Source organism: Manis javanica, chromosome 14, assembly GCF_040802235.1.
Source record: "Manis javanica isolate MJ-LG chromosome 14, MJ_LKY, whole genome shotgun sequence".
Lineage (NCBI taxonomy): Eukaryota > Metazoa > Chordata > Mammalia > Pholidota > Manidae > Manis > Manis javanica.
In genome coordinates, this window is record NC_133169.1 from 60,623,585 (window position 1) to 60,767,763 (window position 144,179).

Here is a 144,179-nt window from a genome sequence, read left to right on the forward strand (position 1 = left end):
GGTTTCCACCACCTCCAAGTACTCCCTGCCGCATGCATTTCTGTGTTTCAGCCGTCATAAGCTACTGTTGTAGTGAATGCCTCAGAGCCTGAAATGCAGAATGTACCTAAGACGTGCAGAAGGGATTCACAGAACTAACATTCTTCTCTTACTCCTTGGTGTTCAGTTTCAGATTAGGTTCTATATTGAGACCGTTCTTCCAGACCAATCTGTGTGTTCCTGGCACACAAGGATATTACTAAAAATGCATGTTTTCCACTGTGTCCTGCCTTTACATTCCAGACTTGGATTAAAAATGACCATTAGTAGCATTTGAAAACAGAAAACTTCTCCTAAAAATGTATTTTGCTGCTCAATCAACTTCATTGGTGTGGGGGGTGGGGGCAGGAGAGGGGGGTTCTTGTGAAAAGCTACAGCTCAGAAGTGGTTAAGCATGTGGTAATAAAAAGGAAATTTCAGATATATTTAATTAGAACTATAATAACACCCAAATCAATAATGGATATATATGATGTAATCTCCCAATGCCTAAAAAACTGTAAAATTTTATTAATGTCCAAATCAGGGATAAGAGACAAAGGAAGATATAAGGAAGGGAGAAACTGATGCATATAGTACCAGTGAGTGCTAAAATGTTGCAGTTGTAAATTTCAGAGTTATAACATCCCAGAGTTATAACTATTTGGCTTGGCCCGGACAAGGAAGTCATTAGTTGCCTATCTAATCAAGACTGAATTTTAGGAAAGATACAGAAACCAGAGTTCCCCTGACCTAGGAGTGAATGGGAACTGTACAAGACAGGCTGGACAGACCAAGCTTTGGGGACTTGGGTTGGAAGGCGAAGCATGAGACAGTGGGAGCTCAAAAGAAAATGAAGTAGGGTTTGATGGGATTATGTTGATAAAGTCACTGACAGGTTCTAACTCTTGTTAGAGAGGCAGGAATTCATTGAGAGCCAGGGCTACATAGGTCTGCATATTGCTGGAGAACTAGCTCCCCTAGAAGGTTTGTTCTCAACACTGGCTGGGCATTAGAATCACCTGGAGAGTTTCTAAAAAATACCAGCTCTTCCCGCCATCAATATTCCAGCTTAATTGTTCTGGTTTGGGTCTCTGGGATCAGTAGGTTTTTTTAAAGGCTCCCCAGACGATTCCAAATGAGAACCACTCTTGTAGAGTAACACTTCCTAAATGAGCCGTGCGTACTGCTCTAGGATCCACTGCAAAGAAAGGTCTTAGGTCCAGTATGTTTAAGGAGCACCTCACAGTGCAGTGCTCATGACATCTCACAAAGCCCATGGGCCTTCTGCATGCTCTGAGATGTGCTGCAGAAAAGAAATAGCCTTTCTTTGTTGGTCTGTGATGATCATACCTAGTAACATCGCCTTGACAAAAGCTGCTCTGAGTTGAGGTTTGCCAACTATTATCTTTTACTTACCAGTTTCCCTACCCTCTGTCTTCCCCATAGTTCATCCTTAACAGGCTTCAAGATACTCAGTTTTCACATATCTGGGTGTATGGTCTTCTAGTAATGGTTACCTAACAAAAATGTGTAAGACATACTGTACCACCGGGTGGAGTCAGAAACCCCAGACTATACCAGATGTGCCCTATTAGAGCCACGGTGGCCCAGCACTGGGAGTGGAGAAGACGAGAGTGAGCAGCCTCTCGTGCTGCCTTTGGGTCATTTCCCTCAGTCACCCAGTAGCAGGAAAGCAGGAGCAGAAGGTTCATGTGTCAAGAAATGGACACTGGAGTAGACAGACCCAAGGACCAAAACTCTGTGTCATTTGCTCTTATTAGCTGAGTGAACTTGAGCAAGTTATCCAATGTGCATCTCAATTTACTCTTCTGTAAAACGGCAATAATAAAGTGTAACTATATTAGTTCTATTAATAGGCTATTAGTAAGATAAGATTAAATGCATTGCTATTCTTAAAATCTCTATAATCTGGTTGTCAGGGAGGCTAATGTTGAACTTACGATCCCACTATACTTAGCAAAATGTCACCTGAGTGACATATTATTTATGAAGAACTTAGAGAGAATATATCTGAGGGATATTCAGTCAAGCCATTGTCTGTCCATTCACCACGAACTCTAACATCAGCTCCTGCACTAAGCAGCAAGCGTTGTGCCTGCTTGCCCATGCATTTTGTTTCCTAAACTACATTTCAATACAATGCCATCAGCTCACACTGAGAAACACTGTTAAGTGAGAGCTCTACAAAACCTCACAGCAGCTTTGCTCTGAGGAGGTTGCTAAGGATTCTGCTGGGCATTTTACAGAGGGTCCTCTCTTTAAGGGGGCCCAGAGGAGGAATCTGTCTTGGTGGCAGGAAGAGTTTTGTTTTTCTCCAAGTAACTGGTTTGTTTTGGCTGTATGGGCATTCTAAGTTTTAGTTTCACGGAGCCCATCACATTTTACCTTCAGCACTGGTCCCAGGGGAGCCAGCGTTAATGTGTGCTCCACTCCTGGTGAACGTGCAGAACATGCACATGAACTGTGAGACTCACTGATAAAACTCTGCCCTTGGCGCTCCCAGTGCCTCATTTAATCTTCTCTATGTTAAATGTATCTTCTTTTTTTTTTAACTATCTTAAAACATCATGTTAGGGAAGGTCAGGAAGATTATTGACTGAATATGTAAATACATGCAGGTACTTAAAACAGTGCTTAGCTTTCATCTGCTTCTACCACCTATTCTCTCATGCCTCTCTGAGTTTGGAAGACCTGCATATACGTAACAGAAGGCAGGAATAATGGGGTTGCCTATTTGGTACACCTCCACTCCAGCACTGGAGACCTCTTGAAATAAGAAATCTCGGAGCCTCGATTACTCTCATGCCACCCCAAGGACACTCCAAGGACAAATCTCAGAGCCCAGGAGCCTCTGAGAACCATGAGTGTGTATTCTGAGGACTGAATTTAAAAGTAAATTACATCAGATTATTGCTTAACAATCTGCTAGATTTTAAATTATTTGGGGTCCATATGTAAACTAGCCACTTTCTTTCTTCTTCCAAAATATGACACACTTCACAAGCCCCCATGCATAAAGGCTGCCATACCACATACCACAGGCCAACTGCCTCCTGCAAGGGTCAACTCAGATACACATGTTTTTCAACAATTGATTTTACCTCTTATAAACAGAGGACACTATTTTATTCTTATACCACACACATATAGTTTCCCATTATGTGAAAATACGAGAATTATTCTGGGTCCTACAGACTCACTCTAAGGTAAATATTTCCCTATCCATGTGAATCTTTCATTTACAGGTAGCAGTGATCTTTCAGTATTTAAACAACCGTATCAAAAGCATGTTAACATCAATGTACAGAATCAGTACATATTTGCATTTGAGGCCCAGGCAAAGTTTAATCAGAGTCAAACTGCACTGATCAAACTCATATGGAATTTTCAGGGATCTGAGTTTCTTTAAATACTTCTGAAATTCAGAAATAATCTCCTGAAAGACTTGTATAGTAAGGCTGATTACCAACCACAGACTTGCTGGCATGGAATGAAATTCAATAAGGGCAACACTATTGTTTTTCTCCAACCTTCTCACCCCCAGATAAACAATCTGGCAGTTCTGAAGCAGCAAAATGCCCAGGACCCTAAATTCATGACAGGGTTATTCTGGAGTCTGAGCACATCCCCACCCCAGGGCAGAAGTGTCTGATTCAGACTGAGAATCAAACACTGGGCCATGGCAGTCTAATGAGATAGACCTCCTTCAGTCACTGTGGAGTAAGGCCAGACCAGTCTCTCTGTCAACAAAGCAAGCTGACAGTATGTGAGAGCTCACTCTAAAACAAGACACAATTCAACATGTGAATTTCTGACTTACATTAGCAGAGAGAATAGGCCCCAGTGGTGCGCAAGTAAATACTTGACATCCGGTGCTCTACAAGAATTTTTTAAAAGCAAGCTATGATTTATACCATTTGCCTATTTCTATGGTATAAATACTAAATATTTCTATCATGACTGATTTCGAGCTACTGTATGCTCTCACTGAATATGGAGCCGAGAGGAGACAAACAGTCCGCTCCCACCAGCCACAGCCAGCTCCAGCCTCTGCTCCCAGGATCAGCCCCGCTCAGCAGGCAGGGTAAAACAGAGCAGAACACAACAGCTTTTGCTCACCCATCCTGCTTAGCAGAGGCGTGTTTAGCTGTCTTCATATCCAGACTACACCCTGCCTGTCTCCACCTGCTTCTTCTCTCAGATAATCATTCAATCAGTTCTTACCCTCCACGGGATACTTCAGCTGGTTGAATTCTGAGATCATCCCCTGCTTAGGCAGACTCTCCTCTATTTTTACGATACCATTAGGTAACCTGAATGCGTGTCCTAGATCCCACAGGCACTAACCTCAAGGCCTCTGGGGGAAGGGCTTTGGAGGAGGGTGCTGATCACCCTGAGTAGTGGGTGGAGAGGCACATCACCTCCGTGAGAGGTTGGGAGGCCACTGAGTCCCATTCTCCAGGTGTTGCCAACCCTTCCTCTCCATCACTCCCCCTTCTTGGCCCTCCTTAGTGAGTGGGAGTTCAGGGAGGGACAAAGACAAGGTTCTTCCTAAGCTACTGCCCTTTTTTAATTCTCCAAGTTTCTCAGTATAGCTCTGCTTCTTGATTTCAATCAATAATTCATTCTAATATTTTGTACCCCTAATGTACCCTTTCAGTGCTGTCTTGCTACATGTGGAATGTATTAACACAGGTAAAGATATTTCAGAGGTTTTATCAGGCACATTTAAAAAGACACCCCATCAATATACATACAGTATACACAAATTTGCATAATATATGTATACTGTATTTGTGTTTTTGTATTTTATATTCTATATTGTATGTACATATATGTAATATGTACATATATGCACATATATGTAATATGTATGTATACATGTGTATATATTACATACATATACATACATATAGAAGCCTAGAAGAAAAATCATATGATCATATAAATAGAAGCAGAAAAAGCATCTGACAAAATCTAACATTGATGATAAAAACCCTCATAATAAAAACTCTCAGTAAACTAGGAATAGAGGGGAACTTCCTCATCTAAAACATCTAAAAACATCTAAAAAAACATCTAAAAACATCTAAAAAACATCTAAAAAAAAAGTCCCACATTTACCATCATTTTTAATGGTGAGAAACTAGGTGCTTCTCCCTACGTAATATACATACTCCTAAAACCACACCAGGACTAAAAACTCAAGTTTGAAAATGGGGTATATGGTCCCACACTCAGAACTTGACTTAATTACCAAAGGCCATGGTTTCTCTCTCTCAGATTCCCAGGGTCCTTGTGCCTTTTGAGCTGCTGTGTTCGTGTGTAGTTTGTGGGGCTTACACAGATGTCACTGGAGATGCATGCACTAGTTGGCCCATCAGCGATAGCAATTCTTGCTCATTGTCCTCCCCTCCCATTTCTCATCAGATTCTTAAGCTGGAGACCAGTCCCTTCCAATCCTGGGGCTCCTTCTAGCTGCCCTACCCCAGACTCAGCTCTCTAAAATATGTTTGAATTCTCAGATTCAGAAACATTCCCATTATGTACATGTCCCTAGTTAATGCCCACATATCATTTTCTTTCTTTCTGTAGTAGCATCTTTACAATCGTATCCAGAAATAGCCATGATGTTTCAGTACCCAGAAGTTCACACTACAACCTTGTTCCACTACCTCCGCCAAGCTACCAGCCCAGAGACCTGTGAGTGGGAAGATCATTTGGATGCTTTCTATAAATCTTTCATGGAACGTTTCTAGCTCCAGAAGCTATTCAATGTTCGAATACCCCCTGGGTTATATGTAAGTAACCAGATAATTCATCATCTAAATCGGGACACTATTAAAAATTCAATAAGGCACTGAAAATATAGAAATAACTGATCTATACTAGGTGTAACTTAGGACTGTCCTAAGAGATAAACTGTCTTCTTAATTATAATTTTCTTTCCATGGATGACCTTCATTCTGATCTCATGCAAAAATTCCTGCTGGGATCACACTGGTTCAAACAGTAAAGCAGAATCCCAGATCTCTGGTTAAAACAGTCTCTTCAATAAATATGGTGGGGAAACTGGACAGCTAACATGCAAAAAAAAAATGAAACTGGATTGTTCTCTTACACTATACACAAAAATAAACTCAAATAGATTAGAGACCTAAATATGAGACCTGAAACCATAAAACTACTACAAGAAAACATAGCCAGTAAACTCTTGAATATCAACACTGGAAACTTGTTTTCTGGATATGATTCCCCAGGCAAAGGAAACAAAAGCAAAAATAAACAAGTGGGACTACATCAAACTAAAAAGCTTCTGCAAAGCAAAGGACAGCATGAACAAAATGAAAAAGCAACCTAATGTATCAGAGAATGTATTTGCAAATGATATATCTGATAGGGCTAATATCCAGAATTTATAAAGGACTCATACAGTTCAACACCAAATAAATAATCCAATTAAAAAATGGCAGAGGACCCAAATCAACACTTTCCGAAGAAGACATACAGATGGTCAACAGACACATGAAAAGATGCTTCACATCACTAATCATCAGGCTAATGCAAATCAAAACCACAATGAGATATCACCTCACAGCAGTCAGAATGGCTAATATCAACAAGACAAGAAGTAAGAAGCATTGATGAGGATGTAGAGAAAAGGAAACCCTCAGACACCACTGGTAGGATTGTAAACTGGTATAGCCACTATGGAAAGCAGTATGGATGGTTCTCAAGAAGCTAAAACTAAAAATACCATACAACCCAGCATTTCCACTTTTGAGAATCTACCCATGCACCTTTATGTTTATTATTTACAATTATTTATAAATAATTTATAATTATTTGTAAATAATAATTTACAATTATTTACAAGACATAGAAGCAATCAAAGTGTCCATCAAAAGATGAATGGGTAAAGAAGATGTGGCACATACATACAATGGAATATTATTAAGCCATAAAAATGAAAGAAATCTTGCCATTTACAACAATGTGGATGAACCTAGAGGATATAATGCTAAATGAAATAAGTCATTCAGAGAAAAATGTATACCATACAGTATCACTTACATATGGAATCTAAACAAAACAAACAAAACAGAAATAGATTCAAACACAGAAAATGAATGGTTGGTTACCATGGGGACAGGAGATAAGTGAACAGTTGAGGGAATAAAGAGGTACAAACTTCAAATCCATAAAATAATGTAGTCACAGGGATGGAAGTAGAGTATAGGAAATATAACATAATATTGTAGTATCTCTATATAGTGACAGATGGTAACTACACTTATCATGGTGAATATTTAGTCATTTAATGTAATCCATCACATCAGAAGCCTAGAAGAAAAATCATATGATCATATAAATAGAAGCAGAAAAAGTATCTGACAAAATCCAACATTGATGATAAAAACCCTCATAATAAAAACTCTCAGTAAACTAGGAATAGAGGGGAACTTCCTCAACTTGAAAACATCTAAAAAAAAAATGTCCCACATTTAACATCATTTTTAATGGTGAGAAACTAGGTGCTTCTCCCTTAAGTTTGGGAATAAAGCAAGGATGCCCCTTCTCACTACTCCTATTCATCATACTAGAGTCCTGTCTAATGCAGAAAAACAAGAAAAGGAAATAAAAGATATACAGATTAGGAAGGAAGAAATAAAACTGTTTGTTCAGAGGTGACATGATTGTGTAAAATCTCAAAGAATCCACAACTACAACACAAACTGATATCAACAAATTGGTTGCAAAGTTTATATGAAAAGCATAAAGGCCCAGGATACCCAACACAATACTGAAGAACAAAAGTCAGAGGACTGACACTCCCCGACTTCAAGACTTAATGTAAAGCTACAGTAATCAAGACAGCATGACATTGGTGAAATAACTGATACGCTAATCAACTGAACAAAATAGCCCAGAAATAAACACGCACAAATACAGTCAACTGATCTTTGACAAAAGAGCAAATGGAATCCACTGGAGGAAGGACAGTCTTTTCAACAAGGAAAAATGATAGTCTTTTCAACAAATGATGCTAGAACAATCAGCCATCCATATGTACACACACACAAAAAGAATCTAGGAAGAGTAGTTATACCTTTCACAAAATTTAACTCAAAAAGGACTGTAGACCTAAGTGTAAAATATAAAACTGTTAAAATACTAGAGGAAAACACAGGAGAAAAATCTAGGTGGCTGTGGGTTTGGTGGTAAGCTTCTAGGTTAAAATGCCAAAATCACTATCCATGGAAGAAAAAATTACTAAATTGGACTTACTTAACATTAAAAGCTTTTGCTGTGTTAAAGAAACCTTTAAGGAGAATGAAAAGACAAGGCACAGACTGGGAGAAAATATTTGTAAACCACTGTTCTGGTAACAGGCTAGTATACAAAATAAGCAGTGAACTATTAAAACTCAATAGTAAGAAAACACAATAATAAAATAGGTGAAAGAGCTGAACTCTTAATGCACTTACTAAAGTAAAAAAGCATGTGAAAAGATAGTCAACATCTTATGCCATTAGTTAACTGCAAATTAAAGCAACAAGGAGATGTCATTACACACTTATTAGAATGGCTAAAATCCTTGAAACTGGTAATGCAGAATGGCAGCAAGGATGCAGAACAATAGCAAACACTCATTTATTGCTGGTGGGAATGCAAAATGGTATACTTGAAATACAATCCAGTAGTTTCTTACAAAGCAGAAAGTGTCTTACTGTAGGATCCAGCAATCATGCTCCTAGGCATCTGTCCAACTGACTTGAAAATTTATGTCTACACAAAGACCTGTACACAAATGTTTGCACAAGCTTTATTCATACTCACCAAAAATCAGTGACAACCAATAGGTCCTTCAATCCTTCCATAGATAAATGGATAAACAAACTGTGATATATCAACACAATGGAAGGGTATTCAATATTAAAAAGAAAAGTGGTATCAAGTTTTGGGAAGACATGGCTTAAATGCTTAATACTAAGTGAGAGAAGCCAATCTGAAAAGGCCCTTTGATTCCAATTATATGACATTCTGGAAAATGCAAAACTATGGTGGCCATAAAACCATCAGTGGTTTTCAGGGATCTGTAGGAAGGAAGGGATAAATAGATGGTGCACAGGAGACTTTTAAGGCATTGAAACTCTTTCATATGAAACTGTAACAGTGGATCTATGTCATCACGCATTTGTCAAAAATCATAGAACTATACAACACAGAGTGAGCCTTAATGTAACCAGTGGACTATAGTTAATAATGTATTGGTTCATTAACTGCATTATGCTAAAGCTAGATAATAATGGGGGAGCTGCTTTGGGGTAGGGGCTCTGGGGTTGGATGTATGGAATTTTATATACTATCTGCTCAATTATTCTGTAAATCTGTAAGTGTACTCAACAAAAAGTGAAGCTTAGCAAATGTAAAAAATTAGACAAAAGCACCAATGAAGTGACCATTGATAGGGAAGAAAAGTGTAAGTGATGTCCTGGGACACGACACTCAAGTGTGGAGATACAGACAGAACTAGCAAAGATGACTCTGTAAGGGAGGTCGGTGGACTGAAGAGGAATGAAGAGAATGTGGTGTCCTAGAAGCCAAGAAAAGGAAGCATTTCAGGGAGGAGGGAGTGATTTTCCATAGCAGACCCTGCAGATGGGTCAGGCGTGATGAGGAGTTGAGCTTTCCAGGGCACTGAGCACAGTGAAGGTTACCAGGGACTTTGATGAGTGACGTTTTAGGGAATATTAGGGAGCAAAGCCCTGATCCTATGGTTTTGAGGGAAATGGGATGATGGGGATTGGAAATAGTACAAACATAGCTTTTTAGGCACTTTGCCCAAAAAGGGGCAAAAAAAGGGGGTGCAGGCATAAGCTCAACGGGAAGTAAGATTGGGTTTTTTAAGATGGGAAAATTTATAAATGATCCAGCAGAGAGGCGAAAGAATTGTGACACAAGAGGATTGGGAGAATCCTAAAATGATGAGTGGCAAAGAATGATATACAGTCCACAATGGCCAGACTGGGGGGGCTACGGACCGTGTTAGTCATCCATGATAACAGCATGGAAGGGAGGGTTATGGGCACAGATGCTGGCAGGTGGGGTGACAGAATAGTAGTGGAGACTCACAGAAATTCTCTGCTTCAGTTTTCTCAGAGAAGTGGAAAGCAGTTGACAGCTGCATGTGTTAAGTGGGGAGAGGGTTTTAGAGCTTTGAAAAAAAAGAGAAGGTATAAAACAGCCATTTAGGAGGTGGAAAGGAGAAGCAGGACTGCCAGGCGGCTCTCGGAGCCAACTTGAGGGAGATGGCACGCATATAAAGTGACAACAGTGCACACAGTTACCTTTGTTTTCCTATTGATGCTTAACTGAACAGGTGCTGGTGTAGATCAGAGGATTTAACCAGGGGTCGGGCTGTGCTAGGTGATCATGCAAAGCGACAACAGAAAGGAGTTCGGCGTGTATGCAAAGGGGTGATTACATGGGTGGACCCCAAAACCTAAACTGAGTAAGGATGCAAATTAGAACAAAAAAGGGGAAGTGAGGGGTAGTGAAAAGGTGGTAGGAACAGTGGATAATCTGTCCTGGGGAAGCTGGAAAATATTTCTTGGAGTCCAGGTGTGCGTAAAATTATAACATTTCCAGAGTACCTCACTTGGCTTTAGTGTGTTTGCATATCCTCAGGGGTGGAGAGAAGCTCATCTCCATGTCAATGGGTAAATTACCTGGGCAACCGAGGGGGTGTCTGAACCTGAGAGGATAAGGGGAGGGGCTGGCTTGCTGGCCTGCTTCCTTCTGGAGCAGGGGAGAGAGATGGTGCTGGACTGCAGTTTGTAAGCAAAAACGGGTTTTAAACTTTATTTCTCCCTTTGACTGATTTCGATTTTTAGAGGTATTTTGCCCCGGAATTTCCTTTCCCCGGACTTACACCAGGTACTAGAAGGAGTGAGATTGAAAGATAGATAGTAGGTTGAGAGTGGGGAGGGAGAGACCAGATTGTGAGTATGCATTAGTGGTCCACATGGATAATGACAAGTTCTCTGGCCCTCCTGGAGTGAACCAGGGTAGGAGTCAAGATAACTGGAAGAAAGGAGGTTAAGGAACTGAGAGACTAAAGTATTTGGAGAGGTCACCTACATGGCAGTGCATGTGGAAAACAACCGCCACAGCTCTAGTGGCTGATACTGTGAGGCCAGACAGCCCTGCTGTCGTGAAAGCTATTAATGCAGCCGCATTCAGCTTCTCACAGACACCATTTCAGCCACACAAGTTTCAGAATTCCTGCAGCTTGACTGCTACGGAGAGGCAGTTATATTCTGCCTCATGTGCTGTGCATCTCAGGAGCAGACAAAAATGATGACACATTTCACAGGGGAACAGGACCTGGATCAAGGTTATGGGATTCAGCAAATATGAACTGTCAGATGCTGGAGGACTGACTTAGCAGGAGAGACCTCAGGGTCAAAATACTCAAGTTTCCCAGGAACCAGAGATTCCAATCTCAAAAGCTTCAACTCAGTCCTTCACCCTTTGAAGACAGATTAATTGGGTAGTGCAAAATTGATTGGCTAGGGTCTTTTAGGTGACATCTCAAGACCAAAAGCTCCATCTGCTTTCTTAGGACATCAGGTAATTCCTGGCCTTTTTTTAGGAACAAGTATTAACATTACAAATCTTGGCCAAAAAAAGGAAGACACTGATTTTCCTCTGGAATATATTTGTATGTAAGTCACCCACCAAAAGCAGAAAGAGCAGTAGTATGTTATCAAAACAAAGTTCTATATTGCTGGCTAGCTTAGTAATTCAGTAGCCAGTTGTATATACAAACATATTTCAAAAGGAGTAAAACGTCCATCCTGTACAAGTGAGATAGTTTTTTTTAAAAAGAGAACAAACATATGACTAAATAAACAGAATCATCTTAGAAATTTTCAGTTACTGTCGGTTATCATTCTACCAATAATTCACTGCAGGGCAGGTGTTAAACAGAATTGGTCCTCTTCATTATTTTTCAATACATTTCAAAGTAAATTTCAATACAATTTCAAAGTAAAATAATCAAATGAGGCAAATCCATAATCTATGATGAATGTAATTACAAGACTCAGGAAATCAAACAGCTCTATATGCATCATATCTGATTAATATAAGATTGATCACATCCACTGTGATCATTTGCAGTAATCATCACTGCAAACTTTCCAAAGTACTAAACAAGTTCAACATATGGAAAAATGTCTATCATGGGGTTACCAAGCAAATGTTGCACTTACATAAAAGTATGCTAGGTATTAGCCAAACTATAGGCAAAGATTATCACTCTGCTGGAGCATCAGGAAAATATCACAGATTGCAGACAAGAAGTTGTAGTCTGTGACGGCTTATCGTGTCCAAGAGTTTGTTCATGCTCTGAAATGCAATAGTAGACATGAACCGACATAGAGTATGTGCAGAATCTTTCATGAACACCTGTCATAAAAGTAGAACCAGGTTTCTAAGTAGGAAGTAACTTCAGAGCTGTAAAACACTTGGTGAGTTACTGAAAATATTTGATGATGTGAAGTCTAATTGTCTTCTTCCAAAATTCCTGATCTAAAAAAAATACATAAAGTACTCAGGCCAATTCTTCAAGGAAGTCATTTTTCCCCCAATAAATGAAGATTAAATGGTGTCCCTGTTGAGTGCTACTATGTGACCAGATAAAGATGCTCCACCTGCCCTCCACTTCCTGATTTGTACTTGGCAGTGATGACTGAATTCACAGCCTACCGGTTAAACATCAGCTATTTAGAAAGTTTAGATCTGTCAAAAGTGATGATTATCACCTGATATATCTTTTATGAGACCAATAAATATAGTTTCTATAAAAAAAAAGCATTTGGAAATGATTAAAAGTGAAAACCTTCAACCAGACCAAAAGAATGATATTTGCATCCTTACAGTCATACACAATTATTCAGGATATTCATTGTGACCATTGCTTGTAGGCTCTCAAACAGGACGGGGAGCCCCTGACCTTTAGATAAAATACTACTTGATTCTTTCCAGTCCAAGTGCTCCCATGCTTCTCTGGTCCTTAAACTGAATTCTTCATTTTCCAGATGCCAACTCACTCCTCCTGTCACGGCACATACTGCACTAAAATTCCCCTTGATGTAACCCCGTTCCATTTTATGACTGAAGAGTGTTGAACTAGGGACATACAGGGGACTTAACCAAGGTGCTGATACAATATGACAGTCCTTCCAGTGTCCTCAGAGGCGATACTTCCAGGTAAGGCAGAGGAGCAATTTGATGCCCCCAGTTACACTTTAAGAATCTAGATGGAATCATTACTTCTGTTCTCAAAGGGCCTCATTCTCTGTGGTGGCACAGGTAGATAGATATAAGGAGAATGGAACACTAGTCACAGGTCCTCTGTATTCAGAAGTTCACACTTTTGCTGAAGGCCAACTTATTTTTCGAACATCCATGAAGTTAACAGTTAGTGACAGGAAGTCTGTATTAATCCAAATTTTATGAATGGGAAACTCAGAATTACAGCATTGCCAGAATTAAGCCTAAGCTGCAAACATATCTCAGGCTTTACGAACCCCTTGCCTGTTCCTTCAACCAGTCAGTATAAGTCATTCTCTCACTCTATCTAGTTCAAATAACTTTACTTATTTTCTTAGGAAGCAAAGATGAGTTACTGCAACTGGCCTTTTTAAGAATTCACTGGAAAACACTCAGATCAATGCCAATTCTATTTCCTAGAATATTCACCCAGCCCCAGGCTGAGTTAGCAGCACTCTGTAAGCTTCCTTGCTTCTGAGATGACACTTGGTCCATCTCATAGCAACTACTATTAGGTAAATATCATCAACATTGCCAATCAGTATCTCCCAAGATAGATTTTAATTCAAACCTTAGACATTTATAAGATATATGATCAGAGCGCAGGTTATTAATGAAATTTGAATCATTTTGAGATAAGTAAAACTTGTTGAATAAAACATCAATTGCAGCTTCTTGAATTTTATCTCAAAATACTACATGCTCGGGCTACTGGGAGTGTTTTTCCTAAAAACAACTGGGTACCCAACAATTCAGCTCAACTGGGACACTATCTGGATTTGGCGCAGACCCCACAAGGCCACTCCCACTTCAGAGGCCAGTCACAAGTCCCAGTCCACCTTCTGACCTACTGGCTATAACGTGGGGCTCCCAGGACCCCCTTCTCAGATTCAGTAATTTGCTAGAACAGCTCACATAATTCAGGAAGACACTTTACTTATGTTTACTGGTTTACTATAAAGGATGCAAATGTTGAACCAGATGAAGACGTACACAGGACAAGGTCTGGATAGGTCCCAGGCATGGAAGCTTCTGTCTCAGTGGAGTTGGGGCATGCCATCCTCCTGACTCATGGATGTGTTTGTCAATTCAGAAACTCATGAAGTCTCACTGTTCAAAAGTCTTTATAGAACTTAATCTCCAAGTTCCTCCTCCCATTCCTGGAGGTGGGTGGATGGGTGGATGGAGCTGAAAGTTCTACCCGCTAATCACTTGAACTTTCTAGTGACCAGACCTGACTACCTAGGGACTCCACCCCAAGTCAAGTCATCCCATTAACATAAGCTCAGGCATGAGCCAAAGAAGCTCCTAAAGAAGAGCAAGACACTTCTACCAGAAAATGTCAAAGGTTTTACGATCTCTGTGCTAGGAACAAGGGACAAAGACCAAATATATTTTTATTTATTATACCACAGCCATTCACTTCATAAGTTTACATGTCTCTTGATTGTTCTAGGCACTATTAGGTCTGAGGATACAGTGGTAGAAAAAAATAAAAGCAATTATTGCCCTCAAATAGCTTAAATGTAGTAGTAGAAGGAATTGACTTTAAATAAACATGGGGAAAAATGTAAAGCGACAGCAGGATAGGAGCTCTGAAGGAAATGATGAATCACACAGTAGGGGCACTGGCTCCCCCAAGGCTGTGGAGCTGGGGAAGTCCTCCTGGGGATGTCAGCTGTGAGCTGAGCTCATGAGACTGAATGTTAAGAAGAGGAAGATGGCGTGACAAGGGCAGAAGCCAGTCTGGAAGCCTTGAAGACGACACTGAGCTACGGACAGGGAAGACTGGTTTTCTGAAAATGAACTCAAGACTGTGTGTCTTCAAATACTACAACTTGTTCAGTATTATTATAGATATTTGTACGGATCACTAGAATACTAAGTAGTATTATTTAATATACATGATCAACAAATTACTTACAAGGATTCATCCAGATAATAGAACTAATCTAAAATATGTTGATTTGGGTGCGAAAGGAAAAGGAACTGAGCTACCAGTGAACAGCCTGTGATTTCCACCACCTATGCCTCAGTTTCCACCTCAAATGGAGGCGTGGGTAAAGTTGTCATCCAGGACTCTTCCAGTTACAGGTCCTAGAAAACTGGCACAAAATGGAATAAGCAAGAAGGGAAAACATGGGCTCACTCTTATTTCTCTCTTTTTGGTTTCTCTCCACACTGGATGTGCTCTTAGACAATCTCTCCACGTGATGTCAAGGATAATCCATGGCAGCTTAAAGCTGCGTAGCTAGCAGCCCCCAAGGAAATGGAATGTTCTTTCCAAAAGCCCAGGAAAGGTTCTAACAGGTCTGTTGGCTCACGCGGCTCTATCTAAGCCAGTCCCGGTGCCCAGGACAAGGAAGTGCTCTCTGGGGGGCCAGTCTGGGTAGCAAGTCTGTTCTGAGGCCTTAGGACATAGGGCCATGTGCTTTTAGCTTCCCTAGACCAAGGGGAACACTTTCTGGAAGGAAAAGATGCTGATGAGCAGATCAAATGTTTGAATGACTGCTACAGTCAATTTTTTTTTAACATTTAAAAAATTATGTTCTTCTCCCCTCAATTTACTGACAGAACAGAGGCAATATGCATATTCCGAGACTCTTTCAAGGAGGCGTATGCTGTGATTCCTGAGAAAGCTCTAATGGCCCTTGCCAACACACTGAGTGGCAGTTTGCACTGCCTCTGTGTTCTGTCATAAACATAATGTGCTTCTCATCTCTCCTCAGTTTACACATCTTCATTTTTAATTGGCCATTAATGTTTTCCAAATGCCTTTGCTTTCTCTCACAGCAAACCAAGAAGGTAGGTTTTACCCACATACACACATATAAAGATTTTCAAATCTCAGAATACCTAACTAGTTTGCACTGCTAAAAACATTTTTAGTTTCCAAATGGACACAACCCAGATGAAGAGGGGAGAAAGGAGAATATTCTCTGGCGGCACACCCACCTTGACCAAACACAAGTGAGTAAAATCTGCCTTCGGTGTCTGCCTCAGCCCTGGTCTCTCTCTCGGGCTCCCTGCGCTCTCTTCCCCAGGACACCCAGCTTCCCAAAGCACACTTTCTAGGCTGCCGCTGAAACCATGGTTCCCTCAGGAAGAAAAGAATGAGAACACAAAGAAAGCTTTCAGGGATTTCTTTTATATTATAAAGGGACCTCATATCAATAACAGTAAGGGCTAATTAATCAAAAACCCTGAAAAACTGTCCTTGTTCTGTGTTGTTTCTGAATAATTTATCACCACCACATCACCAACGCAAACGTGGCCCAGTGCAGCAGGAGCAGGGCCCCCCCTACTAGTTTTAATTTGGCTCTGCCTGCCCCCCTACCACCCCCATCACGATCTTCCCACTCCCCGCCATGGAACCCTGGGGCTTCACGGGCATTTCAGTGCTGAGCACCTGAGTTTTCATTAGTTCCCTTTACAGAACTTATGCCCCTTTCTAACTAGCAAAAGTTGGTACTTTCCATCAGCTTTAAATGGCTGTGTGTCACATAAAAGAGACCATGTGACTCTCCCTCAAAAAAGGACAGATCATCTCAACAGAGCCCCAGGGAACCCACAGAGAAGCTCTTCCTGACCTCTGTATGGCAAAAAGTCTCACTCGATGGCTTTGTTATTTTTGGACACTAAAACTACGGAGTTGCACGCTAAGCCCTTTCTAACAGCAGGTTAATGTAGCAATATTGGCTGCTGAGCTTCTATGTCACCCAGCTCACTACCTAGTTGCATAAAGCCAAGTCTGAGCCTTTAGCTCCTCCCAGGCGGGCCTTCTAAGTGCAGCCTGTTAAAATGACACAATGCCAACATTATCATAGAGACACAGCTTAAATATTTGAGGCAAACAACAAGGTTATCACCAACCGATTGCCACACACAGGCCACCTCTGACGTCTTCTGTTTAAGTCACACAGTTTTCCATTTGTACACACAGATGAGGGCATTTTAACGTAACTGCAGAGGTGGGGGGAGAAAACACAACACATTATGCAAATGTAGTAACAAATGTAAAATGATAAATTAGCAAGCAACTATTTAATTATTACTGTGACTAATTCCTGTAGACGGTGCCACAGCTAATGAACCTGAACCTGTCCTGGGCGACTGCAGTGTTCTGCTGGAACGCTTCCATTCGGTTTCTTTGCTGCTCATGCAGCTCACTGAAGGAGATAGCATCTGTTTAATGAGTTCCCACTTCATTACAGAGCTGCACACTTACTGAGTCATTCTCCTTAAGCATGCAGGCTGTGTCTCTGCTGTTGTTTTAAAGCAAATACTAATTTATGATTACCTGTCACATTAGGCCCTTGAAAATTGTACTCACACTGGCTCACGTGAGCAGAATGCTAATGAGCTAATTATGGACCATGGTGGTGTCCCTTGTTCATAAGCTGTGGACATAAATTCAGATGCCACTACAATATGGGCCCTGGAACAATAGATGTGGTTTGAGAGGAGGCAGAGGAATGAGGAAGGGGTGGTGAAATCATCACATGTAAATGCACAGACTCTCTCGAAGGCCAACAAACTCAGCTATGACCTAATTCAATGTGCACAGATCGTCAGAATCACCCGTTACACTGTGTCATGTACAGAGGAAGATGAATGACTTTCCTGCTATTCACTGTCTGCCATGGTCATTATCTAATTGAAGGCTGATGCCCAAGCGAGGCGGATCCTGACACGGAGACTGCAAGCCTCTACTGTATGGAATAAGTCGTATAGATGTGTCCTAAAATGATACTTGCACAGAAAATTCCAATCAATAACACTTTTTCCAAAATGCAGCTTTGTTTTTCTTCAAGCCTGATGTTTACCTGCAGGCTTTAGCAGCATTTCTACAAATGCTCTTGTACCACCCCCCCACCCCAATTACAAGCATGCTAACTGCACTTTAAAATATATTAAGCAAAGTGCCTCATTAAGTCCATTTTTTTTTAGTTAATCCCCTATAATTCGCCCCTATAAATTAAACCTACAGGAAGATGGGTTTGGCCTTTTATTGGCTGTCTGCTGATCTCTTTTGTAGTCCTGACTGCATTCTGCCTGGGGACACTGTAGTGTGCCTCAGAGGCTGCTGACTGAGGTACTAGCAGTGCTCCAAACCCTACTCCCTTAGCCATGTGTGTGCCAATCATAACCTAGGCTTACAAATATTGCTTGATGCATCAGACATGAGGCTCAGCACAGTAACAGCAGTGGCCAAGAAGCACTCATAATTGCATTGCATCAAGAATACATCGAATTAGCCATATACTGTAAACAAGAACACAAAACTTCATATTTTATACATCTGCCCCCCACCGCCAACCCCCCATCAAATTCACTTTCCTTTCTCCTAAGAGTTGTTATCCTTTTCCTTTCATTCTTCTGTGCTTAGCTACCTGGGACAGACAACTAGACTAACGGAATGGAAGATGAGAAGGAGAAAAAAACAAATGCCCACCTTTGACACGGCCACAAGAGAGAACAGGTGAGGGTAAGTAGGAGTCATAATCTACATATGCTTGTTATAAATTTTCAACAGACTCCTAAGTAGACACTATAAACTTGTACCACACAATCTATGGCTGGTATTTTTTGCCTCATCTCGTTCTTGCTGCAGTGGGAGGATGGGCGCTCCACGGGGATGTGGGAGACCTGGGTGCTTGCTTGCCCAGCCACCTCCTAGTGCTCTGACTTTGGGCTTTGTTGCCTCATGTTTAGAACAAGAACAGGACACGATGATGGCAAAGCTCCTTTCAGCTCTGCTGTTCTGTAAATCCACCTTCATAGCAACGGTTAAGGCAGTCCTAGCCAGCATGCATCTAAGACTATTAAACTGCTAATAATAATTTTTGACATTTCAGGTTTACTCTAATAAAATGAAAACAGTTCTTAAAAATCAGCAATTTTCTTCAATACATAAAAATGAAATGATGTGGCCTCTTATTTCAAAGAATGCCCAATTTACACCATAGGAACCTTGACCTACTGTTTCTTAAAAGAAACTGGGCCTAATTCATCCTTGTGAGGTACAGGGCTGACTCTCACTAATTAAAAATTAAAAATTATTAGGCAAATTTGCATACAGTTTTTTCTTCTTTAATGGAGCTTGAAGAATCTAGATACCCAGTTTTTCATTTTATTGACTTAATATGGATATAGTACAAAAAACAGTGCAAGTTATTCAAACAAGTATTTTTCATGGTACCTATGTTTAAACTATAGAAAAATGGAAGCAAATTAGTTAATTACTATCTCCAGCCATAAGGGTGCTAACAAATTCCTTTTCCTCACCTATAATGAACTCTCAATGCCAGCCAAGATGCAGGAGGTGTGAGCAGTGGTGCGGGTTTTTTCTGCAGGAGCAAATTGCTTTTCCTGATTTACATGGAAATAAAAAAAAAAGACTGAGTGCCTATTTACACACTGGATAATCCAATTTGCTTATTTTGCAAAACAGTCCCTTTCCCCTTATTGGCAGCACTCAGCATTGTGCAGGCTCTCCACTAGAGTGAAAAAGGATATGCATTCCATACAAGGCTACACAATGACTGTGCTCAATTCAGCTCATACAGCAGAATTCATTTAAAAGCAGGCGGAGAGACAACATTTGGGGGAACATTTGGTTTTATGCTATAAAAAGTATATGCACTAGATGGTCACAACAAAGACTAATGGGGAGGAGAAATCTTACTGAGAAGTGGGAAAAGTCAGAGGATTTCATTATAAGTTTTCATGTGGGGTCTCTTCAGAGATTTGCCAAAATAGGATTTTGCACATTTGTCCAGTGCTCCAAAACTCACTCTTTTGGGGCTAGAATAGAGCTAACTGCTGTTAAACATTCTTTCATGAGATGAGTCTGATAACATATATATAGATCTGCAGCTACCAATGAAGATGTAGAAACTGATGTGTCCCAGAGTCAATAACCAACAGTATTTCAAGAGCTGAGCAATACCACTTGGAAAAGAGGTAAGGAGCAGGGGTTCTCAGTGGAGAGTGGGGGACTTTGGACTGGAGTTTGTTTGCCACAGCTCGTCCAAGGTCACATGCAAAATCCTTCTCAAAGTGTTAAACCCATGGTTTCCCGCTAAAGAGAACTGCACCTAGTAGAAGTGTGATTTTCCTGAGAAAGGAAACTCTGAAATGGTGAAGTTGGATGCCCAGTGCTCTCTACACAGGCAGTGACCCTGCTGTCCGGGAGCCATCTTCGTACCAGCCAAATCAGCCACAAAGGCAGGATGAAAAAATGGAATGTGAGAAGACAAAAGTGACTGACGTCTCAGCTCCCAGAGGGACTCTCCAAACAGCTCAGCCATGGCAGCGCTGTAACCTTCCCAGCCGTCACCAGAGCCTGTGAATAAAGGAAGTGACAAGCAAAACTAATTTGAGGCGGCAGCTGATGAACACTGGCCCGGGTAAAAGCCGCCACCAAGTGCTTCCTTTCCCAAGGATCTTAGAAACAAGCTGGGGTCCAACACAGTCTTCATGTTTCTTAGGAGGCTCTGAACCCAGAATAAGTGTGTACACTCTCACAGACATACACTCACATTTGCCAAATTTGAGAGAGTCTGTTCAGTCTTGTTTTATGATACAATACTTGGCTGGGAATAACAAATAAAAAAACGTGGTAAGTACAAATTAATACTAAAGCCGGTGAGGACCTGTTTAGCCATGTGAGCAGTGTGGGGTTGTAGGAAAGGTCACATGTTCAGAAAACAGTCCTTCTCTCTTGCAAACCCCCATCCCATCCTCACCCTCTGATTTGAGAACAAGTCTCTGGGTCAGCAGCATCTCCGTGTTTGTCCTGACTTGGGGAGGCAAATGTCTGCAGACCCAGCCTGCTCCCTCATGTCGGGCCCGTAGCTCCTGCCTCGCACCTGGGGGAGCGTCTGCCCACCGGGGCTGACAAGGCCCTGCCTCCAGGCCCTGGTCCCCAGCCCAGCCACCCCAGGGGGCCTGCAGCGGGAGCTTTCACCAGGACAGCCCTCCGGCTCACGACCTTTCCCTTGACTTTTCTCAGACCGTTACTTGGAGTATTGGCAACATCAGCAGAAAGAGAGAGAGAGAGACTTCAGATGAGAAAAGCAATAGCTGGAGCTGTCAGACGGGGGAGAGGCTGCTTTTATTTCAAGTGTTCAGACATGCTGAAGTAATGATCCTAGCAACATGTTAGCAAAACATTAGAAACACTTTAGTAAGCAAATAATTTAATTACAGCCTTCTCCGAGGCAGTTTATGTGGCTTGACCCCTGACCTTTTATATTGCTGTACCTAAACTCAGCCTGGGATTCACACTTCCTATTCTTGTCACAGAATCTCTCCATCTTGTACCATTTAATATAGTGGGCTCCAGGTGTTCTGCGGTGAATGAATAGTTATATTACTACCTGTCAGACACAATCACACTCTATTCATCATTCTCGGCTGGCTGCATGGAGCCCAGCTTCCAGCAGGCTCCCACTCTATTTCCTTGTTCAAACGTCTGGGGTGCTTTTGGCCCATCTGTCAAGGCTGTCATTTCGAGGGAAAACAGTATCAGCGCTTTAAATATATGGAGTTCTCTATTGAAACAATGCTGTGATTGAACTGTCAGCATTCTCGGTATCACAGACAGTAATTCATGGCTGGTCAGGGTTCCACTGAGGTTGCTATTACTATGGTGACCCTGAGGGGTCACGCGGAGGGTTTTGCTTTACAGTTTGGTCTATAAATAGTGCAATTAACCTTTCAAGAATTGCAAAATGCTCTTGAATTCTCTTTACATTTGCTTCATGCTTGCAGAGTTTAGAGCAACTAGGGGGAAGAAGAAAAAAACCCTCCGAAATTGCTGAAATATGTGCCATACAAGTAGAAATACATACATTGTTTGGAGAGCAAGCATTTGAAATGCATGAATATATTTTAAGCCACGTTTGCTGTTTTGGAGCGAGATAACATATGCTGAGCTTTCTGCTGAAATTAAAAGGTTTCTGAATTTGAAATAAAATATGATGGATGTGAATGAAAAGGACTTCTGTTCATCCGTATGGAAAGGAAGTGAAGGTTTTCAGTTCTCCAAATTGTTACCTTTCAAAAACAGAGTGTTTCTCACTGTTTCCAGCCCCAGTTTCTCAAGCAAAACACCTGCATTCCCCCACGAAGCCTGGAGAAAACACGCACAGGAGCCAAAACCACTCTCTCTAATCTTAGAACACAATCCCCAGACGAGGAGGATTTGGGATGCTGATCAATCAGGCAGGCTTCTGATGGCTCCCTGGCATTTGAAAGCCTCAAATCACTCAGAGGTTCTGCTCCTTTAATTCTTCAGGAAATCAAGGCACTTTCTAAAGGCCACGCAGGTGGGCAGCAGAGCCCAAAACACAAACCCAGCTCCCCACCTCAGTTCTCCAAGCAGCCTAACCTGTCCTGACTGTCCTGCTTCCTCCCAGGAAACCCAAACAACAGGGGGTCTCCTCTCAGGGCAGACGGTCACATGCTAAGGGGGTCCGGAGTCACTCAGGCTGGTTCCTGAGTTCCTGTGCTGCCTTCTATGCCTTTATGTTCAGCATCCCAGGGGTGTCTCCTCATGTAGTACAGATTCCCGGTGCACACGGGGCCTTGCAGATCAGTGTTTGCTATGTTCTCCCTTTTGCAGGATCCTTTAAGGACGGCATTATGCCAGCTATTCCCACAGCTCATACAGCACAAAAAGGCTTTGTTTTTTAACCAAGTTGTTCAATGGACAAAGCCAACAAGCATTCTTTACTTGAGATGCTGAGATTATATGGCTGAAATTACCATTGATTTCTGTCACCATATTTGTCTTGCTTCACAGATAATTTTACCCAGTTTCTTTCTTTAAGGGAAAGAAAGAGAGACTGTTTTTGTGTGTGTAGGTCAGCAGAGGAAGGCCACAAGCCCAGCAAATGATCCTTTATGACAGGGACTTCTGTTGATCATCCTCTAAAAGCAAAATAATGGCATTTTCTTATACATCCTCATCACCACAAGAGGAGGATTGAGGCACTATTTCAGGCAGCTTGAAGGCTTGCAGGAGGCAGAGAGCAAAGAAGTATAAACCTTCCCATTCCCATTAGAGCTCTTTTCTGGGAATGCTTCTCACACTAGTCCTCTGCTACACTGAGTAAAGGCCTTGGCTTGTTACTGCTACTAAAAAGGAAAATTAAGAGCTAATCTCCTCCAGTTAGGAGGCACTTTCCTTTTCAGAGGCCATCACAGGAGGAGAGGTGCCCAAGAACCCATGTTGTCACTGTTGTCATCTTTGGGGCTTCTTCCTCCTCCCATCCTCAGTTGGAAGCAAAAAATTCCTTCGCTTATTAGAGAGGCAGAAGAACAGCTAGTCGCAACCCATTAACTGTCATAGTCCCAGGCTCTGGGCCATCCCAATTGAGTTGCACTGAGCATTCAGAACTGCTTAATTATGTACAGTAAAGACAGTCTGCTGAGACTTTCCTTCCTGATTAATATGGGAGGGAGAGGGGAGGTTAAGGGTCACCTCCAAGGATCACTCATGCCTTGCACAGAACTCAGTGTGACAAAGGATTTTGTGAGTTGAAAAATAAATTAAAGCCCATTTGGCAAGAAAGATGCTTGCGTCAAGGGGTAAGGCCACTTTTGATTCCCCAGGCTAACAACAGATACTCCCGCTCTGTGCTGGCATTAAACTGTATAGTGCATTCCTTATAAATTATACCCCCGTGTTAATTACAGCGTGCTAACGGTGCTTGTCATTACCAAGCCTGCCATGGGCTTTGTGCGTTCTCAGATTTTAATAGCTGTTTGTTCTGAGGAATGTGGCAGAGCTGCCTAAGTGGCTGAGCCGGGTCACTGCTAACATCCTTTTCTTCAGTCTCTCTCACACTGCTTCTATTTTACAACCCTAATCCCTCCTCTCTGGCTCCCTGGCCCATCCCCTCCCACAGTAAAGCAGATATATAGGTTACAGCCTAGAAATGCCAATGCATTCATTCGGGCACAATAAACTGAGGCTCGTATTGTGTATACTCATTGTCAGTCTTTCAAAGCCTCTAGCTGAAATGCTCTCTTTCCTCCTTTACCCAACCTCTGTATAAAAACAAGACTGCTCTAATCTAATGGGATATTTTGAGGTTCCTTCCCCAGATTCTAATTGTGCATTCACCTCCCGGGCAGGAAGCTCTGTCATTGACTTCTTTGTGCTCATGGCAACAGCCTGTGAAGGAAGACGCTGTAGACGTGGCAACAAGTTAAAGTCCTGGGCTTCTCCTCCTCCCCAAATAATTTTATATTTCAGACAGTTGTTTCCATTGAACACAAACACAGAAACCACTCATGCTAAAAACAAAAACAATAGAACACCACCACCACTTAGTGAGCACCTACTATGTACCAGAAGCAAAGCTAGATTCTGGAAAACAGAGATGAAGCAAATGCAGCCCTTGGCCTGAGGGTCCTTAGCGCCTAGAAGGGGAGCAGATGTGTTAACAAATAATTACCATTCCGTGAAATGTGTAATAACAGAGGTGAAAACAGAATTTCTCTCAGCCTCACCAGCCTGTGAGTACAGATGTGGGCACATTAACGATAATAATTCAAATTTCTCTGCCTCATGCACGCACCAGTGTCTGGCGGTCCCCAGACAGGGCCTCCAATGTGCTCATGAATAATTCCAATCCTGCAGTATTTCAGCTGGTGCGTCGGACGTCATGGAGCCAAACAGCCACAGCTTCTGTCCCATTCTTTCTCTTGAGTTGCCCCCTATCAGAGGGTTACCAAGACAGCGCCCTTTGGACCACACCCCCTTATAGAGTTTCCAGTAAAACAGCCCACCCTCCTCTCCAGAGGACAAGTTACAAAGAACCCATGAAGTGCTGGGCTGGGAGGCAGATGGGAGTGAAAAAGAGCCTGCCGTCCGCACCTCCATCCCCCCTACCAACACAACTAGGTCTCTATCCTGGGCCACAGTCCCTGTGCCAGGCGCCTTCCTCCGTCAGGTGGCACTGCACCTCCATCCCCCCTACCAACACAACTAGGTCTCTATCCTGGGCCACAGTCCCTGTGCCAGGCGCCTTCCTCCGTCAGGTGGCACTTTCGTACAGTTTCTTTGTCTTCCTCTAACCCACACAGCTCCTTTTCTGCTGGACCCCGTCCCGCAGTATGCAGGAAATTCCAGACACGTCTCTACCTCCCTCACACTCAAGCTATGAGAAAGGGTTGTACGAGGTGCCCTGATGCATTCAGACACATGCACACACCACATACGCAAAAGGAGTTGTGAGAAGAGAGACTGATACGGCTGCCACTATCTCCCAAATCAGTTTTATGGTAAATAAAGTAAAATGATCAGCTAATTTTAATTGACTTAAGGAGATAAAACCCATCTTCTTTCCACATACAGGTGGACACAGTGTAAAGAAAAGAACATCCAAAGTGAAACTAACTCAACTTAAAGTTTATTTCCTCACACTGACGCAGAATTACATCCTACACTCCTTTACATTTTGCACAGACTTTAGAACCCAAAGCCCATGAGCTGAGCTACCATTCTCTCTCTTAATCCTCATTACAAAAGAAAAAAAATGTTTTTTAGGAGTAGAGAAGCCTCCTATTAAGACAAAATGGAGTCAACCCTGCCAGAAAGCAGAAATCCCTTAAAATCCATCCATCATCTCAGTAGAGACTTGAAAGCTGTTTTTGATGCCTCCTGTCTATGTCAAGTGCAATGGTTTGAATACCCAAACATCAGCATGAACATGTCTTTTCTTTAGCCTAGCTCATTGTGTGCACACTCAAATGTCAGCATGCATATAGTAACATCTTCAGTTACTATAAAACTAAAATTATACACACTTCTTATGAGTGACTTCTATGCTTTCTAGGGGTAAGTTTATAACTCATCATTTCTGCTTTACTTGTTGACTTTAGAACTTGATCCAACATCAGCCACAAGACCACTCTGTAAACACTGCCTGTGGGTGTGCATGCAATTACCTAAGACACTAATTTATAACTGTACATTGTAAAACTTCACTGAAAGACAAAAGATCACACAATACATGTTCAAGAATGATGTACAAAACTGTGAAGTTACATGGTACGGCCTCCTGGACTTCCTGTGGTAAACTGACACTCTCGACTTTGATCCCATCATTTTCTTGTAAGACTTACTTGGCATCAGCAACACAGATTTTAGTTTCCAGTGTTGTTTATGTGAATAATGTTAAATTGTATATTCACCATATGTTTTTTTTGTGTGTGTAACAGCATATACACATGAGAAATTAGAGAGAGAATTCTTTCCCAGGAGGTAAAGAATTCTGTAGTCCCACTTTGTACTCATATCACTAAATTTGTACCCCAAATCACTATCACTAAATTTGTGATCTTTGGAGCCACACCCTAGGTAAACAGGTATTTAAGCGAAATTTCATTAACTTTCCCTATAGAATTATTGCCCTTATGAACCCCAAACAACTACAACAAATTAGACTCAAGTGTATTCCTGTATTAGAATTTTTTTCAAAGCTCAAGATCAGTTTTCAAAGATTCATTCTTGGTATAAGACTCATTTTTGAAACACACACACACACACATGTGTGCAGTTTTCTGACTTGACCTTTGCTTGTGGTCCTGGCAGCCCACGTGCCCCCTCGGCCACCATCATGACCCCCAGGGCCAAGGACACATATTCTTGGGCCACTTAGAAGTGCTCTCTGGACCCTGTTTGGCAGAAAGTCCGCTGAGCTCGTGCAGCACTTTCATCCCTACAGCTTTGCAGGCCTGAGCTGGGAACCGCCGAGCCTCTATCCCAGGTAACTTCCTCCACGCCTCTTCCAGCAAGCGCACCGCTCAACTACATGCACAGCGCACAGCGCAGTAGCGCCTGGCGGTCCCTGGGCCAGGTACCCCTGCGAGGACCAGTGCCTTGCGGACTGAGCTGCGGCTTCTGTCGGGGCTTCTGTAACGCACCTGGCGGGGAAGCTCTGACCTCCGGGAGGCAGCGTGATTACCACCGGGCTGCTGCAAGCGGCTGCAGACAGGCAATTACCTGGGCGTGCTGGCTGGCAACTCACGGCTCCGTGGGACAGAGAGCTGAAACAGGTTCTTCCTCCTCAGGAAGACTCACAGAGGTTTGCACTTCTCAGTGAAAGTGGGGAACTGGAATTAGGTGGCTCGAGGGCACGGCCCCAATCATACCACAGTAATGAGGTGTTTTCGCCATGGTGTCAGCGGCACCACAGGATATAAGCTCCCCTCTCCAAAGAGGGAAAGTCCAACGTGCTGGGGCCCTCACTGAACGACTCTGCTACCCTTTCCCGTTTCCAGGGACGAGAGCCCATCCCAGCTTCAGTCCCGGCGGGGCCTCTGCCAAGTAGCGCTCAGGAATTCCTGATGTTACCTGCGTCCAAATGACCAACCCCAAGACAGAAACAAGACAGCGATTTCAATTATTGCTTTTGCTCCTCCCAGGAGAAAACTCTGCATTCAAACGAAGTGTTTTTACGTAAGACACTAGTTTGTTTGACAAGCACAGCCAAATGTCATTCTTTGGCGCTTCAACTGCTTTTAATGCAACTAAGAGTAAATGGGACTTTGCATGTCCCGAAGATAAAAACAGTTACCTGCAATAAATACAAATACATGGTTCTAAAGATTAACTTGTTTTACTGTTTCACCTTTACAATTTTGTAAAATATTCCACTGTTGAAAAGATAAAAAACAGAAATCCTGACATTAGAAAATAGTACACCTTTCACTGTAAATATGTACCCAAAGCTGAACCCGTGGTAACTTAGGTTTGTTCTAGAGCGGGGGCTGTGAAGTTAGAGCATCTCCCATTTTTATTTTGTGGCCAGGATTATGAGGCAGTTCACAGGTGCTATAGGTCCATCACTGCTTGGCCTGGAGCAACCACACCCAGGCACCTGGCAGCCCCACCTTCCTGCAGTGCATTCAGCCAGGCTCAGGGTGACCGGGAGCATCACGCAGAGATGGCAAGTGCTATGAATGCAGGCCAGGGCAGCCTCGACGGCAACAAAGGCAAAACGTTCGTAAACGGACGTCTAACAATCTATTAGCTGTCAGCGTACAGTGTGACTCCTGTATAACAGGTAATGAGGGCTACCAGAGGGGGGCTAGAGGACTAGGGAGTTGCTGGTAGGACTGTCTGTGCCTCCTCCCACAAACAACTTCCAAAAGGGCAAACCAGACACAGAAGAGGTTTTTTTCCTATGAATACTTAAGAGGAGCAGCCTGGCTTTCTCACACCCATTGGCACGAGCGAGACCAGAGCTTCTCTGCTGGCTGGCAGAAGGGAGAGCAGGCATAGCTCATTAGAATAAGTTCCCCAGGTTATTCTACAATTTTAACTCCTTCGTTCCCCAAGGAGGGTCCCGGAGTAGATGGAACATAAGAATTAACTATTTGAGACCATTGGTGAGAATGCAGTTTTAAAGAGGAATGATGAAATGCAGGCCAAGAAAGAAAAGACAGCAAGTGAAATCATGAAGGATTATAAACTCAGAGACTAGGAGGACGTCAAGTTTTGGAGAGGCCTTGATAAATGTGGATGACAAACTTAAAGGAAAATTAGAAGAGATTGTTAGCTCTATTCTCCGGCTATCATGGGTGTACCTAGCTCTCCTATACTTTTATTTTCCTAGTCTAAAGCAGGGGAATGTGTTTGGCTGCCATGATAAGTTACAAGGGGAAGAAGGGGTGAGTGAGAGAACAAATGTTTTAAGATAGTAGTAGTTTCAAGACAGTCCTTCCCCTATAACTCAGTTCTGCCAAAGCCCCTTGGAGGATGGAGTGAGATTTCAACCTTACAAGAGAATATACAGAATGCCCAGCTGATTCCAGATTTAAAAATGAGTAATTTTTTAGAATATGCATTGCAATATTTAAGATTTTATTACATCATGCACTGTTCATGTGAAGTTCACATTTGATCGGACATCCTGCACTTGTATTTGCTAAATCTGGGGAACTGGGATAAATAAATACTAAATTTAGCAACTGGCACAAGCCATTAATTGGTGAGATTTCTGTTGTAATCCCTATGATTCTAAATGGGAAGCTGTTTCACTGAGTAATTTACAGCCCTCTATGCGGTCAGCCAAGTTTATGAGTGGCTAATCAAACTGCTCTTTCTTAAAAAGAATCCAAATGTCAAGAGTCATTTCCACTTCGATCTAGGTTGGCCTATACCCTTAATCAAAAGTGCCCTTCCATTTAACTAACAGGATGACAGCCAACAAGACGTTAACATGATCTGTGGCTCTTTGGCAGTGAATTTGCTGCCAGCAAGATTCTGAAAACTTCCATCATTTCTGTCACGTCGCTGGAACGCTCTCTGCCTGGTTTTCCCATTGCCATGATTTCTCATGTTTTAAATTTGTTCCTAATCTGCATAGCTAATGATACTCGTTAGAAAGAAAAATATAATTTCTGTACCAACTGGCAATAAATGGAGCACAGCATTATTTCAAAGTGTTGTTTACCAAAGTTGGGGGATTTGAGTTCACTAAGACATGGAAAAGTCAAAATCCCTCACACATTAGTTGATAGGGGCTTCTAGGGAAAACAGTAAAATCTCAACTCATGAAATACAGGTTTACCCCTAGCTCAATGCCTACACCAGTGATCCTCAACCCCAAGACACGTATTTGAATTATTTGGGGAGTTTTAAAAAGAATGCCCATGCCCAAGCCACAGAGTCCTTAAATCCAGCTTCCTTCATGTGCTTCCAGTGTTCACCCAGAGCTGGGAGCCATGGCTCAACACAGAAATGCATGATTATTTGTTTAAAATGAACTTGAGTGAGGCTAGACATCCAAAAATGATCTCTACCGCATTACTAGAGTTTCTGTTTCTAAAGTTCTGTTTAGTAAGAAGTATTGATCAAATAAGGAAAACTAAACTGGGAAACATTAAATGTTAAAATCTATTTGGTTTATTTTTCCTTCATAAAGTCATCTATATTATCCTTCCCTCTTATTTAAAGATGGTTTTTAATTGGAAATTTTCTAAATTTTGAGCCATCTTGTAGCTCATCGACTGACATAGCTGAAGGCTTACCATACTCGGACACCTTTACCAAACTAAGCCATAGTGGTAGCACATACTTTTTAGGAATTACCAGTTCTTTGAATATCAGCCTAGATGAAACATCAGAGTGTGGTTGTTGATGCTGTGTTTTAATTCAGCCCTTCTTTTTACAGATAAGGAAAATTTGCTTCCTCCAAGGCAGTGATTCTCCAGATGTAAAACCCTTGACGATCAACATCACTTGGCCACAGATTCTCAGCCTTGGTCCAGACCTACCATATTGGAAACTCTGGGGCCTGGAAATCTGTGGATTAATAAGCCCTTCAGGTGTTTGGGATGTACCTGAAGTCTGAGAATGTCGTTCTCCAGTTCACACCACCTGGCTCTTTTCTCCCTTTGGTAGTTTTTCAGTGTGTCTTCCTAAGCACTAGGAATGCGCGATTCAGGGCCGATGCTCCAGGAGTTGGACGGAAAGCAAGTGACCCTGAGGCATCTTCATCCCTGAGCTGAGCTTTACGGGAAGCAGCCTCCTGAAATAATGAGGTCTGTGCACAAACTCTGGGACCAGGTGATGGACGGTGGCGCTGAAGAGGACAGTGCAAAGCTGGTCCACAGATGGGGACCTGAGCCTCCTCTTCATGAAACAAGTGCAGGTCATGCTGACGGAGGGCTCTCAGGGACTCTGGGACATGCTGGGGGGTGGGGGCGGGGGTGCTCAGGGACTCCGGGGGAGCCTTAGGTGGTCAATTTCTACAGCGCAGAAATAACTGTATTCTTTACAACGACTACAACAAACAGAAGCAGCACCACTCCATTTCCCGCACACACTCTATCTCTCCTTTTCTGCTTGCTGGACTGCCATTAGCCTTCCAGACTCCCTGGGCCATCCTGCCACAGTGAAGACTTCCCTCAAGACTCCTTCCCCCCCCCCACATCCACACTCAACATCAGTAAGACGCAGCATTCCCACTCAATCTCGAATGTACCACCTTGGGTCTCCTTTTGGAAATTAGAAATGTCTGCCTCTACCACCACATCTCAAATTTCTCAAACACGAAGATGGGTAGATGCCCAGTAAATGTTGGCTGAATGAATGAACTACAAACACGTGGTCAAAGATTCTTTAGGTGATGACTCTAGATACTAACATTATCAATAAATGCTATTATCTCCTGCCATTTTTTTTTAGTCTTCACACAGAAATATATATCAGACACAGAAGGAAATGTACAGTTGACCCTTTAACAACACAGGGATTAGGGGAACTGACCACCATGCACTGGAAAAATCCATGTATAACTTTTGCCTAAACTACCAATACCCTCCTGCTGACTGGACGCCTTACTGATAACAGTTGAGTGACACATATTCTGTATATTTATTATATACTGTATTCTTACAATTAAGGCAGCAAAAAGAAAATGTTTTTCCAGGTTGACACAAATCTGTAAAAAATTTTCCAATATTATTTACTGAAAAAAAATCTTCATATAAGTAGACCCACACAGTTCAAACCTGTGTTGCTCAAAAGTCAACTGTATGATTTTCAATAAATTTAGTATGTATAATTCCTACTTCTTTGCCAGGTTTCCTCAATATGGCACTGTGTCACCTTAGCAATATTTATATTCAAAATTAGGCTTAAAGATAAAATGTATAATTTCACAAATGAAAGATGTCCCTTTTTTGAGAAGCAAAGACTTCCAAATGTTAGCATTTTCTTCAAGAATGTTAAAGATGATTTTTAAAGAAAAATCTCTCAACCATATGTTCAATCACATCATGTGAAATTTTTAATTTTCTTCCATAACAGAATGAAATTTCACAAACCTAATATCCCTACTACTGAGCTGTGACTGTCTTGAAATACACTAAAGAATATTTATATTTTTTATAAAGAATGACAATAGTGACCACTCTGAAAAAGGAACAAAAGGGATTTCCATTAAAGACAGGAGAGGACTGATTCAGATCTCAAATTCTAAGGGTGATTAGAGATTGTTCCCTACTTTAAGACATTTTCAGCATTTGAATTGCCATTTGATTCTTTTTTTTAAAAAATAGATTCCTTCCTCTGGTGAAATTCTCCATCTTGTCACATATTTATCTAAACATATAAATCATACTCATGATAATGTCTGTGCTTAACAGTTGCAGTATCTGAGACATCTATGAGCCTATGAGCTTATACTTGTTTTCTAAGCTGTTTTTTTGGTACATGTGGCAGTATTTTTACTAAGAGATTTGCCTTATATAATAAAGATACATGAAATACAAATGAAAAATAATAGAAACACTGGAAAAGAGTATCTTCCCTCAAATGGAGCTCACCCTAAACTCTAACTTCTAGTGAGCAGGTGAAATGGAGCATTTTATTTTGATATCATCGGGGACTGATGTAAGCTGGGCTGCTTACGTTTGGCCTCTGGTTTGCCTTCATGTCTACCACTGGGCTCTTTGGGGATCTCAACGATGATCTGGAGGGTTTACAAGGGTCCCTCCTCCTTGTCAGGTAATGATCTCCACTGTTTTTTTCATCTTGCCACAGTGAGAATGCTCAAAATTGTCATCTTAGCCTCTTACCCTTTGCAGCCTGAGAACCTAGCAATATCTGAGTATGAAAATTACAGAAGACAGGTCTCCTTTTTCCACACCTCCCTCTCCCCAGGCTTTTGGCCCCACAAGTCTTGGCTGCCAGGGAGCTCTCTGATGCCTTCAAGTGGACTTTCTGTGGGTGTTTTATCCATTCAGCCAAGAGATAAATCAAAACCAAGAAATTGGAAATTATGAAAGGACTGATAATGAGCGTCAGTACAGCATTCAATGTAGGTAAGCATCAATAGAGATCTCAGTGAGCATTCAGTACAGAACTAAGACTAAACTATTATGGAAATTATGATTCCAGGACAGAGGGTGACTTTAGCAGTATATAAATAAAACAGTATAAAATAAAACAAGAGTTGGAAGTTAGGAGGGGAAGGTATATCAAACTAAAAAAGATGCTGATTTTTATCAACTTTCATAATAAAAATGTCAATCATTACTGACAAAAATTTGAAACAAAGGTTAAAAATGACTTGAATTTCTTAATTTATATAACCTTGCATCCTAGCAGGAAAGATATGTTTTAGAATTCTACATTATTTGCAATGGAAACATTTATTTTGAAGTATTATCAATTCCCTTGTTATCATTTTAGTTTAAAATTTTTCATTTAGATTCAAATAAAATTAAGTTCAACAATTTTATTTTTAAATATACAGAATACAACATTTTCACATAACTAGTTGGGCCTATTTATTTGTCTGCCTATATGCATCTCTCCAACTTTCTGTTTTACGTATTTACAGAGATTCCTGGAGTGATGATTACTTCATGATAGATACAGTTATTTCAGAGTGGTTGGGCTTGAGAGGTTTCCTTCCCCTTCCTTCTTTATGTTTTTCTTTAGCTTCCTCTCTTTTAAATAGCATGCATAATTTATTTGGATATTTGCTGAAATGGAAGGCTGTGTTTTCCTATCCTGAAGTATTACTAAGTTATGAATTGTAAGCTCCCCCAGTGGACTCTAACTTCCCCATAACACAGCGATTTGTGTCTCATTCATTGCTCCAGCACCAACTACTAGCACAGGTATGGCCCAAGCACAGAAGGTACTCAATAAATAGTTGCTACAGTATACAAATTCAGGTCATAGTCTTCATCTAAACTGAAACTCAAATCCTTTGACAAAGGATCGATGACAATCCTCACTTAATGAGGAAGAACCGAGGCTTAAAGAGGGCTTATCAAAGACCACACAGCGAATTCCTAACAGAACACATGAAGCACCAACCTGCTTTCTGCCTGGAAGCTCTGTTTACTCCAAAGCCTGTAGTACATCCGTGTCAGTACCTCTGACTCTCTACCTCCTTCTACTGCCCCACCCTCTGAGGGGAATCTCTGCCAAGCCGACTTCCTCTGGGCCATGGCTCCACAGTGACTGGTTGGTAAGGACCACACATTTGCTTATTTTTCACCAGTACTTCATCTCACTCTCAGTATGTTAAAGACAATATATCAACTCAGCAAGTAGAAATCCACCTGAAGTCATTAAACCAACAAATGCCATTATATGAAGGCACTTGACCCTACACATGAAGATATTAAGACACTATAAATCACAAAGCTAAAAATGGGCAACTAACTCCAAGTCCCAGATCTGGCTCAAGCTCCAAGTCTACTTAAACATGTTTACTTGGAATACCCGAACAAAAGCCATTTGTGTTCGTGCTTAGAGGAGCATCTGCGCATACAAAACCCTAATGCCACTATGATAAAGCCTATAAAGCCTAAGAATCTGACCTTCCCATCTGAATCAACTCAGAACACTCCTACCTCTTTCTGTATCACAATTTATGTATCACTAAAAAGTAACTGTTGGGGCGGAGCCAAGATGGGGGCATGAGTAGAGCAGTAGAAATCTCCTCCCAAAACCACATATATTTTTGAAAATACAACAAAGAAAACTCTTCCTAAAAGAAAGACCAGAAGACACAGGACAACAGCCAGACCACATCCACACCTGCGAGAACCCAGCGACTCACAAAGGGGGTAAGATACAAGTGCGGCCTGGGGGGACCAAAGCACGCCTCACCCCAGCTCCCAGTGGGAGGAGAGGAGTTGGAGCGGGGAGGGCGAGGAAGCCCAGGACTGCTAAACACCCAGCCCCAGCCATCCGCACCAGAGTGCAGACACAGTGCATGCATGGGGTCCTGGATACTAGGGAAACAGGACAGTAGGACCTGTGAGCGGGTCCCTGCAGACATTGTACCCAGGAAAAAGAAAAGCGAGTGCTTTTTGGAAGTCTTAAAGGGACAGGGACCCCACAGCCAGACGGAAGCATCCTGGGACACTTGGTCCAGCAGCAGGGCATCTGGGGATCTCTGGGCACTCTAACCCCCTGGGCAGCAGGGAGCACAGAGACCCCTCAAGGTCAAGGAGATAAATAGCCTCCCAGCATTCCCCCTCCAACATGGCTCCACCATATTGGAGCAGCAGCCCAAGGCAGGCCACGCCTGCAGCAACAGTGGAGATAAACTCCATGGAGCCAGGCAAGAATCAGAAGCCCTTCTGCATGCAGCTGCCCAGCACAAGCCACTAGAGGTCACTGTTTTCCCTGGAGAGGAAGGCCACAAACCAACAAGAAGGGAAGTTCTTCCAGCCATCACTCGTACCAGCTCTGCAAACTATCTCTATCACCATGAAAAGGCAAAATTACAGGCAGACAAAGATCACAGAGTCAACACCTGAGAAGGAAACAGACCTAACCAATCTTCCTGAAAAAGAATTCAAAACAAAAATCATAAACATGCTGATGGAGATGCAGAGAAGTATGCAAGAGCTAAGGGATGAAGTCCGGAGGGAGATTACAGATGCCAGGAAGGAGATTACAGAAGTGAAACAAACTCTGGAAGGATTTATAAGCAGAAGGGATAAGATGCAAGAGGCCATTGATGGAATAGAAACCAGAGAACAGGAACACATAGAAGCTGACACAGAGAGAAATAAAAGGATCTCCAGGAATGAAACAATATTAAGAGAACTGTGTGACCAATCCAAAAGGAACAACATCCATATTATAGGGGTACCAGAAGAAGAAGAAAGAGAAAAAGGGATAGAAAGTGTCCTTGAAGAAATAATTGCAGAAAACTTCCCCAAACTGGGGGAGTAAATAATTGAACAGACCATGGAAATACACAGAACTCCCAACAGAAAGGACCCAAGGAGGACAACACCAAGACACATAATAATTAAAATGGCAAAGATCAAGGACAAGGAAAGAGTTTTAAAGGTGGGTAGAGAGAAAAAGGTCACCTATAAAGGAAAACCCATCAGGCTATCATCAGACTTCTCAACAGAAACCTTACAGGCCAGAAGAGAATGGCATGATATATTTAATGCAATGAAACAGAAGGGCCTTGAACCAAGGATACTGTATCCAGCATGATTATCACTTAAATATGAAGGAGGGATTAAACAATTCCCAGACAAGCAAAAGTTGAGGGAATTTGCTTCCCACAAACCACCTCTACAGGGTATTTTAGAGGGACTGTTCTAGACGGGAGCACTCCTAAGATTAAACAGATGTCACCAGAGAAAATAAAATCACAGCAAAGAAAGCAGACCAACCAAATACTAACTAAAGGCAAAAAATAAAATCAACTACCCACTAAAAGCAGGAAACACGAAAGAGCACAGAATAAAACAACCAAAATATAAAGAATGGAGGAGGAGGAATAAGAAGGGAGAGAAGAAAAGAATCTCCAGACAGTGTATATAACAGCTCAATAAGCGAGCTAAGTTAGGCAGTAAGATACTAAAGAAGCTAACCTTGAACCTTTGGTAACCACGAATCTAAAGCCTGCAATGGCAATAACTACATATCTTTCAATAGTCACCCTAAATGTAAATGGACTGAATGCACCAATCAAAAGACACAGAGTAATAGAATGGATAAAAAAAGCAAGACCCATCTATATGCTGCTTACAAGAAACTCACCTCAAACCCAAAGACATGCACAGACTAAAAGTCAAGGGATGGAAAAACATATTTCAGGCAAACAACACAGAGAAGAAAGCAGGGGTTGCAGTACTAGTATCAGACAAAATAGACTTCAAAACAAAGAAAGTAACAAGAGATAAAGAAGGACATTACATAATGATAAAGGGCTCAGTTCAACAAGAGTATATAGCCATTATAAATATATATGCACCCAACACAGGAGCACCAACATATGTGAAACAAATACTAACAGAACTAAAAGAGGAAATAGAATGCAATGCATTCATTCTAGGAGACTTCAACACGCCACTCACTCCAAAGAACAGATCCACTGGGCAGAAAATAAGTAAGGACATGGAGGCACAGAACAACACACTAGAACAGATGGACCTAATAGACATCTACAGAACTCTACATCCAAAAGAAACAGGACACACATTCTTCTCAAGTGCACATGGAACATTCTCCAGAATAGACCACATACTAGCTCACAAAAAGAGCCTCAGTAAATTCCAAAAGATTGAAATTCTACCAACCAACTTTTCAGACCACAAAGGTATAAAGCTAGAAATAAATTCTACAAAGAAAACAAAAAGGCTCACAAACACATGGAGGCTTAACAACATGCTCCTAAATAATCAACGGATCAACAAACAAATTAAAATAGAGATCAAGGAATATATGGAAACAAATGACAACAACAACACAAAGCCCCAACTTCTGTGGGACGCAGCGAAAGCAGTCTTAAGAGGAAAGTATATAGCAATCCAGGCACACTTAAAGAAGGAAGAACAATCCCAAATGAATAGTCTAACATCACAATTATCAAAACTGGAAAAAGAAGAACAAATGAGGCCTAAAGTCAGCAGAAGGAGGGACATAATAAACATCACAGAAGAAATAAACAAAATTGAGAAGAATAAAACAATAGAAAAAATCAATGAAACCAAGAGCTGGTTCTTCGAGAAAATAAACGAAATAGATAAGCCTCTAGCCAAACTTATTAAGAGAAAAAAAGAATCAACACAAATCAACAGAATCAGAAATGAGAATGGAAAAATCACAACAGACTCCACAGAAATACAAAGAATTATTAAAGACTACTATGAAAACCTATATGCTAACAAGCTGGAAAACTTAGAAGAAATGGACAATTTCATAGAAAAATACAACCTTCCAAGACTGACCAAGGAAGAAACACAAAAGTTAAACAAACCAATTATGAGCAAAGAAATTGAAACGGTAATCAAAAAACTACCCAAGAACAAAACCCCCAGGCCAGACGGTTTTACCTCGGAATTTTATCAGACATACAGAGAAGACATAATACCTATTCTTCTTAAAGTTTTCCAAAAAATAGAAGAGGAGGGACTACTCCCAAACTCATTCTATGAAGCCAACATCACCCTAGTACCAAAACCAGGCAAAGACCCCACCAAAAAAGAAAATTACAGACCAATATCCCTGATGAATGTAGATGCAAAAATACTCAATAAAATATTAGCAAACCAAATTCAAAAATATATCAAAAGAATCATATACCATGACCAAGTGGGATTCATCCCAGGGATGCAAGGATGGTACAACATTCGAAAATCCATCAACATCATCCACCACATCAACAAAAAGAAAGACAAAAACTACATGATCATCTCCATAGATGCCAAAAAAGCATTTGACAAAATTCAACATCCATTCATGATAAAAACTCTCAGCAAAATGGGTATAAAGGGAAAGTACCTCAACATAATAAAGGCCATATATGATAAACCCACAGTCAACATTATACTGAACAGTGAGAAGCTGAAAGCTTTTCCTCTGAGATCGGGAACAAGACAGGGATGCCCACTCTCCCACTGTTACATAACACAGTACTGGAGGTCCTAGCCACAGCAATCAGACAAAACAAAGAAATACAAGGAATCCAGATTGGTAAAGAAGAAGTTAAACTGTCACTATTTGCAGATGATATGATACTGTACATAAAAAACCCTAAAGACTCCATTCCAAAACTACTAGAAATGATATCAGAATACAGCAAAGTTGCAGGATACAAAATTAACACACAGAAATCTGTGGCTTTCCTATACACTAACAATGAGCCAATAGAAAGAGAAATCGGGAAAACAACTCCATTCACAATTGCATCAAAAAGAATAAAATACCTAGGAATAAACCTAACCAAAGAAGTGAAAGACCTATACCCTGAAAACTACAAGAGACTCTTAAGAGAAATTAAAGGGGACACTAACAAATGGAAACTCATCCCATGCTCTTGGCTAGAAAGAATTAATATCATCAATATGGCCATCCTGCCCAAAGCAATATACAGATTTGATGCAATCCCTATCAAATTACCAGCAACATTCTTCAATGAACTGGAACAAATAGTTCAAAAATTCATATGGAAGCACCAAAGACCTGAATAGCCAAAGCAATCCTGAGAAGGATGAATAAAGTGGGGGGATCTCACTCCACAACTTCAAGCTCTACTACAAAGCCATAGTAATCAAGACAATTTGGTACTGGCACAAGAACAGAGTCACAGACCAGTGGAACAGATTAGAGACTCCAGACATTAACCCAAACATATATGGTCAATTAACATACAATAAAGGAGCCATGGACATACAATGGGGAAATGACAGTCTCTTCAACAGATGGTGCTGGCAAAACTGGACAGCTACATGTAGGAGAATGAAACTGAACCACTGTCTAACCCCATACACAAAAGTAAATTCAAAATGGATCAAAGACCTGAATGTAAGTCACGAAACCATTAAACACTTGGAAAAAAACATAGGCAAAAACCTCTTAGACATAAACATGAGTGACCTCTTCTTGAACATATCTCCCCGGGCAAGGAAAACAACAGCAAAAATGAGCAAGTGGGACTACATTAATCTGAAAAGCTTCTGTACAGCAAAAGACACCATCAATAGAACAAAAAGGTATCCTACAGTATGGGAGAATATATTTGTAAATGACAGATCCGATAAAGGCTTGACATCCAAAATATATAAAGAGCTCACCCACCTCAACAAACAAAAAACAAATAATCCAATTAAAAAATGGGCAGAGGAACTGAACAGACAGTTCTCCAAAAAAGAAATTCAGATGGCCAACAGACACATGAAAAGATGCTCCACATCGCTAATTATCAGAGAAATGCAAATTAAAACCACACTGAGATATCACCTCACACCAGTAAGGATGGCTACCATCCAAAAGACAAACAACAACAAATGTTGGTGAGGCTGTGGAGAAAGGGAAACCCTCCTACACTGCTGGTGGGAATGTAAATTAGTTTAACCATTATGGAAAGCAGTATGGAGGTTCCTCAAAATGCTCAGAATAGACTTACCATTTGACTCAGGAATTCCACTCCTAGGAATTTACCCTAAGAATGCAGCACTCCAGTTTGAAAAAGACAGATGCACCCCTATGTTTATCGCAGCACTATTTACAATAGCCAAGAATTGGAAGCAACCTAAGTGTCCATCAGTAGATGAATGGATAAAGAAGATGTGGTACATATACACAATGGAATATTACTCAGCCATAAGAAGAAAACAAATCCTACCATTTGCAACAACATGGATGGAACTAGAGGGTATTAAGCTCAGTGAAATAACCCAAATGGAGAAAGAGAAATACCAAATGATTTCACTCATCTGTGGAGTATTAGAACAAAGGAAAAACTGAAGGAACAAAACAGCAGCAGAATCACAGAACCCAAGAATGGACTAACAGGTACCAAAGGGAAAGGGACTGGGGAGGATGGGTGGGTGGAGAGGGATAAGGGGGGGAAGAAGAAAGGGGGTATTATGATTAGCATGCATAATGTGGGGGGTGGGAGAAAGGGGAGGGCTGTGCAACACAGAGAAGACAAGTAGTGATTCTAGAACATTTTGCTATGATGATGGACAGTGACTCTAATGGGGCTTGTGGGGGGGACTTGGTATAGGGGAGAGCCTAGTAAACATAATATTCTTCATGTAATTGTAGATTAATGATAACAAAAAAAAAGAAAAAAGAGAAAGAAAAGTGGGATTACTCCCTAATCGGATAAAACTAACTGCAAATCAACAATTGATGCATGCTTTACATATCCTTAATTTTGATCATTCAAAGGGTGTCAGATGATCAGCTATGGAAGTACATTTTTCTGATAATATTCCTTTTTCTTAAAAAAAAAAAGCAGTTCCTGTGTGGTGATCTCCAATAGGTTCTTCACAATGGTATAAAGGTCATATCAAAGTGTGGGCAAAGGGTTTGTTTGTGTTTATACAGAGGATCAAAGCCTAATTTGGCTACACAGAAAACGAATTAAGATATGATATGAAGAAGAACTTCCAACATCAACATCCTGTGGAAGAGTCATTCCAGAAGATGAACATCAAAATACTTCAACAAAGATCCTGGCGCTGCTGCAGTTGTAGCTGCGGTCATCCCACCGGTTCCTGGACTTGCCATTGGAATGAAGAAGGAGATATCTAAGCTGGCCTGTGCATACAGTAAAACAACAAATTTGACTGGATGTATACTGTCGGAACTCAACCAAGAATTAGGAGAAGTGCAAGTTGCAGCGCTCCAAAATCATGCGACTCTAGCCTATCTACTGTTAAAAGAACACATGGGATGAACAGTTCCCAGGAATGTGTTGTTTTAATTTGTCTGATTTTTCTCAAACTATTCAAATTCAGTTACACAACATCCATCATATCATTGATAATTTTTCACATATGCCTAGGATACCTAACTGGTTTTCTTGGTTACGCTGGATATGGCTGGTATTGTAGGTCTGCTTTTGTTATATAGCTGCATTCCTATTATGTTAATGTATGTGCGCTATTTAATTAGTAGTTTAAAACCTATACATGCTTATGTTACTCTACAAGAAGATACGTCAAAGAAATAATCAATCTTCCCATGTTTTCTTCCATCTGCTACTTTTATAGCTTTTCTTCTTCCTTCCTAATTACAACCCTTTAGTAGAATTAGTGCCTCATATCGAAAATTACCAAGCATCATAATTCTTCCAAGTGGTAAAGATACCTCAAGACAAATGCTGGGCATAGAAGCCACAGGGCATAAATCTGCAAAGAAGTAAAAAGCTAACCTTTTCAAACAATATTGCTTCTCTCTCACTTACCAACTTTACATTTCCCTGTATGGCCCAGGAAGATGACTGGTTAGCCAGAGACAGGTAAGATTCTCAAGGGAGGAACAACCTAAGACAGGCACAGTCACAGGGGGGCCATCAGGAGAGTAATTGGGGACCAACAGAGGGGAGGCTTAGAACCTCACCCCCCCGTTTTGAGAGAAATCTTCTGCATCCGTGGATGTTTTGTTGCCCTTGTCTAGCTTGGATTAATACTTAGTCTATAGGCACAGACCTGATCATCTACATTTGCCCTCTTACAGCACTAAATTATGTTTTCTACCTTTATCTTGCATCTACCTACCACTTCAGCATTTTATTAAAAATAATAATAATAATAATAAGGGATAAAAGTGGGATTCACATATAAATCAAGTATAAAAATCAAACAAATAATCATATCTGACTTGATTGTTTATAGTTCATGATGCGTGATCAAAACCGAAAGTTTCTGTGATATGACTGTCTTTGCACTGTTCACCATGTAAGAACTTATTCACTATGTAAGAACTTGTTCACCATGTAAGAACTTGTTCGTTATGCTTCAGAAGATTGGAGACTGTTGAGAATCAGGCTTGGGGTTGATTAATGACTGTGCATTCAGTCCCCTATACAGAATTTTATTGTTATTAACAACCATTTGATCAATAAATATATAACATGCCCTCTCAAAAAAAAAAAGTAACTGTCACTCTCTGCAATATAGCACTTCAACCTCTTGAATTAATTTGCCTTATTTTTTCCTATGCTGTACTACAGAGCCTTTATTATGAACAAGATCTTATCTCTAAACCCACTGCATTGGAAATAAAACTCCCCACTGTCCATCTATTTCTATAATTCATGAGCTAAGCATTGTTTCAAATATTCCTGGGCACCTACCACTGTGGTACACTCCCACATCCATCTCCAGCTCTCAGGACACCAACAGAGAGGACACCTAACGGTGTCTATTCAACCAACTCATCAACTCCTTTCCTGGAGGTAGCACAAACTTATAGAGGTAAAAAGTACAGGTTTTTAGAATGACAGTTGGAAATGTTCCTAAAATAGTTAACAGAGATTATTTATGGGTCATGAAAGTAAGAATCAGTATCTACCTGACTCCATATACTCTGTATTTTCTGATTCTTTTCCTACAATGAACATCATTTACTACTTTTTTTTAAAGGTATTAAACATAATGCCATAAGATAATACACTGAACAGTTAGATGCTAATTTATTCAAACCCTGGATGAAACAGATGATTTTTAGGAAACTATAAATTACCAAAGCTGACTCAAGAAGGGTTAGGAAGCTGAAACAATAACAAAAAAGGAAGAAACTTTGAGTTGTCTGTGCCTCACTCCTTGCCACCAACACCACCACCACCAAACATTAGGCTCTAATTATTTTAGAGTTGATTTCTGTTAATAGATCAAAAATAGAAAAGCTGCCCAGTCATTTTAACTGTTTCAGAAAATAAATCGGCATAACATTGATATAATTGAAAATGTTAGCAAACAAAAATTAAACATATACTGTTGGCCAAAAATTTACTTAGGAATAAATTCTTAGCAAACAGAGGCAGAAAAATATTTTTAAAAGCTATCATAATCAAGTGATGTTCTAAAAATGCAAGGGAGATTAAATATTAGGAAGTCTAATTACATTAATCACCAAGTTAATAATTCAATAAAGAAAAACTATGACAATATTTATGGAGGCCAAAGATTTATTATATATTAGAAACTTATCAAAATTTAACTTAAAAAATTAGAAGGAAAGGTATTAATTTTTTAAGGCATCATGATGCTCAATCTTGAAATATTATTCAATGTGATAATAAGGATGTTTTTACATACCAATATTCTGAAAGTGTAAACTGTTCTTTGACAAAGGAGCAGAGGCAGTACAATGGAGCAAAGATACTCTAACAAATGATGCCGGGCCAACTGGACATCTACAAGCAAAAAAAAACAAATCAGTCTACACATAGACTTCACACATTTCACAAAAATGAACTCAATATAGATCACAGACTAAATGTAAAATGTAAAACTATAAAACTCCTAGAAGTTAAAATAGGAGAAAATCTATATGATCTTGGCTATGGCAATACTTTTTATATACAACACCAAAGTTGTGATCCAGAAAAGACATAATTAATAAAGCTGACACCATTAAAACTAAAAACTTCCACTCTGCAAAAGATGATGTCAAGAGAATGAGAAGTGAAGCCACATACTAGAAGAAAATATTTGTAAAGGACTGTTATCCAAAATATATAAAGCATTCTTAAAAGTAAACAAAAAGGAAACAAAAATCCAAAACCACATCAAAGATGCCTCATCAAAGAACACATGAAGATAGAAAATAAGCATATGAAAAGATTCTCCACATCATAAGTCATCAGGAATATGGACATTAAAACATTGCATATCTATTAGAATGACCAAAAATCCAGAACAATAACACCAGCAACTGCTGGCAAGGATGTGAAGCAAAGGAACTTTCATTTATTGCAGGAGGGACTGCAAAATGGTACAGACCCTTTGGAAGACACTCTGGCAGTTTCTTACAAAACTGACCATTTCTCATACCCTACAATACAGCAATCATGCCCCTTGGTATTTACCCAAATGAGATGAAAACATGTCCACCCCAAAGCCTGCCCATGAATGTTTTATAAAAGGTTTATTTATAATTTTCAAAAAGTGGAAATGACCAAGATTCTCTTTAGTCAGGAAATGGATAAACTATGGTATATCCAGACAATGGGATATCATTCAGCTCTAGAGAGAAATGAGGAGCTATCCAGCCATGAAAACACAGAGGAACCTTACATGATTACTACATGAAAGACGCCAATCTGAAAAGGCTACATATTATATAATTCTAGCTATATGATGTTCTTGAAAGGCTAAACTATGGAGACAGTCCAATGTTCAGTGGCTGACAGGGGTTGGGGGCTGGGGAAAGAATGAACAGGTGGAGGAGAAAAGATTTTTATGGCACTGAAACTGCCCTTTGTGATACTATTAATGGGTAGATGTTATTATACATTTGTCCAAACTCAAATAATGTAGAACACCAGGAAAAAACCCCAATGTAAACTTTGAACTTTGATAGCGATGTGTCCACACAAGTTCATTGACTTTAGCAAACATACTACTTTCATGCAAGATGTTCATGGCAGGGGAAGCTGTGAATATGGGGGGACATGGGTCCTATGGAAACACTCTGTACTTTCTGAGATCATAAAAGGGCTCTAAAAAAATTAAGTCTGTATTAAAGGGAGGAAAAAAGTCAATAGAAACAGACTCCAAGATGACCCAGAGGTTGGAATTAGTAGAGAAGGGCTTAATAGCTATGACTGTCAAACAGTTAAAGTAAACAATACACACGTGAATAGATGTGAAATATTGTCAGAGAAATGGAAACTTCAAAAAATATATAAAGGATGTGAAAATTAACTAAGTGGTTTTAAAAGATTAGAAACTAGTATTAAAGAGTTAATAAAATTGAATACTAAAATTTGATTGCTAAAAAATTATCCAATATGAAGAAAAGTGGAAAAAAATGGACAGCAGTAAACAAAGACTCTGTGGCCTGTGGGACAATAGCAAGCAGTTTGGTATATGCTTAACTGGAGTCCCAGAAAGATAAACATGAAATAATGGGGAAAAAATTTAAGAAAGTTATGACTGAGAATATACAAAATCTAATGAAATATATCAAACTTCAGAGTCAAGAATCTAATCAAGTCCCAAACAGAATAAAAATAAGACATAGGTGCACATTTTGTCTTTTAAGATAATATATTAAAATCTTAAAAAAAGATAAAAGACACATTACTTGCAACAGTATAAATATACAAATGAATGCTATTTGTCATCAAAATGATGGGAACTGAAAAGAGTATAATGATGACCTTGAATTACTGAAAAAAAAAAGAAATCTGTGAGCTCAGAAATGTTTAGGTGGCAAAAATGATCTTCAAAAATAATAAAGACAAAACACTTTAAAATGAAAACAGAGGGAATTTGTCATCAGTAGACCTAACCTACAAGAAAAGCTGAAGGAAGCTGTTTAGGCTGAAGGGAAGTGATGCCAGGTTGAAATTCAGATCCATAAGCAGGAATGAAGAGCACTGGAAATGTTAAATATATAGAAAAATATATAGAAAATTATTTTCCCCTCTTTTAATTATATTAAAGGCAACTGCTTGAATCAAAAATAACAATATACTGTGAGAAGTCATGATAGATGCACAATTAAGATATGTCATCAACTGTACAATGGATAGATATAAACACAATTCTACTACTGTAAGATTTTTAAGTAAACTAGTATAATATTAATTCTAAGTAGATTATAATAATTATGCATATGTCAGTCCTGAGAGCAACCAATAAAAACTTAACAACAAAGAGCAAGAAAAGCTAAGACAGCAAATGAAATGTTGTCAATTAACCAGTAAGACAGAAAAAGAGAGGCACGGGAATAAAGGACAAAGATGTAACAAGTACAAATCAAACAAGGTGACAGATTTAAAATAAAGGACACCCAGGCTCCTAGAGGCCAGGGTGACCATCTGACCCTTCAGGGTGGGGGGGTTGCCTATCAATAATTACATTAATTATAACAACTAAACATTCCAATTAAAGAAAAAGATTGTCCAAATGGATAAAAAGTAAACAAGACCCACCTATATCCTCTCTATGAGAGACATTGTTTAAATATAAAGACACAGGTAGATTCTGGGAAGATGGCACAGTAGGGAGTCTGAATCTACCTTCCCCTACCTACAAACCAAATTTACACTTACATACAGAGCATTTCACCCTGCAGAATATGCTGAAGAACATATTCTGAAGGGAATGCCTTCTATACAACAAGGGAAAGATCACATTTTTAAAAACCCAAAATGGCAGGAAAGACAGAGTCAAAGTAACTGCAGGAACGCAACCCCTAGCACAATGACCAGCAGAGGGAAGCGGAGGAGCGACTGCTGACAGAGCCTGGCTCAGACTCCCAGCCCGGAGGTGCAGGAAACAGGCCTAGCAGTTTATAGTGCAACTAGACCATAAGTGAAGAACCTAAGTTTTGGCATTAAACATCCACTGTTCGGCAAGGAAACGGTTGGAGGGAGCCTGGGATTGGAGGAACCAGTGCCACTGTTTGTGCTCCTCCTGCACATCTTAGTGTGGCTGAGAGCAGGATCTGGGTGCACACAGCAACCTCAGATTTGGTACAGGCAGCCCCTGGCACCCTGCCCACACCCAGGTGCATGTGCAGGAAATCCAGCAGTTCTGCCTTGTTGCCTGCTGTCATCTACCAGCCCACCCCCATCAGCAAAACCAGGAAGTTCTTTGGCTCACAGGAAGGGTGCTAGAAACAGGGCTGGTGCCATCAAGGCAACTCTAAAGAGAACCATGGGAGAATGTGCACTGACCCCTGGTCGCCAGTGGGACTGGGCAAGCTGACATGGGAATTCGCTGGAGCAGCCCAGAATGCACAGGGGACCCAGGGAACCTTCACTGGGCCTGACTCGATGCCAAAAGCAGGACCCAGTGGGTGCCTCATATGAGAATTCTCTGGAGTGGTCCCGAGCAGCCCAGAGAGCACTAAAGGAGAAACAGGGTACTCAGCTGTTGCCAATCCAGGAATTACCTGGAGTGCACCCCTGACCTGCCACTGGCCCACCACCATCTCCCCGCTAGCACAGAACCCAAAGGTGTTCACCCTGGAGCTCCTCCAATAGGAACCCAAGGCTGTACTCCCAGGACTATGCCCTGGAAGCCTCAGCACCAGTAAGCCTCCCACATTCACTGGGCCTCCAGCTTGCCAAACCACAAGACACATACTACACAGGGCACTGTCCTACACATGGCCAATCCTTCAAGATTGGGAGAGGGAGACCTTTCAAAATCTTCAAAGAACCAAGCACAGAAAGTCATACACAGTGAGGAGACAGACAAATATGCTCCAAATGCTAGAACAAGGAAAAAAAGTTTTTTTGGAATAAGTTTTTTTGATCAGTTAACCAACCTGTTTGATAAAAAGTTTAAAGAAATAATTATAAAGATACTTACCAGACCTGAAGAAACAGCAGAGCTCAAGGTGGACCTCAACAAAGAGAAAGTCTGAAAAAGAACCAATCAAAGATGAAAAAATTCAAGAATGGAAATAAAAAAGTACTTTGGAGGGAAAGAACAGCAGACTAGAGGAGGCAGAAGAATGGATCAGTGACTTGGAAGACAGAGTAATGGAAAGCACTGAAGCAGAAAAGAAGAAAGAAAGAGTTGAAAGAAATGAGGACAGGGTAACAGAGCTCTGGGGCAATATCAGACATCCTAACATCCACATTATAGAAGTCCCCTTAGCTGATGGTCACTTAAGGTTGTTTGAAAGCATTCTAACAGCACATCGTTAATTATTGAGGAAACACAAATCAAAACTACAAGATATCATCTCACACCAGTCAGAATGGCCACTATCCAAAAGACAAGAAATAAGAAATGTTGGTGAGGATGTGGAGAAAAGGGAACCCTTGTACACTGTTGGTGGAAATGTAAATTGGTACAGCCCTTACAGAAAGCAGCATGGAGGTTCCTCAAAAATATGACCCAGCCATTCCATTTCTAGGAATTTACACAAACAAAATTCCTGATGGTAAAAGACATATGAACCTCTATGTTGACTGCCACATTATTTACAATAGCCAAAATATGGAAACAACCAAAGTGTCCATCAATGGATGAATGGATAAAGAAGAAATGGTACATATACACAATGGAATATTATTCAGCCATTAAGAAGAAATATTCTGCCATTTCCAATGACATGGATGGACCTAGGCAGAGAGTATTATACTAAGTGAAATAAGCCAGGTGGAGAAAGACAAACACCATTTGATTTCATTGATTTGTGGAATCTAAAAACAAAACAAAACAGGAACAAAAGAGCAGTAGACTCATAGACACAGAGAAGTGACTGGTAGTTACCATGGGGGAGGCATTGGGATGGGTGGGTAGGGACTGTGAGGGGTTAATGGGGCACAAAAATTCTCAGTTATAATATAAGTTGGTCACAGGGATAGTAGTACAGCATGGAGAATATAGCCAGTGATTCTGTAACATTTGTCAATGCTGACAAATCTTTACAGTAGTTGGGGTAAAGATTTAATGATGTGGTTAACTACTGAAACACTGTGTTGTACACTTGAAACTAATATAGAATTATAAATTAACTACACTTCAATTAAATAAAAATCTAATGTAAGTAGAAGAAAAAATAAAGAGCAGAAATTAATGAAATAGAAAACAAATAATACTGGTACTTTGAAATATTAATAAAAATTATAGTCTTCTAGAAAGACTAGTGAAGAAAAAAGAAAACACAAAACACCAACATTCAGAGTGAAAAAGACCCACAACTCCAGATCCAGTATATATCAAAAGAAAAAAAATCATAAATTAATGCCAATTTATGAATTGAACCAATTCCTTATAAAAACAACTGACACAGAATTGAAATATGAGCTCCATTATCTACTAAATCAAAATCTTCCTACAAAGAAAACCCCCTAAGATGGCTTCATTAGTGATTTCTATCAAACATTTAATGAAGAAATAAAAACCAATCTTACAGTCTTTTAGAAAAAGGCAAGAATATACCTACCAATATTTATGATACCCACATTAGCTTGATATCAAAATCAGACCAAGACATCTCAAGAAAAAAGAAATTACAGACCACACTAGCTCATGAACATAGATGTAAAAATCCTTAATGTTAGCAAATTTGATTCAGCAATACACAGAAAGATAATATACCATTAGTTAGTGAGATTTATGTCAGGAATGCAAGTTTGGCTTAACTTTTAAAATACCAGTGCAGTCCAATCACCTAAGAGAAAAACTATATTAGATTCTCAGTAGATACAGAAAGAGCATTTGACAAACTCCATCACTCATGATAAAAATTCTCAGTAAACAGGAAGTGAAGGAAAGAGTCCTCAACCTGGTATAAAGAACCTGGAAAAAATGCATACTAACGCCACATTTATTGGTGAAAAACTAAATGCTTTCCTCCATGTTATCAGTGAATAAAAATACAAAAAAAATCCTCAGGTATATTTTAAAATTCAAGCATTTGTACTATAACAATTACAGATTTAAAATCATTTTCAGAGTAAAATCATTAAAAATATTGAAATCAAATGTGGGTGAATAAAAAACGTATGAAAAGGTCTTTCTAAGGATTAAGTGAAAAGCAGAACTCCTACCAAATAATCCATCAATTCAATTACATAAACACGTCAAAGTCTTGAATAGCACAGATAGACAAAATCATGGACAAAAGTTGAGCAACACACATGAACACAGGGAAACATTTGCAATGGTTTTGCAATCAGTAAGGAATTCTTCAAATTAAAAAACAAAACAAAGAGTGAAAATATTTTATCTTGTAAAATGACCAAGAATGTGGTATTTTTTAAATTACCAACACTTTTAAAAATAAACAACCTTACCAATAATGGAATAAATAATAATAAAGCAATCTGTCATTTATGGGGGAAGGTGAGATAATCAAAATATAAGTTTGAAAAAGCTACCAAGTCCAGCTGATTCACATACCAGACAAGATGTGTGAAGAGGTATTGAACTGTTGATGGGAATATAAATTCCTTTTCCAGGAAATGGTTTTTCAAAATACATCCAGTAATAACAATGATAATATTAATATAGCTATCAAGATCACTTATTATGCATCAGACACTGGGCACTGAATTAAGTGCCCTGCATCTATCATCTCATTCTGGCCTCACAACAAACTGACAATACCAGTTTTATCATCTCTATTTTTAAAATGATAAAAATCAGACAACAGTTAAGAAACATGTACTAAATTAACACAGATTAAGCGAAAGGACTGAAATTCAAACCCAGACAGACTGATTGCAGAGGCTGCGATCTTCATTAATTATACACTTATACCCTACCTACCTCAACACTTAAATGAATGTAGTCTTTAACCCAATAACAAATCTTAAAAAGAGATTAAAACGTAACTGAAAAAGAGAAGAGATATGCACAAAGATGTGTTGATTAACATATTATGTATATTAGTGCAACTTGAAAACAACTTACATGTTCATCAATATGGGATTAAGTAGATTTGTTTGATATATGCATTGCAATATGATAGCTTTTTTAAATGATAGGATATTTATCAAAAAATGTATCCATAACATATTATTGCTTTACAAAATAAGTTACAAAGGAAGTTTAATATGATCTCATTTACATAAGATTTCAGACATATGGTAAAGGGATATAGTGCATAGTGAGATGTTCAAATATATATTCACCACAGTTATATTAGAATGAATATAGGTGATTATATTTTTTTTAAGTTGTAGGTTGTTTGAAATTTTTGCAATAGATTTTTAAGTAAAGTTATACAGGCATGGATTTTGGGGTAAGATTTTTGTTCAATCATAGTGTATATTGCCAAGTTTTTTTTAACTTCTCTAGCCCTCTGATTCTTGCACTTATAAATGAGACATAACAACACCTAACACAGACATTCTGAGGAATAAATTAGATACTATCTATAAAGTGCAAACACAGGATTCAATGAATGTGTTCAGTAAATTCTCAATCATTTTACCTGGAAACATTTTCCACACATTCTTGTCTCATTACCAAATAAGAACAGATAAGTCTGGAAACTTCCAATATCCAGGAATCCTGCACACTAAAGTCAAAGAAAGGAAACCAGCGATTTCTTGGTCCACATGTAGACCAGGATACACAAAAAGAAGATAAATCACGCCTGCTCTGAAAGAGAGCAGTGTGGGGTCGGTGTCACCAAGCAGCACGTTGACAATGATGTGGCTCACCTGTTGCCATGTTTTCTAACAGCTGAGCCATCTGGGTTCCTGCATTCTGTTAAGTCACCTAAAATAACCACATCACAAGTGTGCCAAATAACACAATTTCCAGAGTTTGCAAATTTGGCAGTTTGAACCAGCACCAGCAGTCCTCATCCTTAGTAACCTGAAGCAGGGCTAGGAGACAAGATAACCCTAAGACAGACGCAGACAGTGCCTAAATGGGTTAGGAACAGTTGCCCTGGTCTCTCTCCTCGGTCAAAACTCTCATTAAAATAAATAAGGCTGCTCATTTGAGAAAAAATAAAACGGTTTGGGACATGGAGTTGGAGGAGCAGTTCAATTCCCGCTCATCAAAAGGAGCAGAAATCCTTACCCTGTAACAACCACAGCTGCAGATGAGATCGAACGCACCTCTTTATTCAAGTTCTGATTAAATGTACTCTCTCCCTCTGTGTTCAAGCTCATCCTGTCCATTCTGAACCATGATGCTACTTTTCATGTACAAACTAATTAAATTTGTTTATCTCCAGCTAATGCCAGGCTGAACTGAAGGCAGTGGATAAAGATTTTTGGTTACAGCTTTGTGGTGAACTAGTAAATTTAAAACTCTCCTCATACCCTGAACATTCTAGCTGCTGCTCTCTCTTTATTTGCAATTCCAAAGCTTCCAGTCCTATTCACATTATTTGGTGCACTGCCAGGCACCACCTAAGATCTGCTTGCAATGTAAGAACATATGGAGAAATTACGTGTTTTTGTCACACCCTATTAAACGGTATTCAAAACACAATGCCCCAGAAACTAGATTGATTGGAGGTTTTATAACCCTTTTCAGGGTAATGGAAACAATTCAGGACCATGAAAGAAAGCTGTCTAGTGCAGCTGTGGGCATCTCAAGACTCTCAGTTTAGCAATCCTGTCCTGGCTTTGGTCGTTAAAAGTTCAGTTGGATTCCAGTCTTCTAGCTCTTTGACAGAACATTCCAGATGAATGGCTACAAAGTTTTCCACATTTCTTGTAAAACCAGTGTTCCTTTTGACTGATTCTGAGTTGCACAGTGTCAACAGTATGGAGTCACTTTCAAGCCACTATGATATTCTTACATGTGTAATATGTTTATGTACCCTGTCTCAGCATTATAGTCAAAGCTCAAAATCCGGAAGTACAGAGTTAGAGAGACACTATTTTTACATTCCCTAAGTGTCATACCTTCCAGTGTGGATATAAGGAACTACTTAAGCTGCAAGCCCTTGACTCAACTGTAATGGAATCACACAGCTGTTTTCATGTTTTAAAATAAAAAGGAGCATATCGTCTCTTGGGTTGACCAGTAACCCCCAACTTCTGAGCTGCCCACCCAGCAACAAACACCTATATCACCTATTATAAGTGATCATTCACTTGGTCATTACCCGCACCGCATGCTGCCCTATCAGAAAAACATCTGTGAACATTATTTGACAAATTGATCGCTAAATGAGCCATTAGCTAAAGGGGCTTTCAGATTGCCTCTAGGAAGCTAGAGTGGCTACAGAAAAGAAATGCTTACAGATGCAAAGATGCAAAGACAGGACCCGTGTATCCGTGTTCAGGGGAGGGTGAGGAAATCAGTGTGGGAAAGGAGGCGGCAATAAACCATGTCCTGCGAGAAAACCCACCTAAAGGAAGCTGTTTATTAGAAGCAGTAGTAAAACCGCTTAATTCCCTCCGTGCCTCAAGGGAGAAATCGAAGCCTTTGTGAACTGAGAGAGAAATGTAGCCAGTGCTGTGCTTGTCAAGAAAAGAAAGCTGGAGAAAAGTTAGTCATTTTACCATTCCTGCTTGCCAAGCGCCGAGAGGTGTGCAGTTTACTATTATTCCGACAGGCAGCCAGATACCAGTTTAGCATTCAGTCTCTTCTCCAGTGTGTAGGAGAAAACAGCTGTCTCCCTGGCTCAGGATACAAGGAGTGGAGACAGAGAAGAAAAGAGACAGATTCTCCCCCATTAGCATCACGGGCAAGCCTTTGATTCATCACTGAGAACACATGGTCTTCCTAAGAAATGCATTACATATGGGTAGTTTCCTCACAGTGGCTCCACAAATAGCCTATAAACAATATATTGAAACTTAAAAGTAAATAAACACAGAAAGACCCTGAGGTTCAATTCTGTCAGAACAATAAGAAGTCATCACATACAACACTTCTTAAGGAAATGCCTTTTTTATATCCCGCAGGTTTCATGTTGCTGACAGATGTTTGTGATTTTTTTAAAAATCCTTGAAAACAGGTTATTTTGAGGCAAAATGATGTATTTTCCTGTCTTGCATGGAATGGAAACGATTTCAGTGCCAAATTCCCTGGCGACGAGGAGGAAACCATCCACAGGACTGAAAGAAGGCCAAATGCAGTAGCTGGGAGACGCTTAGGGTGTGGGACTAAAGTTCCCTTTCCGGGCAAGGTATTAAAGGCTCATGCAGTCTCCCTGGGTACATTCCCGCAACAACTGATAAGACCCAGACATCTGCACTGAATTGAGGGCGCTCTGGATGGAAAATGTGGTGAATACCAACGAAATCTCTGCTGCTTTTATTTACAAGGGAGAAAATGCCACCATTACAATAACAAATGAAACTTGAGAAATGCTGGCTTTCCCCGCTAAAAGCTCAGGTATTTTTCTCATAAAATAAGCAGTGAACTTCAAGCAACTCTGAACTCATGACATTATGGCACAATCACATGCCTAACTCCTTAGGCTTACCCTGTAACACACTCACTCAATCCTGCAATAATCACATAAGCCAAAGCGGGGTTGAATTACCCACCCGAACAAGCCAGCTTCAAGAGCAGATCTGAGAGCCTACTTTTGGGGCAACAAAGTTTAATCCACTTACTTCCTTTTCCAAGACAGAGCAATTCACATGCCTGATAAATATACTCTTAAAGTTTCACATACTGTTTCTCCATGTTCCGAGACGGGGCTGAGGATGGTCCTTCCACTGGTCACGCAGACGGGGCTCAATTGGCCCTTCATATCCTTGCTTTTTGAGTCAGTAAAGGACCAGATGAGAAGAGGGAAAGGAGAGGTGGGAGGGATGAGGGAGACAACGAGCAAATCCTTTTTGTCGTTTAAGTAACTTTCTAGGCCCAAGATGGAGCCGCTCCTGCTCGGCTGCTGCATCAGCAAACACGCACTCAGAGAACTTTCCTGTCCCTGCAGCCACCAGGCTGGGCCAAAAGCGGACAGCGCCTGCCAGCCCAGCCCCAGGGCTGGACCTGTGCGCCTGTGCACCCTGAGTCAGCCAGCCGCAGGACCCAGCCAATCAGAGATGGCCCGTGTGTCCTTCCTTGTCCTTTATTGGCTGCCCTGTGAAGGCTTCCCGCCTCCCACCCTTCTGCAGTTCCCCCAAGACCAGACTATCCGCAGCCTGTGTTAAAGGAAGTCAGTTAGTATCCCTTCAATGGTCTTCTTAGTCACTTTCTTTTTAACACGTACGGAATGTTCTACTTTCTCTGTCTCGCCTCCCGGGGTGCTTGTTTTCCCAATGAAAAGGGAAAGTCCACATAACATGTTCTTAGAATTACTAGGACACTCGGTAAGAGAGTGTACATTATAAAAAAGAATAAATTGGGGTAAATGCTAAATAAGCTACTGAATTAAATGCGATAACCGATCAAATGGAAGCATTTCCATGCTTTTAAACATTATCAGACGCTTGTGCTTCGGGCCAAAATGGAGTAACAGGGAGCAGAATTACACTATTAAAATTCAGTAGGAAATGGGAGACTGGACTTGAGAATCCCATGAGCAGAAAAAACCCACTGAAGCCATGTAAGCACAACAAAATCTATCATATTTCATGAACATAAACGAAACTTAACTTAGGTTATTTCTTGTAAATACCTCTGACAATCATGAGACAAACGGAAGTCATCTTCCTAAAAATGATGGTAGAAAATCACTTTCAACCAATCCCCTGCCCTCTGGAAACCCCCGTTGTGATAACCAATCACTGCAAAAGATAAACCCCTTCCTCATTTCCACTTTATAAGCTGCCCTGTAGTTTCATGCCCTGGAGCTTCATGTCAGTTTTTGAATTTGAAGGCTCCCAGTTTAAGACCTGTTCTTATATGCACAATAAACTTATTAAATACTATTCACTGATTTGATGGTTTTAATTTTGCTTTTTATGGCTTTTTGACCCTCCCACCTGAAACAAGTAGAACACTAGACAAACTATGAAACATCAGACTCTAGTATTCAAATAATAAAGTCCAAAAGTCAAGGAAAGTAAAGATGAAAATAATTACGTTTAAAGGAAGTCAAGATTTGCTGTTATGATAAAGATGTGATCCATTGCCAACACAATGTGTGGCACATAGAAAGATATCAACAAATATTTATTGTTTGAATCAAATTAAATAGCTAAGAAAAAGTTAGCCAGTGATGAAATTAAGGTCTCTTGGTAACCACTGAAGTAGTGCAATTAGACATGCACCAGAATCATCTAATTATTAAGAGGAAAATGATGACATTCATTAGTCATAAGATAAATAGGTGGCTCTGAGGTGAGAGCCCAATGAGTGATTTCCAAAGAAGTGGAAGGAAAGTCCTGGGAGACAGTGATGGTGGGGAAGGTCAAGGAGGACAGGAGAGTTCTGGAAAATCTGTGAGTCAAAGAAGGTTAAGTTTTAAAGCCAACAGGTTAAAACCAGCCCAGAAAAGATGAGGTGAATGTGACTATGCACCCTGAATAGAATTTCCGATTAAGGAAAGGGGGAAAAAATGGCAGGAATGAGTTAGAATATTTCAGAAATTGAAATAATTTAATAAATTAACATCCTTTGAAAGTCTTGAATGCTCAAATTAGGTTAAGATACAGAAAGGTATCTAAGGAATGGAAAATGATGCCTATCCCCACACACTCACCTCCAGAAGGAAAGTTCCAAGGCTAAAACACATGCTCAACTCGATGGCAACAAAATCAAAACAAACAATATTTTGTTTTTCACTTGTCAGATAGGCAAATATTTTAAAGTATTGGCAATATCAAATACTGGTGAGGAAGCAGAGAGAGGGGTCTTCTAATATATATTTGGTGGGTGAGATGTAAATAGTGCATCCACACCAGAGTGCCATTGGCATAATCCAGCGAGAGGGCAAATACCCACATTCCATAATTCAGAGATTCCATTTACTAATATACACCTGAGAGAAACTCTTCCATATGTTACCAGAGATGTAGAATGATGCGGTCTGGAGATAGCACTTCTTAGTCATATGCAAGGCTTGTACAAGGATGTACCTTGCAGTATCATTTGCAATACTGGAAAACAGGAAACTATATAAACATGCACCAATAACTAAATATATAAATAAAATGTGTTGCATAATTGTATGATTGAATTCAAGGTAGCAGTGAAAAGAATAAAATAAGATCTACATACACCAACAAGGTTGGATTTTTTAAAAACACAGCATGAGTTTGAAATAAAATCACTCATTGGGCTCTCACCTCTGAGCCACCTATTTATCTTATGACTAACGAATATCATGCTACATAAAGTATGACATCATTCAGGTAAACTTAAAATCACAAAAATCCCCCCATATACTGTTGAAGAATGATAGGCATGTATGTAAAAGCAAAAGCAATAGATGAGAAAAGGACCTAATTCATGAGTGGGGATGCCTTAGGACAGTCTGGAAAAGACAAGTGTTGGCTAAGAGCCCCTGAGCTCTGTCTGTGATGTTTTCTTTCTTAAAAAAAGAGGGTGAGAATGTCACTAGTTAATTCTTGGTTTTATGATATGTGTTTGTTTATACCCTTCCATGTAGAAAAATTCCCAAAAGAAAAATACAGATAAGGCAAATTATAAAGGCAAAAAGGAGAGAGAACTCTGAGAATAATTCATGAAGCTGCTCAATTGTGTCTTAAGAATAGTTTAGATCTACAGCCAAAGCATCATCCTAACGTAGGCAGAAAGTATGGAATTTTTTACAGATATGAAGGCAGAAAAAATACAAAATATCTGGCTTAAACAAGGTATTGACAAGCATATTCCTACACTCCCTGCCTATCAAGGATTTTTCTGCGCATGTGTGCTTAGGGTTCCCTCCTTTTCAGCTTCGCAAGGAACTTTCTCCTTCAGCCTCTCCTCTTTCCTCCCCTGTTTTGTTAATCGCTCACACCCTGCACAGGATCATGTCCATCAACCCACACATACGCTGTAGCTCCCCTTCAAAAACCCTCCCTTGACTCCACTGGGCCTGTGGCAAATGCCCCATTTCTCTATTTCCCTTCATAACTATTTTTTTTTAAAGCTTTTCTGAGCTCACCATCTCTACCTTCCCCTCCCCACTGTTGACTCATTGACACCTCCAGCAACTCCATCCTGAACCTGCCGCCAGAATGCTGAGTCCCCAACCTCAGTGAACACTTCTCTCTCTCTAGCATCCCCAGCCCTCCCCAGCTACCTCCTCTTTATGAGGTCTCATTCAGTCCAATATATTAAGCATCACCAATATGCTGATAATGCCACATCTTTTCTTCAGTACAAACCTCTCTTCTCTAGATTTATATGAAATGGTAAACTTTACACTTTCACTTCATATCTACTTAACATGTTGAAGAGAGATGTTCTTGATTCCCTTACCCCAAACTCTACTCTCCCCTAGTTATCTCCAGTCGAAAAATGGTACCACAATCCCCAAAACTGCCTAAGTATCCTTAAGTCTTCCTTTTGACAGACTCTGTGTTCACCATTTCTTTTATTGCTTTCATTTATATTTCCAGAATATGCCTCGAATCCATCTGCTTCCTCCCCGCCCACCACCCACTGCCCCATCCTGGTCCTAGCCGTGCTCCTTCTGGCCCAGATCGTTGCAAAGGCTTTCTGACTTGTCTTCCAGCTTTTGCTCCTGCCCTCTCCTATCTTCTGCTATGCACATTGCAAATAGAAAGACCATTTACAAATACAGATCATGTTACTCCAAACCCAAATCTTTCAATGCTTCTCATTATTAGCCTTAGCATAAATTCTGAAATCCTTAAAGTGGCCTACACTTTAACTGATGGCCTAGTAACTGATCTAATTACTAATTTCCTTTCCAACTTGAGCTTCTGCCATCTCTTACCTGCCTGGCCTCACATGAACCACATGTCCTGTCTATTCATTGATTGCAACGACCTCTCTCACCCACTTCACATCTGCCAGGCCTTCTGCACAGTGTGACATTCTCCTAGGTCTTCCTATAACTGTCTTCACCTTATCCTTTATATCTCAGATCAAATGTCACCTACACAGAGAATGTGCAAACCTAATGTGTGCAGCATACTTTTTCCTGAGATTCTTAAAGATTACAACCTGTTTTCTATAGTTGGATTGCATAATACCATGTTCAAGTACACAGGTTGGAGGGGGCCTGCAGGAACGTGAATTGCTTAGAGCAGTTACCATCAACCTTGACTACATATTAGATGCAGGATCCCCCCTGACCAACTGACTAAGAATCTCTGAGAGGAGAGAATGGGAGTCAGTGCTTTCCTAAGTCAATCTCCTTCTCTAGATGAGTTGGACATGCAGCCAGGGTTGAGAACCATGGCTTAAACTCTGGAAAAATTAGTGAAGGTGTCTTTTGTTTAGGGGTTGTTGAGGGACATTTTATCACATTTATGCTCTTTGAGGATCTGAAATGAATATTGAAGTAGGACACATTCCAATCAACCCTGTACGCACTCTGCAATGGAGCCCTTTCTCTTAGCTCTGACATCAAGGCAGCTCCACCACCAGAGATCATCCATTGTTGGCATTTGAAAAAACAAAACAAACCTTCCTTGTATATTCTAACATCTCAAGGTGAAGGTTTTGGCAGAAGTTCCTTTGCTAAAAATGCAATTACTTTTGCTGCCTCCATTACACTGTATGTCAAAGGGATGGTGCAGCAAAAGGTTAACTTAGCAGACTCAGGATGGCCAAGCCCTGCACACCCCAAAACAAGGCCCATCTTCAGGACTGGCCCATGGCTGCCTCCTGGGAGGTCACTGCTGAGCCCTGGAATATCCTGCCTGATAAGAGTGTTCCTGTATGTCTGAGGCCTTGGCCCTACTGTATCAGAAGGACCAGATAGTTTTGATAAAATGTGACATATGGCAAATGCCCATTTTTCTGTGCCTGGGGCCTCAGCCATACTATATTAGTTTGACCTCTTGAGGGCAGGAGACTGAGTAGTTAAAGTCACTCCTAGTAAAACACATGGACACCAAGGCTCAGGCAGGCTTCCCTGGTTGGCAGCACTTCACACCATGTTGTCATACATCATTGCTGGAAGTATTAAGTGTGTCCCTGTACAGCTTCACTGGGAAGGACATCAGGAAGTCCGTGCCTGGTTTCTCCCAAACTTTGCCCGTGCGCTCTTTCCCTTTGCTGATTTTTATCTGTACCCTTTCTCTGTAATATACCAGAACTATAAGTAAAACAGCCTTTCTGAGTCCTGTGAGTCCTTCTTGTGAGTCACAAGCCTGAGGTTGGTCCTGAGACCCCTGCCAGAAGGAAATAAGCATATCTCCTTATTTCACCCAGATGGCTCTCCCAAAGTTTGCTCTTTAATGGTTATTCATTCTTTAGGAAATACTTCACTCAGAGAAACAATGATACCCAGTGGTTAGTTTTTGGTAGCTGAAAAACACCTCCCTTTCAATCATCATAAGTAGAAATTAGCTTAGTGCATACTTATTTTTTTAAATGACCCACTTGCCTATTACTGCTGCTTAACTGCTCATGTTCTTGCACTTCTTACACTTTGTTCCCTAAAGAAATATTTTGGCTGCACCAGGGATTAACAAAGCAATGTAGGAAAACTGGTCTGGGACCCTTAGCTTCTTTTTTGAATCTTATTTATGATTTATTTATGTATATTGGAAAATACATTCTGTAACGACAGAAAGGAATACAGCAAGTCGAGAAACTCTTACCTCACACCTCCTTGCCCTACAAATCTAGTGACTGTTAGCCACCCAGCACCCATTACAGAGGAATGAATTTGCTTTTAGAGGAGTGCAGCGATGCCAACCACCAAGGCTGCTGACCCCTACATCTCAGCCTGCCCAAGAGCAAGGATGATTAGTGAACAAGAAACAGAACTTCTCCACATCTTTCCTCCTCTCATGCCTCCAAAACATACTCTTTTCTTCCCAGTTCATGGGCATTGCTCAGTCATTTTTATGCATAGTGATTTTTTGTGCAGGTCAGATATTTGAAACTCAGATTTACACTGACCTGCATCTCATGCTATACTTAATTCAAAATATATAATTCACATAAATTCCCTCTGAGGGCTTTTCTTGTGATTAAGTCACAGTACTAAAGAAAAATGAAGTCCATGTCCAGCTTCTGATGCATGTATGTATAAAGCTCTAGAAAACCATAGAAATGCCGGCTTCTGGAGTTTCCCTTTCATTCCACTAGAGCATCAGCCCTCAGCACTGCTGAGAGTTCACATCCTCATTCATTAATTATATTTTTCATACTATCTACCTAATGAACACTTGTTACTCCATTTTCCTCCAATGGAAGCAGAGATTAGAGTGGCGTGTTTTGAAGGTGGAGAAAGGCCCTTAAGCCATGGAATAGAGGCAGCCACTGACAGATTAAAAAGGCGAGGAAACCTGTTCTCCCCCCAGAGCCTCCAAAAGGAATCAGCCCTGTCACCACATTGGACCTTAGCCCAGTGAGACTGACTTGAGACTTTAGACTTCCAGAACCTTAAAAGAAAAAATTTATGGTGTTGTAAGCTACTGAGCTTGTGGTAATTTATTATAGCAGCAAAACTAATAATAATAGAAAATGAACACGCCATATTTATGGACCCAAATGTTCTTCTCTATGGAGAGAAAGGTTCCATTCTGTTGCAGTGGGGGCTCTCTTCTGCAAATATGTAGATTAACTCCATTCCAAAGCTATTTTAGACATAGCCTTCCTTTCAGAGGGCTTTTCTTAATTTAGAAATAAAATATCACAGGAAGGAAAAAATAGCATTTGGTAAATTTTTTAAATTATAACTTATCCTAAAGATATTTGCTATGGCTAGAGACAGTCTTTGCAGGGCAATTGGCCTTTAAATAGAGAAAATAATGATCTGAGTTTCAGATTCCTGCATTAGGTTTTATTACATGCAATGTCTGGGTTATATTAAACTCCTGGAAATCAGGGTTTATAATGGAATGGCTGACAGACCCTTAACTTTAATAGCCTTTCCAAGTACTGCAATAGTGAGCATTACTTTTTAATGTCATAAAATGATGGTTAAAACACTACAGAATTTTCTCAAGACAGATAAGCAGGTGTTCAAGAGAGCAGAACTATTTAAACTTCATTGATTTATGGTCTATCTTATATTGAAGGCCAAAAGTTTTATTGAATTCCCACAGTAGCTGTTCTGAACTTAATTTTCCAAAATAGTGGGACTATTTCAGGGTTCCCCATATATATTAATTTGCTCATTTTAACACTTGTGCTTCTGGATTTTTAAAGTCACTGGGCATAATGAAATAGAAGCCATCACTGCCAGTGTAAATTATTCTATGTTTACTTCTTACTGGTTGACTTTTCAAAGTACATTGTGTCTAATAAATACCAATGCAGAGCACTAAATTGTAGTCTAGGAACACAGCCCACAACTAATTGTTTAAGCGGCACAATATTTTTACTCTTTAGAACTGTGAATATGACATAACTTCTTATTTAGGTGTGAATGTCAAAGCATTAATTATATAAGCCCTGCCCTCTGGAGTTGTTCCTCCAACCTACCCTTAACCCAATATCTCTAATCTTTATGTTGCCTGACTGAAAGTAAAGTGGCTATCAGAAGATACCCAGTAAACTATTAAACATTTTTTATGATCTGTTAGCATTTTCTGCTGGTTTATATAAAAATCAATACTCTTATAACTGTACGACCCAACCCTGATGATTTACTGAAAGTGATATTTACTGTGGACTAAAATAGAAATACCATTAGCTCTCAACACCAAACAACATTAGAAAAAGCCAGAAGCAAAATAATTACTATTAGTTAGACATGTGGATGCCAAAACATCTGATATCCCAACTTATCTTTAGTACTGGCTGTAATAGCAATAAATTCCTCTTGTGAGAGGCATGGTTGCAGGGTGAGTCAGGCAGGTATGAATAGACACATGGCTTATAGTACATTAACTTTAACTCCTGTACTTTCCTCTCTAAGTTCCCAGGCTCGGATAACAAAATGAGTCAAACCTAGAAAATAAAAGGGTTACAAGCATACTGAGAATAAAATGGCAACACATGATCAAAAAATTAAAAATTTAGGCAATAAACAGTTGAGGGAACCTTAGAAGACACTCAGTTTAATCAATATTTCTATGTAACTTCCACCCATGTGAACAATTTTATTATAACTGAAGAAAATTACCAAAGACATGTCCCTTTAAAAATAAGTATTGCTACTAAGTTGCTTAAAAATGATGGGACCAATGCCAGCATTTACTCTGATACTCTTTGAACCAAATCATTTACATTATTTAGTCAAAATTGTTCTGCTTCACCAAAACGTCTCATGGTTCATTCAATTCCTAATACCAAGCAATTGGATTAAAAGGGAAGCCTCAGATTTTTAATAAGAGAAGCTGCAGAAACTATGTTTCTCCTTGACCAGATCTGTAAAACATAAATATGGTTAATTTACACACAGTATTATTTTCATTATTTAGAAGACTATTTTGAGTTTGTTTAAAAACATCATTCAACCAGGAGCATAATCAAACTGAAATTTACTCCCATAAAAATAGTCAGTTGTAAAATGGGTATAGAGGGCAAGTACCTCAACATAATAAAGGCTATATGTGACAAACCCACAGCCAACATCATACTTAACAGTGAAAAGCTGAAAGCTTTTCCTCTAAGATCAGGAACAAGACAAGGATGCCCACTCTCCCTGTTTTTATTCAACATAGTACTGGAGGTCCTAGCCACAGCAATCAGACAACACAAAGTAATAAAAGGCATCCAGATTGGTAAGGAAGAAGTCAAACTATCACTGTTTGCAGATGACATGATATTGAAAATATAAAACCCTAAAGAATCCACTCCAAAACTACTAGAACTAATATCTGAATTCAGCAAAGCTGCAGGATACAAAATTAATACACAGAAATCTATTGCATTCCTATACATTAACAATGAACTAGCAGAAGGAGAAATCAGGAAAACAATTCTATTCACAATTGCATCTAAAAGAATAAAACACCTAGGAATAAACCTAACAAAGGAAGTGAAAGACCTATACCCTGAAAACTACAAGACACTCTTGAGAGAATTTAAAGAGGACACTAATAAATGGAAATTCATCCCATGCTCTTGGGTAGGAAGAATTAATGTTGTTAAAATGGCCATCCTGCCTAAAGCAATCTACAGATTCAATGCAATCCCTATCAAAATACTGAGAGCATTCTTCAACAAACTGGAACAAATAGTTCTAAAATTCATATGGAACCACAAAAGACCCCAAATAGCCAAAGCAATCCTGAGAAGGAAGAATAAAGCAGGGGGGATTTCACTTTCCAACTTCAAGCTCTACTAAAAAGCCACAGTAATCAAGACAATTTGGTACTGATACAAGGACAGACCCATAGACCAATAGAACAGAATAGTGTCCAGATATTAACCCAAGCATATATGGTCAATTAATATATGATAAAGGAGCCATGGATATACAATGGGGAAATGACAGCCTCTTCAACAGCTGGTGTTGGCAAAACTGGACAGCTACATGTAAGAGAATGAAACTGGATTACTGTCTAACTCCATACACAAAAGTAAACTCTACATGGATCAAAGACCTGAATGTAAGTCATGAAACCATAAAACTCTTAGAAGAAAACATAGGCAAAACTCTCTTGAATATAAACATAAGCCACTTTTCATGAACATATCTCCTTGGGTAAGGAAAACAAAAGCAAAAATGAACTAGTAGGACTGTATCAAACTAAAAAGCTTCTGTACAGAAAGGAACAACATTAGTAGAACAAAAAGGCAAACTACAGTATAGGAGAATATATTCATGAATGACATATCTGATAAGGGGTTGATATCCAAAATATATAAAGAGCTCACATGCCTCATCAAACAAAAAGCAAGTAATCCAATTAAAAAATGGGCAGAGGATCTGAACCAATACTTCTCCAAAGAAGAAATTCAGATGGCCAACATGCATATGAAAAGATGCTCCACATCACTAATCATCAAGGAAATGCAAATTAAAACCGCAATGAGATATCACCTCACACCAGTTAGCATGGCCAACATTGAAAAGACAAACAACAACAAATGCTGGTGAGGATGCAGAAAAAGGGGAACCCTCCTACACTGCTGGTGGGAATGTAAATTAGTTCAACCATTGTGGAAAGCAGTATGGAGGTTCCTCAGAATGCTTAAAATAGAAATACCATTTGAACCAGGAATTACACTCCTAGGAATTTACCCTAAGAATGCAGCACTACAGTTTGAAAAAGACAGTGCAGATAGTGTTTATCACTGCACTATTTACAATAGCCAAGATATGGAAGCAACCTAAATGTCCATCAGTAGATGAATGGATAAAGAAGATGTGGTACATATACACAATGGAATATTACTCAGCCATAAGAAAAAAACAGATCCTACCATTCGCAACAACATGGATGGAGCCAGAGGGTATTATGCTCAGTGAAATAAGCCAGGTGGAGAAAGACAAGTATCAAATGATTTCACTCATCTGTAGAGCATAAGAACAAAGAAAAAACTGAAGGAACAAAACAGCAGCAGATTCACAGAACCCAAGAATAGACTAACAGTTACCAAAGGGAAAGGGACTGGGGAGGATGGGTGGGAAGCTAGGGATAAGGGGAATAAGGGGCATTGCAATTAGCACACATAATGTAGGGGGGACAAAGGGAAGGCAGTATAGCACAGAGAAGACAATTAGTGACTCTATAGCATCTTACTATGCTGATGGACAGTGAATGTAATGGAGTATGTGGTGGGGATTGATAATGTGGGGAATCTAGTAACCACAATGTTGCTCATGTGATTGTAGATTAATGATACCAAAATAAAAACAAACAAACAAACAAACAAATAAATAAAACACTGGCAGTCTCTCAGAAACAGTCCAGCCATGCAGGACTTTGTTTTCCAAGCATGTGATATTTTTGAACTTTGGCAAACATTTATTCTGTGCTTTCAATAAGTTATTTTAAAATAGTTTTCAGACATCCTGTAAGTGATTAAATTTATAGGCTCTTCAGTGTTTTCCTTGATGTCCACAATTTTTCCATGGTTCCCCTTTCCAAAAAAAAAAAAAGCCCAGTTGTAACTCTGGGCTTGGGGGTGGGGATATTTTCCCAGCCCGCACGGCAAAGTCTCTTTGAAGGAATATCAGCCAAAGAGAGAAATAAAGTGGGAGAAAGCTGTTTATTGCTAACAAGCAGTCATCCACTTCTGCTCGCCCGTGTCTCTCATGACCTGGCTGCAGAAAATGGGACCCCACCCAACCTCTCAGGTCCAGATACGCCCTTGCTAACCCTTGTAATTACCTATTGATATGGAGATGCACTAAGGCCAGGTGAGAGATTTCAGAAATGTTTCAATTTTACCCACACCAGTTATTTGATCAAATACACTTGAGCTTATTTTCCCATCTGCTTTGTCAGGCAAAAGAGATGCTTACAAGGTCATGAGAACACTAAAAGGAAGAAAAGCTGGAATTCTAACCATCTGATTCCACAATTTCTGTTATTGGAAACCTTTGCAAGAGGGCCCACATCATGTTTGCCACATAAAAATATTCACTGTGACATGACTTAAGTTATAACAACCTTTTCCACCTTACCATTCCTGTTTTCTACAACCTATTTCTATATTCCACTTTCCTAAAATAATCCTATAGATTATGGTTGGATACTTAGTGACAACTGAGGATTTTCTAACTCAGTGAACTTCCAACAAGCTTTTCCCCTGAAGTGAAATTTCAGACTTTGACCATATTAAGTCTCTTATTTCTTCAACTTTAATGTGGAGCTACTAGGGAGAAAAGCTAGTTTACCTTTTCATTTGGAAAATATATAGGAGAAAATAATAAGAAGCCACATTTGGAATTTTTCTAATTTGAGGAATTCAGGTAATTATGTAATAATTCTAAAATTAAATCTTGATATGATATGCATCTGCTTTTACGATTGCTAATTATGTCACAGACAATCTGGACTAATAATGTAAATTTTAATAGCGAGCCTATGGCAAGGATGATTTTCTTCTTTGGTATCCTTACCTAATATTTTTAAGACAGATAGATGGATAAATGTATTATAAACTGTAGCTACCATTTGAATCAATTGGTGAGAAAGACTACAGTATTCCTCTAGGAGAGACGAGAGATGACATTTTTTGCTAGGAAACTACCTTAGTCTGTTAGCATCTGAAATATGGGCTCACTATACAGATGGAGGAAGTTTAGAAAAGGAAGATTTAAATAACTCTGGGTCAGAAAGTAATAGAGAATTTGGAGTTGTCCACCAGTGCTTTGAGAAAGGAATTGGGACCCTGAAAGAGGACACTGTTGACGTGTCAAGAAGGAGGGAACCCCACAACGTGGCAGAGAGCCAGCTTAGGTGGAGGGGCATGACTATGCAGGAACGGTAACATGAACAATGTTACAATGGGAAGATGTTTCCTATCCAGGTGATACGGACTCTACCATATCCTAAACCTTAGCAACAGCCTATGTTAAGTTGGGACACTGGCAAAGCAAGCTGAGGCCCAAGGAGCTGAAGTGATGAATCCAGGGGAGAGTGGAGAAGGCAAGGGAGTAAAGCAACTGCAGAAGAAGTGGGAGAGAATCGCCCACCCCATCCCGGGGGACAGGAAGCTGATTGCCGCAGTGTGCCAGCAGGGGAGGGATGGGCTGCATCTGCCATCCAGAGCACAGTTCCATTTAGGCAGCAGGCATGGAAGTTAAGTTTGGGGAGAAAAAGGTCCCAACAAGAACTTAAACTATGCCTTCCTCTGGTGTTAAGAAATGTCTGGGGATGTTTGGAAAACTGGGAATGCAGGCATGAAACAAATAACCGTCTGCAGTAGCAGCGTGCCTTTGGCTTCTTGTAAGCAATAAATATGCTCACATGTCTACTGCCTTAAACACACACACACGTGCACACACACACTGCACTCTATCAGGACTTTGATCACCGTGTTTTCTGCTCCTTCTCATCAGAGTCCTATATTTTAGAAGTGTTGTCTACAAAAGCTACCTCCACTTCTTCACCTCACTTCTCAATCCAGAGCAATCAGCTTTCATTATCATTGGCTCCCTGAAATTGATTTCAGTAAGTTCACAAAATTGTCACCTTTTAAATTCTATAGTCAGCGAAAACCATTTATTTATTGTTTAATTTCACATAAAGACAGAGGCTCTGAAAATTAATTTTGAAAAAAAGTTACTGATCAGTGGTCCCAATTTAACAAGACAATTTCTTACTTACATATTGTGTTTCTTTTTGTAAATGTGGGCACTTTTTCATCCTTATTTTTCTTGCTTTCTTGGTGTATTTGACACTCATGATCTCTCTATCCTATTTTGAAACTCAGTCCAACTTTGTTTTATAATTTTGGCTTCTTGTTTTCAACTTCGTGGGCCCTTCTTCCACTGTGTAGCTCTTAATAATGGTATCAGGGTCAAGGACAACACAGTGCTTTCTGAGTCTACAAGAGGGCTAAGCATGACTAGGTTATAGGAGGTGAGATGGGGCATACTGGAAGGTCAGCTGGAACGGTTACCAAGGGTTAGATCACAAACCTAATAAGAAGCTCAGGTTTCACCCTCATCAGTGGGCAGCCACTGAAATGGGCAATGATGAGTTTGGAATGATAAAATGAGAGTTTTTATTTCATTTCTCCAAGTCACTCTGGAAGAAAGTACTGAGTGTGCAAAGACCAGAAGCAGGAAGCCCAAGGAATAAGATGTTACAATAAATCAAATGGGTAATTATCATGATAGGGAGGTACACACATCCCATGGGAAATGGAGAGAAAAGAAGTGGACAGACTCAAGAGATTTGCTGGAAGAGGAATTGACACAACTGGGTGGCTGATGGAATGAAAAGATATGAGAATCACACAGGTTTCTGGCCAGGGTAACCAAGCAGGCAGTCAGGCCATTCACTGAGATAACAGATATAGAAGGAGGAAGAAGGGGCTGAGAGAGATGGGCTAATGATTAACTAAGCCTGGGTGTGTTAAGTTCAAGGTTCCTCCACCCAAGTGAAAATGTGCAGTGGGCAACTGGATATGTGCATAAGAATCTCAGGAGAGATATTTGTACTGAAATTTAATTTTGGAAATCATGAGAATATATAAAATCAGTGCAAACAGGAGTATGATCATTGAGTCCCTTCTTTCCCATGTTTATCTTCTTCACATCAAACTGTAGGAACATGACCACAGTTGAGTTGGACGAAAGACTCTTTAACCTTTGCTGAGAAGTTAATAAAAGGGCCCAAGCAGAGCTTCAGAAGCCAAATCTAGGCTCGGTTGTTAATGTCTTCTGTGTGTCTATAAACATCAAAAGAGAGAAGGGCCAGGATGAACAGACAAGTGACCTCAGGAGAACCTAACATAACCCACAGTGCAAAGGGGAATGATTTAAAAATACCCACTGGCATCATCAGGGATTTGCAAGAATAGTATATCCATTTCAAATAAAATACAGCAGAGAAACAAATAACAGCAAAGCAGAAGCTGCTATGACAGGAACTATTGGAGAACAAGAAAATATTCTTCAAATTTAAAAATACTAGAATCAAAATAAAAAATTCAAAAGAAGTTCTGGAAGCAGAGGGATATATTCTTTTTCTCTGATAGCTCCTATCACAGCCTCAAGTTAACCAGAGTAAAGGTCATGTACACAGAATGGCAAAAAAAGGAGAGAATATTAATAAATTTCAACATATAACCTTCTTGGGGATTAATATACTCTTTCAAATCTTACATGTTTTCCTGAGCCTTAGTGGCTGATTCTGGAAGCACAGCTGCTGAGGGGGGCAGGAATGGGGGCTCTACAGGTGGAATTTTTCTTGTGCTTCAAGATGTGCATTAACATTTAATTATGACTATTGTACTACTGGGAATCGGGACAATATCAGTGCCCATACAATGCCACTTCTCCCATACCAGAAAGATGGTGGTAGCAGTGGGCTCTTGGGTGATTCTCAAGGATACCGCTTACAGGGAGGCAATGTGATCACATGAGTAAGGCCACGCACAGACCCAAGGAGTCTCTGTGCTTAACACAGGGAGTGACATCCTCAATAACAACTAGGGAATGCGTCTCAGATAACGTTCCCGACATCCATGTTGATCAGGATTGGCACTTGTGTAGTTTGAGTTTGCATTCTACTCTTCCTTCTGGGAAGTTCTGAAAGCCCTCTGCTTCTTATCTCCTCTGCCCTTATATTCCAGCCTTTGTCATTTCTTACCGTAATCAATGGCTGTTTGTTATTTCATGCCTTGTCTTCAGCCCTATACCTGCCACCCTTGATAAATGTTTATTTTAAAATAAATGAATGACTGCTGATTTTGATTCACTAAATCTATTTGAGATTCTCCATGCTCATGACACTCCTAGTTTATTCAATAAAGAAAAATAATTTTCATTATAAAGCATTTCTGTAGTACGTGAAACTTTGTTTCCCTGGTACAAAAGAGATTTCTACTTAATTGATGATATACATATTTTAAATTATGTTAGTATATTTTTGAGCCATATACATGGCATTAAAATTTCACTTAAGTACATAGATATTTCTGTACTCTTTTCTTGATCATTAAGTCTCCAAAATAATTCACTTGACCAATAAATATATAATTTGAATAAAGGGAAAGATATATCCATCTAATTATTTAAATCTTAAGATAAATAGAAGAGCTGGTCCTAAAGAATTACAGTATGCTACCTCATAGGCTGCTATCTTGTTTTGTTATAAAATTGTCCTTAAGTCTTTGCTAAATAGTAATGCTTCCTAGGAATAGAAAGGAAATACTTTATAAGAGAACTTGAAGTAACTCAGCAGATTTTTTAATAAAAATACACTTTGTAGGTGGCTTAGAAATTGTTTATCAACTATATCCTACCATCACTGCTGGTACACACACCACACATCATACATACAGTCTCTTTCCCTCTCTTTCTCTAACTTTTTGAGGTTCATAATTTGAAATTTGAAATATCTCTATGACCTTAAAGAATTCTTGCATTGCTAATGAGAATGGTGGGTTTGAGATCTTTAGTAATATTCATAGGATGAAACATACAGAGGTGCTCTCAAAGCTTAATCAGGCTCCAAAATTTTTAGTCACTAGGCTTGCTGGAAAATTATCACAGTCCTGATTCCAGGACAGAAATATAACCTTATTCAATCATTATTCACAGAAAAAGGGGTCAGATGCCTTAACATGCAGTGGTGGAAAGTTTTTCCAAACTCTATTTAGTCTCAAAACAACACTGGGCCAGTGATTTTTTTTAACAAGCTAGAATGATATTTCTTATTTTTACAGGGCATTCTAATCATATTTGATGCCATTTTAAGGATTAATGATTGTATGTGATATTTAATAGCTAACCCAAACAGTCAGGATAGTTGGCAATAACTTTAGAGTAATTTAGATGCCTTGAAATCGCTGACATATGAAAACATCAGTTCATCCAACTCTGGCATCAGTAAGACTATTTTTGTATCAGTGAAATCTCTTGGTTCCTTGCAACCTCCGCCCTCTCAAGTTCTGCATAAAGTATTCTTTAATATGTGTAAATTATTACCAAGGGATATTATGAAAAAATAATTAGAAGAGTAATGTCAGGCTCTGATGTTCTGCCATGTAAATGAACCCAGCCATTATTGAATTAAGGATCGTGTCTCTTCACCTTCCTTGAAGAGCCTGATGGGAAGCTGTCTCTTCTTCAGAGAGGAAAATCCAGTTCAGAACAATAACCTTTGCTGGTCAAAATGTAGCCTTAAAAAAAAGAAAGAAAGAAAGAAAGAATCTGAGACTTAAAAATATAAGAACAAAATTAAGCTGAAGCCTAAAATGGAATCCCCTAAAAGTAGGAATACTCATTCTTATTAAAATCCACTATGTTCAAAATTTGAGCTGAATCAGGTACATTGCTGTAATTTCCTAAGCATTTGTCTTGAAAACTAATTAGAAAATCTGGAGATAGTACTTGGTATTCCCAACATGTCCCGGAAGCCTTTGTGTTAGTTCTTTCAATTTCAGCATCCCATTTGGAAGCAGTCCAGAACCTAGCAGTCAGACAAGCTCGATTCACCAAGATTGACTTTCTCAACGTGTATCACTCAGTGAGCATGTGAGAACAATAACCTGGTGTCCTGGAGGAAAGACAAAAAGTAAGAAAAGGCATTCTGTTACAATGACTGTAAAACAGCTCTCCATCAAGAGTACTCGCAGCTCTTTATAAAACAAACACACTGCCTTTGCTTTTGTACACAGATACATCTTTAAACATGCAAGAGGAACCACACAGAGAAACTGGAAATCAATCATGTCAACATTATGCTTTGCTTATCTGTAAACCATAGGTTGGAATTTCAGCTAACCTAAACTTTACCAAATGTTAATATAACAGCTGGCAACATGGATTAAAAAAAGGGGGGGGATGTCCTCCAAAAGTAATGAAAATGAAAATATAGTCCATGACATTAAGTTTTGACAGACGTTTTTGGTTTCCATAACATATGAGCTCAGAAATGAAGTTCCAGCCATGTACCTTTCAGAAAAGACTTCCTCTATAAATAAAGTGGTTATAGCAAATGACTAGCAGCATCATATTCTAAGCATCTTGGCCAATAATAAATTGAGCATTAATGGAAACTGACTATTCCTTACATGTCCCCATGAGCTAACAGACTAAACATCCAAGGCATCTGGAATTACTTGCTCTGTTATGGGCTGTCATACCGTTTATCATCCCAGGACCTATTTGATGTGGCTGGTGCTCTTAAAAGCCCCAGTAATTCTGTTGCTGAACTAAAATTCCATTTGGAGTAGCAGCACCATTTGTTGTTCATCAAGACAGGTGGAAAGAGAAGGGGTTTGAAGAGAACTACTTATCAAGCTCCAGTAATATGCACAGAAGAGAGAAGAACGAGACCAATGCGTTATTTTTAAATTGTGTCTGGCCAGCATGTCAGTACTGAATGAAGAATTCAGCAGCAGAGAAAAGAGTTGTGTCTGCATTCAGAGATGAAGAGGCAGTTATCCACTCTATTTCTTGTCAACTGGTTAGATCAGGCTCTCATTTTTAGGACAAAAAATAATAAAAATCGTGAGCATCTTGTGAGACCTCTAAAGAAAATGCCATGTCCTTCCTCCCAACAAACTTAAAAAAACAACAACAAAAAACCCACAACTAATAGCCTCCTTACCCTTCACATAGAAAGGCAATCTGATGTAAAAATGTTTTCTCCTAAGTGATGGAATGTGCAGTCATGCACCAGCGACTTGGAGCTGAATATCAACTTGCCTGTTCTGGAAGAAACCGCTCTGGGCTTGGACAGAACACATGGTTAGAAAGAGAGAGGCACTTCAGTACATGAGGGGAGGCTGTGCACTGGATTTCAGAAGATGGAGGTTTATCTTCCAATGTAGGGCTTTGATGTTATTCATATGCTAACAATATCTCCATTTCCTCACAGCACTCAATACACAGAGAATAAAAGACATCATTTGCTGACATGGGGCTCAACACATACCGTCCAGCATACTGATCAACAGTCTGCATTCAGCTTTCACAGCTAAGCCACCACATAACCTTTAAATTGTTCTTTTAACACTTTAAAAATTCTGGTCAAAATAATTTACCATTTTAGAGAATAAAATGATGAAACAAAGAACTCTGTATTTTCCCTCTGCTCCAAAAAAAATGTAGCTTCAGTGCCCCGAGGGCTCCTTTCTAAGTGCTGGCATATGATGAGACTGTTAACATAGCTGGCCACCAGATGAAGTGAATTATCTGAACTGCCAAAGTCCCCACTTTCTTTCCAATTTAAACATCAATTTAACACAGAAACTGAAGGGTATTATGAAAGCTTTAATAGGAACCATTTCAGACATGAGAAAAAAAATATTGGAAGGTTTTTTTTTTTTCAAACAGCCAAACAAATATGCAATTTTTTCAACCTGAAGAGGAGTCCAGAAAAATGAATGGAACAGCAGGGCACACACGGTACATGCTTTCACCAACAGCAATGGTGAAGAACCTCTTTGTCTTAAATAAAAATGCTTTTAAGAACAGAAAATAACCTGGATAAACTTGTTCGGTCATTAGCTAACTACAGTGATGGACAACCAAGAAAACTTCTCACTGAAAACATTTCAAAATGCACATCATCAGTGTGGATGATCTGGAATGTTTTTAATAGCCTCCTTTTGATTATTAGGGTCCTTTGCATGATACAACTTGCTTTTCTCATGGAAATTTTCTCCATTTGGATCCCTAGCTGTGAACAGAATGTGTAAGCGTATGTCCTGCATATCTCTTTGAAAACGAAACCACTTCATTGCTAATTCATAACAGTAAAAATTAATGCTTTCTCACACAAAACAGAGCACTTCCTAGTACACTCCACTAAACTGAGGCACAGAAGTTTAAATCAAAATGACATGAATAATTATCAAATGACCTTTAATGATTTTTAAGCCTTCACAATGACAATGACATATGTAAAGACCTATATTCACAATCACAAAAATTTGTACTTAGCAAAATATGAGAATGGAGGAGTTGAAATAAGATTTGAAGAGTCATATTTAACATATTCAAGATTTAATAATATGTAGGTTAAATACATATGATTTTCCTAGCCCAAAACATTCCTGAAAATTAATAATAGTTATAAGTAAACAAATAAAGTTGGCCCTTTTGTTATACAGAACTGCTTTGATCACCATTTCCATCTTTAAAGTATAATTTGGGAACATGCAAGATTATGAAGTACATGCATATTGATTTTACAAAACATTAATTACACTTTACATGAAAGCAAAGGGATATTGTATATATGGATCACATGACTGTTCCCATATGGAATGCACAGGGAATATTATTGACAAATTCAGAACAACCATATGCAATGCTCAATGGCACTTCCAAATATAAAATATAAATACAGCATGTAATACATTTACAGGATGTTGCATACCAAATGATCAAGAAATTTACTGAAGATTAGCATTTAAGAAACAAGTAACACTACAAATACCATATGCACCTGTTAATGACTTATTTTTTACATTGGTGATGTTTATCAGATTGATCTTATGTTCAAAACAAGTTTTCAGAGAATTTCCTGGCCCAGTACTCTGTGGTAAATTAAAGGAAAATCACAGAGCCATCCTGCCAAAAAGAACCTTAGAGATTGGGTAGTTTTATTTTTAAATGGAAAACTCGAAACCTTGAAATATTAAATCGCTCACCCATGATTACAAAGTCCATTAATGGCAGAGTTCCAGGTCTTCTGGTTCTCAGACCAGGGCCCAAATTAAATCTACCCTACTTAGTTCATATTTACTTCAAACACATACATATTTTTAAATCTTCATAAGCTCATCTGTCATCCAGCACGTTGTCTGCGGACACACCCAAATCTGGGCTCTGACTATGTGGTAACATTGGCCCATCCCCAGTGTGATTTCATTGGTGATGACTCACACTTCCCTTGGCTTCACTGGGGACCACAGGAATTTGACCTCAATAGAAAAGCAGACATTGCTCCATGAAAGTCATATAGAGCCTAAAGTGTTTAATCCTGAAATGGGCTCTACAGAGAATGCTGTAAAGAGGATGTTTTGTTCTTCCTCCAGAGAGAGTTAAGAAACACAGTGAACCTGTGCCAAAGCTTCTTTCCCTCAGCCATCAACAATAACTGGAGAGCAAAGAGAAGAAGCCCAAAAATTAGAGCAGAATATGTACATCTCAACTGCACACTTCACCACTGCATAACTTTCCACCCCTCCTCTTTCTGTAGCCCATCTCCTCCTAGCATAACAGGGAAGGGCTTCCCAGCACCCTTGAAAAGTGTTAAACCAAATCACTGAAGTGAACTGCCAGACATAGAACCAGATACAAAAAACCAACTTTAAGTAAATCCAGCCAATCACTCAACATGCACTTTTTTTTCCCAACAGAACCTTGGGAACTTTCTTAACACCAAAATGTCAAACATCCAGACAGATTCTTAGTAAATTAAGACAGTGCAATAACTGTTTCCTCCTGAAAATTATCATTTTTCATTTCAAGGCAGACACAGCTCCAGTTTAGACTATTCCCTCAAAACCAGGATTACAGCAGGAATTCAGTGTGTTTCAACTGACTACACTTGAACAATCATGGCAGAAAGCCTCCAATTTGGATTTGGGGAGGGAGAAAGTGAATTTTTAAAATATTATCCAAACAGACCATTTTTATGTCAATCACAGAACTACTTTATCTTCTGCAGATTGCAAAAATTGGGCATTTCTTAGAAGGCTTAAGAGGACTTGCTATTAAGTTTTAAAATCATCCCCCAAACATCAAATTTAACAATTCATTATCCAACATTGTTCATAAAGTTCTGAGCATTATCATTGATGAGACATATAAAAGGACTCTGCTCCCAGATTAATCACCCTAATTCCTTCCCTTGCTCAGTAAACCCCCACTCTTTCATTAATCCAATTATAATGGAAATTACCCTCTGTTATGCTTTCAGTAAGATATTTTTAATAGATTAAATATTGTACATAGAAATATCTATATGAACCAAGCTATGTACATACTACCCATGTTGTCTTTTTTGTCAGTTTCCAAAAAAATCTATAAACCTAAGAGCATTATATGACTAAAGTATGTACCCACCTTATCCACTAATACAATATAATAGCTACACAGACCAAATTTAATATTACTCATCAGTAATGAGACACTAATCAGATTATCATCTAAGCACTGCCATCTAGGCCAGAGTTTTCACTGACCAGTGATAACTGTTATGTCTGTTTTTAACATGGCATGTGGTTAGTCACACTCTGGATTCTTCAAAAATCAAAATCCACAAGGCAGCAGTGAGATTATAAGTCAAGATTTAGCCACTTCGAATACAGGAGGCTGAGTAGCGATAGATGATATCAATTATGTTGGTGTTACTACTTGGATTCAGGCACTGGAGACACACTTTTTATTTCTATAGACTATCATGGGACCTAGAGAAAAGAATATTTTAAATTTACCAAATTTCTTGGTGAGAGAGAAGAATACTAGTTAACCTGAGTGGTCTGTATGTAATTGTCTAGTTCCTTGCTACCCGAAATGTGTCCAGGGATCAGCATAGTGGCCATCATCTGGAAACATGTTGGAGGTGCAGACTTTTGGATGCCACTGGACCTCTTGAAGCAGAATCCATTTTTTAACAAGATCCCCATGTGATTTGTATGGACATTAAATTTTGAGAAGCACTGATGTAGTTACGTTTATGATGTTAGAACCAAAGAGAAGAATCAAACCCAATGTATTACCTGTATTTTTTTCCTGTAGCCCATGGAAAATGTTAACTTGCATTTGATATATATTGTATAAGGCCTCAGGGCTAAACAAGTAAAAGGCAATGGATCTCCTTGACACCAGTTGGGAAACATGTTTTCTCAAATCCCCAAATCTTCAAATATTTGGAACAGAAAATACAAGGCTGAGTGAGAGTCAACAGATCCAAACACAAGGTCTTTCTTGCCAGGATCTGTGTGTTCTTGGGTAAGTCAGCTTACCTCTTCTGTGTTCATTCTGTGCCCAACGTTGTGCAAGGTTCTTGGGATTTAACACTGGACAAAACAGACAGGGTCTCTTTGCTTCAGTTCCCTATGCATAAGTGAAAGAGCATTTTAGGCAAAATTAGCACAGATACATAAAATTTCATGGTAATTTTACAGAACAATAAGCAGTTTGCTCTATGCAGTATAGGGTATATAGTGGGTATGCTGGAAAGATACCCAGGCATCGGGGGAGTTGTATGCTTTGCCTAAAAGTTTGGTCTCAGGCAAGGGGGAGTCATCACAAGTGTTAGGGAATGGGAAGGACATAAGAACTGAATTCTAGAACTATTTGTCTGGCATTGATTGGAAGGATGTATTTAAGAAAGAAGAGGCTGAATACCGGGTATCCAGTTAGGAATTCTCTGGTAAAGAGATGCTAAAAACCTGAAGTGGTAGAAATGGCACAGATACAACTGGTAGGACTCCAAAACTCAAGGAAGTGGGGGATGGGGTGGTACTGAGGAGAAGCAAAGAGAGTTGTATATATAGCTCCAAAGTTTCTAGGAGAGATTTCTAGTAGCAACCGAATAAAATGATGAGGCTGTTAAGTGAGCGAGAGGACATGGTAGGAAGAGTGGGTCTTAAAGCAAGGAAAGGAAAGAAATAATGAATTTTATTTTGAGGATGCTGGGTTCAAGAAGCCCAAGGATACTTAAGTGGTGACACCAATAGACAGGAAGGAATGAGGATCTCTTCCTCAGACAAGATGACAGGTTAAGGACAAGCTAGTAAAGCCTGAGTATCAGAATGGAATGTGCTGACATTTTGAAGGCTATCAATATAGAAGGAAAGACTTCTGATAGTATATGTGCACAGGCACTTCAGAAAGCACATTAAGAAGTGAAATTGTGGGGATTATTTTGGACCTTTAAGACAAGTTACTTCTCAACAAAGTGCAACAGAACAAAAGCACATGCCATAAAGAGAGCTACAGAAAGGTTTTCTTGTACCTATATTCTGTTTGATAATGCCCTGTTTTATAATTTCTAGACTTAAGGGATAATAATCACAATATGTCTCACCTTTACATTTGTGTGGGGTCACAAAGTGTTAAGACGTTTTCCTCTCTTTATAGATGATAGAATCCATTCAAAATGCCCCAAACCCCCACTTCCCAAGAAAGTGCCCTGTCTATTAGCACCCCAAATATTTGATCTTAATATCAATATTAAACATATATGGATCTCACTGAATATCAATTACTAAAGGAAAAATGGGAGAGAGAACTGCAAAATGAGATAAGAATCTGTTCCAAGCTCTGGTGCAGAAATGGATTTCTCCCTGTGTAGCGAAGACAGGAGAGTAGAATATTAGAATCCTTTGCCTGTTTGATTGAGAGATTCAGAGGTAAACCCAGTTTAGATCATCTGAAATTCTTTATAGCTGCTAACCGCTTCCCTATTCACAATCTTATGGTCAATCATTACAAGTATTGCAGAGGATCAGAGGATCAAATGACTAAGCATTAAATGCAGAATTTTATTTAAATTTAGCACTATAATCAGTAATTGAGTGTGTCTGCCTTTGTAAATCAACTACCTAAGTAAGCTTTCCTCCGGTTGAAGCAGCACTGGACTCTGTCCTCAGAGAATGTGAGGCAACTCACCCAGGACATCAAATTCTGACTTCAAAGACTTGGTGGAAATAACTGGTTTAAGTGGACTTAGAGAAATAGGCCCCAGCTTTCTCTCTCATATCAGCATTCTGGCCCTGCTTAAACTCCTAGGTAAGAAATGGGTATTTTGTCACAAGCATTGGATTTATTTCTGGTGGGTGATATAAAAAAAATAATACTGCAGCCTCTCTCTCTCTCCCTCACATACACAGACAATGAAAAAGAGGGAGAGAGGAGAGGAATTGGAACCAGAGAAATTGAGGGTTCACTGTGAGCCAGAATTAGCAGCTTCTGCCTTTTATTCCTGAGAAGGAACAGTGACAGTGAGGTGGAAGGCATAGAGAAGAACAGCAAATTGAAAATCTAACAGTACCATGAAGACAACTGGGGGACAGACAGCCAAGCAGTAATACCAGCACACTGAACCTGCAATTAATTCAGAAGCAAGAGTCGTTACAGATTAGCATGGAAGGAGAAAGTAGCTTTAAGCTTGTTTATATAGAAACTGACGAAATGTGAAACAAAGTGCCGAGGTCAGCAGTGAACCTGGTGGAAATCAGTTCAACAGAGAGGATTTTTCAGAGGCTGACCTCAAGCTAAACAGAGGCAGCAAAGACTTCCTCCTCACTCCTGCCTTTGTCTTCCAGCAAACTTGGGGGACTGATCTGGCTCCAAAGAGTGCAAGAGAGAGGGGAGAGCCAGAATCAGCATTGGAAGGAGAGTGGGTTTGCAGAGCTGGACTTGGGGGTCCTGTTCTGTTCTCTTCCTAACTAATGCTGGGACCTTGGTACCCAGCTTATCATCCAGCCTCATTTTCCTCATTTGTAAAATGGAAATACTTAGGGTATACTCACGGGAGGTTTGTTATGATATTTTCACAAGATAAGGTAAATAATATTTAGCCCATTTATAGTAGCAGCATTTAAATGACTTAATAAACAATAGATACTATTGTGTTATTATTATTAAAGCCAAGGAAGTCAGGATCAGAACAATAAGAGCTTTCACTTATAGAACTTCCTCTAGGAGGGGCAGAGACTTTATACAGACCAACTCATTTGGTCCTTACAGCCTCTCCACGGTGAGGACTCTGGGGCGCAGAGAGGTTAAGTGACATTTTCAACAATTTGAACCTCAAACAATTAGGCGCCAAAGTCTGGGCTGTACAACTGCGCTATATCATCATAAGGGGCCTTGGAGCAAATCTGTTCACCTTATGCATTTTATAGATGACAACACTGAGGCTCACAATGGTGATGTCATTTATTTTACATCACACAGCCAATCAGAACAATCTGCCCATTGTAGAGCCTATTTCTATTGGAAATACTCCTCAATCCCACACAAATACTCCAGGGCCTGCCCTGGAGGTTGAAATGCTTGTCACAATTTATCCAGTCACTTTCCTCTGCAGAAAATGCTATGACTCATGTTATTTATTCATAGCAGATTCTTTGTGGGAAATGCACCTTTGCAACAGAACTTCGATAAATTTGTAACTGCTGGTATTTGCTTTTGGGGTGAATATAAAAGAACACAAAGAGAGGAAGGGAATCAACTTTTTTATTAAGAAATCACTGTGCTTGGCACTCGACGCACTGTGAAAACCTACAAGCAGCATCTTATCTACAACAGATATGGGATGGGTTCTATGGCCAGAAGGGTCTTATAAGAGTTAGTAAGAATAAGATTATTTCAGAGGCTATAAATAAAACATAAGCAATTTTATGGTTAAGTAACATTTAATTGGCTGGGTCAGGGGAGTAGCTAAGGGGGTAGCTAATATTCATTACTTGGTAGGTGACGGATAGCAAGCTTCCTTGGTACACTGGCAAATAAAGGCCCCATAACAGCAGCAATGACCTAAGATGAAAATAAGGGTTCCCCAAGACAAAGGCACCCAAATCCAACTTCAGAACCTGAAGTGATACTTCCTAAAATAAAGACTCCATGTTCTCTGAACCAACCTCACATAATTGTCTTCACACTCAGCGACCCAATCTCACCATTCATCCAAGTCTTCACGATGTCAGGACTGGGCAGTCTGTTCCCTGGTGTTGCTCTGTCCTGTCTATTCACCTTGTGGACATGTTCCCTCACTTGAGCCATCCTCCGAAGCTTCTGGATTCCACTGTATGGGTAACAGCAGGGGTGTAGCTGAAGCAAGACTACAGGATGATTCACCAACGCCCTATGTCTCTCCACCAATGCAGAAACAACCAGGAGGGACCTGGGCAAGGAAGCCCTGCAAGGGCAAGCAGCACAGGACCGCCTAATGGTGCCTTGTCTTCCACACTCATGGACCCTGTGTCTCCTACCAAGACTGTTTGTGGGTTTTCCAAGTGCTGACTCTGCTGAAGCTGGAGACCCCAGCGGGACAAGTGCTGTGGAGAGTGATTGATTGAAATTCAGAGCACTTCGCAGAATGATTTGTTTGACATTCCCAGTAGGAAACTCTTGTTTGTTGAACTTATTATTCATTCATGTATTCATGAAAAAAGTACAATAAATGCATAATCTCTGCATAGTGCCTCAATGATCACATTGAAATGAACCCAGAGCTTTTGCAGTGCTAAGCAAGGTCTTTAGTTTGCAACAGAACAGTTTTATATTGCAATATCATTAACTGTGTCTAGAGTTTGCATTATGCTTATAAATCAGCAAGGGAAATTTAACCTGCATTGTAATTTAAGGTTATACAGAGAATCAGACATTAAAAATGCATATGCATAATAATAACTCCTTGTGTGACTATATACGTATATTTTTTTTGGTTTTCCTCCTACTGAGTGATATGACAATTACCATGTTGAGATGTAAGTGAGTCTGTTCAGCTAGTGTTTGTGTTTTGACTTTTTGACAACCAGAATACAAGTCAGGGGAAATGCAGAAATTATTTCCAACATCCATGGGTAACTTGGGAAAATAGCTCTTTGCATAAGCCATCAGGGTAGGGGAAAACATGCTACATTATTTGGAAAACAGCTGCTGTTAAATGCTGTGTTTTAAAACAACAGCTATTAGTAGATCTAAAACAGAAAGGTCACAATATTATTATGGTACAATTTCGGTCTGGTCCTTAGTGCTTCTGTTTACAGCTGCTTCAGTGATAGTCTCTGGCCTTCCTTGCAGGAGCAAGTGCAGCCAATACAAGAAAGGACCAGCATAGCATGACAACCACCTTTTAAAACTGAGCGTTCCCATTAATCATCAAAAGCCAAAAAGGAATTCAAGAACGACATCATGTATTCTCTTGCCTCTTGTTTCCACTATAAAAATCTCTTTTATTCCCAAATATCTCCAGTGAAGGCTTCTGTAATCCTCTGTATTCTTAAAAAAGATTAATATACCTGACCTTGCTCCTGCTCACATGGTAAAAGTCAGCTGCATACATGAGGACTCACTCTAACTTCAGGGTTAAAAGAAGCAAAGGAAAAAAGAAACTATCCCCCAAAAGTGCTTTCTGAAGCTTAGACTTCAGAGCCTTGAGGTCCTTGGTGACCCTGGTCATGGCCTAGTGTTTTTTTCATGTATCTAGAATATCTGTAGAACTTCTGCACTTTCATATCTCATGTAGACTATGCATCTTGAGCCTTCTCATATGAGCCCCTCACACCCCCCATTAGGCACCTCTACCCAGTTTTTTCATCAATATTAATTACACTGTTTTTCAGTTCTCAAAATCTTACCACTTTGCAGTGTGCTCCTTTTATAAATTTCCCTTTCCCCACCACTAAAACCACACACATATATTCAGAGTCAGTATATACAGATGCTCCTCAGTAATGTATTTTGAGTTTGTTTTTCTATTTTCAAAACAATTTATCTACATCAGCCTGTGTTCTCATCTGACCTCCTGCAACACCACATCAAGAAGACATCTTTGTCGTCAATATCTGTACAGGCCAATATACCCTGAAAGCTGCTTAAATAATTTTCTCCAAAGTCCGGTTCCACTACTTGTCTCTGAAGCTTATAAACATTGCATCATTTCTCGTAACCTACTATTTCAACCCAGAATCTCTTGCCTACCCTTTCTCAAAATGCTTTACCCCCACTCCTTTCTCCAATCTCACTATCCCACATAACCTCCCATTCTTGCGTGTATTTCATGTGTTGCCCTTCTCTCCACATTATGTTTCTTCTTTTTTTTAGCCTTCTCATTTTCCTAAACTTCACTGAAAACACTTCTTGTGAAAATATCAAATGTATTATTTGAAGAGACAAACAGGCAAACGTTTGGCAAATGCAAGAAAGAAAAAAGAGTTAAATGTTTTAAATGTTAGAAATGAGAAAGAATCATATGCAAGAAGTAGTGAAAATTTCCTAAATAAAAAGGAAATTAGGGACATAAGTATATATAATGAAATTTTAAAACACAGATTAAATAAAAACAAATTTAGCAAAATAAAAATTTAAAAGGAAGAGATAGAAAACCTAAATATATAAGTAATAATGTGAGATATTTGAAAGGCAGTCTAAAATATCAAACCCCTCCCTCTACATCCTAAAAAAAAGGCATCTGATGTGGATATTTTCATGGGAAACTCATGACACAATGTATAAGTTCTATGCTTATATATTCCAGAGCATGTATAAAAATTTTAAATGTCATAAATAAATTTACAAATGACCAGAATTGATATTAAAGTCAAAGAAAAATAGGATTAAAAATACTCTAAACCAACTTCCTTGTGCATGCAAATACAAATATCCTAATTAAAATATTAGTAAAATTCAAAGAACAGACTGGTAGTTGCCATAGGGGAAGGAAGTAGATGAAATAGATGAAGAAGAAAAAGAAGTGTATATATACTTAATTAAGTGAGTGTATATATACATGTCAAAATTCACTGTGCTGTAGTTTTGTGTAGTTATTGACTGTAACTCAAAAAAATGTGAGGGCATAAATTTTGAAAAGTATTAGCAAAGTTATCCAAAAATGTATTAAACATATTAACATATCACAAAAAGTAAGATTTCAAATATCAGTGTAATTATTAGCAATGAAATTGGGTGCATTAACAGAATTAAAAATTAGGAAGAAAATTTCTATTTCTGTAATGAAGGACTAACTGGTACTAGACCTGCTCTCCCCACCATAAATAAATAGAAAACTGTATTCATTACAAGAAGTAACCTTTTCCAGATATTGGGTACCAGACAGCATATGATTATGATCCCCAAAGACAGGGAAAAAACTGAGGTAACAACTATGGTCACTTGGTCTTGCTGCCTTCAGGCACTTTCTGGACCATAATTCAGAGTGGAAATCCAAGCAAATCACACTTAAGGAGTAATGTGAATCTCTACAAAACCAGGCAACAAAGAACTACAGGAGAGTTCTAATCTAACAATCCCCAGATTCACAAGGAGCTGAGAGATGTCCACTTCTGGTATGTCATAGTGAAGAGACCTCATTGAGAGCCCATCATATTGAGAAAAGATCCCAGAAGGGTTATACTTGAAATAGCTATGAGGCCCATTGTATCAAAACTTAGTAAGCCTGGAAAAGATCAAGAGGCAAACAAATTCCACACTTTTTAAAGGAAAACAAGAAACTAAGATCCTCAACAAAATGTCCAACATCCAATAAAACAATTACTGTACATGTGAAGCAGAAAAATCTGACAAATAACCAGGAAAAAAGGCATTCAATAGAAATTGAAGAAAAAGTAGCAGACATTATAGAATTATCAGACAAGAATTTTAAAACAGCTAGAATACACATGTTCAAAGATTTAGAATATAAGAAAGTTTGAGAAGAAAAATGGAATATATAAAATGGCTATAAAATATATAGGAAAAAGTATATCAGAAATGAAAAATCCAGTAGATAGGATTACCAGCAGTTTAGACTCTATAAGAGAAAAGATCAGTGAACTTGAAAGCATGACATTATTAATTATTCAAACTGAAGCACAAAGGCCAGTCAATTATATACTGTCTACAGGAAATGACTTTAAATAAAATTTCAAAGAGATTAAAAGTGAAAAAATGGAAATAAATATATCAAACTTGTACTGTTAAAAAACAAAACTGGAGTAGTATATTAATATTAGACAAAATAAATTTCAGAGCAAAGGATATTAACAGAGATAAAAAATAAGATCATTCATTTCAAAATGACAGACAAAAATCAAGAGGAAGAACAATCCTTAATTTTATTCCCCTGATAACAGAGATTCAAAATACATGAAATAAACACCCAAAGAATTGAAAAGAGAAATAGAAAAATCCACAACTATAGTCAGATATTTCAATACTTTTTTTTCAATAATTAATAAAAGACAGAAAATCAGTAAGGACATAGGAGACTTAAATGCTACTATCAATAAACTAAAACTAACATATTTAAGGAATAGTATACCTATTAACAGAAGAATACACATTTTATTGGGTTACAAACAGAATATTTATTAAGACACCTACCATATTCTAGGCCACAATACATGTCTCAAATTTAAAAGGATTCAAGTTATACAAAGTGTGTTTTCTGACAATATGGAATTATATTAGAAATTAATAAGAAATCCCCAAATAGTGGGAAATATAATAATGATGCATTGTTAAATAAAGCATGAGTCAAAGAAGAAATCACAAAAGAAACTGGAAATTATCTTTAACTGAATGAAAATAAAACATAACATATCAAAATTTGTATGCCAAAACTGAAGCAGTGCTGAAAATGTAGTTTATAGATAAAAATACCTTTATTAAAAATAAAGAATGTAACCTGAGTGTCTACATTAAGAAAATAAAAAAAGAATAAATCAAACACAAAGTAAGCAGGAAAAGGGAAATTGCAAAAATAAAAGCAAAATCAGTGAAATATAAAACAGAAAAAAATAATAGAGAAAAGTGTATGAAACAAAGAGCCATTTCTCAAAATTAAACCTTTAGCCAGACTTATCAGGAAAAATAAGAGAAAGCAAAAAATTGCCAATAGCAGATAAAGAGAGGACATAAGTACAGACCTTGAAAAGGTAATAAAGAAATATTATGAAGAACTTCATGTCACTAAGTTTGAAAACCTAGATGAAATGGACAAATTCATTGAAAAACAAAATTTATGAAAGCTCACTCAAAAAAAATAGATAACTCAAACAGCCCTATATCTAATTCTTTTAAAAGTTAATTTGTAGTTTAGAACCTCTCACAAAGGAAGTTCCAGGGCTAGATGGTTTCATTGATGCATTTTACCAAACTTCTAAAGAAGAAATAACATCAAGTTTTTGCAAACTCTTACAGAAAACATAAGAAGTAACACTTTCCAACTCATTCTATGAGTCCAGCAATACTCTATCACTAAAACCAAACAAAAATATTAAAAGAAAGGACAACTCTACAGTACCTCCCCTCTTGAACATAGAAACAAATATTTTAAAAAGCTTCATCAGTTGAATCTAACAATATAAAAAAAATAAGAAGTGGGATTCATCATGGGAATAATAATAGCATGTATGACATACAGAATCATTATGCTAAGTAATAAGTACCCCAAGGGAAACAAAGTTAGGAGATTAACAGGGTGAGAGTGGGGATGATGAAGCGCAGGGCTGCAGCCTTCATGATAACGAAGCAAAGCCTTTCTGAGGAAGTAAAGTGTGAGGTGAGCTAAAAAGGATGAGGAGAGATTCAGAGAAGGGCAGGGGGTGGGTGGGGGCTGTAAGTGTCCCGGATGACGCAGGTCAGCAAGTGCCATGCCCTGAAGCAACACCAAAAACAAATGACATAAGCAGAAGAAATATTTGGACTGAATTTAAAAACCTATGATTAGCAGATGATGTAATCTCTGCCTAGTTAATCTAAGATAAACAATTTTGAAAAAAGTAATGAAAGGATTGAGTGGATAGATACATACATGAAGGAGGTACAGAGTAGCAGCAGCACAGTGGTTGAAGACTGTGGAGGGAGTTTTAGCATGTTTTACAAAGGTTCCCCTTCCTCCTAGATCTGTTACATTCATGGTCTAGTCACCAATCTGTGCCTCAGTTTCTACCTATAATAGGCAGTTAATAATGGCATCCACCTTCTTGAGTTGGTTCGAGGATTAAACATTTTTAATATATGTAATGTACTAAGCCTAGAATATAGTGAAGTCCATTTAAGCGTTTGCTTTTTTTTATGCCTAAGCCATCAGTAACTCAAAGATGTTAGCACAAAGGTACTAACTCACAAGACCGTCAAATATTGTACCACAATTTAACTCTGAATGGTACACATGGCAGAACACTGAATGTGAAGAAAACTATAAAGTGTATCAGGAAATCTGTAACATTTTATGGAAGGACATGAAATAAAAATGGGATAAATTGGTAACCATGTTTTAGATTTCAAGTCTCAACCTTATAAAGGTGTTGACTTTCATTCAAATTAATCTACAGTTCATGGCAACCCCCATCAAAATACTAATAGGACATTTTACAGGGCTTGATACATCAACCCTAAAGTTTATCAAGAAGAGCAATAGGAAGACTTGCCCTACCACATACTATAATAATGGCAATATTACAGTGATTAAAACAGTATGAAATTGGCTCTAGAATAGGAAAACAATGGAACTAAATAGAGTTTAGATAGAGCTAGTATTAATGGGAGTATGAATGAAATATAATAAATAATGGTATATATAATATATAATGGCATTTAAAATCAGTGAAAGTTTTAGCTATCCATTTGAAAAAGAATTAAGCTTAATTTCTATCCTACATCATTCATGAAAATAAATTCCAAATAGATCATTTAACTATGAATTACATATATATTAATAGGTAATTAATACATATATATTAATGTGTAATATGAAATATATAATGTTTATATAAATATATATTTACAAAATATGTTATAAATATTTATAATTAATACATTATATTATGAATTCATATAACATGAATTTTTATATATGAAAATATAAAATAATTTTAATATTCTTGTGGGAGAAAATGCTTTCCTAAGCAAGACATAAAAAATAGAAAACTTATAAGAAAGACAGACAGCTTTGACTACTTAATTTTTTATGAAAACTTAGGTAGTGAAAGGTGGATAGATGAATTTAAAAGACAAGAAAGACACTGAGTAACATTTATTTATTTGTAACATTTATATAAGTAAGGAACTTCTATAAACTACTGAGAATAGGATAACTCAATAAAAGTGTGCAAAACTTAAAAATTGGCAATTCACAGGAAAAAACATTTAAAGTTTCCAATAAACATGAAAAAAGCTTAACCTTACTAATTAGCTGAGGAATCAAATTAAAGTAACAGTTACATTCCATTTTCACCCATTAGTTTTAAAAGAATTACTAATATCCACACTTGGCAGGTGTGTGAGTAAATGGGCATTTCCACAGACCCTGTGTGAACATCTAAATTGATGCTGTTTGAAGATCAGTTTGGTAGTATTACCAGCATTTGAAAATGCGTATGCACTTTAACCCAGCAATTGTACTTCTAGGAATCTGTAATACTGAAATAGTCTATCATGCACACAATCACAGAGCAATATTAAATTGAGGACTCTGTAGTATGAAAACTTAGCTTCAAGTCCTACTTCCAACTCTTGTTAGCTGTGGGACCCTGGGAATCCTTCAAAATCTCTGACCTTAGTTTTCTCACCTGTAAAATGGGAATAAAGGACCTAGTTTACAAGTTCACTGGGATGAAAGAATCCACTAATTCATGTGCAGGGCTTAACACAGGATGTGACACCTCATAAGTCTTCAATTAAAAAAAAAACTTCACTCTCTGCTGCATTTCCCAGAACTTAAAACAGTGCCTACCATATAACAGGAGTTTTGCAAATATTTGTCCAATGAATCTCATATTATTATTTCTTCTGCAGGCCTCACTTCCTGTGGGAAATAATTTCTGTAGTGGGTGCTGTCATCTCTCCACTGTGTCACTCAAGCTTCCCTTTGAGAAGGAGGGCTGTATTACCCCAGCTGTCAGGAGTGCAGACAGCAGCTGGCGGTCCACTGTAGAACAGCCTTAACTGAAATCGTCTTAACTGAAGAGAGCCACCCGGTCCAAAGGAACACCCCAGTCCAAGGGCAATCCATACCAAGTGACTTATTGATGTGAGGACTTAAAAGCCCAGACCTCCTGTCCTAACTTAGTAGATGAGGAGTCATCGCACACACCCAAACTCCCCAGAGGATCACCTGGGCTTGCATTGAGACAGCATTGCAGCTCGACCTCTCACTCTGCTACATCCTGCTCCTTTTCCTTCCCTCCCAGATGCTAACCCCAAGCACAAGCCCTAGCAAATCCCCTACATGCTAATCTCAGATTCTGTTCCTTGGGAAACCCAAAGTGTGGCAGTCAAGTCTCTAACATCTAAGTCTAAATTAGCAAAAGAACCTCTCTTGTAATACCCTGTTGCTTTCCTTCATTATCACTTGCGAATAGTAATAATAGTAATTTTGCAATAATTTAATATCTTAACTAGACTGTAAGCTAAATACAGATTCTCCTTTGTTTAAATTTTTCATATTTTATTATGGAATTTTTAATTTTTTCCAATACTGCATTAAAATATTTATCTTGATTACTACGATTTTTTTGGTGCCTCCTGAAATTTTGTGCCTAATGAGGTGCCTCACTCATCTCATCCTGGTCCCAATTCTGGCAGGAACAATATATTTTTGTTATTGTTTGTTTTGTTTTTTGTTAGTTTTTGCCACACCTAGTAATCACTCAATAAATATGAAGTGAATAAAGGAATGAGTTTATTGCAAGGATTTTCAATGCAATGCTGTTTGTGATCAAAAAATGGAAACATTAATGAAAGTTTAAATTATGATACACCCATGTTTGTAAATTTTTCAAAAGAATGATAAGAAACACACACACACACTAACATGAGAAGATCTCTAATACATACTAACAAGTCAAAAAAGCAAATTGTACAATAATGTATATAAGATAGATATGTGGATAGATATATTGTATCTTATATAGTACAGACATACCTCATTTTGTTGTGCTTCACTTTCTTATTGCACTTCACAGATACTGCATTTTTTTTACAGATAGGTTTTGTGGCCCACTTGCATGGAGCAAGTCTATCAGTATGATTTTTCTAATAGCATTTGCTTGGTGTCTCTATGTCACATTTTGGTAATTCTTGCAATATTTCAAATGTTTTCATTATTATTATATTTGTTATGGTGAGATGTGATCAGTGATCTTTGGTGTTACTATTGGAATTGTTTGGGGGCATCATGCACTGCACCCATAGAAAACAGCAAACAAATCAATAAATGTCATATGTGCTCTGACTGCTCCAACAACTAGCTGGTCCCCATTTCCCTCTCCTTGGGCCTCCCTATTTCTTGTAGCAAAATAATATTGAAATTAGGCCAACTAATAAGCCTACAAAGGCTTCTAAGTGTTCAAGTGGAAGGAAGAGTCACACTTCAAATCAAAAGCTAGAAATGACTATGTTTAGTGAAGAATACACATAAAAAATTGAGACAGGCCAACAGCTAATCCTATGAAGGCAGAGAGGGATAAGGAAGCTGCAGAAGAAAAGACAGAAGGTAGCAGAAGCTGGTTTTGAGGTTTAAGGAAAGAAATCAAGTCATCTAGAACATCTAGCTAAGATAATTCATGAAAGTGGCCACACTAAATAACAAATTCTCAGTGTAGATGAAACAGCCTTCTACAGGAAGAAGATGCCATCTAGGACTTTCATAGCTAGAGAGGAGAAGTCAATGCCTGGCTTCAAAGCTTCAAAGGATAGGCTGACTCTCCTGTTAGAGAGCTGGTAATTTAACTAGAAGCCAGTGCTCATTTCCCATTCCAAAAATTCTGGAGACTTTAAGAATTATGCGAAATAGACTGTGCCTGTGCTCTACAAATGGAACAATGCCTGAATGACTGCATATCTGTTGACAACACGGTTTACTGGTCATTTTAAGTCCACTGTTGAAACCTAGTCCTCAGATAAGAATTCCTTTCAAAATACTGATAATGCACCTGGTCACCCAGGGGTTCGGAATGGACAATGAGATTCACGCTGTTTTCATACCTCTAACATAACACCCATTCTGCAGTCCACAGATCAAGGACTTTCAAGATTTTTGACTTTCAAGTGTTATTAACAATGAAATACAGAGGAATCATACCAAAAGTAAGTGCCAGATTAGTTCACAAACTGGAGAAACTCATACTAGTATCATCAAATAAAAGGCTAACACAGCCATGTTTTGGTTGAATACTGTTTTATAGGAGAATATTAAACAAAGGCTAGGGTCCTAGTTTAAGATTGAAGATTGTGTCAAGTGTCTTTTTCTCAAGAAAATGCAAAACACAGTTGAGATATTGAAGCTTTCCACTCATTGGGAAGATAATAAATTCAACAAATAGGTTCATAAATAATACATCCCAGAAAACATTTTGAAAAGCTTCTTCCTCCTTTCCTTCCCCACAGAAACCTCAACATAAATCTTGAGGAGTAAGGAATGACATCTAGAATATCACCAGAAACAAATTTTGAATGTAAAATACCATGCTTCTTGCAGGGCAGTTCTACCCGTCCATGTACGGAATTCGTTCTGGAAGCATGATGTGGCAAAGAATGAGTACAGATGTTGGCTCTGTATCAGAAATCATGCTTTTTCTCTTCCTATTCTTCAGCCAATTATTTGCATACGTTGAGCCTCAATTTCATCATCTGTACAATGGTAATAATACTACCTCACAACATTTGAGGATCAAATGAAATGTCTACACGCTGACATTTTACATGAGGCTGCTCGGAAGGACTACTTCTTCTCATTGTTTTCCTTTTGTTTGACTGTGTCTTTCCTGAACATGGCAGAGTTTCTTCACAGTAAGGGCCCCACTAGTGTCTGCCACCCTGAGAAAGTTTCACAAGTATTAAGCAACATCTCAGTTTACTAACTTGATGAGCTGTGTCTCTGAATTACCAAAGAGGTGTACCTCATTCACTTAGTGAGGACTCGTCTTTGAGACCAAATTAACATTCATCTCATCTAAGTAAGTAACTAATTTGGTAAATTGTCAAGGAATGTTGAGAGAAAAGAAATGGCTAGTAAGCAAATATAATTTTGATCAAATGAGCTAAGTTTTTATGGTTTTTCTTTATGATTGATGTGGCAATATAAATATCAGTGAATTAGTGCTAGACTCCCTAATGTTCTATTTTGGAGATATTTTTTCAAGCATTCCTTCCTTACAAAACTGATTTTTAGTTTGCTGCTTGGAACAAAATATCAAAATGACAGTTAAAATATTGACACTCTCCATATATTGGGAAGATAATAATACCACCAATAAATTCATAAATAATACAACCCAGAAAACATTTCTATAAATCCATTCCTCTCCCTGTTTCCACTGAACCAACTTACTTCCCTGAGGCATTTGAAAGAGTGATCAGAGTATTAAAAATGAAAGTATGGCTAGGTAAGCAAAAAAGAGACAGCTGATTCCTCTAAAAAAAATGTGTCAGCACTTACCAAAATATGTATTTCAGTGAGTGCCCACAAAGCAAACTATTACAGGGTTCTTGGCTTCATAAATTCTGAAAGAAAGGGGAGACAGCACGTATTAACCACTCACACTCCCTCATTAAAAGCAGTTTGGCATAGGAAAGATGAGTCACTGTCAACATAGAAATAAGACCTTTTCAGGCCTGACACCCAAAGTCTGTCTGACACAAGGGGCCACGGCATGCCACTTAAAATGATGCACTTCCTGCCTAGGAAATGGCAATGGAATGGCCGAGCCTGACGAAGTGTAACAGTGGTATGATGGCAGGCTCTGAAGGCTGCTTTATTTGGTAATTGTTTGGAAATAGGTCTCTGTACTAGCTAAATAATTTCTCACAGGGATGCTATATCATCTGAGGGCTTCAAGTTCTATTCACCTGGAAAATGTAATCTGCAAGGAGGGAAAAAAGTGCACGATAGCATGACTGTGATGTCTCTACAAGGCGAAAATGCCCGCAGTAAAGAATGGCACACTGATTTAAGTGCTGCTGTCAACATTTGCTTCCTGTAGGCCCCAAGGACCAATACACTCTTGCAGGGAAGCAAATGTGGATCTTACAGACAGACAAAGCTCCTAGAACTGATTATTCAGTCAAGTCCCCAGGAACTCTTTACACATTTCATATTTTTCAATTTGAAAGAATAGTACTACTTATCTAGAAACCTCCTTTCTCCCCAGAAATATAATCCATCAACAAAAATATCACATCAGCAAAAAAAAAAAAAAAGAGAGAGAGAAATTAAATGTCATCCTACTTACTGTTTCCCTTTCAGTGTCCTATATACTGATATACGTCTAATCCAGCTGCCCCTCTACAAAAAAAATCATTACTCCATGGGACTATTTTTGCCCATCACAATGAATGACTCAGTAAAGTGCTGCTGAGTCGGGATCTCAAACTCTACCAATTTTGATAACCAGCTTCACAGTAGAATTCACCCCTGGACCATTTGTATTTGGAAAACTGATCTAAGACATGTGCAAGAGATGGTCATAAAAATTCACGTTGTTCAGATGGGTCTTAGCTCTGATTATAAGTTCTGATATATTGCTAAATTTACAATTTCCACCGTGTCATTTGATATTATCACTTGGAATTTAACAACTTGTTTTTTGTGCTATAAATTGCCCTGACATTCTTAGTCAATGAGTCAGACCAGGCTAGAGCTAAAAGGAGCCTTAAATAAATTGTTACTCTATAAAACTTAAATATATACAGACTCTACACATTTCTATAAACATTTAAAATTTTGAAGCAGATAGAAAGAAAAATGAAAAACTACACATACAAATTGAAAGGAAGTTGATTCATCATAGAACACCAGTTTGGATCACAAGAAACCTTGGGGTAGCCCAGATGAAAGATTCGGTAGACTGAGGCAAGGTTTTACCTCATTTCATTTTATATACTTTGCTCCTTTTATACTTCAGACACTGTCTGAAACCCATGGATAAAAAAATGAGTAACACCAACTTACTCTCAAAAACCTCTCAGTTAGCTAACAGAGGAGATAAAGCACAAACATTTATAAGACTCATAATAAGAGTATTAAGGTAGCACCATCTGAGCAGTTAGGAGAGAGGAGGGACACCTGACCCTTCCTGCAGAGGCCACTGGAAAGGCTAAGATTTAAGCAAGGCTTAAGCACAAGTCTTACATCATCCTGTAAGTGAAGATTCCTGCCTCAGAAAATTGATACGGGAATCAAATTATGTCATTTGCTGCAAAGGATGGGCAAACTGCTCATTATTGACTTAAAACCTGTGAACACATGACAGGGTCAGATTGCCTGGGAACAGGGTGGGAGCCCAGGGCTCTTCACTCCCTATCCGTCCTCTTTCCACAGGTGGCCCCTCAAATAAGGCACCATCAGGTTTGGCCACAGCACAGCCAGGTGCCTTCTTTCATGGTACAATGTGCATGAAGGGCTGTACATCAATGTGGACCCAGGGGAAATGGAGGGATTGCATTGGCCAACACCAAAATGCCATTTAAAATGTGATGCTTAAGAGGTTAGACCCCAGCTCCTTGTGAGGTGCTGATTTCTCAGACATCATTGTAGAACATGGTAGAAATGTTCAAATAATGCAACTCTTTCTAAACTAAAGTTTTCGTTTAATGTATTTATGCCAAACCTCTCTTTCTGATTTCCCTCATGAATTGCATTATATGAACCCATCACTGCTTTTTTTTCTTTCTACAATTTTACATCAAAAAGGAAGCCTTTATCAAGTCACAGGAAATAGAGTTTAAACTTTAAAAAACCTTCAATTTTAGACCTGAATGAAGTCATTAAGGATTGGCAGATATGTCATGAAAGATACAGCAATTTCCTATAGGATTGTGACTGCTGTCATGGAACACACTCATTACCCTATTCTTCTCTTCCTTCCAAGACAACTGCTGTAATAATATGCTTGATTATATCCCCTAGAAAAGAAACAGGAGGTGGGGGTAAAAGTCACTTGACATCTCCCTCCTCCTTCCCCACCCAAAGGAGAACAAAAGTTCTCAATTATAATACAAGTTGGTCACGGGGATAGTAGTACAGCATGGAGAATATAGTCAATGATTCTGTAACATCTTCCTATGTTGACAGATAGCAACTGCACTGAGTGACTGAATAATGTAGGTAACTGTTGAACCACTGTGTTGTATACTTGAAACCAATGTAAGATTGTGTACCAATGATACTTCAATTTTTTTTAAAGTACCTTGAGATAACAAACCAAATTTCATCCTTTACCCTCTCGTAGTTACACCTGAATATTATTATTATGTAAGATTGATTTTTAAAGGCCTATATAATGTGTTCTGTGATATCTACTACTGAAATGTACCAACTTTTCCTTTTTTAAAAAAATGGGATATGTGTAGTTACTATTCTCACATGAGGCATTATAAGGTATCTGTGACCCTTCAGAGACATGGACTGCTTCTCAGAAAGAGGAGAGAACAATGAATACCCATAAATCCCCTGATGAAAGGCTCTGTGTTTAAATATCATGCTTGCTTATGAAACACCATTCACACTGTCATTCATTCATCAATAAATTTAAATGGCTAGTGTGTTAGGTTAGGCACTGTCCCAGACACTGGGGATACCTGAGTGAACAAAACAACAAAGGTCTCTGCCATCACAGATCTTATACTTAAGCAAAATAATACTGTGTTGAGGACAGAAGTGGCATTACAAGAAGAAAGGATGAACCAGTCAATAAATGTGTTGGGACTATTGTTTATCCATTTGGAATAAAGTAAAATTAGATCCCTACCTCATGATAGACACAAAAATCAACAACAAATTTTTATGATAAAATGTAAAAGAATATCTGTAGGAAAGAATTTCTTAAGCAGGACTCAAGGCAAAACCCATATTGTTCTATTTCATTACATTATAATGAAAAGTTTCTGCAAACAACAGCAGCAACAAAAATCAAGCCTCAGATTGAGAGATAGCACACAATCAGGAAAGAATTTGTATCCAGAATTCATAGAGCATTCCTACAAATTGATGGGAAAAGAAGATTAAAGGCCTAATTTTTTTAAATGGGCAAAGAATATGGGCAGCTATTCATAGAAGAGAAAATTTGAATAGCCAATAAACTTTTGAAAAAGTGTTCAGCCCCCAAAGTTACAATATATACTATATATATAATATACACACACAAATGATATACAATATGTATAATGCAAATTAAAACAGCAATAAGATATAATTTTACACCCATTAAATTGGCAAACATTTAGAAGTCAGACAATACTTAGTATCGATGAAGATGTGGCAACAGGACTTCTCATTCACAGCTGAGGCAAAGATACATTATAGACCAATTTGGAATATCTAGGAAACTTGACTTGCATGCGTGCACAAGGACACCTGCACAAGAATGTTCTTCATACCACTGTGTGAAAGAGCAAAGGCTGAGAAACAAATACAATGCCCCATTATCGGCGAACTGGATCAACTGTGGCATCTTCAACAAAAGCTGCAGCTATTAAAATGGATAAACTAGTACTGCATATAATTAACATGGAGAGCCCTCAGGAGCATAACGTTCAAAGAAAAAGTGAGTTACCGAAAGACACTTATGGTATAATCACATACGGTTTCAAAATCTACAAAAATATGCTAAACATTTATGGAGGTTTAGATTTGTGCAGGATGGAAGTTCACAATGCCACCATCCTCATCTCTAACTATAACGTTTTGTTTCTTTAAAGATATTTCATGAAGATGGCAAAAATATTCAGATTTAATACATATGACAGGTAGATATATAGATGCTCACCACTGTAGCCTCTACAACTCATCTATAAATGTGAAACATTTCATAATAATAGTAGATTTTTAAATAAAAGGTAAAATAAAATAAAATAAGATGTAATTTATTCCTTTGTACCTAATATAAGGCACAATGAATATTAGACTAAGAGCTCATACCACCCGTGCTGAAGAAAGAAATTTAATTTAAAAAAATCAGGCCATGTTTTTCCAAACACTTTCTATTTCCCCTGCCCCCATACTCGAATACCACATCCAACTGGTTGTCCCTGTGGTGAGTGGCTGCTGGCTGCCCAATTACACACAGAAACCCTGGGCTGTTGCCCCATTAGCCCAATGACTCGACTTATGGTCTGGAGACCACCTTCAGTAAGGCTCTGAAAGAAGACAGGAAATGATCCACCAGCACTTGGCCTAGCAATCAATAGGGATTAAACTGACAAAATTCACTGACCATTATCTGTCTTTCAGTATCTTTTTAATCCCCACCTTGTTGCAATTTTAAAAAACAAAACAGGAATCACAGGATGTTCTTGTCCTGAGAGAACAGAAATCACCAATTTTGGAAGACCATAGAATAGGAACACAAAGTAATATTAAATCATTGCTTCCCCACCTTCTTCCTCCAGAGGTGGTTTTTATTCCCATCTTAAAGTTTTTTTTTAAACAATGTTTAAGTCATTCCCTTTAATTTCCATAGCTAATAAGTTCATGTGTCATCTTGTCTTAGGCACTTCACACCACCATCTTTGTGAAATGATCCCACCTTTTAAACACAAGGAATTTGTCACAATCTTATTTCCCGTATTATACTACTCTTGGCCAATATAACCTAATGGTTTAAACACAAATTACATTTTTATTACATTTTTATGCTCTATATCATATCTTTCAAGGACAATTTTTAATGCTTAAGGATTATCTAGACAGTTCTATATGTTCAACTTGTATCAATAGATAATACAGTCTTTTTATAGTCAGGCTTCCTCATTTTTTAATTCTTACTTTTGACTTTTGATCATTAGGAGCTGTGCTTTCCAAACTTTAATGTGCATATGAATCACACAGGGATCTTGTTAAAATGCAGACTCTTAATTTTGCTCAGGGTGGGAGGGGCTTGAGAGTCTGCATCACTAACAAGCTCCCAGGCGATGAGGATGCATCACCTTTGATAAGCAAGAAGCTCAAGCAAACTTTTCAATGATGTATAAGTAGTGTATTTTCTGTGTCTTTGCATATTTGAGATTGTCATTCTGTTGTCTATATACACAAATAACATCTTCACTAGGCACAGAATACTTGAAACACAGTCTATTCTCGCAAGTCTCTTCGGTAGATGCTCTATTATCCTCCAGCACTCTGCATTGCAGGGAATATTGAGGCTTACCTTATTTGAGCACGTTGAACTAGAGTACCAGTTTTTTTTTCCCCACCAGGAAGCTTGCAAAAGGTTTTCTACATCACACAAATTCAAAATTCTGCCAGAATAAATCTAGATGTGTTTCTACTTTGGTTTAATTTGGTGAAGAACGTAGTAAGCAATTTAATTTGAAATTAAGAACTTTTTTCAAGTTTATGAAAAATTCTTTTTTTCCATCTCTGATCATGATATGCCCTGTGTTTGCTTTAATTTATTTGTCAAGCATTCTTATTTTCCTTCAACTGTATCATCTCCTTTATTCTCCATACCATCAACTATAATTGGAGGTTTTAATACTCCACTTTCAGTAACTGATAGAATTTGACAGAAAGATAGTAAGAATAGAACAACTTGAACATTATAAACCAAGCTGTTGTAACTGACATTTATACAATGGAATGCTATACATTCTTACAATGGAATATATTAGAACAATGAAAAAGTAAGATCTATGACTATACTTGTCAATATCAGAGAATCTTAGAACAAGGTAACCAGTAGGGGAGGCACTTCTGAAAAGAATACCTTCATTATAATATTATTTTCATAAAAACAATCAAAATTAAATAATATGTTTATATAAATAGATAAGTGAAATAAACACATAAGTTTAAAAGTAGATAAGAAAATTAGACAAGTAGATGAGAAAAGATAGACAGTAAGTAAGTAAATCTTTAATAAATAGTAAGTAGATAAGAAAAAAAACACAACAGAGTTCAGTACACTGTCCACTTCTGGGATAAATGAATACATAACACAATATATTTAAAGTTATTAAATGTTCTATTTCTTAAATAGATAATAGATTGTTTTTATCTTATTATCATAATCATAATCAAATGTTAAAAAGTTCAATCACAGAACCACCTACTACTAAGTGAAGACAAAACTCAGAAAAAGGTAAGGAAATGATGAAGTAAGGACTGCTATAAATCTGGTCTTCCATAAAAGCAATGAAAACCCTAACAAAAATTGTCAAAATTAATTTTTAAAAAATCTAAACTTTAACAAAATGCTTGTGATAATCTCAAGAATGTTTATTCAAGAAATATTGCAAAATCTCCATAAGAACAGAGAGCTTTCTAGAATTTTAAGTTGACCTAGTCCCCTCCTTTTTCCCCATGCAAAGAAACAGAAAATTATAGCCCATACACAAGAAAAATAGTAGTCATCAGAAACTGATTTAAAGGGGCCCAAATGTTAGACTTATTTAATAAAACTTCAGTTTTTATTAATATCTTCAAAGAAAGAAATAAAACCACATATAAAGAATTAAAGGATCAAGAGAATGAAAAGTCAAATCATAGACTGGGAGAAAATATTTGCAAAAGATATCTGATAAAGGTCTGTTATCCAAAATACACAAGAAACATTTAAAACTCAACAATAAGAAAATGAACAAGCCAGTTGAAAAGTGGGCAAAAGATCTAATTGGATACCTTATCAAAGAAGATATACAGATGGCAAATATGCAAATGAAAAGATGCTCAACATGATATGTCGTTAGGAAATTGCAAATCAAAACAAAATACCACTACACACCTAATAGAATGGTAGAAGTTCAAAACACAATAACACCAAACACTGGTAAGAACACAGAACAACAAGAACTCTCATTCATTGCCAGTGGGAATGTAAAATCAAAATATTTTTAACAGAAAGTATTTAACATAGCACCCTGGAAAAATTTTGGGGTTTCATATAAAATTAAGCATACTTTGACCATACAACCCCAGTTATATTCCTTGGCATTTACCCAAAGGAGCTGAAAACTTATGTCCACACAAACTCCTGTACACAGATGTTTATAGTATGTGTTTAGTCATAATTGCCAACACTTGGAAGCAACCAAGATGTCTTTAAGTAGGTGAATGTGTACATAAACTGTGGTACACCCAGATAATGGAATATTATCCAAATTGAAAAGAAATGAGCTATCAGGCCATTAAAAAACATGGATGAAACTTAAACACATATTACTAAGTGAAAGAACACAATATGAAAAGACTGCATATTGTATAATTTCAACCAATAACACTCTGGAAAAGGCAAAACTGTCAAAACAGTAAAAGGATCAGGTTTTGCCAGGGGTATGGAGGGAGAAAGGATTAAACAGGTGGAGCACGGGGTTTTCAGGCCAGCAAAACTATACATGATACTGTAATGGTGGACACAATTGAGGTTATCCAATCTGAAGAACAGAAAATAAAAAGAATGAAGAAAATAAATGGAGCTCCAGAAATAGAAGGCTATCAAGCATATTAACATGTGCCTAAAGGGAGTCTCAGATGGACAGGAAAGAGAGAATGGGGCAGAAATAACATATGAGGAAATAATGGCTGATAGCCCCAAAATGAGTAAAAAACAATCTACAATCCAAGAACTCCAGAACTAGAATAAACTCAAGGATATCCACACCTAGACATATCATAATTAAATAGCCGAAAGATAAAAATCAAAGAGAAAAATTCTGAAAACAGCAGAAGAAAAACAATAAGATATACAAGGGCTCTTCAATAAGATTAACAGTTGATTTCTCACCAGAAACCCTAGGGGCCTCAAGACAGTAGGTCGTTGTAATCAATGTGGTGAAAGTAAAATATTGTTTGTATCTAAAAGAATTCTTATCCAGAAAGACTACCCTTCAAAAATTAAGGAGAAATTTAGCCATTCCCAAGCAAATAAAAACTGAAAGAATTCATCAATATCATCAAAATTTTCCCACAAGAACAATTAAAGGGATTCCTTCAAGTTAAATGAAAGGACATGGGAGAATAGCTTGAGGCTTGAATCCACAGAAAGAAATAAAGAGCAATGGTAAAGGCAATTACATAGTGTTGGTAAAACTGTAGTATTTCCAGAATATCTCACCTGGCTTTAGTTCATCTATGTATCAACAGGTGTTCCTAGAGGGTGGAGAGAAGTAGTTCATCTCCATATCAATGGGTAATTACCTGGGTGTTGGAGGGCTTATCTGAACCTGAGAGGTTGGGGGAAGGTCTTGCTTGCTTCTGCTGGAGCAGGAGAAACAGCCCCAGACCGTGGTTTGTAAGCAATAAACGGGTTTTAAACTTTATTTCTCCTTCTGATAGATTTTGGTTTTAGAGGTAATTTTGCCCTGGGATTTCCTTTCCCCAGAGTTACCTATAGGTAAATATAAGAAGTATAAATGTATTTTTTGTAACACTTTTCTTCTCCCATCTGATTTATCAGACAACTTCATAAAGCAATACTTACAAAACTGTGTTTGATTGGCTTATAATATGCGAATATGTAATATAATGTCACAAAGGGGTAAAAAGAGAATGGAGAAGGGAATTATACTAAAGTAAACTTGCAGATAAGATGGTACTAATGCAAAATAGATCATTTCCAGTTAGAATGTTAATTTTAGTCCCAGGAGAAGCCCTAATAAAACAACTCAAAAATACATAGTAAAAGAAATGACAAAGGCAAAGTTTGGTAGGATGGATTTTTTAAAAATATGATCCAAGTAAATGAAACACACTTCAGACTTAAAGACCCAAAATAAGTGCATGGGAAACAATACCATGCAAACAGGAGCCAAAAGAGTGCTATACTAACATCAGTCAAAATATACTTTAAGACAAAAATTGTTAGTAGAGGCAAAGACAAACATTTTACACTGATAAAATGGTCAATCCATCAGTAAAACATAATAATAAATACATGTGCACCTTACAAGATAAGCCCAAAATACATGAAGCAAAACTGTCAGAATTGAAGGGACAAACAGGTCAAGATTAACTGCTGGAGACTTCACACCCCATTTCCAATAATACAAAGAATAAGTGAGCAGGAGATCCACAAGGCTACTGAATACTTGAAAACATTATAAGCCAGCTAGACCTGACAGACCTCTCTAGAAAATTCCGCTCAAAACAGCAGAATGTATAATCTCAAGTGCATGGGGAACATTCTCTAGGATGGAGCACAATGCTAAGTCATAAAGGAGTGAAATTAGACAAGAATATTTTCTGATCAAAATGGAATAGAACCCTTAACAGAAGAAAATTGGGGACTTCACAAATACATTGAAATGAATAATATAAATAACCAATGGATTAAAGAAGAAATCACAAGGGAAATTGCAAAATATTTTGAGATGGATGAAAACAAAAACATGACACACCAGAACTTACAGGATGCAGCTAAAACAGTGCTTAGATAAATAACCATAAATGTCCACATTGAAAAAGAGTAACTACATTAATATTTACAAAATATTAATTCTTGGGCTCTTCCTAGTTTTTACTTTCTCCTTGGATTTCCCACTGATACCAGGATTCTTGTTCACAGAGTCGAAGAATGAACTTCACAAACACTCAAGGTAGGAGAGCAAGGGAGAGGCTTTTATTTAAAGATAAAGTGAGAGGACAGAGGGGACAAGAGAGCCCGTAGTTGTACCTTTGTCTAGGGGTTTTATGTGCAGTTAAGGATTTTCAGGAATGGGGGTAAAGGGCTAGGAGTGCAGACTTGTTGAGTGGTCCCAGAATGCTCATTTTAGATGAGTAACAGAAGAAATTTACTGCTCTGATTCTTTCTTAGGATAACAGCTTCCCTCTGGGACAATATCAATTAAGACCGCCTGCCCTGCCCCTAAGGTGGGCTAGGTTGTTGTCTGTTTGCTAATGAGTGTGTTAACAATCTTACTTCTTAACTTCTTGGGCTGTTTATAGTTGGCCTTGCTTACCAAATTAATCTTTTTTTACCCAAGTTACAGATTACTTCATTAGGATTAGAGAAGGAAAAACAGCATATAGGTACAGTTAAAAATAAGCTGGGCCTTTTAGCAGGCTAAGGTAAATTTTACAATGTCATGATCTAATTGACACAGTGAAGGCATGGGTTATGCTGAGATACTTTTCTTATTCTGGGGAACACTCGAACATTCCAGGCCAAGTTGGTCCTGGTCTTTTGAGCTTTAACTGATTTCACTGAAGAATGCCTATATTCCTAGTCTGGTATCTTTACCCTAGAGAATTAGAGTGACTCTGACTTTGAGTAATGCTTAACATGGAGTTTTGGTAGGGGCTTCTTTGTACATTGTTACATTGTTCTGACTGTAATTATCTTGCTTTGCTTTTTTCCAGAGGCCCTCACCCTACTCACCCTACCCTGCCTAAACCTACGGTCCCTGTCTCACCACCAGCCATTCCTCAAGGTAAGCTGGTCATTCTGAATTCATTACTTTATCCTAATTAAATATTTAATTATCATAATAACCTTAAGCTGTGCTATTATTATCTTCAGTTTACCAGTAAAGGAATTAAAGCACAGGGAAGACAGGTAACTTGCCCAAGATCACACAGCTTGTAACTGAGGGATAGGGAATGAAACATAAATCTGGTATCTGAGTTCAACTGAGGATCACCTCAGAGAAAAGATGCAATTCTTGGCTCTGAGTTTCAATAGGGATGTTTAAAATTCATAGTACATACCAGAACTGGGTAAACCTCAGCCCATGGCCCTTTTTTGCATGGCCCAGGGGCTAAGAATGGCTCTTAAATTTCAAAGTGGTTTAAAAAATCCAAAGAAGAATACTTCACGATACATGAAAATTATATGAAACCACTGTCAGTTCTGTGCATTTTGTCAGAATGGAAGCTGAATATTGTTACTTGTCATGCCACAGAGCAGTTCTACAGCTTAGCAGAGATACTGTTGTATTGCTATCTTTTTGAACTCCAGGCCAAGTCTGAAATGTTTCTGAATGAGAAGAACCACCCTCAACGATGATTATCCAACACTGAATGGCTTTTGAAAACAGTTTTGCTGAAGCCTTGATAATGTTTCTAGACATAAGCATTCCTTTAAATTTCTATCGTCTGTGTGACAATGTAGATGCTATTAGACTAACCCTCCTACTGAATATAGCTATGAAAGCTGGACAACATATTGAAAAATTGTTTGAAGGCAATTATAGACAGCCACTACAGGCAGTATTTAAGGGACTTTGTTTTCCTTGAGAAAAGGGAAACAACAGTAAATGAACTCCACAGTCATTCTGGCTTTTTTTTTCCCCTAAGGACATTTCCCAGTTTACAGAACTGAGAAATGAATGGAGCAAAGCAAAAATAGTGCACTTGCTGGGCTGACAAGGCAGAGGTCCAAGTTTTGGCAGCTAAAGAAGCTAAAATGCAATGGCATAGTTTCAGAGTAGGGAGCTGCAGAGAAGAAAACCTGAAGATTTGCCAAGAAATTCCTCTTTTGCAATCATCTGACAGCTAGGTTGTATGTGCATGGAAGTATAGTACACACACAAACACAAACACAAACACACAGAAACACACGCACACACAGTACAAAACAGCAACTGGGAGGCTAGAAAGCTAAGCACAGAAGTGAGCAGCTTTGTGGTGCTGGGGAGACAGGGACTGGAGTTTAAGGCACTAGCCAAGTGAGAAGGGCTGGAGCTCCTGTGTAGTCAGAGAGCTGTACCCAAGGTCTAAGGTCTACATCCCAAGTAAAAGCTTGAGTACCTAACAAACATTTATAGGATCAAAATGATTTGCTACACTCATCTCTCTTCCAAAAATAAATAAATAATTTTGGGGGGTTCATGTTTTAGCCCATGGTCTGTTTTGGTATGGCCCATCTCCAGTCATATGCAGCTAAATATTTTACCAGCTCTAGGAGGGAGAAAAAAAACCCTCTGATTTATAGCACGTGCTTATTTCTATTGTGCAGGTCCTCCCACCATGACCGATTTCAAGCTACCAGTGTGACATCACTGGACACAGATTTGGGAAGAGAGGTGCACATTTGATGCTCACCAGCCAGTGTGAGCTGGCTGCAGCACACTTCTGGAATCATGCAGCCTGAACCCTATAGTTCACATCTTCAAACTCAACAAAAAGGAAAGAATGCCTTTATAATCCAAATACATGTGATAATTTAGTATTTGTTTTAATGTTTGGAAATGTTGAATTTATTTAAATAATTGTCTCTTTTCAGAAATTTTCTTTCCCATAAGGTTAAGATGTACAAGCTAATATTATTCTTGAACACAATTTCTTCCTTGGATGGCAACAGGAGTCTCTTTCATTCAAAGACAAACAAAAGAAGTGGCTTGGACACCAATGAAAAATTTTCCATTCATTTGCCTTAAACAGATGTTGTTAAACATATCTCAATTCAGCAAATATTTATGGAGTGTGCACTCTATTTAAGGCACTCTGCAATGTAATGAAGGGTTTCTCATGTCTTCAATTATTCTTATCAAAACAAATATTCAACAACCTAAAAGAAAATTTGTTGTCAGGAATTATTTATTTCTCAAGATTGCATGGAGGCAAGCAAAGCAGGCTGCGGTGGGGTGGAGGGGGTTCCAAAGCAAAGAGCAGAGATATAACAGCATACATAATGAGGCTGAAAGACTAGAAAATGAAAATATTATGATTCTAAGTCTCCATCTGTTGCCCTTTCAGTGATGTGTAAACTCAGTTTGAAGCCATCCCACAATGACCCAGAATGAAACGGGGACACATTTCCATTCTGACTTCATGAATTTGGGATCTTATTACCTTATTTGTGACTCTCCTCTTCCGTGAAGGAAGAGTCAGCCAAGTTCTTTTGAGCTATTTTTGTATGTCTAAATCACTTGTTCTCTAGCACTTAGGAAAAGTACTCTTTTTCCTCCTGAAACCCTGGTCTTATGATGAATTTACTCCAAAACATAGTCTCTGAGGAGGAAAAATCCTACTTGATTCTCCAGAGGTGATGGCTTAACTTACCTTTCCATCTGGATGTATAAAAACACACATTTTAATATGACATTATCTACCCTGAAATGCAGCATGGTTTGCCACGGCTTACGTAGTCCCACTTGTGCTAACTTCTGTTCAACTTTGTTCAGCTTAGTTTAACTGACATAATAATATGAGAAAGTGTATTAGTGTCCTTCTGCTAGTGTAACAAATCACCACAGATTTGGTGGCTTAAAACAACATAGATTTATTACCTTATCGTTCTGGGTGCCAGAAGTCTGAATTGGTCTCCTCAGCTAAGACTGAGGTGCCAGCAGGGCTGAATTCCTTCTGAAGGCTCTAGGGAAGAATTGTTCCTTACCTCTTATCTCTTCTGGCTTCTAGAGGCTGCCTGCTTTATTTGGCTCCTCCATCTTCAAAGCCATCAATGACTGGCCACGTCACCTCATATCACTCTGACAGTGACCCTCCTGCCTCCATCTTCCACTCCTAAGGACCCCTGTAACTATGTCAGGCCATCCAGCATAAACCAAGATAACCTGCCCATCTCAAAGTCAACTGGTGAGAAACCTTCATTTCACATGCAACCTCAATCCCCCCTTGCCATGTAAATAACTTATTCACAAATTCCAGGGAGTAGGACGTGGACCTTGTAGGACAGCCATTCTTCTGCTTACTGCAGAAAAGGAGATGGTAATGGTTAGACAAAAACCCAGGAACATGCAGAATATTTTTCCAAGTCCATTTGTTCTCAAGGAAGGAATGGCAGGCACATGGTCATTCTAAAACTAAAGTACATTATTTCTTAACAGTCAATCCCTCTACCCTATGTGTGTGTGGCTGAGGTCCACTCTGCAAATGGAATACCCTTAGGAGTGTCTGCATTTCTACATAGACTTGCTAAACCTATTGACTTTTTTCAAAAATTGCCCCATGTGACTCCAAAGTTGTACCACAAAAGCCATTCATTTCACAGATAAAGAAACAGAAGCCCAAAGAGGTGATATAATTCACCAATATTTTCACACGAAGTGATTCCAAAACACTTATAAAGCAAATCTCTCAACTCCAAATTCCAGGCTCTTTCCCTAGACAAGAACACATACCAGTGATTGAGGGTCTTCAATAACTTCCTTACTGTCAGCATTAGGGAGAAGGGAGCACAGAACCCATCTCTCTAGAAAACAAAAATGAGCCAAATCCCTCCAGTGTGGTGAAGACCTCTGAAATGCTAGTGTAAGTACTGATACAATTCACAGTTGCAAGGACACTGAGTAGACCATAACTTAGTTCCCACTGTTCCTCTGGCTGACTCCACAGTTACTCCAAATCCCCTCACAGAAGAGAGGTTAGAAAAAGATATATATTCATTTTTTCCCAGCAACCAGTGAGAAACAAGAAGAACTCTGCCAGAGGATAAAGGGTATTCCTAGAAAGTATACACCTTCATGATAATAGGACAGTCAGACCTAAGTTGTTTCTTTCCTTTTTATGTCTACTTGGAGAACTTTTTGTTTGCAGCTCTCCCGAGCATTAGAAAATGCCTGCAATATACATAAATATTTATTGAATAAATATTATTGAATGCTGCCAGGAGTTTCAGCAACTACTTGAAACTTGAATATCAGATGAATTTCAGAGATATAAGCCTTGACATCATTGTGTCACTAATAATTCCAACAACTGCCTCCCTCCATTCTTCTTACATTTTGACAAAATTTAATACTACTTGATATTCACTATAGGTCAGGTTTTCTGTTACTTGCAGACAAAAGCATTACTTACAGAGTCATTTCATATACTATGATTCTGCAAACCAGTCACATAGTGTACAAAACAGTGCCCTCTAGTATAGGCAAAATTTACAGAGTGATGGTAATGTCCAAAATCTGGATAGGAGTGGTAACATTTGGTATCCTGACAGAGGTTCAAGCATGCATTTTTCAAAACTCAGTAAATGTACACATAGGGTTTGTGCATTTAATATCTAAATTTTAACTAATAAAAGCTGTAAACAAATATTGAACTGTAGTTAATGATATGCATGCCAAAGTTTTTATAAGGAAGTATACAGATAGCTGCAATTTACCGTAAAATGCATCAAAAGATACAGATTGTCAGATGTGATTAAGCAAGTATAGAATGTTAGAGACAGGGAATAGGTATATGACTGTTCAACTCAAATTTTTTCAACTTTTCTGAAAATTTGAAAATGCTTGTAATAACCCCATCTTACACATATGTATGTCAGACATGGAAGAATCGATGTTTTGAAATTTCTATTTATGAGAGACAGAGTAGCTTTCTGGCAAGGAGGGGTGGGAGGAAATAGCTGGGAGACATCTGAAAGTATGTAGCAATCATAGTACTAATTCACACATAATGAGATTCTCAATGGTAATTATTTTTAAACCTGACAAAATTAGTACTAAATTTTTCTAGAAGATGAACAGAAAATAATAAAGAATTAAGAAGAAAAGAGTCATAAAGAGGAATTTACTCAGTTACATAGTAAAACAAAATAGAAGGCTGACAATCACTTACCGTGACTGAATGTAATATGCTCCATTTCTAGAATTACAGTATATATGATGTTTTTTTAAAACCACCTTAACATACTGGACTACATGTAACTAACATCCTCTTAAAGACATAGTTGAGGTATGAAATAAGTAAGGGACATCTCTAGAAGCCAAAGCCCAACAAAGAATCACAAATTTCGTTAAGTATTATCCTAATATTTGAAAATCAAGGACAGCCTTATGGACAAATGCACAGATGATCATATAGATAAGTAATCTCCAAAATATTTGGCATTACAGTTTGATCTGGAAAAAACAATTGTTGATAATGACCCCTATATTTTTCAGGGTTCTCCAGGCAAATGGAACCAATAAAATATGTATATAGAGATATAAAGAGAAAGAGAGTTATTATAAGGGATTGGTTCATAGAACTACGGAGGCTGAGAAGTCCCATGATCTGCCCTCTGCAAACTGGAAGCTGAGGAAAGCTGGCAGTGTGGTTCCAGTCTAAACCCAAAGGCCTGAGAACTGGAGGCCAGTGGTTTAAGTCTTGGTCCAAGTTTGAAGGCCCAAGAACCAGAAGCACAGATGTCCAAGAGGAGGAGAAGATCGGCGTGCCCGCTCAAGCAGAGAACAGTCATCCTTCCTCTGCCAGTCTGTTCTAGTCAGGCCCTTAGAGAATTGATGACGCCCATCTATACTGGTGAGAGGGGTCTTCTTTACTCAATCTATCAATTCAAGTATTAACTCCTCCAGAAACACCCTCACAGACACATCCAGAAATAATGTTTTACCAGCTACCCGGGCATCTCTTAGCTCGGTCAAGTTGACACATACAAGTAACCATCACCACCCTCTATATATGTTTATTTATATATTATATACATGTACTAAGTGCTTGCAAATTATGTATATCATAAAACCACACTCAGGAATCTAAATTTAAAATGTGACTTTGGGTGTGTGTGCACATGTGTGTGTGGACTGCATAAATATAGATTATCTTGGGCATTTCCTGCTCCCCTCCCTCACTTTGGAAACAACTGGTCTATTTGAGTCTCTATCACATAGAATGAGGGTGAGGTGGTTAGAAAGCCCCAGGTCCTTCCTCTGCTTCCTGTCTGGTGCTTGAATTTCTATTCATTTCTTGGGTTTTAGCCTTTAGCAAAAATGACTTCCCATTCCCTTTCTGACAGCAGGTTTAACTTAAGAAAGGGGTGAGAGTGCTGAAGGCATCAGCTAACTCAGTGGGGAGCAGATCGGTGTGGAAGGCAAAGGGGGGCCAGGAGTCACAGACCCTTGGATAGAGAATACCCCTTCTTAGGACATGAAGCTATGGACTCAGTATACACTAATGAAACCAGAATATCCTCCAGTTCACAAAAATTTAGTTTTTAAATAAAAATCTGCCCACTTTCTTATTCCAAACACATAACAGAACACACCACAATACCTTCCACCCCTTTGATTGGCATGGCAGGTTCTAGGCAGCCAGCCGGCTGGACCACCCCCTCTCCCATTCTTGCCATTCACCTTCTTCCCACACTGCACCTTTGGTCCTGCACCCCAGGACCCTAAGGAAGAAACATTTTTGGTCAAGAACTTTGAGTATTATGTCTCCTTCACACCAGTTGAGGACCTGGATTTTCTTTTTAATTCTAATCCTTCCTAGTTATGAAAAGTAATCCCTTAAAAAAATGATCTTCGTATTATTTCAAATCTACAATGCTTTCAATTGTTTTTCCTATTTTCCATCCACTTCATACTTTTAAATACATAGCTATTTTAGTTTGGAGTAAATGTCTTAAATAAAACAAAGTAAAACCTAATCGTTTTTCTTAGCTTTTACAGAAAATGAAATCCTGCTAATCAAGCAAGGATAGGAAAATTTGATTTTTATTTAACCATTTGCTTGTAAATATATTAGAAAATTCCTATTCTTATTTTCAGGTGTGATCCTAAAATAGGCTCTTGTCCTTTTGGCATAGGTCTGGGCTGGAGCTGGAATGAGTGACGCACTGAAAGTTTCCATTCCACACATCTATTGATCAAATATGGCCAATGCACTACAACTTCCAGTCTCCTCTTTAAGAGGAAAGAGTTGCTCAGGAAGTTTTACAGATAATGGATAGTGTAACCCTTGTGTATGAAAAGGTTTCATGTTTTTAATCAAAAGGTATCAAACATAATTGACCATCTTGATAAATTCAGGACAATCATGATAACTACCAATTTCTGTATGCAGCCCAGATAATTCCTGAGCTCACATTTATGTTCTGTCCTGAACTTGCCCCTTTCCTTCCCTACAGCACTAACACTGCAGGCTTATCTTGTAAGGAAGCTCCCTGTGACCAGTGTGTCTGATTGCAGGAACTCTTTTACCAGCCAGAAATCTGCACCCTCTTAAGTGACCATAGCTTAAAAACAGAAGCCATCTTAAAAAAAAAAACAGAAGCCATCTTATCTGTCAGCCTCATAAGTGAATCTAGAAGCTGCTCCTACATAAAAAAATGCAAGGTGCTATTACTTTGGTTATTTATCCAATTCTTGGTTATATCTGACTCTCAGATATAATACCAGCATGTGAATGTTAGGTAGGTAAAATGTCACTTAAAGACTAATCCTCAGAATATTCATGAAATAGTCCAGAGTATCAGTATTTGAGTGGAAAAACCAAGGTTCCAAGCAAAATTTCTTAGCCAGGTGACACTAACTCCATTAAGGTACTGAAAACTGAATTCATGCATATGCCAGGTAAAACTGTTTCAACTTGGAGATTAATAGATACTCTGAATTCTGATTACATATTACCCCGTCTGCTATTCTAACTCCCAATGTTTAATTTCACTCTGTGCCTTGGCGCATTTTACCACTGAGTGGCTTAAATGTGTGTACAATGCCAGAAAGCCAGATTGAATGCACATCAAGCCCTAAAATGGAGATTTAAGCAAAAGGGACGAAAAGCAATACACACAATTAGCCAGAAATAATCATGCATCCTTGAAACCAAGTCTTTACTTTAAAAGACTGAAGCAAATTTTCTTCTTCCTGAATTACCAAGATCATAACTCCAATTCTTCAGTTATTATTACTTTGCCCAGCTTGGCCTCAAATTACACAGCATTAATGGGAGACATCCAACAAGAAACTAAGGCATCAGAAAGGCAGCATCACAAGCAATAATCAGAAAAGAGTCAAAAAAGCAAAAAGAAACCCCCAAACTTGTTATCCATTCCCTGGATTTCTAGAATATATCATCAGTAGCCAGTAAACGTGGTTCTCTAGGGAATTTTCACACACCAAAATATTCCAAATGACAATCAACAAGATAGAATCTGGTTACAAATCCTGTAACAAGCAAGACACCATTGGGTGTCATCTGTGTTATTAAGATGTACAGGTTCTTAGGACTGGTAAATCTGCTCTTTGATAAATGTCATTTGTTATTCTCCTCTCTTTAGTACAGCACTATGTTCCTTATAAGTGCCATATTTATCAATTTTAACACTAACCCTTGGAGCAGATAGAACACCTCTTTGTTGTAGGAAAGCAGACTCTCTGAAGGGTATCCATTTACAAAGAGAGTGGCCTCCACCATGGCGGGGAGGGATGCCACTGGAAAATACATATTGTATCTCTAAAATGGTACGCCCGTATCTTTGGAGAAAACCTGTTGTGCATAGTCTATAGTTCTTCTCCTAGTGACTATCAGGGTCACCACTTCCCCTTCGCTCATTGCAATGGTGAATAAATTAAGTGTAACAAAGCCATATAGGAGCTGACACAAGCAGGATCAAATAGGTCCAAGCAAAAACAATGGCTGCATTTCAGGAAGCCGAATCCTTCATGATTAGAGTATGTGCCTCTGCCCGTCAAGATGCCCAGGGCAGCCAAGCCATTTTTCATTCAGTGAATCAAATGGGGTCTTTTCCTCCCCATTATGCATTATGGGCGAGGGGTTCAGGAAGAAAACGGATGCTTTTTCCTAAGTGCTAGAAAACAAAGTGATTTAGACAAATGTGAGCCAAAAGAACCTGACTGACTCCTCCCTGACAGAGGAGGAGAGCCACTGATAAGGTAATAAAATTCCAATTTCATGAAGTCAGTGTTAGAGAATGGAAAGATTTTCTTTTCTGCTGCGGGTCCTTGTGGGGGTGATAGCACGAGTCATCACCATGGGGTTCACTCAACACAACGAGGACAATGGAGACTTGGAATTGAGTACTGGCTGCTCTCTAATCCACCAAATCCTTCATGTTAGCTCTTATCTTAGATGAATCTTATTTGCTTAGGGTATTTTTTTATCCATCCTGTAATTTTGAGAAGTAAACAGCTACTTTCCTGTAAGTTTCTCATCTGGCTGTAAAATCTAATGTCTTGATAAGAATAACTGAAGAAATATAAATTCCCTCATTACTAACCAAAGTACCTTAAATATAGTACGTCTTCCATAAATATTCATGGAAATGAACTTTGCTTAATCCACATCTGTTTGAGGCAAATACTTTCAAAAGGGTCCAGACAACATCTACAGCTTCACAACTTTTTCCTCATATTCTTCCTTTGATTTGCCAGTCAGGCAAGTTAAGGGGGATAAAAGATTTTTCCAAGAAACTCAAAGCTTTATACATCAAGATCTAAGCATGAAACAGCTGTAGCATAGAATTTTTATAATGAACTACAGAATGGGGAGGATGGGAGTAGGAAGTAAAGAAGTTCCTGCTACACAGGACCCAAGAAATCTTTCCTGAGACCAGGAGAAGAGGATTGAGCAGCAGGCAAGACAGAAGGTGTCTGGACTCAAGGTTTCTAACTCACTACTTAGAAGGTAAAACAAAACAAACAAAACCTGTGAAGAGAAGGAGAAATATCCAGACAGTTCCAGCCTGTCTCCGTCAACATCAGGGCTGACACCCTCCTTTCCTAACCTACGAAGACAGCAAGCCTCTTAGAAAAAAGTCCCACATTCAGCATGAGAGAGCTAGAGCAGCAATCGGTGAGGCAGCGGACGTTAAGGGCAACTATGTGGGTTCTACCCTACGGTGACACAAAGGAGCAGTCAAGAGCTCTTGCCCCTCCCCACCCAGCGAGGGACAGAGAAGTGATATGGGGGTGGAGGGTGGTAGGTGAGCGAGAATGTCTGTCAAGAGGAGGAAGCTGCAAAGGTGAGAGCTTCTGCAGGAGGAGCAAAGGCAATTGGGAACATGCTACCCCAGGCCAGTCGGGCCTGCCCGGCAGTGGGTGCCAGGTCAGGAAGTTCGGGGAGCAGGCATACCAAGAGACATCACTGCAGGTACCACAGGACCGACACCAAGGCCCACAGCCCTGGTGAGATGAGAAACCTCAAGTGGAGGCCAACAGGACCATATATTACTTCTCTGATGCCAGAATCATACAAAAGCTCTCCTGTGAAAACAGGTCACCCCTGAGTTGTAGGGAAGGACAAAAAGGAGGCATAAAGTCAACCCGAAAAACTGAAAATGTACATAAATGTAGCTATGGTAGAAACTGGAGAGTGATTATGATAATATTTGAATTTAGCTGAAAAGCCACCAATGGGACTAAAAATACCTGAATAGGTAAAAATAAATTGTCTGGACAAGGTAGACTGGGACACTCAAAGACAAAGTGAGAATTAATTTAAAAAAAAACGTCACTGCAAATTTTGACCCTACTGTAATAGTTAGACTGCATTGAGTGTTTGCCATGTACCTGTCACTGCCCTAATTAAATGAAGTAACATTCTTCATTGAATCTTGGTGTAGTCCACTTACCTTCATTTTACAGGTAAGGAAGCTGAATCTCACAAATACTAAATAACTTAGCCAAGGATGAACAAAATTATATATATATATATATATATATATATATATATATAATAGAGATATAATATATATAAATAAAAATTATACATGAGTGATATATGTATAAAATATATATAGAAAGATGTGATATAGCCATATAGCCATATAGAGAAAGATGTGATACAGCCGTATCTAATAGCCAAGCACTATTTCACTAACTATCACCAATGAATAATCAGTTATTAAAATATTTTCTTCCTTCTTCAACCATTTGGGCATCAGTTATCACACAGACAGAGCCTAGGGACTGCTGTTTGCACTCTGGGTAGGAAGGGAAGAAGAAAATTTATCTCACCAAAGCTGAAGTTCTCCTCCCATAAGTAGAGTATGCTTTCCTTGTCTTTTTCTTAATAATATTTCCAACCTCACAGACACAGACATGGGAGGGAGGGAGGGAGGGGGAAGGAAGGAAGGAAGAAAAAGAAAAAGAAAAAATCCAGATGCTTGGACTGGAGCAAGACAGTATTTGATATAAATCGCACATTTTGCATGCCTCCTTCCTAGACTAATGTACTATGTGGCTAATTCCCACAGAAAGGACTAGCTATCAGACATTCTTCAACTCTCAGTCCTGAAGCAAGAATTACAAAAGCAATGTATTTTGGTGTGCCATAAAACTTAACAGAAAAGGACTTGCCTTCAGCATTTCCTTTTTCTGCCATCAACTGGGACTAGGCATTGTTTTTTGATGTTCTCCTTTGGAATCCACTCACTCATTTCTCCACTCTTCAATCTTCACAATTTTGAAAACCTCTGCTTATAGCACCTGAATCAGACCACACAGCTGACAGAAGACACCCCGTGCTGGGCCCATCCTGCTCCACCCACTCATCCAGATCCCATTCTCTCGTTCTCTGTCCATCAATCCCTCCCTGAAGCTGAGGGGCAGAACTTGGTGCCAGCCATCAGCTCTGAGTCGGAGGCCTGGACTTGGCCCAGGGCCAACTGGAAGCTCCCAATCCAAGCGCCTGCAGCCAAGCAATGTCTGATTTGGGCCCGACTGTTTTGCCAAGAGCTTCCAGGGCACAGTAAATGCCACTGAATAGGTCTGGATGGTTGTCCCATAAATTGTGCTGCCACTGTCAGACTGCTGGGGACTCCTACCAGGGAACCACAGACATATTTATTCCACTCCCTCTTCCATTCTTCTTTCTGCATTTATTTGTGCACTCAAAAAAACAGGAATTCCTTAGCATACCTTGTTTGCTTTTGTGTACTGCCAATAGAGAGCCTGATATATGATAATTACTCACTAAATGCTAATTGAATAGAATTAATCAGAAAAGTAAGTATAACCATGTAAAAGTAGATTTAATGTAAAACATTTTTCTTTAACCTGATACTGCTGTCCAGACCTAAAGAATGATTTCCAGTGCTTCTCAAATTTTAATGTACTTAAGAATGACCTAGAGATCTTACAAGTTTCGATTTACTGTGTTTATGATTGAGCCTGAGCTGCTACACTGAAAAATCTCCCAGGTGACTCTACCTGCTCACACCAAATTTTGGGTGGCAATGTCCTAATTAGCATCAACTAATTGGTCTCACCATCATTAGGCTCTTGGTGAACTTCTCAGGTCAGGCAAATTTATCTATTGTTAATAAAATAATATATATGTCTTGCTATATACAATAAGCAGTCGATAAAAAAGATACTAAAGATGAATTTAATCAAGAGGAGAATAAATTTTGTTTATATACAGGACAAGGAAATTTACCTAGAAATTCAAGAGGAGAGTTTACATGAAAAATCTTTCTTATGCTTCAGAATGAATTTCACAGCTTTCTATCAAGTGAATGCAGTGCGGTTGGTCAGCTTTGAGCCATGGTTTGAATTCACCAGCCAAATCTTCAGTTATAAAGTATCTTCAGACTAAGACAGCTCTTCAAACTTCTTTGTGAACTTCAATCTCATGAAAAATGGAAAAAGAGTGAAAACTTGATCAATATCCCAGAAGAGTTTTCAAATTTTAACATTTGTTGTTGCTGTTAAGGATGGGTTAAGAAGGCAAAGAGCAAAATGTAACTTACATTGCAGAAAATTACAGATGAAGTTGATCGTGGTTTTCCAGAAACCAAAGCCTTTGAGGAAAAAATAGGAAGGACAACATATTCCCATCAATAATTTAAACACATGATTTCAGAAGATACTTATTTGTTTACAGTGACTTTAGAACTCATGTTAGTAAATAGTAGCTTCTAAAAATTAAATAGGAGGCGGAGCCAGGATGGCGGCGTGAGTAGAGCAGTGGAAATCTCCTCCCAAAAACACATAGAGCTTTGAAAATATAACAAAGAAAAATCTTCCTAAAATAAAGACCACAGGACACAGGACAATATCCAGACCACATCCACACCTGCAAGAACCCAGTGCCTTGCGAAGGAGGTAAGATACAAGCCCCGGCCCGGCGGGACCTGAGCGCCCCTCCCCCCGGCTCCCGGGGGGTTGAAAGAAACCGGAGCGGTTTTTTTTTTTGGCGAGTGCTTTTTGGAGGCCTTAAAAGGACAGGGACCCCGTTGCTAGGGAGGCAGGGCGGCGGAACCGGTGAGCAGGTGCCTGGGACCGGCACCTGAGGACAAAGAATATCGCACGTTTTTCCCTACAGGACTGGTGGGCGGGTGCCTGAGAACGGCGCCTGAGGACGGAGGAAATCGCGCGTTTTTCCCCTTTTTTTTTTTTCTCTTTTTGGCAAGTGCTTTTTGGAAGCCTTAAAGGGACAGGGACCCCGGTGTTAGGGAGGCAGAGCAGCAGGACGGGTGAGCGGGTGCCTGGGACCGGCACCTGAGGACAAAGAATATCCCGCGTTTTTCCCTGTGGGACCAGAGGGCGGGTGCCTGAGACCAGCGCCTGAGGACGGAGGAAATCGCGCGTTTTTCCCCTTTTTTTTTTTTTTCTCTTTTTGGCGAGTGCTTTTTGGAAGCCTTAAAGGGACAGGGACACCGGTGCTAGGGAGGCAAGGCGGTGGGACTGGTAAGCGGGTGCCTGGGACCGGCGCCTGAGGACAAAGAATATAGCGCGTTTTTCCCTGTGGGACCGGCGACGGGTGCTTTTTGGAAGCCTTGAAGGGACAGGGACCCTGGTGCTAGGGAGGCAGGGCAGCAGGACCAGTGAGTGGGTGCCTGGGACCCGCGCCTGAGGACTAAAAGAAAAATCGCATGTTCTTTCCTTTTTTTTTTTTTTTTTTCTGTTCCCTCTCTCATTGTTGCTGTTGTTGTTTTGGTTTGGAGAGTGCTTCTTGGAAGTCTTAAAGGGGCAGGACAGGTCAAAGACCAGAGGCAGGGATTCTGGGGATCTCTGGGCACTCTAACCCCCTGGGCAGCAGGGAGCAGAGAGGCCCCTTACGGAGATAAATAGCCTCCCAGCCGCTCCCGCTCCAACGGGGCTCCACCATGTTGGAGGAGCAGCCCCAGCCAGGCCATGCCCACAGCAACAGTGCAGATAAACCCCATAGCAACTGGGCAGGAAGCAGAAGCCCTGTCTGCGCACAGCTGCACAGCACAAGCCACTAGAGGTCGCTATTCTCCCAGGAGAGGAAGGCCACAAACCAACAAGAAGGGAAGCTCTTCCAGCGGTCACTCGTACCAGCTCTGCAAACTATCTCTATCACCATGAAAAGGCAAAACTACAGGCAGACAAAGATCACAGAGACAACACCTGAGAAGGAGACAGACCTAACCAATCCTCCTGAAAAAGAATTCAAAATAAAAATCATGAACATGCTGACAGAGATGCAGAGAAAAATGCAAGAGCAATGGGATGAGATGCAGAGAAAAATGCAAGAGCAATGGGATGAAGTCCGGAGGGAGATCACAGATGTCAGGAAGGAGATCACAGAAGTGAAACAATCCCTGGAAGGATTTATAAGCAGAATGGATAAGATGCAAGAGGCCATTGAAGGAATAGAAGCCAGAGAACAGGAACGTATAGAAGCTGACATAGAGAGAGATAAAAGGATCTCCAGGAATGAAACAACACTAAGAGAACTATGTGACCAAGCCAAAAGGAATAATATTTGTATTATAGGGATACCAGAAGAAGAAGAAAGAGGAAAAGGGATAGAAAGTCTCTTTGAAGAAATAATTGCTGAAAACTTCCCCAAACTGGGGGAGGAAATAATCGAATAGACCATGGAATTACACAGAACCCCTAACAGAAAGGATCCAAGGAGGACAACACCAAGACACATAGTAATTAAAATGGCAAGGATCAAGGACAAGGAAAGAGTTTTAAAGGCAGCTAGAGAGAAAAAGGTCACCTATAAAGGAAAACCCATCAGGCTAACATCAGACTTCTCGACAGAAACCCTACAGGCCAGAAGAGAATGGCATGACATACTTAATGCAATGAAACAGAAGGGCCTTGAACCAAGGATACTGTATCCAGCACAAGTATCATTTAAATATGATGGCGGGATTAAACAATTCCCAGACAAGCAAAAGCTGAGGGAATTTGCTTCCCACAAACCACCTCTACAGGGCATCCTACAGGGACTGCTCTAGATGGGAGCATCCCTAAAAAGAGCACAGAACAAAACACACAACATATGAAGAATGGAGGAGGAGGAATAGAAGGGAGAGAAGAAAAGAATCTCCAGACAGTGTATATAACAGCTCAATAAGCGAGCTAAGTTAGGCAGTAAGATACTAAAGAAGCTAACCTTGAACCTTTGGTAACCACGAATCTAAAGCCTGCAATGGCAATAACTACATATCTCTCAATAGTCACCCTAACTGTAAATGGACTGAATGCACCAATCAAAAGACACAGAGTAATAGAATGGATAAAAAAGCAAGACCCATCTATATGCTGCTTACAAGAAACTCACCTTAAACCCAAAGACAAGCATAGACTAAAAGCCAAGGGATGGAAAAACATATTTCAGGCAAACAACAGTGAGAAGAAAGCAGGGGTTGCAGTACTAATATCAGACAAAATAGACTTCAAAACAAAGAAAGTAACAAGAGATAAAGAAGGATACTACATAATGATAAAGGGCTCAGTCCAACAAGAGGATATAACCATTCTAAATATATATGCACCCAATACAGGAGCACCAGCATATGTGAAGCAAATACTAACAGAACTAAAGAGGGAAATAGACTGCAATGCATTCACTTTAGGAGACTTCAACACACCACTCACCCCAAAGGATAGATCCACCGGCCAGAAAATAAGTAAGGACACACAGGCACTGAACAACACACTAGAACAGATGGACCTAATAGACATCTATAGAACTCTACATCCAAAAGCAACAGGATATACATTCTTCTCAAGTGCACATGGAACATTCTCCAGAATAGACCACATACTAGCTCACAAAAAGAGCCTCAGTAAACTCCAAAATATTGAAATTCTACCAACCAATTTTTCAGACCACAAAGGTATAAAAGTAGAAATAAATTCTACAAAGAAAACAAAAAGGCTCACAAACACATGGAGGCTTAACAACATGCTACTAAATAATCAATGGATCAATGAACAAATCAAAATAGAGATCAAGGAATATATAGAAACAAATGACAACAACAACACTAAGCCCCAACTTCTGTGGGACGCAGTGAAAGCAGTCTTAAGAGGAAAGTATATAGCAATCCAGGCACACCTGAAGAAGGAAAAACAATCCGAAATGAATAGTCTAACATCACAATTATCAAAACTGGAAAAAGAAGAACAAATGAGGCCTAAAGTCAGCAGAAGGAGGGACATAATAAAGATCAGAGAAGAAATAAACAAAATTGAGAAGAATAAAACAATAGCAAAAATCAACGAAACCAAGAGCTGGTTCTTCGAGAAAATAAACAGAATAGATAAGCCTCTAGCCAAACTTATTAAGAGAAAAAGAGAATCAACACAAATCAACAGAATCAGAAATGAGAATGGAAAAGTCATGACAGACTCCACAGAAATACAAAGAATTATTAAAGACTACTATGAAAACCTATATGCCAACAAGCTGGAAAACCTAGAAGAAATGGACAACTTCCTAGAAAAATACAACCTCCCAAGACTGACCAAGGAAGAAACACAAAAGTTAAACAAACCAATTACGAGCAAAGAAATTGAAACAGTAATCAAAAAACTACCCAAGAACAAAACCCCGGGGCCGGGCCAGATGGATTTACCTCGGACTTTTATCAGACACACAGAGAAGACATTATACCCATTCTCCTTAAAGTTTTCCAAAAAATAGAAGAAGAGGGAATACTCCCAAACTCATTCTATGAAGCCAACATCACCCTAATACCAAAAACCAGGTAAAGACCCCACCAAAAAAGAAAATTACAGACCAATATCCCTGATGAATGTAGATGCAAAAATACTCAATAAAATATTAGCAAACAGAATTCAACAGTATATCAAAAGGATCATACACCATGACAAGTGGGATTCATCCCAGTGATGCAAGGATGGTACAACATTCGAAAATCCATCAACATCATCCACCACATCAACAAAAAGAAAGACAAAAACCACATGATCATCTCCATAGATGCTGAAAAAGCATTTGACAAAATTCAACATCCATTCATGATAAAAACTCTCAGCAAAATGGGAATAGAGGGCAAGTACCTCAACATAATAAAGGCCATATATGATAAAGCACAGCCAGCATTATACTGAACAGCGAGAAGCTGAAAGCATTTCCTCTAAAAATTAAATAGCTCCACTTAAACTTTGTTGGCAACAGATATTTAAAATAGTCATCATTCTTAAGTAGGAGCTAGTATGCAAGCTAGAATCTTAAGAGGACTTAGCTAGTAAACATATAACCTAAATTGCAGAGAACTGAGTTATTTGTACTCCCACGTTCACGACACAGTCATCAACCATCCAAACAAGGCCCCTATGTTTTTTTTATTTTTCTTCTTTATCCTCAATCCATGCCTCCATCTGTAGGAAATTACTGTAATGTGTTTAGCATTTTTCTTGAACACAAGTATACTAAAAAAATATGAGTTTTTGTTGTATGTTTATGTTTTGAATTTGCCTAAGTAAATCACATTATAGTTCTTTTATCTTACTTTTTCCTTTCAACACTATTTGAAAGATTTCTCCACATGCCTCTATCTCTTGTTTGCTACCCCTGTGAATATCCACAGTATTTCACCCAGCTACTCCCCTAGAGACAGACACCTAGGCTGTCTACAATGCCCTGCTCTAAGGGAATGCTTCATCAAATACTCCTACACATGCCTCCTTAGGGACTGGAAAGCAAATTCCACAACAGTGGAATGGATTGGTCATGGCACCTAAATTAAACTAAATGTCACCAGATTTTTCTCCAGATTAGCTCTTTGAGTCTACACTCTCTATTTTATCCATTGTTCTGTCGGCTGCTTCTTTCTCATTAGGGTTTCTGAAATACTCTAGATATTATCCCTTATCAGTTTTTGACGTCTCGGATAACTTCTCCCAGGCAATTCCTTGTCAACTGGCTTTCTAAATGGTGCCTTTCATTGAATAGAAATTTATACTTTTTTATGTACTCAAATTCACTGTATTTTACCTTATGGCTTATACTTCTGGGCTTTCATTTAATGAGTCTTCCACAACTCAGAATCATAGTTACTTTCTGATGTATTTTTATTCACCTTATAGCTTTACTTTTTATTCTTAAGCCTATAATTCATCTAAATTGTATTTTTGAAAACTGACTTTATTTTTTATATAAAGTGTCCTGTTTTCCCACCATCACCTAATAAAGAAACCATGCTTTTCTATTAAGTTCATTTCTACATACATCAAGTTCCTATGTAAACATGGACTTGGTTTTGTGCAATCAATTCTGTTCATTTACGTTTCTGCACATAGTATCTCATTTCCATGGCTTTGCAGTAATCATCTGTTTCAAGATTTACTTATATTTTTCTGAAATAAACTCAACTTATTAATCCTTTTTCTTTACCTGCTGGATTCAACTTACTAACTTTTGGGTAAGAAATTGTCCCTCTATATTCATGAGTGAGAGCCACACAAAATTATTCTTTCCTGAACTATATCTGTAGCAGATATGACTCTCTTATTTTTTCCTGACCAACAGAACATATACTTCGTAGCAGACATAGATCCCTTGATTTCAAAGGAAACTGGTCCCTCTCTGACTCTAGATGAATCATGACTGACTTGATCCAGTCACAGGAATTCCACTCTCCTCTACCCGTTATTTATCTGGGTGTCTATGTGTGAACCACTTCTGGCCAAAGAGACATAACAGGGCACATCCTCAGGAGCTTCCCTTGCTCACATATAAATAGCCTCACTTGAAAAAACCTTACCCTGCCTCTTCTTTTCTTTGAAAAATTTGAGATTATGAAGCTCTAAATTACAGCCTGAGGTAAAAACCATGAAGATAAAAAAGCAATAAAGATGGGAGAGAAGAAAGAAACTAGGTTCTTGATGGCATCACTAAGCAAATGAATAAATTCTATTAACTTTAAGCACTATAATTTTTATATGAGAAAAGTAAAGCACTATTTGTTTAAGCATAGCTAAGTTTTTTGTGACTCGAAACTGAAATCATCCTAAATTAATATACTCTCTTATAGTAGGTTTTCCCAGAAGCAGACCTTAAGATAAAAATCCTATGTAAAATATAAGCAAAGTACAAAGACACATGAAAAGAACAATATATCAAGATCAAATCTGGTTTATTCTAGTAATACAAGGCTGCTGATTTAACATTTGAAAATCAATGTAGTTCACTACATCAAAAGATTAAATCAGAAAAATCACATGATCATCTCAGCAGATGCAGGAAAATGATTTTATTAAATTAAGTATATTCATGATAAAAACTGCTATTATACTAGAAATAGATGGGAACAGCTATAAAAAGATATCTTTGAGTCCTACTGCACAGATTATACTGAATAGTAGAATATTGATGGCTTTACCTCTAATGATGAAGATAAAATATGGATGTTTGTTGTCACGGCTTCTAAATACCACTGTCCTAACTATTGCAATAAGGCAAGACAAAAAAAAAAAAAGAAGAAGAAGAAAAAGATTGGAAGAAAAAACTAAAACCATTATTTTTTCCAGATGACACAAGTATGCAAAAAAATCCAGTCTCTACAGATAAACTATTAGAATTAGTACATGAATTCAGAATAATCACACAACATTCAAAACTTCTTTTATGCCTAAATACTACCAACACATAAACAGAATTTAAATTAAAAATGTTTTAATTTAAAGAACATTTATAACAAGATTTTTTAAAAACCTAACAGCTTGGAATAAATCTAATTAAAATTATGCAAAAACTACAAAATGTTACTAAGAGAAATTTAAAAAGACATAAGTACATAGTGAAATGTAGTATGTTCCTGCATTGTGAGTTAATACTCTAAAGAAGTCAATTTCCATGGCTGTCCTATAGATGCAATGGCATTCCAAACAAAATCTCGGCAGGTATATATGTGGAAACTAGCTAACTTAAATGTTATATGGAAGTAAGAAAGATCAGTAATAGCCACAACCTCTTGGGAAAAAAACTGGGAAATTTCCACTACTGGATATAAAGCTACTTTAATTAAGACAGTGCTGTATTAGAACAAAAATAGACAAAGAAACTAATGTAACAATAGAGAGTCCAGAGCAAGGTGGCAGAATAGGAAGCTTGGACCCTCTTTCCCCACACAGACACTGACTAACCAACAACAATGGAGCAATTCCCTTTGTGAGAAACCTAGAAACCCAGTAAGAGACTCCTATGCCCCAAGAGAGCACAAAACCAGCCACTTTGAAGCCGGCAGGAAATTCATGGTACTCACTTGTCACAATTCCTCCCCCTACTTAGAGTGGCACAACTGGGAGGAAACTCCCAGCTCCCAGCTTCCTCCCTGGGGAGGGAAAGAAAAGACTGAAACATGTTTCTAACATTCAGACTTTTTGGGGGGCTGACTAAGGGACTGTTTTCTGTCTTACTTTAATCTAAGCACTGACAGGAAAGAGCACTGGAACGGAGACCAATGAGAATAAAGAGAACAGTTTGGAGCTGTCACTGGCCAACAGAAGAAAACCTGCAATTCCTGACTTCTCCCTGGGCAGGGAAAGAGTTGGAATGCAGGTCCAACCTTCTATCTTTTCTGGAGTTGCCTGAGGGACTGATATCTGTCTCCTGCCTCAGAGCACCGATGGGACATGATACAGTTTAGATATCGCAGAGATCCTGAACAACCAAAGAGAGCTGGGTGGCTTGCTGTTCCAGAAGACTTGTAATAGAGCAGGCAGAGGCTATGCTGCCCCATGCCTCTCCCTCAGGAAAAGAGGAGAGGGGAGCATGCATCCAAAACTCTGACTCAATGCCCAAGAAAAAAAATGCCAGCCAACATACTATATCCAGCAAACTGTACTTTAAAATGGAGAAATAAAGCTAAGGGAGTTTGTCATCACTAGACTTGCCTTAGGAGAGATGCAATTTCATTTTTATTTACTCACCATGGACAAATTTGTACCTATGTGCACTAAAAGTCACAGAAAAAATGATTTTCATGGCAACATTATTCAGTCATTAAAATTTAGGAACAAAATCAAATGTCCATAAAGAGTAGAGTGGATAAGTTATAGTTTATATAATAGGATGCTATATAACAATAAAAATGAAAAAAATTATTGCTACATGTGCCATCATTGTTGAGGCTCATAAATGTAACATTGAATTACAATAGCCAGACACAAAAGAATAATTTCCATATGATTCCATTTTTACAAAATTTGGAAACATGCAAAACTAATCTATGGCTCTGAAACTCAGTGGTTACTTTTAGAAGGGTAATGGGGAAGAGTGACTGCAAGAGGCACAAAGAGAATTTCTGGAATCTGCTCATATCTTAGTTCTTAATCTGAGCAGTGGTGACATGGGGTGTCCATTTTATCATCAAGACACAAATTTGTGATTTGTGTAGTTTCTTTAAAGTATGTAAAGAGAAAGGCATATACTAAAAAGGTATCCGTGCTACTCCTATCTACGTGGTACCCATATCTACCATCTGACCTACAGTAATCATTTGTTTCTTTTTATTTGACCCACCTGCATTTTGTTTTGCATTTTTAATTAAGATCTTTGTTTTGATATAATTTAGGATTAACATGCATTTGTAAGACATGATACAGCAACATCCCATGAATCCTTTACCCAGTTTTCCTCAACGAAAACATTTTGTAAAACTATAGCACAGTATCACAACCAGGATATTGACATTGCTACAATCATATATACAGAGCAGTTCCGTCATCATTAAGGATCTCTCATGTTGACTTTTATAAACACATCTTTTTCTCTCCTGTCTCAACTACTAGTAACCACTAACCTGTTCTTCATTTCTATAATTCTGTCACTTCAGGAATGTTATATAAATGCAATCTTACACTAGGTAACCTATTGGGGTTGGCTTTCACTCAGCATAATTATTTGGAGATTCATCAAGGTTGGCTGTGTAATACAAGCTCTTGCCTTTTCACTGCAGAGGAGTGCTCTACGATACCGATATTCTACAGTTTGTTTAGTCATTTACCTGTTATTTCAAGTTTTAGGCTATTATGAATAAAATGTACATAAACAATCCTTCATAGATTTTTATATGAGCATAATTCTTCATTTACCTGGTTTAAACATCCAAGAGTGTAACTGCTGTGTCACATCGTAGTTGCATGTTTAGTTTTTTAAAGAAACTGCCAAACTCTTTTCCAGAGTAACTGTATCATTTTACATTCCCATCTTCAGCGTGATCTAGTTTCTCTCCATTCTCACCAGGATTTGGTGTTGTCACTATTTTTGCTTTTAGTTACTTCGATAAGTGGGTAATGACATTACCACTGTGGTTTTAGTTTGGATTCTCCTGCCTTCTACTGATGTCTACATCTTTTCATGTGCTTACTTTGTCATTTGTATATCTTCAGTGAAATGTCTATGCCTTTTGCTCAGGTGCTAATTAGATTGTTTGCTTTTTTACTGTTGAGTTTTGAGATTTCTTTATATATCTGATGAACTTTTCTTTGTCTGGCGTGTGTTGCTAGTCCTTTGTCAAGTATGTAAGTTTTCTCTCATTCTATGGCTTCTTAACAGGGACTTTCACAAAACAAATTCTTAAATTTTGATGAAGTCCAATTTATTGATTTTTCCTTTATAGATTGTGGTTCAGTGTTAAATCTAAGAACATTTGTCTAGTCCTATATCCTGAAATTTTTCTCTTATGTTTTCTTCTAAAGTTCTATAGTTTTATGTTTTACATTTTAGTCTATGATTCATTTTTGACTTTTGTATAAGGTGTGAGGCTTAGGTTGATGGTTTTTTTACTTAGGTTATGGATGTCCAATTATTCCAGCACCATTTGTTGGAAAATTATACCTTAACTCTATTAAATTGCTTTCATACATTTATCAAAAACCAGTAAGGCATGTTTGTGTGTATTTCTGGGTTTTATATTCTGTTCCAGTGATCTGTATGACTATCCCTCCACAATACCTCATAGTAGAGATTATTGTAGCTATGTAATTACTCTTAAAATTGGGAAGATGGATTACTCCCACTTTGTTATTTTTCTTCTAGCTATTATAGTTCTATTTCTTTCCATATAAATTTTAAAATAACCTTGTCTAATCTACAAAAAATATTGCTGGGTTTTAGATAGGATTTAACTTAAACCTGTTCATCAATTTGAGGAGAATGGACATCTTTATTATGCTGAGTCTTCAAATAAATGAACACAGATTTCTCTCCATTTATGTAGACCTTCTTTAATTTCTTTCATCAGAATTATGTAATTTTCAACATACAACTCCTGTACAAGTTTTGTTAAATCATCCGCATCACCACTGTGATGATGAACAAACCACTAGAACACTCAAAGCATCTGACTCCCTCATGCAACAGCTTTATTCCAGCAGTTATCACATCATGATGAATGGCATTTTCCATAAAATAAATCATGTTCCCTAAGAACATGAAAACATCATCTCCACTTCCATTGATAAAAATGGATGTGGTGGGAAAACTCCCTGTACTTACTTTTTAAAAAAAGATAGAAAGCTAAGTGAAGTCTTTCTAAGTTTCTCTATAGGGGCAGTGAAGCTAAGTACCACAGGATTTTTAAATTAAAAGTGACCATAGATGTCAAAGAGTTCATCCCCCTCCTTTCGCAGTTGAAGAAGTCCTGGCCTGGAGAACCGACATATTCCAGATGACACATGAGAAGCAGAACTCACCTCATTGACTACAGTCTGAGATTCAACTGAATTTGTTTTTCTCATTGGAACATGCTAGAAAAAGAGCAAAATTCCAAGAAACTACAAAGTGGGTAGTGATGAAGGGAGGATGGAGAGTGGAGAGTACAGAGGGAAACAGACCTTAGGGAAGAGTGCTACCAACTGTAGTGGGAACACATGAATATCTTAGAACACTACTTAATTTACTATATAATAATAAATAAAAACTGACTTTTTCATTTATGTCATTTTTGTAAGTCAAGGCCAAAGATCTCACTTGTATTTTATTACTGAAACTGGTAGTTTTGTTCTGATTGTTCAAACAATGATATATTTACCTGCGAGTTACCTTTGCAATTATGGAAGATGGGGTGTAAGAAAGAAAGCAAACAGAAAACAGGCGTCAACATTTCTTTTGCTAAAAAACGCTAACTTGTGCCAAGCATTTCCTGTCTGTCACATTTGCAATCTAGGAGGGAGAGGAAACCATATAATGCAATTTAATTTAAACTCAGAACCTAATCATCAATGACCTTTAAACTCTGAAATGACTGCTAGTGCCCACATGGTAAATGCAATTATGAAATTTGATTTTCTATACGTTATAGGCAGTGAAACTGTTTTAATTGACACTGATATATATTTGTAATAACTTCTGTATAAATTAAAAATCAATGCCAATTTCAACTCTCTGGGTTAATTGAACAAATAAAAATTTCATAGGGGTGGAACATTTGTAAATGGCAAAACAACAAATAAAACAAAAACAAGTCTGACACCAAACTCAACTCTTCTAAACCCAGAAGTGGTTTTATGGCTACAGGGCTTCCTTCCCAAGTTCATTAAGCAAACTTGCTAGATCTAATTTTGTTTCAGAATGAAAGAAGATCCCCAAAATGTTAGGGCAGGGAAGAGGTCCTCAACTAGTCCAATGGTTTCTCCAACCTCACTGCACTCTAAACCACCAGCTCAGTCTCTGCTTCCCTTTCTTTCCTGAGACCCTTTGTTCTGCTTTCAATGAACACAGCTGAGCAAAATGGAGAGGTCCTCACTATAATCACAGTGGGTACCCCTCAGACACCGACCCAGGTTCCAGTGGCTAGGCTTTGATTGAACTATGCTAACCAAAACACTCAGCATGCATGGAACGTGTGCATGAACATGTGCATACATGCATATGCATGCATGCACAGACACACACACACACACACACACACACACACACACACACACACTCCACTAAGAATTGGTGAGAAGACTGCTTCTATGGCTGTAACTTCTGGTTGGTATTTATGGACATGTTGTCCATGACATCCTTCATCACCAGAGAGGGAGAGAGCACTGTGCTGGGAGCATTTGGTATTTTGGGCCACAGGCAAATTGAAAGCAAGGCTCTCTTGAAAGACACCCCCCCAACCAACCTGGTAGTGCATCCACTTAAGCTCTTCCTTTCTAAACTGCTGGCTAGAATTTAACAGTACTTTACATACAGAGTGCTACAGATCAGAAAAGCTGTCAGGGCTATTATTACCTTTTTCTCTCCCACCATGAGTCCATCTGAGACTGAACATATCAGCAATTACGCCTGTTGAATCTAGACCTAAACTCTACATATAATTTTGAAAGTATCCCCTGCTGACATCAGGCCATCTGGGGTTGGGTCCTCTTTAGGAATTCCTGGGTACATTCAATTAACCTGGTGGTCGACTACATTAGTATCATTTAAAGGTTCCTTTCCCAGGGGTCCAAGCTAGGTAGCATGTCTCAGAATGGTAAATATGAAAACGAGGATATGCTTACGTTGAAAAAAAAAAATAGAAGGGAATTGTGCAGCAATAGAAATTGTGTTCAACTGGGTTGTGAAAACCTGTACAAAACTAATCTATGTGCCAATTTTTATAATATTTTTGTATTTCTAATATACATATATATGTAATGGGAAGATTTAGCACTCAAATAATAGCAATGGTTAGCTACTATATGTTCTTCTTTACTTTTCATGTACCTATATTTTCTAAGGCTTCTATAATAATCTTGCATTACTTTTGTTATATAAACTTTTTTTAACTAGCATGAGATGAACTGCAGGAAGAATGAGTGAAGAACAGAAGTCTCCTTCTACAGACCCAGAATACCCAAGTGAACATAAACAGAAGAAAGTGTGTAATTGTGTATAAGTAAACATACATAGAGCTCAGGAAAATAGAGTTGAGCTTGTGAACATAGCAGAGCTGGAATCACCTCCCCAGAATATTTATATATACCCACAAAGATATTTATATAAACTTGCCATCTGATACTTCCCATGTTACTTTCTTGCTATTTATGAAGCCCTGACACCTCAGCAGAGCCTACTTAACAACCCTATATTGAGTACCTTGACCTTATTCTGACATATATATTCAACTGGCAGTGAATTACAATATGGGGAATCTTCTGATAACAGCTCAAAAAACAAAAAAGCACCAAAGTTTTTCAAATGCCATGATTTTTTAAGAGAAATAAAGGACTGAAGGAAAACAGGGAGTAGTTAGAAAAAGAAGAAGAAAAATACTACTCACTTCTTTCAAGCCAATAGCACTAAACTGTAAGTGCCTTGTAAATCTCTATCAATATGTGTTCCATGTAAATCTCAAATGGGATTTCTCTTTGTGGGCCCTCCCCTAGAAAGTGCTTGCCAGGATGTTTAAAGAATCATTACTGGTAGGTCTTTCTCTGCAGGAAAAAAGAGTCACTGCTGCAGTTTCATTCTTTAGGAGGTGCAGAAATGTATTTTGGGAGGCAGTAAACCATTTTATTAAAAAAAAAAAAAAAAGACTTTAGTTCTGACCATAATTACATTCTCACAAAGAAATTGAGAAAATGGGATTTTCTTTTTTTGGTAGATCAATGGCTTTATCCAAGCAACAGCTCATGAATAAATCTCTTTTTATACATCTAAAATGTGACACAAGCTCATTATTAGAAAATATTCAAATAACTAAGTGTATAGCTTTAAGGGGAGAAATTGTGGTACAGTATTCTGAACCATAGCTGCATTCTCAATGATTTTTTTTATTAATTATTGAGAAAGTACATTTTTGGTTAAATTAAAGTGTATCTTCTCTAAGATCACTTTTCCTACATATTTCAACTCTAACAAAATAATGCAACACTAATCTGTAAGACTTTTTTCAGTAATAGATGTTTTTCCTCGGTAAATCAATGCAAAGGCTAATTGGGGTGGAAGGTGACTATCTCTCGTGGTTATAAATACATTTGCATTGCTATCAATCTTTTCCACTACCAATGTTAAACGAGGCTGAACAACCTAGGTGGAAAAAAAAAAAAGTTCAATGTTAGCAAGTAGTAAATGCTGCCACCAAGTGGCCACGTAGAGAGTTGCCCTGACAAAAAATAAAGTTGTTAACTAAATTACTTAACACAATGTTTAAAATTTGGAATCCATCTTACTCAGAGTTTAGTGAACTTTTGATAAACAGGGGCTTCAAATCTATGACCTATGCGCTAAACGTGGCCCATAGCCTATTTTATATGGCCCTTAAGCTAAAAATGTGGCCTGCAAAGCCTAAAAAAACAAAACTATAATAATACTTTGCAAGTGAATATCCTTTAATCCTGGGTAGCTTATTACTAAACCGTACATCCTCATCCCAAAGCCTGTCTGTGGCAATGTTATAGGTGGTACTGAAGTTGAACTATTTAATGTTAGAAATCATTGAAGTCCATTTTCTAATGTTAACAAAGAAATTGTTTTTTAACAATCTTAGTACCTAATATGTGCAAACTTTCTCTTAATAATTTATTGTTTATTGCTTAAAATTAACTCTGAAGTAGATAGGATATTTCTGAGTGATGAGAAATGGCTTCCCTAGAACCCAAACTGATATGTACATAATTAGGCAGTGGGAGATACAGGCCTTCAATTCTTTAAAGATTGGCTTCTCTAGCCTCTGATTTTTTTCCTTTTAATTCATTTCTTTTATTATTATTCATCACCATTAAAACCAGTAATGGCTGACTTCCTGTAAAGGCACCAGTGTAAAATTGTCTCAGCCCCTGTCTTTACTATGAAACTATACAAAAGCAAGGTCAAGAAATACAAATCAAAAGATGAATCTCTGTGTGTTAGATTGTTTGCCTAAAGCGAGGAACAATGTAATTCCTTCTATAAATGGATGCTAATTACAATGTGACTTGATCACCCCTTGAAACTTGGTCTTCTGATTTGCTTCAACCAACAGAATGCAGTAGAAGTGTTGCTATTAGATGCTCCAGCCTCAGCCATGGGAAGTCTTGAAGTTTCTTACTTTCTTAGAACACTGAGATCAACATGCTATGGAGATAGCCAGGATGAAAACCATGAGGACAGAGAGGCCCAGACATCCCAGCTGTCTCAGCCAATGCAAATGAGTCATCAGCTGACTGTAGCCACATAAAGAAACCCAGGTGAGATGAGCAGAACTGCCCAGCCAACCAACAGAAGTAATCGGGAGAATAAATTGTGGTTAAGTCACTATGTTTTGGGGTGGTTTGTTATTTAACAAGAGCTCATTAATACACTAATAAATAATCATAACCCTAAACCACACATATGGAAGAAACAACCATAATGCTAAGCCACAACTGCTGACAAGTGCAGTGGAAATAATACAAAGATGGGAAGGGCTCCAGGATACAAGCCACTAGAAGTCCTCAGCAGAATGAGGCATTCACCATAATAGGTAGGATATACCAAGACAAAAAGAATCTCTTCACTTGAATGGCCAACTGCGTTTCATGCAGAAGTTAGAGAACCCTCAATAAGTTTTTTTACTCCACAGACTGGAAGATATTGCCAAGCTAAATAAGAAGGATACAGACACACCATCTTTTCCAGAGAGCTGCTACAGATGAAAAGTGGTAGAGAAATTATCAATGGCAAGTAGCCCTGAAGAGAAGCAGGGAAAATCGCTATGATGAAAAGAAATGGATGGATGGATGAATAAACAGCTATATAGATCAAACACTGTAGCTTTGCTATGTGCCAAAGAGACTTCCAGCTAATTCACATTTGATTTATAGACCTAAGGTAGAATATTAGTAAGAATGTGTTCAAAAGCCATGATCAAAATTCAAACCTCCTTCTGTACTGTAAGCTTTCTCTATAGTATCATCAAGCAGCTGATGAATACAGATGAATTATTACAGATGAGTAATAGAAAAATAAAATCATCTTGAGCATATACAAAAATAATACCAAAGGTCTAAGGAAAAGAATATGGCAAGCAGTAGGTAGGAAAAAAAATTCTCAAGTCAGGCCAAAAATTATAAAAAATATAGTACTCTTGAAATAACTTATTTAAAAATCACAACCCGCTGAAAGAAGAGTTCAGACAAGACATAGTAGGACCCAAGGAAAAAGATCAGAAAATAAATGTAGTGAATAGTAATGTGTCAGAGTAAAAAAGGAAACAGAAAAGTAAAACTATGAAATAAATGAAGGTCACATTAAAGGCATCAAAAAGAAAAAACAAGCCATTTCTAAAAGCACAGAAATATAGAAAAACAAATACTTTTAAAGTCTTTGAAAGAAAATTATTGTTACGGAGCCAAAAAAGATCCAACGTGTGTATAATTGATATTCTTATATAAGAAACAATATTCAAAGATCTAATAAAAGAAAACTTCCCTGAAATAAAGGAAGCAAATATATAGACAAAATGAGTACATTGTACATCAGAAAAAAAATTGTTACAGAATGATCAGCACATAACCTGAGAAACTTACTGGAGTTTAATGATAGAGCATTCTCAGGGGGAGAAGAAAGAATCAATTGTCCTACAGGAAAGAATAAAATTTACCTAAGACTTAAAAAAAAAATCACTGTAGAAAGCAATAGAGCAGTATCTATGAAGTCCTCAGGGAAGGAAAATATAAAGCAAGAATGTTAATTTAAATAAGTTATCAAGTATAAAAGTAATGGGTAGATAATATGACATATGTTAAGAAATCCAGAACATAGCTCCTTTGAGCACTTCTTTAAAGCAATGACTATCATCTCATATCCCAGTTAAATGAAGAAATCATTGTAAAGGCACTACCCAACTGGGAGAATTATAAGTAGAACAGAATGTAAATGTTATATTTGCTACCATAGCAAATTAGAAATAATAATGTACTCTAACTCAGGTGACATAACGGAAGAAGTAGGATAAAGAGAAAGAATACTCATTTATACACCTCTTAGAAGGGGAGTCAAATAGATATTGAATCTTAGAGTAAGAACTCAATAAATCATTATTTATATACTATAAACACATGGAAAAGCATATGAGCAGTTTTAAATACATAAACACATGGAAAAGCATATGAGCAAGGGAAATTTTCATGGGGAGGTAAGTTCAAAAGAGACCATAACTATCACAAGGCTGGAGCTACTAGAGAAAAAAGAAAACCCCTGGTAGAAAATACCAATATGTACTGTAAGTGCCTGAAGACAGCAATAAATAGTCTCAATTGATTTAAATAAATAAGTAAATAAATAAAGTTACATATACCTAATTATGAGTTCATAAAGTTATTTCTAGTTAAGCTGTAACATCTGAAATGGAATCACTTTAACCTTTCTACTAAAATGGATCCACGAGGTTTGGGTAATTGCTTGAGCTAATAAAACAAAGATAAATTACTAAGAAAAGCTGATCTCTTATGTCACTTAATAAAATGATTACACTATTCACACTACTTTACTGAGTTGATTAATTATATCTGAATAAACTTTTTAAAAGCATATGTTGGGTGTTATCGTATGTGAGATTAGCTGGAAATATTATATCCCTTTGTTGCTAGAACAACTGATGTAAGTGGTGTTTAAAGGGGGAGGGCTGCAGAAAGAGTGAAGGCAAAGATGTGAAAGAACAAAAACCTAAACACAGAATTAACACTTTACCTTTCCTTATTGTCTAGAATGTACATACCAACCATTCCCTTTTAAGACATCAGCTCTTTTCACAGACTCACCTGCTTGAGTATCTATGCCTGTGTTTTAGGATTTCCCTGTTTCCAGGGAGAATTTAGTTTTTAAATACTAAGGAAAGTGGCAATGATCATAATGAAAACTCCAGTACCCACATATGCCAGGCTTTCTCATGCATACTGTCTCCTCTAATCTAGAGTAAGCGAGGTCAAGGGCTTTAAGAGGAAATAAGATTTTGTTTTTGTTCTAAGGGAAGAGTTTGGGGATAGCTAGGGAATAACTGAAAGTCTCTCAGTTATGGAGAGTGGTGCTAGTTATTGAATAGAAGAGACCAGAATCTCCCTCCAGCACTACATCCTGGTGGAGAGGAGTATGATAACAATGAACCCTAGGAACTTGGGTATCACAGAAAAATTTTCATTGGCTTAATTGCTCATATAGGAAATAGATGTTCTAACAGCAAACCAACCCACAGTTAAATGTTCTAAATGGACTGAAACAATAAGCAGTGCCTGACCAACTATGCTTCACAGAAGACCAAAGCCCTTACCCCAGATAACTGGCCTGATTAACTTTCAAGCACTTGTTCAAATCTAGGGTGGGGAAGGGTCTTCCCAGTCATGACTAATACTGGATATTTTGCCAACCTTTGTGAGCAACAGCTCAGATTTAATTTGATTTATAAAAATAAAACAGTATGATATTTTATCTTAAATTTAATATAATTTTAATAAAACAATACATTTTAATATCTTGCACTTAAGTATTATGGAACAAATACATCTCTGTCTCATTTGTTTGGCTTTCTCAATAATACACAGTCAACACAAGTTTTTCCTCAGCAAAAATGTACTATGCTGAAGTAACATCACTGCATTAAATTCATCTGTTAACCAGAGAGTTAATACAACATCTTTCTGTTCATGCATTGCCCACAATATGCCTGTTAGGCAAAGTTGAGAAATACTGTAATCTAACAGCAGTCTGATAAAAACTCTATGAGGATGTGATAGGACTCCAAATTCAAGTCCAATCACTAAGACTTGCCACTGGCTTGCTAAACTTGACTATCAACATGAAGGATGTCAGTAGCCCAAGGGCCCTGGTAGGCATCTGCCTTTCTAAGCTGGCCCTATCTATGTACAATGGCCCAAACATATGCTGGGGACAGTTAAAGCTTGACAGACAAAACACTACTGAACTGCAGAAGAGGAAATAGGCCCAGAGAAGTAAATTCTGCACACCCCTCAAACCTCACCATCCCCAGGATCTTCTCCTGATTACCTCTCTTCCCTCTGTTGGGTCTAGGTCCCTGAGTTGGGCCCTCCCAGACCTCAGCATGCCCTTAGCACTTGTAAGAATTTTAAGAGTGTATCTACCTGCTTGTTCACCACACACACTCTCTCTCAACAGCCTTGATGGGAGTATCTAAGCTTCATTTATCTCTACATCTCTAGAAGAGTGGCTGGTACATAGCTGGGGTTCAATAAATGTTGGATAAATTTAAGGATTAAGTAGAAAATTCCACAAAGGATAAGGGCTACCTTTGACGGCTCATACACCAATCCAGAAATGTTAGGGAACTTCTAATCCTCCTACAAGTTCTTCTGTCTCCAGCCAGTCTTCTCACTCACAAACAAACCTAGACAATACACTCCAAATTCATGAATTAGGTAAGAGATTTTAAAAAAAGAAAAAGAAGTATCTCTGATTCTTATCTCTAGTTGTTTTTAGCTAATACTGTGTCTAAATTCAAAATTACATAAATATGCCCTCCTAAACTATCTCGTAAAATCCTTGGTGTTTATTTAAGGGAAAATATACCACTTCTAGATAAAGTACTTACACCATTTTTTTTCCAACAACCTACCTTGTTGATAATGTTTCGAGTCATTAATTTCAGATTCAGGAAGAGGGAATCCAGCCATTTTTCACAGTCCTACAGAAGTCATACACATTTCTGCTGAATCAAGCACAAGATAATACTCCAGGATCCACTCAACTGAAACCCATCACCTCAGCCACCATACGTTACTAAATATTAAAACAAAATGAGAATCTGTTTCTCAACCCAATAGTTTACCTAAAAGTTTCTCTCTTAGGCAGGCTTGACCTTTACATTATGAATTTCATTTTGCTGTAAGCTCTTACATTTGTATTACTGCTTAACATGCACTCTTCAGAGAAATCTGCCCTAACAATTTCTAACTGTATTTATTCATGCTGAGCATTCAGCTTAACTACTTGCCTAAAATAAAGTACAGTTACCAGAGAAATGATATTTCCTGTTATTTCAGAACTGTGAAGGTCAAACAAGCTTCACGCAAAGGGAGATGAAATGCTTTGTGTCTTTAGGCTGTGTTGTATTATTTCAATGCTTTTCTTGCTGTTTATGGTAGAGCCTTTGACTGTTCCTGTTTTACTATGTTCACCATTGTTCTCCCCTGACCTCTCTCCCATGCCTTCATAACTGAGCAAGGTTACTTCTAATGCTCTACCACCTACAGGAATTACGTAACGTGCACGGCATTGAAAATTTAAGTTAAATGCAGTCTTTGTTACTAGAGAGCAAGAATTATATTCATGAAATAGTTCCGAAAAGTTCTTTAACCAAGTAATTAGTTCCTCTGAAAAAGTAATTTATTTTATTCTCTACACTATTTTGAGGAGTCAGAAGATCTCACAGAGATTGCCTATAGTTGGCTTCCTATGAAACACACAATGGCACCATAAGCTCATCCCTGGTGTAAGTGGTTGCTTTCCAATGGAACCTTACAGCACAGAGTGAACATGCAAGCCTCTGGAGTCAGAAAAATCTGGATGGGAAACTCAATTCTACCATTTGATGCATGAACCCAGGCAGGCTGCCTAACCTCCTTTGTTTTGCTTTCAATAGAGTGCCCACTATTCAATTATTATTTCTTCTCACTTATGGACCCATATCAAATAACTTTTCTATGTTTAACTGCAGAATTTGCAAATATTTTCTTCACTGAAAAAGCAGATCAGGACCCCAACAACATGGCTGAGAGTGGGAGGGGAAGCTCTACAGGACCAGGCAGTGTGTCAAAGTTTGGAGCCACAGAGGGTCAGCAAAGTAAAAGACAAAAAGAACAGAACAAATTTAGATAGGGTTGGGATCAGGATAAATGTCAGGATAATCCAATCTTGTGGGTGAGGCACAGCAGGTAAAATCCTGGCAATATTCAAAGATAGAGATTTAAGTGGCTTTACAATCATCTACTGGTTTTCAACCACCAATTCACCATTATGTTAGAGACTAGCAGGTTGGAGGGAAAGTTGTGGATAGTTCCTCAAAAATTTCACGTAAATCACAGCTCATGACTTTCCTATATATCACTTTATTTCTTATGGACGTGTATGCCTTGTCATCCATGAGAATGTTCCCCAGTGTACGTTTTGCAAGTGTAGTAGGTTGAACGGTAGTCCACAAGATACTTTATCTATTCAGCACCTGTAAATGTGACCTTATTTGAAAAAAGAAGGTCTTTGCATACGAAGGTTCTCAAGATCATTCTGATTAACCAGGAGAGCCCTAAACCCAGTGTCAGTGTCCTTATTACAGACAGAAAAAAAAGAGACACAGAGTGAAGACAACAGGGTCCCAGGGGAGTGGTCATGTTTGAGCCTGACTCTAGTCCTAGAAGGGAATAAAAGCATTCATTCATTCATTCAACAGCTGTTGTATGGAGGGCCAGAATTTGATGGGTATGGTCCAGTCATATAATATAAGCTGGGTAGTAGGAGGTGACTCTGGGATCTGCAGGCCACCTGAACAAAATGGGCTTACTGCTGACCTGTGGGCAGCACTAATTCCAGGCCTTACCAACCAATAGATCTGAAGCTGTTAACATCTTACGTTGTTCAGGATCATGTCAGGAACCAAGGAAGTGCAGAGTCATTAGAACACCAGCAGCCCGCCTTCACTGTGAGAGTCAGTGCCTGGGGCAACAAGGCAATACTTCTCATCGCTGCAGCTACTTTACCCTTAAGGCAGCTGCTACTCATGCTTCCCTGCCACTTACCCATGGTACTTGAAATATCATAAAGATCAGTTCAGACTCAAGTGGTTCTAACTTAAAGTGTCATCATGCCATTAACTCATTACCTCCATTCTAGAAGGTGACAGGACAGTGAGTATTAGACCTCACTGAGAAAGCTGAGAGCAGTCACAGAATTATGCATACCTCCAGCCTTACAGAGAGGTCACCAGGTGAGAGTGAAATTAATAGCTCCTTGCTGGCAAGATCTGGGTGCATGGTAGAGCGCCTGAGAGTCCCTACAGCTATTTGACAACCAACTGTGGCAAAGGAGATGGGGCTAAGTAGGGAAAAACTGACATATTAAAAGGAAAATGTACCAGTAGAGAGGGAAGTGAGGACAGACAGTAACCAGTTCTCAGTGAGATAAGACGTAAACACTAAATTAGTACACAAGAAATGCTGTGATGTAGGAATTCTCAATGTGACCCAAAAAGAAGTTCTATCTGGTAACAGCAGAACCCAGCCTAAAAATGAGGTCTTTCTTTGATTTGTAAAACCTTCTAAGACAATTAATTAATCCAGCTCACTTTTGCAGCCCTTCCACTACACCTTAACTTAAAAAAAACAAGGTGGCCTGCTAAAAAATGGCTTGCCAACCCTATTCTATTCATCATTGTTTTCATGCTGTCTATTCAATCTTTTGCAGCATTTACTGTTGCCTTGATTTCTCCTGTTTTATTTTTCTCTCCCATTTCTTTTTGAGCTCTTCCAGTTCACTATTTATCTCTTTCTGCTATTTTATCATTTTTGCTTTGTGTTTCTTTCTTTTCGTTGCTCTTATTTCAAAGGATCATAGCTTCTTTTATTTTGCCAAATGACTGTTTTCCCTTCTCTTTTTTTCAAAAGCCTTAGTTAATTGTCTTGGAAGGTTTTACAAATTAAAGAAAAATTTCATTTTGGGGCTGGGTTTTTCTGTTACCTCATAGAGCTTCTTTTTGGGTCACATTGAAAATTCTTATATCTCAACGTTTCTTGGGTACTGATTTAATGTGCTGATCTTAGTTCTAAGATGAGTAATAACTAGAAATGAAGCAGCATAGAATCTGGAAAGAGATATCCAAGAAAAATATAAAGAAACACTTAGGAAAAAATTGGAAAGACAGCCAAAAACTACAACAGAAAAAATATACTACAAAGCATATAAGGAAAGCACATGAAGATCATGGGGAGCTTTTATATAAAGTAAATGACATAAAATAAACAGAAAAAAAATTTCTGATTTAAATGTATAAAATATTAGAAGCATAAAGAAGGGCACTGACACTAATGAAAACAAAGCCATGAACAGGGAGAACCACACTGATAAAACTGAACAAAATAAGATAAAAAAGAGAAAAGATAAAAAAGAGAAAACACTTCACGAACAGTAGAGAGAAAATGAAAGACTATGGCAAACAGACAAAAAAAGTTCCAACAGAGGCATAATCAATGTTGCTGAGAAATGAAACAAAATAAGTAAGACAGAAGTTTGCTGAAAGATAATAGAAAAAAATTCTTGAAATATAAGAATGGAAAGGTATATTTTGCCCCTCCAAATCTGATATAAGAACTTACCCGCCCCAAGATTTCAAAGATAGACATAAAACATAGGATGCGCACCCAGGAGAAAAAAAAATCAAGTCCAGCCGATGAAGTTGGCATGCCCACAAAACTGAGTTCACTTCCCGTGAGGACTTCTATTGCCAGAAGGCAGTGGCAGGTCTAGACAGTCCACAGGGCAAAAGGGTGATGCAGAAATTTTATTCCCAGCCAAGCTATTTTTTACAAATAAAGGCAAATAACATAAATTCTCAAACATGAGAGAGCTCAAGAATAACTGGGAAAATAACAGCTAAAGGACTGGTGAGGTAAACTGATACCACTTGAATATGAAAATGGTAGAAATTGCGGTGAAAGACTAGAGTATAAATGTTATCAACCATGAATATGTTGAAAAAATCCAAATATTAAGAGAATAATGATGGAAAGAATAGGATACAGGAATATAAACACACTGAATTTTCTCATTTTACAATGCAGATTATCACTAAAAGCTGATAAATCAAGCAATGGAGATAATCTTATCTTAGAATATAAAGGAAACAGATAACCGATAATTGTAATCAGGTAAATTAAAATAGTATACCTACTCTGTTATTACATAATAAGACTCTTACCGATTTTAAATCTCCATAGATCAATCCATATATCTAGTGTGAGGCCCAGAAAAAGAAAACTGTTGCAGGATTATTTGTTTTTACACTGAAAAAATAATGAATTTTAAGTACTAGGTCAAAAGTAAACATTGTAAATATAGACGACTAGCCTAATCTGATATTAAAATTATTACAAAGCTATGGTAATTAAAAGCTGAATAGTCAACTGGACACAACACAACCGAATTGTGTGTGTGTGTGTGTGTGTGTGTGTGTGTATGTGTGTGTGTGTGTGTGATAAAAATGATTTTGGAGCAGAGATTTCTACAACAAAGAATACTGGTGAAAACTATCAGCCATCTGGAAATGGATCAAGCTAGGTCCCTACCTCATTCCTGTCAAAAGAAAATCCCAAATAGATCATAAATTCTTAAACATTTTCAATATATGCTCTTTGGCCTTGCAATTCCAATTCTAGAATTTGTGTAATTCATATACTTGCTAATAAGTATTACTTGTGTTGATGTGGAATAATTTCTATGGTCAAATTTTAAATACAAAAGCAAGGTACAAGACAGTATGCCTAGTGTATTTTCACTTTATATAGAGATATATTTGTATATGTACCTCTATATAAAGTTTCCACATGCACACATCATTTCTAGACAGGACATGCAAACTTAACACTAGTTGCCTCTTGGGAGGAGGTCTGCTGAATCACATACCTGGCATCAGAAAGAGACTTCTCTTTTCCTTTTATAACCACCTTGCTATATGGATTTCTATCACTGGCATATACTGCTCTTTGGATTAATTTAAAAAAATACTTAAAAGCTCCAGGCAGCAGAAGTCACCAGCAAGCTGGGCACTGAGCTATACTCCCTGAGACTCTAGGATCCAACTAACAATGGACTGACCACACAAGTTACAGGCGGTGTTGGTGCAAGTCATAAAAAATTTGGTTAATTACAAGAGATGCATGGAATCAAGAGTGATATTACACTGCTGTGAAATATAATTTATCCAGAGTTAATTCTAGAGTCACTGGCCTAAAATCTTAATACCAGGTTATAAAAATAGAAGGATTATATTCATTACATATATTCTATAAACCAAAATGTGGCTTACAAAATTATGGAACTTACTTCATTATTGAGTCTTGTTTCCTTTACTTGAAACTCCATTGCTTGAGGGCAGACTTTGATTTTCAAGCACAATTAGAGTAAACTGAAAAATATCTGGTGATGTTTGAGGCTCCTAAACACAAGGATCACAGCGAAAATAACTCTTTTGTGACCCAGTTTAATATGTAAATTTTATTTTCCTATTCAATTTACAGATGCTTCATGAAAATAGACCACAGTTACAAGGTAGAGCTTTTACATACTCTTCATAATATGCTTTAAGTTTAAGCACTCCAGTAGTAAACCTGAAACCAGGAAGAAACTAAGGCCTACAGTGTCACTCATGCTTTTTTGTCCTGAAACATTCTGCAGCTGAAGGGTACATTTTCAAGGCATATGATGAGATGTCCTCTTGCTCAACTTGGTGAAAGGTAAATAAAGAAGAGTTCAGGGTATCAATGCAATTTAGATGTAGTTTATCCATAAAGAAGGCTCTTGAAAACCTCTCACAAGTTAATGATCTGTTGTTTCCTAACTGGATTAGAGGTTTCATCTACTATTCTTACAAAACAGGAAGAGTTGCTAACTTTAGAAACATATTTAGTTTAGAGATTCTAGAGATTTGATGCTATAAAATCAACAGACATTTAGAACCATTTCACTACACAGTACTATGTCCACTTATGTGTTACTTAAAATATGTGTCTAACATATATTTTTAGTTATACAATAGAGAATATAAGTACATTATAATTACAAGAGAAACAGATTAGTGTAATGTATTAGAGTGTAATAACATCTAATATTTTGGCCCATCTCAACCTTACTGCTGCAAAAATCATGTATCCTCTTTCACATATTTCTGTCGATCCATGCTTTTCTTCCTTCCTTTCCCTGACAAAGTCCTATTTTTATGTATTCCCTACACAGTTAGAAAACTTTTTTTTGCTTTTTTTTTTTAATTCTCTTAAGTTTATTACACGTAAAAAGGAATCTTTTGACAGTCATATTATGGATATTATTTAAATATAAATAATGTAATAAGCAGAGATATACATAAAACTGGGAACCAAATAGAGATAAGACTGCTTTTCAACAGTATTACTTTTACAGGCAAAAAGTTTCAGAACCCCGACAATAAGAAGCGTAACACCCTTATCTGGAACTCCAGGTCTGTTATAGAATACCTCAACCAGCTTTTTGGCTTGTAATAATTAATTAATTTGCTTTTTAGGATAAAAAATTATTGTATCTGAACATTTATATATATCATATTTCTTATTATAAATTAAGAAAAGGTTTTCAATGGCTACATCTGAATCTACTATAATGTATTTAAACTTTCCCCCTATTGGACATTTTGCTGGCTTCCAGTGTTCATTATTGTAACTGAAATTATACCAGAACATAATCCCAACAGGAATATGCGAGAATGCTCTTTTCTGTAACTTTGACAATCCCAGGAACTAATTATTTTCAATTTTTTTTTTTGAGAGGGCATCTCTCATATTTATTGATCAAATGGTTGTTAACAACAATAAAATTCTGTATAGGGGGGTCAATGCTCAATGCACAATCATTAATCCATCTCAAGCCTAATTCTCGTCAGTCTCCAATCTTCTGAAGCATAACGAACAAGTTCTTACATGGTGAACGAATTCTTACATGGTGAACAGTACAAGGGCATTCATCACAGAAACTTTCAGTTTTGATCACACATTATGAACTATAAATAATCAGGTCAAATATGAATATTCGTTTGATTTTTATACTTGATTTGTATGTGGATCCCACATTTCT

At 38.4% G+C, this 144,179-nt stretch overlaps 1 long non-coding RNA gene across 2 annotated transcripts; it reads right to left on the bottom strand.

The window, feature by feature from the left end:
* Positions 1-43,950: 43,950 nt before the first annotated feature.
* On the bottom strand, positions 43,951-118,565 carry LOC118969994 (uncharacterized). Of its 2 annotated transcripts, XR_012125065.1 has the most exons (8): positions 116,604-118,565; positions 93,027-93,091; positions 81,541-81,665; positions 77,875-77,965; positions 72,281-72,446; positions 71,981-72,069; positions 48,199-48,249; positions 43,951-44,063 (listed from the first exon to the last, which is right to left on the bottom strand). It is a non-coding gene; the product is annotated as an uncharacterized lncRNA (long non-coding RNA). The 2 variants fall into 2 exon arrangements; XR_012125064.1 differs by lacking the exons at positions 43,951-44,063; positions 48,199-48,249 and adding an exon at positions 67,691-69,612.
* Between the last annotated feature and the right edge of the window lie 25,614 nt (positions 118,566-144,179).